The sequence below is a fragment of the Podarcis vaucheri genome, assembly GCF_965113315.1.
Source record: "Podarcis vaucheri genome assembly, chromosome: 9".
Taxonomy (NCBI): Eukaryota; Metazoa; Chordata; class Lepidosauria; order Squamata; family Lacertidae; genus Podarcis; species Podarcis vaucheri.
Window position 1 is genome coordinate 41543677 of NC_138767.1, and position 122986 is coordinate 41666662.

The 122986-nt window shown below is 42.1% G+C and overlaps 1 protein-coding gene across 1 annotated transcript; it reads right to left on the minus strand.

The window, feature by feature from the left end:
• Nucleotides 1-5448: 5448 nt before the first annotated feature.
• Nucleotides 5449-105824, minus strand: DCHS2 (dachsous cadherin-related 2). The gene is made up of 20 exons (XM_082237529.1): nucleotides 103221-105824; nucleotides 57939-58130; nucleotides 54584-54815; nucleotides 45235-45471; nucleotides 41734-42753; nucleotides 39748-39935; nucleotides 38874-38973; nucleotides 34996-35153; nucleotides 32633-33473; nucleotides 31292-31531; nucleotides 27129-27263; nucleotides 26631-26840; nucleotides 25015-25872; nucleotides 18440-18550; nucleotides 15045-15256; nucleotides 14069-14220; nucleotides 12593-12723; nucleotides 10060-10346; nucleotides 9826-9964; nucleotides 5449-8803 (listed from the first exon to the last, which is right to left on the minus strand). Exons 1-20 carry the CDS (start codon nucleotides 105039-105041, stop codon nucleotides 6159-6161), a joined length of 9909 nt encoding a protein of 3302 aa, XP_082093655.1. The 5' UTR covers nucleotides 105042-105824; the 3' UTR covers nucleotides 5449-6158.
• Nucleotides 105825-122986: the final 17162 nt, after the last annotated feature.

Sequence of the window (122986 nt, forward strand, 5' to 3'; positions counted from 1 at the left end):
AGTCACGGCCAGATGCTGGAATACTTTCAGTTTTGGAAAGGCAAAATGGAAGCTGTGGCATAATGAGAATTAAGTCCTTGAGGGAGGGGCAATGTTGAAGAGGACTGATCGATTACAGCATGAAGGAAAAGAAGAATGTAAACAAATATTTCACACAGAAAACTACAAAAAATAAATTTCCTTTGCAAGTTAATGGATATGGATTCGCTAAATACGAACAAAAGTCATCACACCAGTGGCTGTTAAAATAAAGGATCAAGATCGGAATTGTTGTATTTGGACTAATTAAGAGAAATGGTGCAGGACCAAGGAATAACATCAACTCCTGATAGCCGGACCATGAAAAGTCATAAAAAAATGTTGAATTCGGAACCGATTAATTGGCCCCTTTGATTGTATTATGATTTGGTTTGATTTGGTATTGTATTAATGTGGCCTCCATTGGATTATTATTAATGAAAAATTAATTAAAAATATTAAAAATAAAACGAAAAGGTCTTCAGCAAGCCTTAGAAGTAATGAGGTCTAGAAGAAATGATCAAAATGCATCAGGCATCTATAAAATGGTTGAATTTAAAAAAAAAAAAATCCATGTCCAAGCACCTAGATTTCCTCCCCCTTCTCTTTTTTTGGGGTGGTGGTGGTGGTTAGAACATGTCTCTGGAAATCAAATTGCTAAATAATCTACAGAGGGTGATTATTTCAGTATGGCACTTTCGAGCTGTGCAGAGATTTTCCAATGGTAGCTACTAGGTGACCTAAACTACACACACACACACACACACCGTATTTTTCGCTCTATTGGACGCACCGGACCACAGGACGCACCTAGTTTTTAGAGGGGGAAATCAAGGAAAAAAATATTATCCCTCCCCCCAGCCCCAAAGAGCAACGGACAGGCTGCGCGCAGCCTGTCTGCTTCTCCCAGAGCTTCTTGGGGCTGCGGGGGAAGCCCGTGTTCCCCCACCAGCCCCAAAGAGCAAAGAAGCCAAGACAGCGCACGGGATCCATAGCCGCGCAACCTCTCCAGCCAGGAGCTAAACCTCTCCAGCGCGGCTAAAGAAGAAGACAAGGCAGTCCAGGGCAGGCACTCTCTGCCCTGGCTTCCTCTTTAGCCTTGCGCAGCATCTTTTGTCTTGCACAACGGGATGGATTGCGCCCGCTGTCCACCGGGGCTGGACTAGATGACTCCTGGGGTTCCCTTCCAACCTTGCAATTCTATGACCTCGGAAGGTGTTTGGGGTCTCCACCACTGGAGGCTTTTAAGCAGCGGTTGGGGGACCATCTGCCTGGCGTTCTTTAGCTGTGATTCCTACATTGTGAGGGGGCTGGGCTAGATGACCCTCAGGTGGCCCTCCCAACTCTATACAGTCCTACAGTTCTGCAGCAGGAGATCCACAGCCACTTAGAATCATAGAATCATAGAATTGGAATAGACCACAAGGGCCATAGAGTCCAACCCCCTGCCAAGCAGGAAACACCATCAGAGCACTTCACACAATGCCCACACCATCAGAGCACTTCACACAATGCCCACTCCCAATTTTCATCTGAGAGACATGTGGCTTCAGTGTCTAGGTGGGTACCCCCCTACTTGCCACACCTCCCCCACCTCACTCAAGCTGAGGGAATTCCTGCCCAGAGAAGCTCCCAGGTGAGGCAAGGGTTAAGATCTACCTCTGGTAGATCTCTTGCGGCTGGAGAGGCACGTAAGGCTAAAGAGGAAGCCAGGGCAGTGAACGGGATGGATCGCGCTCGCTGCCCTGGCTTCCTCTTTAGCCTTGCGAAGCCTCCCACCCCCCCCCCCCACCCCTGGAGAGGCGCGAAAGTCTAAAGGGGAAGCCAGGCAGCGAAAGGGATGGATCGCGCTCGCTGCCCTGGCTTCCTCTTTAGCCTTGCGAAGCCTCCCCCCGGCTGGAGAGGTTGTGCAAGGCTTTTCTAGAGGAGGGAGAAGGGACTGACTGGCGGCGTCAGTCCCTTCTCCCTCTTGGGGAAAAGCCCGCAAGAGCCGCGCGAAGCTTGTGTGGGGCTCTTGAGGGCTTTTCCTGCCTGCCTCCTCCCTGCATTCGCTCCATAGGACGCACAGACTTTTCCCCTTAGTTTTTAAGACGGGAAAAGTGCATCCTATGGTGCGAAAAATACGGTATATATATATATATATATATATATATATATATATATATATATGCTTTCGTAGATTTTCACGGGTACAGGAATGCAGGTTTTGGTGTCTTCGGGTGTCTTCCCGTGTAAGAGTCGGGGTGTCTGTGCGACGTTTCGACGAGGTCTCACTCGTCATCTTCAGGCTGGTGCTTTCGGCTTCTTGTTACTGGAACAGAGCAGAGTCTGGTGTTTGAGTTCCTATAAATACTGTTGAGGGGTGTGGTGTATAGCCTCCAACGTTCTGGGCAGAGAGGAAGTTCCTAGATTAGTGTGCCTTTTCTTCTTTTGTTCTTTAATTACTTGAGGGATATCTTGGGTGATTTCATGAGTGATATTCTGAATATCACTGGGTGGGTCATTAAGTGTAGATTAGTTGCTAAAGCTTTCGTGTCTTGACCTCTTGAGCTTGTGAAGAGTTTTTCTGAGAAGATGGCTGTGCTGCATTTAGTTGTGCTCTGGCTTGGCTTCGTGTATAGGGGCGAGCTATGGTTTTGTGTCTTGTACCAGCCAGATCTGTGTAGGGATTGCAGGGGGGTGCAGCATCCGGAGGTGCCACTATAGTTTGGCTACTGGATGGAGTCTGTAATATGTCTGTGGAGAGGGTCTGGGTTTGGGTCTGGTGTGGTTGATTGGTGACGGCGTTCTGTGTGCCTCTGGTTCTGGTGTCGGTTTTTGTGGGGAGGGCTAATTTCCAGATGTCGATGGCTTCCATGATTATTCTCTTGTGTTGCTCTTTAACATGGAACATCACCACAAGAGAATAATCATGGAAGCCATCGAGATAGAGAAACACCCTCACAACATGAACAAGCGTGACGACACGTCCCGCCTGCCAGACATCTGGAAATTAGCCCTCCCCACAAAAACCGACACCAGAACCAGAGGCACACAGAACGCCGTCACCAATCAACCACACCAGACCCAAACCCAGACCCTCTCCACAGACATATTACAGACTCCATCCAGTAGCCAAACTATAGTGGCACCTCCGGATGCTGCACCCCCCTGCAATCCCTACACAGATCTGGCTGGTACAAGACACAAAACCATAGCTCGCCCCTATACACGAAGCCAAGCCAGAGCACAACTAAATGCAGCACAGCCATCTTCTCAGAAAAACTCTTCACAAGCTCAAGAGGTCAAGACACGAAAGCTTTAGCAACTAATCTACACTTAATGACCCACCCAGTGATATTCAGAATATCACTCATGAAATCACCCAATATATCCCTCAAGTAATTAAAGAACAAAAGAAGAAAAGGCACACTAATCTAGGAACTTCCTCTCTGCCCAGAACGTTGGAGGCTATACACCACACCCCTCAACAGTATTTATAGGAACTCAAACACCAGACTCTGCTCTGTTCCAGTAACAAGAAGCCGAAAGCACCAGCCTGAAGATGACGAGTGAGACCTCGTCGAAACGTCGCACAGACACCCCGACTCTTACACGGGAAGACACCCGAAGACACCAAAACCTGCATATATATATATATATATATATATATGCTTTCGTAGATTTTCACGGGTACAGGAAAAGGCACACTAATCTAGGAACTTCCTCTCTACCCAGAACGTTGGAGGCTATACACCACACCCCTCAACAGTATTTATAGGAACTCAAACACCAGATTCTGCTCTGTTCCAGTAACAAGAAGCCGAAAGCACCAGCCTGAAGATGACGAGTGAGACCTCGTCGAAACGTCGCACAGACACCCCGACTCTTACACGGGAAGACACCCGAAGACACCAAAACCTGCATATATATATATATATATATATATATATATATATATATATATGTGTGTGTGTGTGTGTGTGTGTGTGTGTGTGTGTGTATTAAAAAGAGTAGATAAGCTGTGACTGGAACCAGGCCCTGCTAAGAAATGCAAAATGTGTCAATTCTCTAAAATCAGTTTCCATTCAGGACCATCTTCCTCTCTTACCACAGTCTTCTTCCTCAACTGCTTCCTATAGTAGGGCTGGGTCAGGAAATGCCCAGAAATCCAAAGCCCTGGGCATCCTTATGGTTTAGTACCTTTTGTACATTAAAACCAAGAAAAATAAAAACTAAGTTTTCACAGTAGAAAAAATATAAAAATTATATTTAAAATACTGTTACATTATTTAGTTATGCAATTATACAAGTCACTGCTGTGACTTTACATTTTTGGTTATACTTTGTTATATACATGTATGTATTTTGCAAATACAGAATTCATAAATTAACATCGCCCATTTCCTTTCTTTTGTTTGGTATGATTTCATATCATGGGAAAATAACTGCTATGTGAGGGAACTAGTGTGGCAGATCTTGATAAGCTTTCATGCTTCCTATAGCAAGTCAAAAGTTAGAGCAAAAGGTCCTGGCTATAATCCAATAAACCACACAAGTAGATGGATCCCACTGTGGGTATGGGAAGCAAAGAACCATGAGTACAAGCCAGTGTATCCCTAAAAGCCAGAAAATCCTGGCTGCACTCAGATATCGGATAAAAGTCACTCTGTCACTTTTCAAAGAGGTCCAAGGGAATGTAGAATTGCACAGGTCACTTCTTTCAGACAATCTCAGTGTAAACTGCATTGGAGATTCACTGAAATCAAAGGCAAAAATACCAGATGTAGTAGTCATTCTACATCCACTAGGAATGTATCTTTGATTTGTTTTGCCATTCTGAATCTCTGTGATTCTACCATTTACTTCCAGTGGTATCTGGAAACAATGTTAATTCTGCTTTTTTATTCCTCCAGCCTTTAGTGGTAGCCACTTCTACACAGAAGTAAAGAGGATCAAGATATTTTGAACCTTGAGCAGTCATTCAGAATAAGCAATCGTTAAATGTGAGCCCAGAGGGTCAGTCTAGCAAGCATTTTGTTCCACTGCTTGTTCTAGATGAGACTGGGGAGAAACCAAAACTTTTTAGGGCCTTTTCGTACAGTGGTGCCCCGCAAGACGAATGCCTCGCAAGATGAAAAACTCGCTAGACGAAAGGGTTTTGCGGTTTTTGAGCTGCTTCGCAAGACGAATTTCCCTATGGGCTTGCTTCGCAAGACGAAAACGTCTTGCAAGTTTGTTTCCTTTTTCTTAACACTGTTAATACAGTTGCGACTTGACTTTGAGGAGCAACTCATAGAACGCGGTGTGGTAGCCCTTTTTTGAGGTTTTTGGTGATTTTTGAAGCTTTTCCAAAACTTTTCTGACACCGTGCTTCGCAAGACGAAAAATTCGCTAGACGAAAAAACTCACGGAACGAATTAATTTTGTCTTGTGAGGCACCACTGTATTCACCAAATGCCAATTCTAACTTATCCTGGTTTCATTTGAGGTAATGTAAACGAAGGTGCAAAGACATTTACTTATATACTGAAGCAAAAGAAAGCTGTAAAAATATTGGTAACTATATGCTGATTTGATACAACAAATATGCACACTCCGAAATGTGTGCGTGTCTGTAAATATACTTCTACATGCACTGAATATTACGTAGCACCAACTTTTTTCTTTTCTTTTTTTTACTGCAGCTGAAGTGTGCTTGGCTCAGGTATCAAGAGTAGTTTGGGGGAAGGGACAAAAATTGCAATGCCTGTTGTGCCTTACTAGCAGCACCAGAGCACATGTTAGACCAGCTAAAATAGAAACTCTGTATGCTGCATGGACCTCCAGCAAGTTCTACACATCCTCAACTATTCACCTGAGTTTAAGAGTCAGCATTGCGTGAAAGTTCTGTTCCACCAGCAATTTCCCCCTAGATGTCTAGAACATACAGAACACAAACAGCTAATGTAGGTAGGTTCATAATGAATGATCAAGGAGGTCCCTAACAGATCTGGAGTACATCCTGCAGTGAATTAATTAGGCAGGTAAAATGTTTAACTTGTAAAAAATATTTTTCTCCCTCTTATGGATATAGACATGACATGCAATGCTCGTTAAGGAATATGGCAAAAACATTTAGCCAAACGTTCATGTAACACTTTAAGTCAATGATAAATAATCTATACTTGAACTTCTTCATCTGCTGAAAGTTCACACTTTGCCCCACCAGGGCATATCCCCTTCAGGTTAGGATGGGAGGTCACTGGAGATGCTGTAGGGGTCTGCGTGGTAAGCAGAGACAGAGAAGGTGAAAAACTGGGAGTCATAGCAGATGGAGGATACCTCAGGTGATGGATGAGGGGTGAGCGGGGGTATTTCTTAAATGCCTGACCAGGCAACAGATTTGGAATTCGCGGGGGGACTGTCTTTAAACCAGGCTGAGCTACAGAAGTAATTAGAGGAGGAGGAAAGATGAAAGATCTCTTCTCCTTAGGAAAGCTGTGCATTTTTAAGCTTTCATCCTCCAGTTCTGCAATATCACTGAACACGGATGCAAGAGGCTTAAATCTGGGTTCCCAATTAAGCAAGTAATCCCAGTTATAGCTGCCTCTGAGATCCTCATCAGAGTCAACTAGGGTAGCAAGAGATCCATAATGGGAGTTCTGATCATCAGGTATGAAGATATATTCTCTTGTGATGTCTGTCATGATGTCTTTTTCCTTCATCCCCAGGTTGTGAAGTGTTTCAGATAGCATTTTATTGCAAGCGTACTTTGCATCACATTCTCTTCCCTCTCCTCCACTTCCATCTTGGAAAGGGTGGGCAGCCTCTATGCTTTGAGAAATGGCCACAACATCGGTCTGCTCAGACTGACACGAAAGCTGGTCAGAGTCTCTAGGAATTCCTGAGTCGGGTATACGTGAGCCTCGGTCACTTAAAGCTGATCCGGAACCCTTCCTGCAGGGATGCTCATTGATCCTCTTTATTTCCTCATCTTCTGCAGTTTCTCCTTCTGCAGAGCCATGGCCGCTGGAGTCTGAATGCCTACAATGGTTGCCCATGTCCCTTCTCTCTCTGATGCCTACCAAACTTAGCCACTCCGCTATGGTGCCTACTGGAAGGTTACCGGTTGCATGGATTTGGGATTTCCGGACGTCTTTAGGAGCACTATTCTCATGGTCTAATTTCAAATCAGCAGATGAGGGACATGGCATCTCTTTCTTCATGCTGGAGTTTGCAGTGTCTTTTCGCCTGAATCTAACAATAAGCACAGCAAGACTGATGGCCAGAAACAGGAATGCTACAGTAGAAGCGGCAATGCTAATGGACACTGTTTCCACCGGCAACATGGAATAAGTCTCTGGAGCTTTAGAAACGTTCACCAGAATTGTGCACGTGCTAGACTTCGAGTCCAGCTTTGGGCTATGAGCTTTTACAAGCAGTTCAAGAGTATCGCCTGCTCTCTTCATGCCGATTCTCTTCCTGTGGAAAGGTCTGGTCAAGTAGAGGGCCCCACTGCTGTGGTTCACAGAAAAGAAGGGTGACTGTTTTAGCAAAGTGTAGTGAACAACACCATCCAATCCTCCATCATAATCTGATGCTGCGACTTTGCCAATCAACTGCCCTGCTTCATTCCTTTCAGGGAAATCAAAAAAATATTGGTCTTGGTTAAAGACAGGGTCAAATTCATCTGCCCCCTCGACCTCCACTTGAACTGTGATAGTGGCTGTTGAGTCGCTTCTGTCTTTGGCCTGAGCTATGAAGCAATACTTGTCCTGGTCTTCAAAATCAAGCACTTGCTTGGTGCGGATCTCTCCTGTCAGAGGATCTATGAAAAACATGTCATGATCTCCAGGAGTTCCATGACCAGACAAACATGATGACTGGATGGAATACGAAAGGTGACCGTAGGGGCCGGTATCAAAATCCAGCGCAGAAATTCTGCAGACAAAAGAAAAAGCAGGCAGATTTTCATGGATTCTGCAGTCCTGGGTGGGAAATACAAATATTGGGACGTAATCGTTAGCATCAAGGATGCTGATAAAAACTACAGCGAAGGCCACATTTTTTATGCCAACTCCTCCATCAGAAGCTTGAATGGTGAGACTGAAATTCATTGTTTCTTCATAATCCAAAGCTCTGACCAGGTCAAGGGAGCCGGTTTTCCCATCTAAACGGAAGTGCCCCTTGTCATTTCCAGAGGTGATACTGTACGTGACGTCTCCATTAGGTCCAGCATCGCAATCACTAGCTGAGACAGCAGTAACATGACTGCCTACAGGGAAATTTTCCCTAACATGAACTTTATACTCCAAACTGGTAAATATAGGTGGATTATCATTAATATCCAAAACAGTGATTGACACTGTAGCTGTGGCGTTTAAAGGAGGAGTCCCACGGTCAGATACAAGAATTAACAACTGGTAAGATGAACTGCTCTCGCGATCTAGAATGCTCCTCAACACAAGATTTCCAGTCAGTTTGCTTGGAGATTCTGGTCCAACGATGCATTTTTCCACCTGGAACTTATTACCACCATTACCGCCAATAATGGCATATTCAACATAGGTGCTGTCATGTGTCCTGTCATTGTCAATAGCTGAGAATGTTAGCAGCATCTCTCCAATGGAGACATTTTCACTGATACTGAGATTATACGATGGCACAGTAAATTGAGGGATGTAATTATTCACATCCTGGATCTGTATGAGCACTGAAGCAGCAGCAGTCAAAGGAGGATTCCCACTGTCACTGGCTTCTACGTGGAGTCGAATAACTGGATTCTTTTCCTGGTATGTCACTGTCTTAACCAGATATAGTGAGCCTAAAATAAAGTTTTAGAAAAACACATTTCAAAACAAACTTTCAGTAATAGAAGCATAATGGTTCAGTTAAAATCCCCCCTCCAGCATTTCCTAAAAGAAACAGTCATCATTCGAAATGATTTTAAGGCAACAATCCTATACCCAACTGGGAATAAACCACAAGAGTTTAAAACAATAGCAACATGTCACCTAATTCTGCAAGGCAGAACATTTTCTTTTCCAGTTGGAGCATACCTAGGCTATAGCGTAGTTGTTCCCGAACTTTCTTCCCCGTGGATCTCTTCAAAATTACTGAGGGTCTTGGCAGGCCATTTAATGCTTTTCCTGATCACTGTAGCAATTGCAATCCACTGTGCTAAGTACTGTATGAATCTGAACTGTACTTTTATTGTTTCTTTTATTTCTTATACTTTTTTATTGTATCACAATCTGAATTTCATAGAAATTCAAGTTGTAATACAATAAAATACAATATAAGAAATAAGAGAAACAATAAAACTACATTTCAAAATCAATATGAATATTTAACGCGACGGACGTTCTGCCTGCCATCTTTAATTACAAATCCACAGACGTGCCAGGGACCAGAGTCTGGGAAACCCTGCTCCAGTGGGTTTCCCAAAAAGTGTGTGTAAATTCTTTTGCAAAATTATTAAATGTGGCAGATCTCTTTATTCTTTATATTTCTGGAAAATCCTGTTTCTACTTGAATGCCTAAAGGTATGCTGTAATTTAATGTTTTTCTCATTTGAACTCTTGAAGTAAGTAATAGCATGGCATGTTCAACAAACAGGTAAATAAACAGACTGCTAGATGCTCATTACATGCCCTCTGTTCATCACTTAAATCTTCCCATCACCTGCTCTCTCAGTGCTGTCAATGCAATTGTATTGCAGATATGGATGACAATTTTGGCTGTATTTGATGTGTGGATAACAAGAAGCTTCAATAGGCATCCCAGACAAAGCACTTCATATTGTATGTTCCACACTGCAAATTATTAAACATACAATGAACTCACCATTTTGTGGATCAACAGAAAATTCATCAGAGGGGGGAAGAATTCTGTAGATTAGCTTTCCATTGTACTCTGAATCTCTGTCTGTGGCATAGACAGTCAAAAGAGCAGTAGCTACAGGACTACGTTCCGGTATCATCACCTGAAAGGGGGTGGGGAAAAGTCCACAGCATCTCAAGGTCACATGAAGAGATGTCTTCACAACAAAAGCTTTAAATTACTTAAAGTTTTTCTTACCTGATATGCATCCTGAGTAAATACTGGTGGGTTATCATTAATATCAGATATAAATATCAGAAGTTGTTCTGTAGTTGCGTGCACAGAATCCGAAACTCTGACCAACAGTTCAAGCTGAGTGATTTCTTCAAAATCTAATGCTTTCACCAATGTGATTGTTCCATGGCATTGGTCAATTGCAAATTTCATTCCAGGATTTCCATTCTCAGCAAAACTGTAGTGAAGGGGTGGTCCTAGGTCCGCATCATCTGCCAATACTTGCATCACCAGGGAGCCAAGTGGAGCATCTACAACCATCATATTTAAGAGTAAGACTTATTTATCACTGTTGTTCTTGCAAGCCCTCCAGAAATTTTCATCAACAAATTATGTGTACAAAAACACACACGCATAGTTGCCAGAAATCTTAGGAATATTTTAAGGGTAAGGTTAAAGATAATGTGGATGACAGTACTAAACTGTGTATATGCTGTTAAATCCTTTAGCAAAGTTTTGCAAGAATGCCATCCCCACACTGCAAATAAGAAAACAGATTTGCTCAAGAAATAAAAGGCATAATCTTCCCTGACTTCATAAAATAACAGTTAAAAGGGTGGCTTATTACCTAAATGTTTATGTTGTGAACTGCCCTGAGATCTATGGATATACAGTGATGTACAGATTTAATAAATAATAATAATATATGCTAGCTCTTCCCAGCATTTTTGTATTTAGACTACTCAAAGCTATTCCAGGGCAGGGCACACATCTCTTACCCTTTGCAATCTTGGTCATAGGAAATGAAAAGCCAGACCTTTAACAATATACTGGCAACACAAATACTCCCATGTATGTTTGGTGTTCATATGAGACCACCATTAAAAGGAGGAAAGGGGAACTAGTAGGAATGAAAATGCAAAAAAAGAAGAAGAGGAAGTTAATAGCTTACTGGATGGAACTACTCTCTTCTTATGTCAGGAGTTATTTTGGAAGAATATAATTTTGTCCAGATGTTTCAAAACTGGTCCTTGTTTGACACCTGAGTACAGTAATGAATATCTGGCATGCAAATTGCAGATTTTAAGGTCTAAAGTTCATCTCCCAGTCGATTGACAATTTTCATCCAGGTGTGTTCTTCAAGGTCAATTTGCCTGAGTTAAACTATAATTCTGGAGGAATAGCTACATAAACCAGAAACGGATAAGCCAAGCTATTTCTGGATTATTGGCAATCCCATGTCTGGCTGGTGGGTGGCAAATGCATAAATGTTTTCCACTTCTGGGAGTGACATGCATCACCGCTGTGAGTGAAAAATCAAAACATAGGAAGAAATCTCAAAATGGACTTTATTTTTAATGGTTGATGTGTCATAACTCCTTCTTGTGCTGCTCTTTAAAGGCAGCAGTTCCAAGTCACATGGAAACTGCCCTTCTCTCAGTTCCCCAAAGTGGAGGTGCTGGCATGGGGAGCCATAAGGAAGAGCCATTCCATGTGACCACAAACTTGTGGTAGAAAAAGAGGCCCTTGGAATAGCTACTGTGCCACAAAATGTAACATCAGAAGAAGGACGAAGCACTGGAACAAAATTGCTGAACGTTCCAACACAAGCCAACAACTTCAGTTGATTCACTGTCAAGTTACTTAACTTTCATAACACGAGTGCTACTTTAGTCAATAACAATAGAATTGAAAAGTTAACTGTTGGGAACTCTGGCTTAAGAACTGTGTTTCTTTCTCCAAAAGGGAAATAGAAATTGAAAATAAATCTTAGGAATTTGACATCTGAACCTCACAGCAGGGTCTTTTACCAATGTTTTGAGATTTAATGCACCAGACCGCATTCTTTTATATGCTGTTTTTAAGTTGCTCACAAATATAAGCTTCCCAGCCAGCAGAAATATGCCACAGAATATGTGCTACTCATAAAAAAAAAATCCCATCTGAGAAATTTTCCCCTATTTATTACAAAGGCATAAAAAGACAGTGGCCCCATTTGCACAGAACTCTAAACCATAGCTTGACATGACAAACTGCAATGTGCCCCAGGATCAAATGCTCCTCCCTCCCATCTCATTCTATGGCATGGCTGCAAGTTCAAATTCTGATTCTAATTTTGGTTGGCCACATCTTGTGATACTTCTGAGCCTTACACTGTGGTTAATTGTAACTATGGTTTGTTGAAACAAGCCACCCTTTAAAACTATGGCATGAAGTTGACTTTCAATAAACCATAGCTAAAATTAACTACGTGACATGCTGTGGTTAGTTTAGAACATGAGAGAAAGCCCTTGAATGAGAGGGAGGAGAGGGGAGGGGAAAATGTGTGAGCACAAAGCTCCCTGTGGTTTATTCATGTAAGCATGAGCTAGCATTTTCTAACTAGGTCCCCTACAGATGTTTTGGAGTATGGCTCCAATTATTCCTGACCATCCCAGCTGCCTGTAGTCCAAACATCTAAAGGGCACTGGGTTGGGGAAAGCTGCAGCAAACTATGGCTTAGAAGGATTAGGTCCAAACCAGCACAATCTCTTTGCTTGGTGTTTGCCATTCTTACTTTCAGGGAGTTCAACGATGCCGAACGGCTGGAGAGTTGGAGCATTGTCATTGATATCCACAACTTGTATCTCTATTGTGCTTGTAGCAGATAGCCTGGGGGTTCCCCTGTCAGCAGCTTGCACAACTAAGCTGTTAAAAAGAGAGAGTCAAAAACATGTTCCGTATTTGTAAACCATGACTTTACATCTAATTAAAAGTTACACCAAAAATGATAAACTATTTCCAAAATTATCCTTCTGAAAATGGGGTGGGGTGGGGGAGAAACCTTGTAACTTTAATTTTTATCATTTCCATGACACTTCTTTTTTAACATGTGAGGAAGGAATTCAGTTCAAGAACGACAGAGGGTTAAACTGGAACTAGAGCAAAGGGAGCAGGACTCAGGGCTGGCATTAACGCTTCACGGATGTCATGTGTTTTACATATTGTAAATAGGTTTAAATTGGTAAGCAGTATTTTTCTCTATCTCCCTTTGGAAGTATGTATTTTGTAGTGAATGTCATTATAATCCACTTCAAAGCTTGGGAAAGGGCGGAATATACATTTGTTAAATAAATATGCAGAATTCATCTTCTCTTTCATCTCTGACACAATAACTTCCTTTCAAAAGTGACAAACAGCATTGTTTCCCATTATTCACATGACGGCGCTGAACACAAAAAGCTGCAATTGGATATGTGGAGTCTAATGCCATTCATCTACCACACCAGTTCTGCTCTTGAGTTTTTGTGGCTTCAAAATTGTCAGAACACATTACTTGAATTACAGACTTGCATTCAAAGTTTGTAAACATGCATAATTTCATATTTTGTCTAGAACATATATCAAGAAGGTACACATGGAGATATTTACTAAAATAATCGGTTTCTTAAGTTTCAGTGTGCAAACACACACACACACACACACACATCCACACACACCAATTTTCATTAAAAAAAACCCCAACGTTATATTCAAGGCATTCAAATTTAAGCTTCTGTCAGCAATTCCCTCTGAAGCTCTTAACATTTAACATTTCCACCCAAGTATATTGTTTAGGTCAAAGAGAAGATTATTTGAACTTTGATAAAGCAAAGTTCATAGCTCGATTGAATATTTTCCAAGACCATAATGCACACTCCCACTACAAAGAGCTTATAACCCCCTTTTCTCAGAAGCTAGGAGCATCATAGCTAGAAACTGGAGGGACTTGTCAGGAGTGAACATGGACCACTGGTACCAAACTGTTTGGGACACAGCCTTACTAGAAAAGCTAACCAACAAACTGAAACTAAATTAAAGGAGGACAAATTAAAGGAGGACACCTTCACCCCTGTGTGCTTCCCCTTCATTACATAAACAGCCCAACAAGATAACAAGAACCCACTGACAGCATATGAATTTTATATGGCTAACTTGACCCAACAACCCCTTCCTCCCCCCCCCAAAAAAAACCTCACACCAGCTATAGATCTTGCATTTGTTATAAACAAACCTATATGATGGAATGCCTTCACGGTCTAGGACTGCATTCGTTGATATAATTCCTTGTGCTGAATCAATAAGAAATGCTTCATTTGTGTTGCCAGATAAAATTGAATATTCAATTTCTCCATTAAGTCCAGCGTCATCGTCCGTCGCGTAGATCTGTATGGAGAGAAAACCCATCCTTATGCTAAGGCACCTAGCTCTACATTCTGGAGTAGAAATGGATCTTGGATGCACATGTGGCGCTTGCTGCAGTTTGTTTGTGTTGCAACTTTGCTTCTATTGGCCGAACGTATTATTTTCCCACGTAGGTGACAATAGATGCGTGTAGAGTTCAGAAGGTGTTGGATTACAGCCAATGAAACTTATTCTCAGTGTGGGATAATCCATACGTGGGTCAATGTCCCCTCATGCTTAAGGCTGCTGCAGTGTCACATGCAGTAGCTTGCCTTGCATATGGGGAAGGATCTGAATACTTAGAACAGCAGGGCAAATTACAAGTGTTGGTAGTGAGTGTGTGCATGCAGTCCCATGGCTTCCTAAACGCTGGTTCCAGTTTTGAATTCGAGTAAGACCCATGTTCAGCATATGGCTTTCTTAATTTTGTAGCAACCACAGTTCTTCCTGTTGCTCCTTGCTGCAGATCAGTGCTGCATACTTCAGAACTGAAATTTACATTCATTTTCTTTACAAGGTCTACATTTCCTCTTTTTGTCCCATCAAGACGAGTGCCCTCTCTCTCTCCTCCTGCCCCAAAAGAGACAGAATGTTCAGCCACCAGGGACCCTTGCGAGAAAGGATGCATTAAAAAATTGAGAGGAGTAACTCAAAATAGGTATTTCAAATGGTCCGGTCAATCTGCAGAGATTGGTTAGATAAATTAACTGGTTTGTAATGATGATAGAAGTGGATGAAAAAAATACAGTATTCATTAAGAAGGGACACTTCAGACAAATATAGTTTAAACACAAGTTTGAGGTTACCTGCATGATGTATGTGTTGTAGACTTGACCTTCCCACACTGATGTTTTGAAATAGTTTTGCTCAAATCGAGGTGCATTATCATTCACATCCTGTATAAATACTGTCACCCCACACACCGCAGAAGTTAAGCCATTTCCAGCTAAGACTGCAAAATGTACTTTTTTCCTCACTTCATAGTCAAGAAATTCAGCTCGTTTTACTGTGATGTCACCTGTTTTGTTTGATGAAAACAAAAAGATGACTGTTATATATTCAGGAATATACATACTTAGTTAAAACGGCAGTGCATTCTACATGAAAAAATAAGTAAACAAGGTAAATAAATTTGTAAATGAAAGAGAAGACAACTGTATGCCTGATTATCTATTTTAACCACTTTAAATTGTAGATCTAGAGTTTCTTCCTTCACTTCAATCACTCTCTAAAAAGTGCAGAAAAAATGAAAACCATAATGGCAATTTGGCAAAAAGCAATTTTTATTTTTTATTTTTTAGAGAATCTTAATAAAAGTAATCTAACCAAGCAATCTACATTAAACTGGGACTGCATCTGCTTTTTATTAGTCCAATTCAGGATCCACAGCAGCCAAAGAAAGGCTAATGGAAGAGGTCCAGATGAGGGCTGGTGGCACACACTTATCTTGGTGAATTCTTACTACCCCAGAAGCCAACATTTACAAGGCAGGACAATCCTACCCTTCTGCCACAAATATTTGTCTATGCCACTACCAATGCAATGGGTACAGTTTAGAGCTCTCTCTGCGAAGGAGACTGCGTTTCAAAGACCTAATTAATGACCCACTGCCAGTTTTTCGGATGTCTTGTTTTATCATTTGCACATTCTTTTCTATATTACCCCTGCATCAAGGTTGCACAATGGGTATTTGAAGAAAACTCCTTATTTATGTACTGCATTTATTCCAGCATGATATTCAAGGTGGTATACAAAGGACTCCTATCTGGGAAATGGACCAAACCCAGTCCTGCTAAGCTTCTGCAAAACCTGTCATGCTTCCAGTGGTTCTCAACCTGTGGGTCCTCGGATGTTGTTGGACTACAACTCCCATTGTCCCTGAGCTCTGGCCTTGCTAGCTAGGGGTGATGGGAGTTGTAGTTCAACAACATCTGGGGACCCACAGGTTGAGAAAGGCTGCTTTACACCATAACCTTGGACCCAGGTATCATACTCTGCAGCTACTGATATATGTTTCCTCTAGCCAACATCTGCAGCATGAATTTTGTATGTGACCTGGATCCACAGAGTATTCGCAGTTTGCGTAACAGAACCAGTAGCACAGCATTTTGGCTAATCTACGTTTATTTACATATAATACACTCAGAGCATTCTGACTTCGCTCCTTCTCATCAGTCATCAGAGAAAAAACAAAGGACAATAGTCCCACTTCAAGGAACACAGTAACACAAACATCCTGTCTCTGTCACTTCCCACACTGTGGAATGAAAACATACACTGACATGTGGTAGACAACAATCCTATGACTGCAGACACGGGGAATGAATCTCCAACAGGGGCTTCCCTGTGCTGGATTGCAGGCACACCAGTATCCTGGTCAAGAAGAATTCAGTTATGTTTCTATAGTACACATACTGGTACCCTGGTGCCACATGCTAATCAAGGCTTTACTGCACAGCAAAGTACAGGATGAGACTGTATATGCGTGTAAATAGTGGCACTGAGCACCTATAAGCTCCCATCTCTCTAATCATGCCTCAGAATCATCCCAATGGAAATGGATCTTGGGTTGGCTATGATTATTCTGCCAGCACAAGTAAACATATGTGTACACACACAGAGACAGACATATAGCTTGACTCTCCTTTATTAACAATCCAGTTGTTGAAAACATCTTATGTAAACGTTCCCAAATGCGTACTTGATTGAGATTAAATGAGACAGTCATGTTAATAAAATAATTGATTATTAAAAACATACTTGAGGTTTAACTAAGCAGTAGATCTCTTTCCACAGCCAGAAGGAAGTTCTTTTCAGCTATCAGATGGTATTCATTTAGCACACAGCGACTTTACTCATAAAATCTAGCCAGTGGATGGTTTATGTAAAAATCTTTTAAAAATACATACTTTTATGTTTCAATGGATTTTCCACAAATATACAAAAATGTTTACAGCCCTTTTCACATCCATATTTGCAACACTGTTGAAGTTAAATATGAAAAATGTCACATTAAAGCTGGCTAATTAAAATTGATGTGACGTTTGCAATCACTTTGCCTGATCACAATTGATGTTCAATGAATTTCCTTTCTGATTATTTTAATGAGAAACATAGCGAACCTAAACTGCAACCTCCACCCAGGAAAACAGCTGGTATTATCACAGATCAAGGCCATATTCCAGTTGCAGAGCAGGCAGGACCAGTAGGGGATGTAGCTTGGGGAGGGAACATAACCAAGTGAGGATCCTGAGAGTCAGACAGAGGATGCCTGGAGGGCTGCATTTGCCCTGGGCCTGAGGTTTCCTACCCCTTGCCTAGGTGATAGAAAGGATGACACCTGAAGACTAACAATTGGCTGTTACTCCGTAACAGCTAAAGTTACATAGTTAAAGCTATGGTTTTACCAGTAGTGATGTATGGAAGTGAGAGCTGGACCACAAAGAAGGTTGATTGCCGAAGAATTGATGTTTTTGAATTATGGTGCTGGAGGAGACTCTTGAGAGTCCCATGGACTGCAAGAAGATCAAACCTATCCATTCTGAAGGAAATCAGCCCTGAGTGCTCACTGGAAGGACAGATCCTGAAGCTGAGGCTCCAATACTTTGGCCACCTCATGAGAAGAGAAGACTCCCTGGAAAAGACCCTGATTTGGGGAAACATTGAGGGCACAAGGAGAAGGGGACGACAGATGGTTGGACGGTGTTCTTGAGGCTACCAGCATGAGTTTGACCAAGCTGTGGGAGGCGGTGGAGGACAGGGGTGCCTGGCGTGCTCTGGTCCATGGGGTCACAAAGGGTCGGACACGACTAAATGACTAAACAACAAAGTGTATTACTATTAGCAAAAATAATCCTTGTTTCAGAGGATAGCTTTGTGAAAATCTATTCTGATCATTTTCTCACCTAGGGCAAGTAAATAATGCTTCAGATCTCAGTTTCGCTGCTAATATTACCATGGAAGAATGAATCAGGCCCTGAATTCATTTTATAGAAAAGCAATCCTAAGAAAGTTTGATTTTAGCAAACACATCTTTGTTAAATTTAAAGGCCTAAAGCCAGCTTCCACTGGCACTTAAATAAACTAACACTAACCACTGAGATAATGTTTATACAAAAGCAATCATAATTCAAGTGTGGAAAATATTTTACAAAAGCCTCAAATGGTTTTAGAACAGATGCAGATAGATAGGCTGATTTACCCATGATAGGATGGATGTAGAAAATATCTCCATGTTCACCGATGATTGTGTGTTTTAAATTCTTTCCCATCAGACTACGGTCATATGCAGCCACAGTGAAAACAGAGGTGCCTAGAAAAACAAGAATATGTTGCAGTGACTAAAACTTGGAAAGATTTTATCTTAACCAGTTATTAATTTATTCCATGTGAGGTCGAACTATGAAAGTTTAGCCATCCGTCTCCTATCTGCAGAATTTTTGCACGTTGTTTATATAGTCATATAATAATGACAGGTATTATTCTGTTCTCTAGAACAGCTCTTGTCAGCCTCACCAACCGGTCAAACCTATTCATCACACTAATTCATGAACATTACCAATCCACATTTTGACCGTGGAAGAAAGTGGCCTAAAAACAGCAGAAGACATTGGAGAGCGTCAAATATTGCAAAGGGGTGTGGAACTCATTTATTATAAGAACAGGACACACGTTATGCTTAAGAACTTAATGAGAGCCAGAGGCCTATATCAGTCAGCACTCTCTTCTCACAGTGGTCAGTCAAGTGGCCACAAGTAGAACATTAGCACAACAGCATGCTTCTACTCATGATCTTCATGAAGTGGTATTCAGAGACATATGGCATCTGATACTGCGTACAATATAGACACCACGACTAGTAGCCATTAAAAGTCATGAATTTGTCTAACCCCCCTTTAAAGACATCCATGTTGCTGGCTATCCCAACATCGCATAGTTTAACTGTGCGCTGCATGAATCAGGTCTTCACTTTGTCTGTCCTGGGTTTCCCAATGTTAAGTTTCATTGGAAGACCACTGATTATTTTATTATGAGAAAAAAATGGGGGGGTGTCCTCTTTATCTACTTTCTCCACACCGCACACAATTTTATAAAGCACTATCAGGTTCCCCCTTACCTTTTCCATAAACCTCAAACTTTGTAACCTTTTGTCATATACGTGAGATGCTCTAGCCCCCTTTATCATTTTGGCTGCTCATTCCCGAACCTTTCCCAGTTCTACAATACCCTTTTTGAGGTGCAGCAGCCAAAACTTTAGACAGAAATTTGGACAAGGATGTCATAATAGCATTTTTTTTTCCAAATTACAGTACATAAGCAGCAGGAATGGATGTATTTCCCTGGATCTATTCCTCTGTTGATCTGTGAGTTCATCTGGCATTGTATTCTGCTTATCTTCCTTCTTTCCAATTTAAAATAGGGAAATGCTAAAATTAATTCACATCCCCACAGTTTGTTGCAGATTTATTTCCTTTCATTTGTCCTTGCCTCCCTTCTCTTTGTGAGTATGTACAAGCATCCTGTGATGAAAGACAGCATGTTGAAACACATGGTTGTAGGGATAAAGTAACACACAAGAGCACAAAACAAAGATTTCCATTTTGTACCATGTTTAATCAATGCATGCGAATGTACCAGTAGAGTAGAGGGAATGTTCCAAAATCAATATGAAAGAATGGCAGTTTCACAATGTACTAGTGATGATCCACAAGCAAGACCAGGTCATTTAGAATAAAAAATATACAGCAAAATTAGTAGGATGTTCTAAACAACCTGATATTGCTTGTTTTCTGGTGTCTGCTTCAAATCCAGCTTGTTCTTCATTTCAAAAAGTTACTCACTGTCACCTAATTTGTGCAACAAGTACCTTGCATAACGTCTGCTACAACATTAAGACTAACTGGTCCTTTTGAAGGAAGCTTGCGGCCCCTGATTTCTTAAGCAGCCCTATGCTTTCTTTCTTAAAAGAAAGAAAATGTTTCTCACAGCACTACTGAGGAAAAGAAAGGAAAAACCCAAATAAACAAACAATTAAAAAAAACCAAAATATAGTCATGTTTCAAAGAACCAAACTAAACACATTTATTTAAGTTTCTCCCAAACAGAAGACCCCCACCACCATATACCACATGGCAAATGCCTTTTGAAAATGAGGTATTTCAAAGTCATTTTGTGATACGTTTTGGGTGAAAGGGGTGTTCAAGCTGGTCAAAGGAAAAAGTCAGTGGGTTACACGTTTTTAGTGTTGCAAGAATTAGCCTCAAGATGTTTCACAAAGATTTGCACAGTTTGTTATTAACATCAAAGAGAGTATACCGTTGTTCACTGAGATCCCGAATCCAGAAGAGAACTGATCTATCATAGCAAAAGGCATGAAATAAACAACCATTCTGTTTGTAGCAAAAGTAGGAAGAACAAACAAAACACGAGGCATTATCCTAACCAAACACATCACATCTAACTGTGATTAAGTTTAGAAAACAGTTACCAACATAGATTTTTGTTGTTAAGGTTTCCTCAAGATCTAACAAGATTAAAGCTATGGGAATTTTAGCCACTTGTGAAACCAATTCTGTAACATGGCAATTGATTTTAATCAGTTGTGATGGATTCAGGTTACTGTATATTGACCTTTTCCAAATGAGATTTTATTATATTACAGGAAACATTCTGTAAATACAAACAGACCCAGGGGTCAGGAACATACCATCTCTATAGTTTGGCTTGATGCTAGTACAAAATTCTCATGTTTGTACTTTACACTGTAATTTCTAAAAACAGGAACAAAGGAAATGTTAACTGCCTTGTTATATGCTGCCTACCTGGCCACAGAAGCAACAATATCCATGTAGAAACTACACATGATATTATCGCAAGGGCTCAGCTGCTTCTGGGAAGTTCCAAACAAAGCAGGAATGATTTGAAGTTCTACAGAAGTAAAAAGGTGGAACTGACAGGTATGCAAAAGCCGAAATTAATCATGGGAACAGGCGTTCTGATTGCTGGTCAGAGTCATCACAACTACATTTTTAGAGTCTCGCACTATCACATAATAGAAACTTTCAGACAAAAATGAAAAAGGGTACATTCAGATGTGGTGATTAATGCATTTTCCTGATAATACTAGTGCTTTTATCCCAGATTCAAATGTTCCTTTTAAGCTGCATCGCCTGTTGTGTTGTAAAACAGTGGCTTTTTGATCAATATATCACCACGTCACACTAAATTTAAATGTCATCACATGAAATTACAATGCATGCAATTTTCCCAGGTTAATGGGGTTGCAGTGTTTTTTTCTGGAAGCAAATAACCTGCTGGATTCTTCTAGTTTTCCAGAAGTGACTTTTATGTTGTGTGAAAGATCACATGTTGGCATCTGTCTGTCTTGGGAGACAATGAAGGAGTTGGGAGTGAGGTCCAACTGTTGGAAGGTTGCAGGACCTGCTGTGGCTGTAGACATGTTTTGTTGCAGCCGGGGCAGATGAAGGCATCTGGTTGTGCTGCTGCAGATGCACCACGGTGTTTCTTCTCTCTGGACGCCTCCCAGCAGTCATTCCTCCTTTGGTCACTGCTATGGCTACACGGCCTGACTGTCTGTCTGCAGGCACTGCTGTTGTCTGCAAGGGATTCACACATGGCAGGGTAGATGTTGTCACATTTGCAGACATCTTTGTAATACAGAGTTGGTCTGCCAATGGGCCTGGGGATCCTGCCATCTTCCATTCTGTAGACATGACCAAGCCTGAATAGACGTTGCTGAGACAGTTGTGTGAACATACTGGGTGATATGGCCTTGGGAAAGCACATATTTGTTTGAAACTCTGCCCTGCCATGTGATACCCCAAATCCTCCTGCCACAGGGCATTTGGAAGGCATTGAGGTGCCGTGCCTAATGGCTGTAAGTTGCCTACGGCTCACTTCCATAAAGCAGTGAGCTCAACAAGCATGCCTGGTAGACCTTTATCTTGGTATTGGACATTAGCATCACATTTTCCCATACCCTTCTGGAGAGCCGAGCCATTGCCACAGCTGCCTTGCCGATGCGCTTTTCTAGCTCAGCGTCAATGGAGATTTTGCAGGTTATGGTGGAGCCCAGGTAAACAAAATCACCTACCGTCTCAAGTGTCTGGCCACTAATGCATGGAGTGGTGGCAACACCCTCACCCAGAATGCCAGTCTTTGTCAGGCTGATGGTAAGGCCATTTTCCTAATGTTGCCCTGCCTGAGAATTTCCATGCTGGACATATTTGGGAGAAGAAAAGCCTAAGGAGTAAACCCTACACAAATCCAGAGTGGAGTCCCTAAGATGGTTGGATGGCATCTTGTACGTCTTCTTCTGGCTCCTCCCATGATTAAAGTGTGCCTTTTTGACAGACTAAGGTTCTGGTTTCCTCAGAAAAGCTGTAGTCTCTCTCTCTCCCCCCCCCTTCTCCTCTGCTGCCCACCCAACCTTAATAATAATAATAATAATAATAATAATAATAATAATAATAATAATATATTATTTATTATTTATACCCCGCACATCTGGCTGCGTTTCCCCAGCCACTCTGGGCAGCTTCCAACTGAATATTAAAAACAATACAGCATCATTAAAAACTTCCCTAAACAGTTGTCTTTTAAAAGTAGAATAGTTGTTTATTGCCTTGACATTTGCTGGGAGGGCGTTCCACAGGGCAGGCGCCACTACCGAGAAGGCCCTCTGCCTGGTTCCCTGTAACCTCACTTCTCACAGTGAGAGAACTGCCAGAAGGCCCTCGGTGCTGGACCTCTGTGCGGGCTGGATAATGCGGGTGGAGACGCTTCCTCCCCGCCACCTCTGCTCTTGGTTTTTGCTTTTTCTTCCCCTCCTTTTGTATCTTTGTCTTTCCTCTCTCACTTGAGATATGCCTCATCCATCATCTTCCAAAGCTACATTTAAAATCTTGCATTTCTCCACTGATTTCTTATAGGCAGGCCTCACTTCTGTTCCTGGAGAAATTTTAAAATATGTGTACCAAGAAATTACTTCTCTAAATAATGAGATAGTTCTCTTTGCTTTTTAAAAATATCTAATGCATCTCTTTGTCCACCCTCTTTTGCTGTTTCGACTCTCTTCTTTGTGCTTCTTGCCTTTTCTTTCAGCTAGGCTGCTAGCATTTTGAAGATTACCAGGAGGCTGCGACTATGCATCTTGTTCTTCAGCTACTTCCATTCAACTGCCCAATTTCATCTCTCCTTTCTCCTCCAGCAGATGCTCAGTGTTCCATAGCTACTAAGCAGCTCAACCCTTATGAGGCTTTTTGTTTGTTTGTTTGTTTGTTTGTTTTACCCTCTCAGGTTCAATTTCTGAACCTGTTCTTCTGCAAGTATCTTTGTTTCCCTCAGGCATGCTGGCTACTTCCTTCTTGTTGCTCAGTGGCCCCATTTGAGCTCGGAAAGGTATAAAGAATGATTTTCCTAAATGCTGACTTTCTCCCTTTTGGTTGCTCATATTAACGAGGGCAACCAAGTTCAAAACAGAGCAAATAAAAAGTCTAAATCTCTTCAGAAGAACTTCCAGATCCTATCCTGCAAACTGTTTCTCTCCAAGAGCCAATTCCCAAGTTAAAGCAGGCAGACTCCCACATTTCCACTTTAAATATTCCCTCAGTGTGCTTTAATCAAAACTATCCAAATTTATTCTTATTTATGTTTATTACTATTTAGCAGCAGGCTGTTTCTATTCTCTTACCACAACGCCTTAGGGAATTTCCATAATGTCAAACTACACCCCTTTCAAAGCCATATTTGTAACAGACCATTTCAATAACAGATTATCTCATTGAATTTTAATAATCACATGCATATTTACTAAGAGCCTTGTTTTTTAAAAAAAACCGTGAAAGATGGGGGGGAAATCATTTGTGAGAGAATGCTGCTAGCATTGAACTTAGGAAAGCACCATACATTTTCACCACACACATGCACAGAGATTAAAGAACCACAGATCTCTGCAGTCAAGAAGTTGGAAATCCCAGTTAACAGCACCTTGTTTCAAAATGAACAAACACAGAGACAATCTGCTGATTCAGGCAGCTAAGGGCAATATGAAGCAAATGTTGTGCTCAACTGATGTATAGAAATGCAAAACAAAATTACTGCATTTAACAGAGAAAGTGAAATATATTTGCAAATTAGACATCATAAGAAGGGCCTTCACTGACTACCACTTTTCTAGATGACCAACACTGCTACCTCCAATTAAAGCTGCTTAGACAGGCTGTCAATGGAAAGACACTGAGCAAATAATTTCCCCAAATACTAAAACTTACACAGCAAAAGGTACGATAAAAATTGCACATCCTATCAACTAGGTTATTTAAATAATATAAGATCCCCCCACTTTTTTTGTTCATAGGTACACCTACTGATTACATAGTAACATTAAATCATGATTGCGTGATCTCAGGCAGTTATGCAACCTAATTTATTTCTAACCTGGTTTGTGTGAACACAACTCCCACCATGCTCAGTACTTAAAATTGGAGTCTGTGTCTGATGTGACACCTTTCTTCATCTAGACTGCACAGTACACACACACAGAACAGAAAAATAAGATAAGATACCTGAGCAACAACTCAGGCATGATTCCATTCAGACTCAGTCCTCAAGAACATAAAATTCTTATTCATATACCAACAATTAACTCATGACTGCATTTGCTGTAAGAGGTTCTTCATGTCCCTTACACAAACCCCCACAATGACACATTTTTGGCTGTAGAAAAAAAAACAAAGATCATGACTAGATACCCACCTATTTCACTATTTTCAGGAACTGCTGTTTCATACTCAGTACGGCTGAACGAAATAATCTCTGCCTGTGCTTCCGAATAGATGGCCAAAAGTGCAGTCGCTGTTCTAGCTGGGACTCCTTGATCAGAAGCCACTATCAGGAGGTGTGAAACGAGGCCTTCATGAGGTACAGGTTCTCGAAGAAAAATTTCTCCCGTGCTTGGGCCCATCTGAAACATGGTTTGTGGTTTCAGGAACCTAAAATTCACAACTCCATTTAGTCCTAGGTCAACATCGCTGGCTCTCACAGTAGCCAATGTCTGATTTATAGGTGTGTGAGAAGATACATGAACAATGACAGGATTCTGTAGGAAAAGGGGACTATTGTCATTGAGATCCTCAATATGCACAATTACAGTAACGCTTGTGCTTCTTGGGCCGAGGATGCCAGAGTCTGTTGCCAAAGCCTTAAATACATACTGAGATTTTAATTCCCGGTCCAGCAGTTTGGTAGTAAATATCACACCAGTAATCCTGTCAATGGTGAAGGCTCCAAGGATGTCCTCTGTGAGAGAGTATGTGACCTCACCATTTGGACCCTCGTCTGCATCTGCTGCAAAAAGTTCAAGAACTGCTGACCGTTCTCCGATATCTTCTCTCACTGACATTTGATACTGGTTTCTTGCAAACAAGGGACTGTTGTCATTTTCATCCAGGACTTTGATATGCAGTTGGGTCACCGAGCTTTTTGGTGGACTGCCCAAGTCGAAACACTCAATAACCAGGGTAAAGTTACTGTCAGTTTCTCTGTCTAAGCTGCAAGTGGTGAAGAGGTCTCCTGACGTTTTGTGTAATGCAAAGTATCCTCTAACATTTCCACCTTTAAAATGGAGCAAACATTAAAGAAAAAGAACACATTGGTTGAACATTCTCTTTAAAGGACCACTTTAAAAAAAAACCACCAATCAAGATAGTAAAATTTTTGCAACTATGGGCCCCAGGTATGCTTTCCTGAGACCTGCATTTCATTTAAATCAGGTCACAGTAGTAGATCCGAAGCACCACCTGAATTTACATAGCAACTGTTCCGTCAAATGGATTCTCTTCCCCTCTGTCCTCCTCAAATCATAGAATCATAGAATCATAGAGTTGGAAGAGACCACTAGGGCCATCGAATCCAACCCCCTGCCAAGCAGGAAATCAAACTTGCAAGATCTATTGCTCCTGAGCAAGGTACTCTTTTGCCAACTTCAGTTACACAACGGAACCTACAAAAATTGTTAACCAAAAGGAGTTATTTTGACTTGCTTCTCTACCAAAAGTTTACCTATGGGAAGCAAAGATATTTAGTGTTGTAATATCTATATCTATTGTTTCTTATATTCTGGGTTGTTACTTTTTATGCTTTGGCTACTAGGGACCCTTATAGTTATTTTTCCTTATGCAGACAAGAAGAGCACCACCCCTCCTCATTGCAGGCCTATTTCCCATTTTGTTTAACCATGCCATTGCAAGATAAATACCATGTGTGTGGGGGGGGGGAATTAAATAATAAAATAAATTAAAACCTCTAAAGATATCAGAAAATATTACACTGCAACATTTTTAATATTCAGAGTATAAAGCAATTCAGCCTACCAATGATGTGATATTGCACAGTCCCATTACCACCAGCATCCTTGTCTACAGCCAACACAGTTGATACTGTTGAGGGCTCTTGGTTCTCCATAATTTGGATCTCAGAAACTGGAAGGATGAACTTGGGAGCATGGTCATTTTCATCCAGTACTCTGAAGATTATTGTCGCTGTACTGGATAAAATGGGAGTTCCACTGTCTTGAACCAGCACTAAATAGAAAAGCAAATTTGAAAGCTAGTATACAAAAGCAAGGTACAGTAGACTGCCTGCCAACAACGTGAGAACAACAAACTTTGCATGCTGTTCCTCCTAAGACACAACACAACTTTATGCTTCTGAACACATTGCACTGCTTTTGTTTCATTAAATTTGTTGCCCTGGCGAAGAGACAATAAGTAACAACTTCTATTAAAATTTCAGGGTGTTTTTTTTAAAAAAACCCACTGATTTACTTGCAATTTTTGTGCAAAACCCATTAAACTGAAGTAGATTCTTACCTTTAATAGTGAATTTATCTTGAGCCTCCCTGTCAAGCGAGGTGACTGTTGTAATCTCTCCAGTATCTGGGTTTATTTGAAAAGTTTCATATCCAGGACCTGGTAAAATTTCATACTGGAGTAGAGAATTGATTCCTTAAAATACAATGGGAAAATCAATAAAACATCTAAGTGTATCAAACCTCAGTATTAACAGTCCAGGTACTGGCTTACTAGCTATTTTCCTATGGAAATATTTTGGTACAAAGGTAACTGAATTCATTATTACTTGTATAGAATCCCTTGTATAAAACAAAAAAGCTCAGCACACCTTTAGCAATGAACTGAAAGACAAACATAAACCTATTTAAAAAAATCTGGAGAACTCTTGCTGGCACGCACCAAGGACTTGTGTGAGTCTAGTGCGAGTTTTTTCTTGCCAAGTTATACTGAATTAGACATCATTCCTAATTCTCCAAATATTAGAAGGTGCTTGCCATGTAGCTCCCCAGGTGACCATCTAAGAAACCCCTACCTAATCAGGCAGAGCCAATGTTGTAGTTTTATGCAATACAAACCAGAATACTGTAAACAACACAGGGTTTCTGGTGTACAAGATCTAGTAATCAACAAATCTCAGTAAGTCAGAAGTACCCAGTAAGGAGAACATTTATGTGTATGCCCTAACCAATTTAAGAAAGTAAGAGGGAATTCATACAAGTCTCGTTTATCTCTTAATGGAGGGAAATTGTAGCTCTGAAATAGAGCACATGTTTTGCATGAATTCCCAGGACCTCTATTTAAAAAGCATCAGGTAGATAAGGAGGTGAATGATCTCTGCCTAAATTCAGCTGCAGCCACTCAGAGAAGCCATATTGGGCTAGGCGGCCAATATTGGGCTAGGCGACCAACTCTGTATACAACAGTTTTCCAAGTCGTTATGGACACATAGCCCCTGTATTTCTGCATTGCCCACAAGCAGCAGATGTAGCCTTAATAAAACAAACAACCTCATACTAAAAATAGGGTAGTTTAAATACACTATTCTTATCACATTACGAAGTGATATTTTTAACTACTTTGTGGTGAAACCAACTGAAAATTGGCTATGGAACACATGCTGTTGGCAACTACAATAAGAACCACAAGCCAAACATACCGTTTGTTTGTTTGTTTGTTTGTTTGTTTGTTATACGATATACGATATCTTTACTGTCATTGTCCCATGCAGAACAATGAAATTGAAAAACTACATAAAACTACATAAAAACTACATAAAACTACATAAAAACTACATAAAACATTCAAAAAACCCTAAAAACTCTAAAACCCCATTTTAAAATACACTATACTATAGAGACCCCTTATGCTGCGTTTAGAACGTGTTTGTTTAACTGACTGATTGCATTTATTGATTGCTCCAAGGAGCTCAAGGTGGTTCTCCCCTCATTTAATCTTGCCCCCTCAATTCCACTACAGATTCAGTCTTTCACCCTACACATGGACCTCAGCATGAAAAGACTGATAACTCTGATCTAGAATGCCCTTGTCATCATCCAGCAAATGCCCAGCCACCTAAAGGAGGTGTGTTTCGCTACTTGAGAACCCCGCCTTCTTGATTGTTATTCGTGCACCTTACTTAATAATGGGGTAGCTGCAACTATAGTTTATATGGCGTTCTGTAATCCTTCGTTACCATGCAAAATCAATACCACTCTCCTCAGTGCTGTGGGAGAAAATGTTGTTTATGAACTTTAGCAGCTGTTTGCTTCTTGCTATAGCTGTATGCCTTCTGTAGTGGGAACTCTGTTTCCCATTCGCATCCTTTATTGCTTCAGAATAAATTGTTCCCATATTTCTTGTGGTTTCAGTGCTCTCCCGAGGAAAGCATGGCACCATTTTCATAACGTGTTATACAGCAAAATAACTGGTGCTATTAAGTATAATGGATTTAATCCTACATTTTGCAGAGAGGATAACAAGTATGCATCTCAGGTTATTGTATACGACTTGCAGCTAGGTAAAAGTTAAATATTTGTCTGTATTACAGATACAGACAGACAGATTCAGTTTGGGGACCAGCTTGCTGAATGCTACACTGGGTTGGAGGAGGTTTTCCAAGGGAGATACTGAGAAACCCCACCTCTTGCAAAGTACAAAATGGCACAATTAGGCCATTTTAGATTCTGGATTCAATGCAGCTTATTGGTATGGTAGGGGTTCCTCTTTGGAAGTTAATTTCAATTGCCTCACTCAGCAATGCTGTGTCTGGAACCTGTCTATTCTTTTAAGTGAGACCCTGGAGACCTGTCCAAAATCTTGCCCTGATGAAACCACCAGAAAATGCATCTCTTTGTACTCAAGCCTCCATCTTTTAAGTAGTCTTGCTTATACTGCTGTAGTTAACAGCAACATTAAAAACAATGCAATCTGATGATCTGGAACCACACAGGTCCACCAGGTAGCTGTTCCACTTTAAGTTTACTTGTACATAACTTACGATCCAAGTCTATGTATAAAGTTGTGGTGCAAATTTTTCTGTTATCTCTGCAAGCATACATATGAAAAACATGACTTAGGAACTCTTCATGGGTAGTGCTATTTCATGCAACCCCAAGAGCAAGTTCCTAGGTCCTTCCTGGATTCTTGTAATAGCATCACCACACAAACATTTTCATGGACCGCTAATTCCAATATAATGTTTTCAGGTGCATGCTTCTGTGGGGGAAATTACAAAAGCATTCTTCAGCAGAAACGGTAATATTAGACATGAAGCTTACCGGGCAGGAGAGGAGCAGAGAGGCAAATACCTTCCTCTTTGGCTTGATTTACTCAGGAATTATGAACACCTATAGCCTATCAAGTCCTCTGTCACTCAAGCTTCTTTACAAGAGCAGTGGATGCTCTGCCGTCACTGTCATTGCATGCCCAGCTAGGTAAACTTAAATCTCACTAAAATCCATGGAACATTAACAGATGCAACCGATCCTGTACCCTAGAATTTTGGAAGTATTTTTGCCTAGGGAAAATTCCACAGGAGCTGAAGCTCTCCTGTTACTTCTAACGTTAGTATTTGGGGAACATTAAAATGCAAAGGAAGTGTTTGTGCTGTTACTTTTTATGTTTAGAAAAGGTTTGCTCCTGTAGGTCACAATCTCTTTTCAGATATAATGGAGAAAAAAACAGATGCTGGGATTACAGTGCCCCACTCTGGCCAAATGATATTAATGCATGTTTCCAATTTCTATTAAATGTGTCACTTTTTTAAAAAAAAAATGCTTTTGAGATAGAAAAAAATAAATGGCCAAGAAGAGTGCTCCTCAAAACACTAAATACCCAGTTATGCTTGGAAATTTAGTGTGGCTCACTAGTACTCAAGTGCTGGAGGCATTCAATCCATCCAAAGCTTGGGTAGGTAAAGGTAAAGGGACCCCTGACCATTAGGTCCAGTCGTGACTGACTCTGGGGTTGCAGCGCTCATCTCGTTTTATTAGCCAAGGGAACCAGCGTACAGCTTCCGGGCCATGTGGCCAGCATGACTAAGCCGCTTCTGGCGAACCAGAACAGCACACGGAAACGCCATTTACCTTCCCACCAGAGTGGTACCTATTTATCTACTTGCACTTTGACGTGCTTTTGAACTGCTAGGTTGGCAGGAGCAGGGACCGAACAACGGGAGCTCACCCCGTCGCGGGGATTTGTACCGCTGACCTTCTGATCGGCAAGTCCTAGGCTCTGTGGTTTAACCCAAAGCGCCACCCGCATCCCAATAAAGCTTGGCTACTGGTGGATAAAAGACAAAACTGTCCTCCAGATCATCCCACTCTTCTTCATTTACTCCTTTCCACAAATGCCTGGCCTGTAGTTTAACAACTACAGTCCCTAAAGGATGGGCTATAGCAAAATGGAAAGCATATTTTGCATGCAGAAGGCTCAATCTTTGATTATTTGCATCACTAGTTAAAAAAGAATCAGACAGCAGGTGATAAGAAAAACCTGAGATCCTTGAGAACTACTGCTGATCACGGCAGACAATAAATGGGGGGAATCAATCTTCAACTTAGGAGCTTGTGAGCGCATATATCAAAGCACAGGATTGTTGGCATTGTTTCAGATTCAAAGGTTGATGTCAAAATAATGTGAATTTGTCATTTTTATTTTTATTTTTGTAGAAAGCAAACTACCTGAATCTTTATCTATGGCTTCAACTTTAATGACAACTGCTCCTGGATCTTCATTTTCACAGATGAAAGATTCATATAGAGATCTGGTAAACACTGGAACTTCGTCATTCACATCGACAACAATTATTGTCAGACTCTGAGTTGCAGACAGAGCTGGGGTACCATTATCAAGGGCCACAATGGTCAGGTTGTAATATTCTTGGTGTTCATGATCCAAAGCAAAGGCAGTAGTTAGCAGTCCTGTTGTAAGAGGGAAAATTGTCGTAAGGATATAAAATTTCTCCCAGTGCAGTTGGTGTTTCAGTAAAGCTTTGCTATGGCTCAGTTCAGCTCTCATGTCAAATCGATGGTTTGTGCAAACTATAGTTCAGATGCCAAACCAAGGTCTGAGTTGCTAAAGTACAGAGAAAATATTACCATAAAGAAGATTTGCCTTTGCCTGCTATATCCACAAGGAAAAAGTCCCCTTTAAGGGATCATTTCCATTTTCATCAAAATGACACCCCCCTTCCTTGAGCCACTCATTCTCCACTGCAGCAGAAGAGATATTACATAAGACTTTGTGCCTCAACTTCTCCAGGTCAGCTGGAAAAGCTGGCCTCAAGGGAACAAACACCTATGCCTTATTTTCACACACCCTGTGCGATACACTAGATAGCTCCCATATCCCTGCTGACCTTCTCCATTTGTAACCTGCTTTTTGTTTGCACAAATCAGAGCTCAAAGCATAGTTTGCAAATGTGCTTCAAACCATTGCTTCCGATTCTGCATTGTGGGCCAAGTGCTGCTAAATAAATTACAAGTATGTGCCTTTTCCCTTACAGAGGTGCTTAACTTGCCTGTTTGCTTCTTTCCTTGACACTTTGTCACTGGGGCTGAGACTGACACTCAACTGGACCATGCATTTCTACAGTCCTTTAATATACCATATTTTTCGCTCTATAAGACCACAAGACGCAACTAGTTTTTGGAGGAGGAAAACAAGAAAAAAAAAATATTCTGAATCTCAGAAGCCAGAACAGCAAGAGGGATCACGGCGCAGTGAAACCAGCAATCCCTCTTGCTGTTCTGGCTTCTGGGATAGCTGCGCAGCCTGCATTCACTCCATAAGACCCACACACATTTCCCCTTACTTTTTAGGAGAGAAAAAGTGAGTCATGGAGCAAAAAAATACAGTATGTTAAATTCTGTGGAAGCTAGTGAATGTTTACAAGTTTCCACAACACTTTTGCTCTATGTTCAATCAAAAAGTTGCTTTCAAGAGTTCAATTTTTAAAAAGGAGATGGAAAGAACCCCCAGTGCGAGTTCTATGGGGCTAACTTAGCCCTTTTTACCCTTACCTGCAGTTTTATCTATTACAAATGGATGGCCTTCGTTATTCGAGAGAAGATGGTAGGTGACTTGTCCATTCCTTCCTTGGTCTAGATCTCGTGCAAGTATGTGATGCACTAATGAGCCTGCCTCTGCGTCTTCCCTAACGTAGGAAAGGGGAGATGAAACGAAGCTAGGGTGGTTATCGTTGACATCTAAAATGATGACTTTTGCTGTCAATGAACTCTGCCTGCGATCAGTCATGTTTGCAGCCTGATCTGTTGCCGATACTGTCAGGACAACAAATGGAGTCATCTCTCGGTCAAGAGGAACTGCTGTGATTAAGCTACCATAAGAGGGGTGAATGAGAAATGGATTTTCAGTGAAGTCATTCCCGTGTATAGAATACTGAAGGTTGCTGTTTAAAAAACTTCCATCTCCATCTTTTGCATTAAACGTGTACACCAAGGTGCCAACGGGCACATTCTCCTCTATCCTAATTACAACGAAGTCATCCTGGAAAGATGGTGAGTGGTCGTTTTCATCTTTGACATCAATACTGAGGAAAAAAGTAGTATTCTGTGGAGAACTATTCGGGTATTCATTCACAACAACTCTAAGGAAGTAGTGAGATACTGTTTCATAATCAAGTTCCTTGGAAAGAAACAGATCCCCAGTAGCACTGTTGATTTCAAATGGAGCATCAGAATCTTCTTCAAATATGCTAAAATGCTGTTTTCTGTTGGAATATGGGTGCTGATGAGGCAATTTCAGAGAGCCCAGCATTTGCGCAGGCCTAAAATTTTCTGGTAGAACAAAATGTCTGATGTTTGAGGAGGGAACAGATCTCCCTTGGGGAAGTGGGATCACCTGAAACAAAAGAACAAAGTTTGAAAAGTGAAACAAGCAAACAGCACTAATACTGCTCTTATTTATTGAAAATATACTTTACTTTTTCTAGGACATTCATTATTCACAGCCTGAGTGCATGTACTTCAGCTAATGCTAATATACCTTAGGAATTCAACAAGCAGCACAAGTGTTTACACTTAGAAGAGGCTTCTTCTCGACGCCCATTCCTCAGCCACAAATTTATCATTCCCTAATAGCCGAAAGAGTTCCTGTGCTTGTAAGAATACAGCCCACACAAAACACGATAAATGGTTTAATCTATCAATTGATTTTGCAGAAAGGTTATCAAATCACAGCAGGAATTGCTTTGGTGCAAATCTTTCTAACAGTCTCAAGCACTTCCAAGAATCGTAACCCAACAGTCGCATAATCAGGAAAAACTACTAGAGGATTCTTTAAAACTAACTAAAGTTACCTTCTTTTTGGCAATGTGCTATGAATCTTATATTTATCTGGCAACAGAGGTCTTGATGAAGGCCCATAATTGAGGAAGGAATATTGGGAAAAGGAGGCTGCACCATTTAAAAAACAAATTAAAAGTGGCAAACTACAAAAGGTGCAAATCTCCTTAATACTATGCAATCTTGTGCATAACTTGCACAATACTCACTGTGCAAACCACAAATGTTATCTCAACACAGTGTGTGTGTGTGTGTGTGTGTGTGTGTGTGTGTGTGTATTACAGTGTTCCTACTAAAAACCTTAAAGGTATTTATTCAAACTTCATAAGGTATGGTCTTTCTACACAGGGGCCAGCAAGTCTCCTTTACTGAAGCTAATCAGTAAGTATATCCCCTGACAGAATAGCAACTGTGCTTTGAAATGCACCAGGTTAAATCATGCTCAACACTGCCTGCATTTGCACAATTCCAATTTGTCACTTTTGTTTGGTCATAATGCCACAAACCAACAACAGTGATGATAAGTGAGTGTATTCAGAAAAGCAATCTCAGGAGGTTCCCAGGGTTTGGTTCAGAGGACAGTAAGTTCTCTTTAAAAAGTCTCTGATCAGGCCAACAGTGTCAGGCAAAGGAACAATCTGATAAAGACAGAGAGTTGGATCCTGCCTAAATTATTCATAATTAGGTCACAAGCTGTAATTGTTTACAATGAAATTTATTTCACATTGCTTTCAATGGGACCCAAGTGCAACTAAGTTTGCAACCAAGACACACACGCGTGTGTGTGCATGTGCGTGTGTGTGTTTCAGAGTGTTTGCAAGTTTCCCACTAATTTCTCTTTTTTTAAAAGTGTATTGCCTTTCTCACTTTCGCTGATGGCTTCCCCTTAATGAGGCAGAAATGTTTGGCACAACATTTGCAGTTCCTATATTTAAAATTGAGTGAAACATTTTCCCTTTCCAGGGTATTGGCTCAGCAGAGAAATATATGGATTGTGGGGGAGAGGGTGCTCCAGGCATGTTCTAACTGGTTTGTGCTCCAGATACTTCAAGAAAACAATGTCTGTTTCAAATCAATACCTCCACAGTGATGACTACTTGTCCTTGAAGAGGAGGGACTCCCTGATCAGCTGCAGAGATTGCCATTTGGTAGCTTGAACGCCAATTGTACAAAAGAGCTTCAGTGGTCCTTAACTCACCACTGCTGCTGTCAATCTGGAAATGGCCTAAACTTTCTCCTGAAAAAGATACATCACTATTAATATACTTGCACATTAAGAAGTGCTATAGAAACAGCACATCACAGAACAAACTTAAGTCCTGAGGTGGTATCAACAAAGTAGTCCCATTAGTTTGATTTCTGGCTGCACAGTGGAACTGCCCCTCACATTCCCCTCCATATGCATCCCCTAGACATGTTATGGGGGTTCCCTGAGCCAGAGCAGATCTGGGGAGGGGGAGAAAAGTAGTGGGAGAACTTCTATCACAGAACTACTTTGTCTAATACAATCTTGAGTGACTGCAACAGATGACTTCAATAGACATTGGGTGTATACTGAAGATAGAACAGATTGGTTACACTGCATAACTATCAATATAAATGCCCATGTGTATACTTACGGACCATAAAACAAAATGAGAAACAATTTTGGTGAAAAATTGGCACAGAAACTACATAAAAATAGTTTCTGTTGCTTTGGAATTATTTCAAGTGGTAACCAGAGCAGAACAAAAAAAACCTGACAATGGGGATAAAATATAATTTAATGCAACCATTCTGCACTTGACTACATTTTACAACAATTCCCAAATATTGATTCTGCACTATTAAATATTTTCCTAAATAATCTCCTGCTAAATGCTGAGTTTAGGCTATCGGCATCAACTGACACCTACAACTTTTCTTCAGTCTGCGAAGGAACAATTCTTGTCAGAAAACCTCCACTAAACAAGAGATGGGAGCCAGTAAACCAGTGCAGCATGTTCTGAAAGTCCCTGGCTGCAAAAGCTAGAGTGAACTGAACTTCCCCCCCAAGCACCTTATGGATGTACAGTACTTCTGTCTCTTGTCCTAATAGCAAGTACATGCACAGTTCGATGGACAAGATGAAAGGATCACAGCTGTAGAACACACATAGAAATAATCCAGAGAAGCTGCAACAAGGTGTGCTTGCATTTGTCCCTGCAAAGGCACTGTAAGAGCCATTCCAAAATACTTGTGTAGCACCCATATGGATTTTAGGCCCTCTGAAAACACAGAGGCTGAGGTAACAGCTTTGTTGGCCTTACCAAATATGAAGGGACATGGCCTGAAGAGCAGACAGGATGCCTGAGGGAGGCCTTCATTATAAACCTTTTAAGTTCTAGGCAAAAACGTTCCTCTTCAGCCAACCTTTTGGCTGATTAACACCTGATACTCTTTTAAATGTGTTGTGAGAGTGGGAGGGGAGGTATTTGTTTTTGTTTTAATTGTGTATTTTGTGTTTTTTATCTTGAAATTTTAATGCTGTGAACCACCCTGAGGTCTATGGATGAAGGCTGGTATACAAATTTAATAATTAATTATAATAATAACATTGTACTGCTCAAGGACTCTGCAACACATGCCTAAGTCAACACCATTTTACTCGCCTAACCCAGAGTCCAAATCAGAAGGAAAAGTGAATGGTAATTGTCAGTGAGTTAAGTTTATCATGAAGAACAATGGATATTTCTCCCTTTTTTAACCTAAGGGCCAGAGGGATTTCTTGATGCCTGCACCCAAGAATAAAAACAGGAAGAAGCAGCACCAAAATCTGACAGCCCATTCCCTCAGGAGCCAAACAAGAATGCTCTGCACCAGCTGTAGTCTCTATTTTATAGCATACCCTAACCCTAGTGGTTCAGGAAGGCAGTCTCCAACTTCCATGGTTTACTTCCATGGAGAGGCCCAGAAAACAGGTTTCACGTATCCAGTTTCTCACAATTAGGAATGAATGAGCTAGTCATTGTGGGGTTAGTGAAGTCTGGATTTCTTGCTTTCCCCCAAGATATCACATGCAGGATGTGAAAGTATGTTAGGCTTCAAGTCTTCCTGGGAGGACTTTAGGAAGTAGTAACTGTTCTTTCTCTGTTAAGGAAAAGAGGTAATTTGGTCTTCATGGTACTTTAGTTTGAGTTCATTCACCAACAAATAATTATGACAAGTATAAGCTGACTCTGGGATACAAATTGGAGCTATGTTGAAGCATAGCAGTTGAGAAATGTAAAATTCATCTGTATTAAGATTGCATTATTCTCTACCAGTTTTAAATTTAGTGACACGAGTTATTCTCAATTCAAATGGGCTAATAATCACAACTTTGCTAAGAAAAAAAGCCAACATTTAAGGATAAATAACAATGATATTTGAATGTGAATAGTGTAAAAAATGGTTGTTTCAAAAATGAAGTTCGGCCATTTGTTTTATGTTGCAAAAGTGAATAGTCATGTTTCAAAAACTACTATTAATGTATCAAGCAGTATTAGAAACTGAGATATGAAAGCTAGGAGCTAAATGGCACCTCAAACCTAAGCTATGGGCACAACAACAGAATGTCTAGGCAAACTTTTATAGCAAGAATACAAAGCTGAAAATGAATGAACTGCAGCTAAAATGTTATGTTCATTTTTCACATGGTCTGGTCCTTTCGCTGCCCATCCCCCTAATATCTTCAGAGGGTCTCTTCTCCAGTCTTCAGAGAGTAGCTGGAAGTGGAGAGGCAGAAAAAGCTCCTCCTTTCCTTCCACTCTGCAGTTTTAATCCAAAATCTTAGGCGTACTAGTGCACTCAGAGCTCAGAAACTGCTCACACTAATGAAATTCCCTGCTGCAAAATGCACCTAGAACAATGAGAGTTTCGAACACTGGTATCTAGGCATGAATTTTAATAGGCTATAGCCTAACTCATAAGACAGCAATAAAATATTGGTCTGTTAGGTTTCCATGGGACTTTTTTTTAAAAAGCTTCCTCCTTTTGCTCTTTTTAATAAGGACTGTAAAAAGCTGGAGACTCTGTGACTGTTTTCTGTTCAATGACTCCAGAATAAATGTGCAGTGCATGATCACAGAACGTTAGCACTAGAGAGGGTCATTTTAGACCTGCAATTTTTATTTTTTATTTATAAATAAGCCAAAACTAGGACCTAGTAAAAGGAAAGATAAGAACACTTGAGGATTAGACCAGCATACTGCTTTCAGAGTCCAGTGTCCTGTTCTCAAAGTGACCAACCAGAAGACTGTGGGAAGCCAATGAGCAGGACATGACTGCGAAAACAGTTTTGCTGCAGAATTCTCTCCAGCCAACATTCGACCCAACAAAGGATGAAATAGGATCTACTCAAGCCCCCATTGTTTGCTCCCATTATCTTTTGATCCCTGTCCCAGACTGTCATGGTCAATCCCTATAGGAAGAAGATTTCCAGTTAGTCATGGGAAAGGAAAGGTCATTTTCCCACTGGGACGGTGAAAGCATCTGCCTATAACAGATGAAATCCTAAACTATACTGAACATATTTTACTTAGTATTACCAACTTAATCCTGGGTGTGCTAAGTCAGAGCTTTCGATTAAGAATGCTAAACGCAACAAAAACAAGCGTGGAAGGATAAAAAGGTAAAGAGAGCTACTCCTGATATTACAAAGATCATGAATGCATGAAGAGAGACATGTCAATAATAATAAGTTTGAAAATCGAACATTTTTACAACTCTCACATTTAAAACTGAATATACCTCATAATAAACAGGCAGCATGCCACATGTGATGGAGAGACGTGGGATAAACTTGATATCAGTGTTTGATTCAGAAAAGAGAAGTTTCCAAGAGCAGCCAAGAACAGATCTTTGCCCTCAGTTTATGTTGTACGGTTACAACTTTGCCCAATGTATCTGGATATCGTGCACTTTCTTATCTGTACTTGAGGAGTAAGGATTTTTTTACCTGAGGACAATGAATATAACACGATCCCACTGTTCCCAGAATCAAGGTCCTTGGCAAACATGGTGGCAACCAGGGTTCCTGCTGGCTGCCCTTCCAAAACCTAAGAGCAAGCAGATTGATTAAAATTAGACTTTCCACAGAAGAAAGACCAACTAAATTAATATACATTAAAGAAAGGTTCAAAACTAAAGCGCTAAGAAGGACTGGCAGAGTGCAAAAGGAAAGGCTTTTTAATGGGCATCCAGACCCAAAAAATGGGCTTTTAGAGGGTGGGGGAATGGGCAGTTCAAAAAGAACATTTGGGCAGTTCAAAATTCCAAGTCATGCAGAAGTTGCATTACGTTAGGCAATGTGAAGAACTAATTGATAAAAATGTGAAAAGTAAATTAAGTAGTCTGGGTCCCACAGACCCTGATCAAGCATTCCCATTGTGTGGGATAAGCAGCTGCATATAACCAACATGTCTATGGGCTAGTAGCATGTGCAGCAAATGTAGGCTACAGTAAACTGAAAATTAAGTTTAAACAGATTTTATCCCAGTAGTTTGATATATTAGAATCATGCTTACCCTGATTATGTGCCAACTGGGCTTTTCAGCCGTTTTCCCATATTCTAACCACAAGATGGTGCTCAAAACAAATTTTTAAAAAATTATTGTGTGCTGCAGTAAGACACTATGAGGTTTAAAAGGCCTTTTTGCTTACAATGGTCTGTAAAACGCAAATTTAACACCTACACTGGTTGGAACACGCGTTTCATTTAAAAACAACTCTTTCAAATTCTGTCACACATTAATAGCATTCGTACGCGACACAAAGGTGCTTCTTTAAGTTACACATGGAAAAGAAAGAAAGGGATTTCAATCTGTTCAAACCTTGACATGTAAGTCTACTCCAGACAGAAGCTGCGGGAAGCATGGGTGGTTGTCATTGAGATCGGTAACAGAGATATAGACTGTTATTGTGGCATTATGTTGCGGGACCCCGTTGTCAGTCACCAGAGCAATCAGGTAGTGGTGAGCCTGCTGTTCATAGTCCAATGCAACCCAGTTTACAATTTCACCTGGTGGGGGGTTGGGGGAAACAGTGATTAAAAAAAGAGCATTATGGGCTGCATATAACAGGTTTTAACAAGCTGTGCACGCTTTATAGCACACTCTGCCTTAACCACGTCAGTCACTTGATATGCACACTGCATACTACAGAAAGCCAAGAGAGATCCTGTCACTCAGCATATATTTGTGTACCCTGGGGTCATTATAACTTCGCTGGACTCCAAGTGACTCCACTTCACACAGAAACAGCTAACTTTAAAGCCAGATGGCTGCTCTAAAGAAGCCAAAATATTTCCTTCTTCCAGCCAGCAGAAAAGAGCGAAAATTATTTTAGTTGTTAGCCAGCTGGACGAGACATCATATACCAGGGACTTCTCATCACAGACCCTTTGGGGGGACCAGCAAGCATTTTCTTCACTTTGCTGTAGGGGCTGAGGATATTCTGCAGCCTTGCAGCCCCTTACCACGACCAGCTGGCCTTCTTTATCGCAGGATTTTGGGTGCTTCGTAAGAAATCCATTCCTATGGACCTGTGCTATATTTCTTTGATCTCCACACTATCTCTCTAAACCCAGCTATATTAGCCATTCTGCTTTCCTCGTTTTCCAGATGGCAAGCAGTGGAGAGTAGTCTCAGATTCCACATCTGTGCAGTACAAGGCCTCTCCCGCCAGCTAGCTTTGCCACTTGTGCCTGACTTTTTATTACACAATCCCTTCTGATTGATTTTCAACGTTTCATTTTATCTTGTTAAAATACCTGTCTTTGTTTATCCTGGGTTTTGGCATTCGAATCATCCAGCGACCTTCACCTCCTCAAATGCTAATCCTACATTTCACATACGAGTTGTGATACAAAATTATTAGACATTTTCACACCAATGTCCTTGAATCGTGTCCAAAGCCTCAAGAGTTCCAGCTACGGATATAGTACAGTGGAAGGGAGCAAGCAGTAGGTATAAATTGAGATCAGGGTAGATCCTTCACCAGGAAGAACAATGGAAAGTGAGCTGATAGCAACACAACAAACTGAAGGCCAGTGGATCAGTTAAAGGAGAAGAGATGTCAGGTATGGTAAGGATGGGATAGTATTAGGAAGAGAAAGATGTAGGCAGGTCCCAGGGCAGGCCTGGGAAGATACAAATGGAAGATTGCAAATGTTTTAAGAAAATGTTTTAAGATTCAGAGGTGGGCATGAAAAAAGAATGGAGATATCAGACTGGTAAGTCTGACCAGCATCTGTCCTGGAAGCCATCTGCTCAGACAATATGTAATGTATGTGTGGAATGGTGGAACTGCTTGCCATCCAACTTTGCACTTTTGCAGGGGTTTGAGTGTTGTCCCTGACAGTGATATGTAACCATCTTTGCTAGCAGTTTTCACAGATACTTGTGATGGCATCAGCAGTACCATGCTCGTTCCTTTGAGCTGCTGATCACTGCTCAATAATAGCTTGAAGGTAAAAGAAAGAAAGAAAGAAAGAAAGAAAGAAAGAAAGAAAGAAAGAAAGAAAGACGATTATGTGACCTGCAGGTAATATTATTTACATATCTGACTTTTTAATATACTGACAATTCACTTTGCAAAGCCTATCAAGAGTTTTGAGTTTATGCAGAAGCTAGATCCACCAGTGGAGAGAATTCAGTTGTTCTCTCTTTTGTCTGCCTGTTACATCCCACTGTTTTCACCCTGAATTTGGACATGCAAATGATATTCATACACACAACACACACACGACAAGCACTCTAGTTTAGCAGAAAGCTTAACATGCCGCAAGGAGAACAGGGAAGATTATTAAAACATATTACCTGTATTGGAATTGATTTTAAAATATTTTCCGTCTGATAAGAGGAAATAGGAGAGCTGCGCATTTCTTCCAGAGTCCTTGTCAACTGCGGCTATTGTGCCAACCACACCTTGGGCTAACGAACTCTCCTCCACGTCAAAAAAATAGGCATCATGCAAAAACACGGGAGAATTGTCGTTTTCATCCATTACGTTAACTATCACTGATGTACTTGCATTCTGCCCTGACTTATCTGCTGTGCTAGAGACAAAGGCTCTGAAACTATGCACTTGTGTAAGTTCGTAATCTAAAGGATTCCGTAGGTAGATCACACCTGCTTCTGGATCAATTCTAAATGAAGCAGAATCCGTGTTATGCTCCAAGGAGTACACAACATTCCCAGGGGTATGCTGGGGATCTAACTTCCGGGCTTGGATTTGCAGAATTTTGACACCTATGGGTGCTGCTTCACTAACTTCCACCTGATACACCAAATTTTCAAAAGTCAGCATGGGGCGTCCCTTATGCTCATCGATCACCACTCGCAGGATCAACAGAGAACTCAAGGGAGGACTTCCATGATCTTCTGCTGTAATGTGCACCACCGTGTGTTCATGCTGTCTATCACTATCCAGAGTTCTGGCAAGGTACAGTACCCCGAGAACGGGATCAATGGTAAAAATACTTGACCGATTGCTTACAATGGCGTACCGGACTGCGCCATTTAGCCCACTGTCTTTGTCTTCTGCATGAGCGATGTAAAGAGCTGCGCCAGGCACCGTGCTTAGCGATATATTAATCTGGTCAGATTCCGACACAAACACTGGAGGGTTGTCATTGACGTCAATCACGGTTATGTTGACCTGGGCGCTGCTGTAGACAGGGGTGCTTCCCAACTGGGACTGCACTGTGAGAAGGGTGTGATAATGGGCTTCATGGTCTAGCTGCTTCTTAGTGCGGATGATTCCATACTGCGGGTCAATGGAAAACCTTCCGTAGGGATCACCGGAGGAAATTCTGTAGGAAACCGTTTCCAATAAATCTGTAAAGAAGATTAAAAACAAAACACACCCCCGTGTCAAAGAAGAGGCATCCAATTTGTTAGAAGATCTACTTAGCTGAATATGCTCTAGAGCATTTGAGAAATGTATGGCACAGCAGCGTTAAGTGAGTTGAACAGTTTAAACGCCTCTCTGGGTGTTTGTTTCCTAATTTTTTTGCGTTTTATTTCTTTCTTTTTTGCTGTAATCTCTAGGGTGTAGTAGGGAAAAATGGATGCTGTGCAGACTAACTTAAAGGCACGCAGTTAGCCCATTTACGAGATCTGTATTTTCACCCCATAGGTGTGATTAAATTTTATGAAGAAATAAATATCATTTCTCACATTTAAAATTATACAGGAACTCTTTCCAACTAGGTCAGGTTGAACAGAGGAATTCCACTCTAAGCAGACACATAAACATTCCAGTATAGCCTAATTTTAAGACTCTAGTATAACTGTTGTGAGAACTAAGGGTCAAAACCTCAACCCACTGAACAAACCAGGAAGCTGTAACATATAGAGAGCACGCACGGAGTGGGGGAAGGAGAGGCTCTCAAAGCCTAGGGAAATTGACTTTTCCCAGGAAACCATGGAGAGTCAGTATCAAACCTTCCTAGGCCACTGCCAGGCCACATCCTGTAAAGGTTGCAATGTATTAAGTAATTACAGTGTTTGCTTATATAGAGGAGAATGGCAGAATATGTGAAGCCACAGACGCATCTTTAGTCTCTCACTGTGCTTCTCAATACATATAGTGTTCAAGCTGCTTAAAAAAGAACAAGAGTCCCATGGCACCTTAAATACCCACAAATTTATTGCTAAAAGCTGCCATTTCAGTTCACCTATTCAATTCAGGTTTAACAGGCTTGTTTGAACATAACACTAAGCCGCCATTTAGCAGCTCAGTCTTTGCCAACCTGGTGTTTTAGACCACAACTCCCATCAACCCTGACCACTAGTCATGCTGGCCTGGGATGATAGTAGTAAAGTCCAAAGCATCTGGAAGGTTCCAGATTGGGGAGTCTGATCCAGGTTTGTTTGAAAGTGTTAACCCAGCCCAGCAGACTAACCATGGTTTGTTTTCTGGCATTAAACCATAGCACAAACCCACGGTTTGTTTTTTGGCTTATGAACCGTGTAATTTTTTAACTATAGTTTGGTGTTTTGTTTGAAAACAGCCTTGCTTCATCATGGTTTGCTGTGTGACAGAAATTCCTTTAAACATTCAGACTCATTTCCCCCAATTTTCATATATGCCATAAAAGATAAAGGGACCCCTGACCATTAGGTCTAGTTGCGAACAATTCTGGGGTTGCGGCGCTCATCTCGCTTTATTGGCCGAGGGAGGCAGCGTGCAGCTTCCGGGTCATGTGGCCAGCATGACTAAGCCACTTCTGGCGAACCAGAGCAGTGCACGGAAACGCCATTTACCTTCCCACCAGAGTGGTACCTATTTATCTACTTGCACTTTGACGTGCTTTCAAACTGCCAGGTTGGCAGGAGCAGGGACTGAGCAACGGGAGCTCACCCCGTCGCAGGGATTTGAACCGCCAACCTTCTGATCAGCAAGCCCTGCTAGTATTTGAAAACTAATTGTTTCAAGCAACTTTGCCTACGTATAAACAGTACTCATCTTTCACTACCACAATTTCTCCTAGTCCATTTAGGAATACACACATAGGGGCACAATCCATTTGCATGCTAGTTAAAGAGCTCACACACTGAGGATTCCAATAGAGCCTCCTTCCCTCCCCTCCTAAACCATGCCCACATACAGCATGACAGCACATTAGGAAGCATGGGGGAAGGGGGCCTGCAAGCCTCCCCATTTCGACCTAGCAATATCCTACCTTGATATGGCTGCATGACTCTCCATGCGTGCAGGTGAGGAAACAATACATGAGCCAGTGTACCTTGTAAAGTTTAACTGTTATAATGGAAGTACTTATTTTTTAAACATACTATATGTATGTATGTATGCATGCATGCATGTTTGTTTATATCTCTTTTAATATCGTCTCCCAAGAAACCACATGGAAACACTCAAATGTGGGAAAATGCACTAGTTTCTTACTATTACACTACAGTGGTACCTCTGGTTGCGAACAGGATCCATTCTGGAGCCCCATTTGCAAAATGAGTAGAACGCAACCCGCGTCTGCGGGTCGCGATTCGCCACTTCTGCTTATGCGCATGACATCATTTTGAGCATTTGCGCATGCGCGAGTGGCGAAACCCGGAAGTAACCCATTCCGTTACTTCTGGGTCACCGCAGGACGTATCCTGAAAGAATGTAACCTGAACCAAACGTAACAAGAGGTATGACTGTAATTCAAAACCTAGTTTCACATTTAGTTGTGTGCTTTTCTCCACTGAAAGAGTAAAAATAACATTTAACACAATATTGGCTGCATATGTTTGTAGCCTGTAACAAATCAGGGGGCACTGGAATCTGTCTGAATGTCTTCCAAGACCACTTACTCAAGGGCTCCCTTGCTTTCACTGTTCCGACCGCACTTCCTTCAGGTGCATCTTCAGGGATGGAAAAAGTGTAACGTGATCTCTCAAAAACGGCAGGAGCCACAGCCGTCTGCAGGATCTTCACAGTCACAACTGCATTAACAGTGGAACCAAGGCCACCTCCATCCCGGGCAGAAACAGCCAACAGCACACTGGTATGTTCCACGTTACTGAGAGATGCTATCAGGTAGATGATTCCTGTAAAGGAGAAGAAAAGGTGAACAAATGGGACAAGAAAATTGTCTCTCCCTGTCATTTCTGAAGTTCAGAAGTGTTAGCCATGGAATTGATGTGTACTTAAAAATAAAAATGTGTTAAGAGCACCACTGCAAGAGTAGAAAAAACAAAAGTTCACCTATATCATTTATATATTTTGGAACACGGTTTCTGTTTGCTATGGATTTGGACACCTCTTGGGATAGCATGACCAAATTTGGCACGATGGTTCCTGAGTTCAAGCATGAGGATAGAAGGAGGTGTTTGAGTGTAGAAACAAGCCTATGGTGCAAGAGTAAATTTTACATTCGCTGCTCTGCACACTTTTGCCTCTTGCCCAACCCACTGAAATTGGTTCTCCATCCTGGACTAGAAGAAGGGAATCAAATCTAGCTCTGCTCATGTCTTTAACAATTGTCCTGATTCTTCCAAGCCTCCTAACCATAAAAGAATCTGCAATGCAGTCTATAGCTTCTTTGGAAGGGCAAACCATTATTTCCATTTTGGGTATGTGAGAAGTGATTTAAATCCAGTTCCTCCATTTCCCAATACCCTATGCATGGGACAAGGGCGGCACTGTAGTCTAAACCACTGAGCCTCTTGGGCTTGCCAATCAGAAGGTTGGCGGTTCAAATCCCTGCAACGGGGTGAGCTCCCGTTGCTCAGTCCCACCTCCTGCCAACCCAGCAGTTGGAAAGCATGCCAGTGCAAGTAGATACAGGTACTGCTTTTTATTACTTTTTTTATTCTGTCATTCTGTCATTCTGTTGCACCAGAAGTGGTTCAGTCATGCTGGCTGGCCACACGACCCGGAAAGCTGTCTGTGGACAAACGCCAGCTCCCTTGACCTGAAAGCAAGATGAGCGCCGCAAGCCCATAGTCGCCTTTGACTGGACTTAACCATCCAGGGGTCCTTTTTTGACCTTTTACTCTATCCATCCACAGGGTCACATGAATGACCCTCATCCCATGCATTCCCTCAGATGGAATAAACCACAAATTAATTTTAGAGAATCCAAGTTTGTGTGTTTGTTTCGTTACAGTCCATTAAGGGATAAAGTTGTTACTAAAAACCTAGATTTCACTCATTTTCATAATCAGGACTATCGACTGCACTTCAGTATCATACCACTCACACAGATACCAAAAGGAATAAACTTCGGGGGGCGGGGAGTGAATGCCAAGTTGGTGGAAACCACAGGGAGGCAGGGTGTTCTTGTGGTTGAATCCTGTTTGCGGGTTTCCCACAGGCATCTGATTGGCCACTATGAGAACAGGACGTTGGACTAGATGGGCCATTGGCCTAATTCAGAAGGCTCTTCCTCTGTACTTAAGACCACAAGCATATAAAAAGCACTTTACTTTTTCTTCAGGATATCCAATATCTGTCTCATTTTGTTTAAAACATAATCATATACATATGCTTGATTCTAGGTGGTGTGTTTTCTAGCCAAATGCTCTTGCGCATGTTTTTCACTTAATGCGGTTCAAACTAATACACTATTTCTTCTGTTTTGAGCATTATTGCAGAAGATAGGGCTGTTCTGCTAACACTTGCCTAAGAGTTCACCCTGTGCTAGAATAAGCAAGTTCTCACACTTCTGTCTGTGCAAGGGAATGTGCAAGTGGAAGAACATATTTCAGCTAGGCTCTACTTGCGCAAGCAGCCCATCCATGAGTGGGAGATGCCTTCAACATCTGAAAGGGCACTTCTGGAACCAACCTATTACCTTTAATTCTCATCTGTTATAGACTGAGGCACAGGACCAATGACTTCATTTATTAAAGTTTAGTGCAACTCAAGATGGTAACATGCTCACAAGTGCTTTTCTTCAATAGCAAAGCACAGCTTTTCAACAGAGAATGTAGGGCAATAGAAGGCATGGAAATTCCATGAAGGATCAGGTGTAATGAAGAGGAGGAGGAGGAAGAAGAAGAAGAAGCCACCCTATATGTACTCACTGGAGATCAAAACCACTTCATATGCCTCATGCAGTCAGACTATCAGTATTTTCTATACTGACTGACAGCAGTTCCAGCATTTCAGACAGGAGTAGGAAGAATGGTGAATAACAAGATCTGACTTAACAATGTAGAATTGTTTAATCATCTGAATGACTAATTTGGGATAAAGCGTTAAGGAGGAGAATGGAAAACAGATGAAGCAGATAAATACTTACAGACAACCAAAAGGTGCAGTTCACAAAATTTCCATTTTACACTGCCAGACCACTACAAAAACAAACTGCCTCTTGATCACTTTGTGTGTGTGTGTGTGTGTGTGTGTGTGTGTGTGTGTGTTTTATAGCAAACACAGAAAACAGCAAATATTGTTTACCCAGCGTGAAAAAACACTGCAGTAATTCAGCAGAGATGGAGTGAAAAACACGGCTACCTTTGCTTTTCCATGCCTTGGAGAGTAGCAGAAAACCCCCTGGGTAGCATGTGCAACAAAGGGAAGGTAAGCTGAAGAGGGACTCTGCACTTTGAGGATAACATCCCACCCCCAATATGGTACCCCCAACCAGTAGATAATACTACCCAGCTTGGCTTCAATTGATTCTTTCACCTAGTGCACCATCCAAAACTGTAGTGGACGCTACAGTATGCATACTGCCAGTGTATTCGTGTCATTCTGCATCTAGACTACTAAACCATGGAAGAGGCATGTCAGCTAAGGCGCAGGTGTGCCCATAGGCTCTCCTGCTCCTGCCAAGATGTGACCTCAACACCTACAGCCTTTGCTTCCTCTGCCACTCATTTTATAAGGGAATCTCAGAGATCTTCTGCTGCCCTGGTTCCTAAGGATCCCTTCTCCCCACCATATCAACCACTTGAAAATTGCTGAGCATCTTGGTGGAGCACTTAACTATTTTTCTGCCTGTTGCAGCAACAATAGTAACGTGCTGTGTCAGATGCTGTATGATTTTTTTATTGTATTTGTATTGCTTCTTTTATTTCTTATATATTGCATTTCATTGTACTCCATGGAATTCAAACACCAATAAAATAAAATAGATAAAATGAGCAACTAAAATCAGTCTATTGAATGCAATGGATGTGCTGTCTCCCATCTTCAACTACAAATCCACAAACAGTGAACCACCTCAATGAAGCTCACAGACCACTTGTGGCCCATGAACCAAAGCGTGGCACACCCTACTCTACTGAGACTTCCAGATTCACTTAAATAGTAGTAGAACTTCCATTCTGAACGTAAGGAGAAAGCTGTGGCATATGAATAGCTCCATTTGCACATTGGTGCTACTGAGCACATCTGTCTTGTTCATGAGGATGTTTGAAGGTGAGGGGTTTTCTTGAGCATATAATATTGAAGGAATTAGATCTGTTAAACAAGATCTGCATAGATCTTTCACTCAGAATGGGAAACTTATATTTCATATTCAGCTGCAAGTAATCAGAGAAACCCTATACTAATAATAGGATTACTCTCAGTGCATATATTATTATTTTTGCAGCACCTGCTGCACAGAAAATAAGATTTTACCCTATGGTACATGCACAGCCCCCAGTGTGTTTCTTTCTGGTTTAAACTGTAGGGTGGATTACAGCGAATCAACGGAATTACCTGTAGCCTTTGTTAGGCATAGGCTTGCATTTACCTGGATACAAATCCGCTTACCTCCAGGTAAGTAACATGCTGGTGGCTATACTAAGTTAAGTACTGGTAACCTGACCTTTGCGCAAATGCAGAAACCACAGCCCACATTTCCCAGCATGAGGCAAGCTGACAGATGGCTTCTACTTTGCCACCAGCAATTAATACAATGAAGGGCACAGATCACCTTAGTTCTAAGCAGGCAACTCATCAGTTCCTTCCTGGTACAGAAACCAAGAATAAACTATGAGGTACAGGTACACCCAAGCCATAACTGGGGAAGATTCTTCAGGTGCTTGACTGGTGGGTGAGACTCTCAGCTGGCTCACAGGGAAGGCAGATTAGCGATCCAGCACACCCACCAGATCCCACCCCTTGTGTAGAGCTTTGATTCATTCTTGCTGTTCCAGAAGAAACTAATTTACAGCATCCTCTGGCCAGCAGCCCTGTGGCTGGCTGGAAACCAAATTTACTGCAAACCTCAAATTCATCTGTGCCTGCTCTGCCCACCACCCTGCATCACGTAGCATTGCATTCTGGGCATTCGGGATTTGCTTTCAATCAGCTGCATGGTGCAAAACAGTGGCCATCTGCCTACAGCTTCTAATTGGTTGACTTGGTTTTTCTGGCAATTCATTTAACATTTCTGATACACAACTCTTTAACTGCAGGTAACTAAAGTGTGTGCGAAGTATGCATTTGTTAGTAGTCAACAGCAGCAGTTGAATGAAGCAGATCATTCAAATGGACTGGTTTACTTCTAACCATTTAAAGGTATAATTTTCCAGATTTCTAGGCTCTTTCAATTAGTAATCACCTGCAGTACAGCAAACCTGCACTGAGAGTGTTGTTTGGGGGCAGGGGGTTGTGTGTGTTTTTTTTTTGAAAAAAATAAGCTATTAAGAGGAAAAAATATAGATTAACTATACCCAGATGGCTTCCGAACTAATACGATTTGACAGCCAACTCAGACAGCAGGCAGATGGCTAAAAAGGTATGCACAGTTCGTCACCCAAACTCACCTTCAAATCTGGCAGCTGAACCAACTTAACACTCAGGCAGGTCAATGCTCATTTCCAGCGACCTATTCAGAATGAATTTTTCTCCAACCTGCCTATTTGTCTGATCTATGAACTAAGAATTAAGTACAAAAACTTCAGTCTCTTGAGAAACATGAGTCAGCAGTGCACAAAGCCTTTAATCCAGTTCTGTTATTATGATGCTTTGCTTTTTAGCGTTGCAATTTATTAATGCTTTAATTACTGATTATATATTTTATGTTGTACATCACCGGAAGGGCAGCTTATCTTGGTTTACTGGATTTTTGCTGCCTGTTACCTTTACGACCTTATGCTCTGGATTGACTAAGGCCTCTTTTCCTGATGGTAACCACAGCAACACATAGAAAAAGGCTGGACAAAGAATACAGAACAGAAGCTTTTTGTGTTCTTGAATGTTACGAAAATCCTGCTTTACCTCTCTTTCTTATGGCAGACACAACCCAGTAAGATAGTTCCGTTCAGACAACAAGCCAAACTCATGGTTAAGGAAGCTCATCTACATATTAGCATAATGGTTTGCACACCATAAATAGGAGTTCTCAGTTGGTAAATTATGGCTTATGTTAACTATAGTTTGACTGATGTCTGAACTGGCAGACCAAGGGGATCCACAGCTTACTGATCATGCAGATGCTTTGTATATGGTACCTCAGGTTAAGAACTTAATTCATTCTGGAGGTCCGTTCTTAACCTGAAACTGTTCTTAACCTGAGGCACCACTTTAGCTAATGGGGCCTCCCACTGCCGCTGCGCCACCGGAGCACGATTTCTATTTTCATCCTAAAGCAAAGTTCTTAACCCAAGGTACTATTTCTGGGTTAGTGGAGTCTGTAACCTGAAGCGTCTGTAACCTGAAGCGTCTGTAACCCGAGGTACCACTGTACACCAAAGGTACTGGGTTCAATCCCTGGCATTCCTACAAAAAGGCGCAGGTAACAAGGGAAATGTCTCTAACTGAGACGCTGAGGAGCTGCTGCCTGACTAGACAATACTGGGCTAGATAGCTGGACCAATAGTCTGACAACAAAAACGCTTTTGTTATTCCTATATACAGACAATGTTCCAACACTGTAGGCCACTGAGTCAAGTGGTTGGAGTGCTGTGTAGACACAGATTGAAAGTAGACAAATGGCATCAAGCATCTATAATTGGAAGCTCATATCATGGTTTGGCATGATGTCCAAATTTAATCATAAAGGAATGGAATATGTACATCAAAATATTAAATCATCTCATACATTTGCAGTAATTGATATACAGCGGTGCCTCTAGTTACGAACTTAATTCGTTCTGGAGGTCCGTTCTTAACCTGAAACTGTTCTTAGCTAGAGGCGTGCTTTCACTAATGGGGCATTTTGCTGCCGCAGCGCCGCCAGCACACAATTTCCGTTCTCTTCCTGGGGCAAAGTTTTCAACTCGAGGTAACTCTTCCAGGTTAGCGGAGTTTGAAACCTGAAGCATTTGTAACCTGAGGTGTTTGTAACTCAAGGTACCACTGTATTGATCAATCCCAGCAATTTCTATACAAAAGGTCAAATGCTTTCCCTTCCACCTATCTCAGGAGTCACTGGCCTCTATGTGAAACATTCCTTGAACTGGCTACTTTATGTATTCACTTATTTATTTAAAATAATGTATGCTGTCATTCCAGGGCAGATTGCATAACAATTAAATGATAGAAAACAAAATACTGAAAACTTAAACAGCAATTAAAATAATCAAATTTTTAAAGGCCAAAAGCATCAAAAAAGTTTTTTCCTGATGGCAAAGGGAAGAAAGCCTCCCTGGGGAAGGAATTCCACAAACAGGGCCACCACCAAGAAGGCTCTCCTCCAGTCATAACCCACTTAATTTAGACAGAAGGAGCCCTCCAGACAGCTTCTGAAGAAGATACCAGTGATCCTAATGCACAGGCAGGCTGTTGCGGAAGCAGCTGCTCTTCAGGTAACTGAGCCCTGAGTCATATGAAGCTTTAACAGTAGACACCAGCACTCTGAATTGCGTTTGGAAGAAAACCACTCTCCAAAGAAATTCTTTGAACCCTGGTGAGATGTGTTCCTAATCACCAGTCTCACTTGGCTACCTGTATTCTGAAGCAACTGCAGTTTCCAGAGAGTCATCAAAGGCATCTATTTATACAGGAAGTCTGGTTTTTGAAAAGGAGATGCCATACTGGAAACTACAGACATTTATACTTACTGCTTAACATTTGATATTAACATACTTAATATTAGTATAACTGTGCTTGAATTCAGGAAAACTGCAAAATGGAGGAAACACACAGATACCAAAGCCATAAGGATGATGCAAACCTTGTTTTAATGTGTATTGTTTTATTGTGTATTGTTTTATTATGTTTTTATATATGTTGAAAGTTGCACAGAGTGGCTGGGCCAACCCAGCCAGATGGATGGAGTACAAATAATAAAATTATGATGATGTTGTTGTTGGTGGTGGTGGTGTTGTTGTTCGGGGATACAAATGAAGTGTCCCATAATTTGCTCCATGCTTAGAGAAAGGACCAAGAGAGAGAGAGAGAGAGAGCACGCAAAATCATTCTTGAGGAATCCTAAACTAGCAGAAAGAAAGGTAGCAGTACACATTTTATGGAGGGTTTTGAGCTGTGATTTGCTCAGTCAGTTAGGTGAGCTATTGGATCATTAGAACAAGTCCCCATCCTCCAAGGTGCTCAGTTACTGGCTCAGGTTCTAGCCAGTATGAATAACTCTCATACACAAAAGTGCTTTGGATTAGTTCCAGAAACCTCTACTGCAAATCCCCCCTGAGCCATTTTAAACCCTAATTGTTCCCAGTATTCTCCATACCTGAAAGTTCCACTCAATCTTACTTAGGTTAAATTCTGTGGTGCTTTTTAACAGAGGCATGAATCCATTAGTGGCTAAGTTCAGACCACGAATAGGATTTCCGTTACTGAACAACTAGTTCTCAAAAGGTCAAAGCCAAACACATTAACCTACTCCCATTTACTTTCAGTGGTCTCAATGTGCTATCAATTACTTATGCAGATTGGACAAAAAACTAAGGAAGGCTTTCTTCAAAAGGATGTGGTTTCAGAATGTTCCAAAATAAACGATTTCAATCTCACAATCTGTCTTTACTCATGTCAACCCTTTCATGTGTGCATTGATTTTGCTTTATTACACACCATATAAAAATGCCATGTGCAGTTTAGAAATTAAAATGGATTAATTCTTCCTGTAATAAAGAGTAAGACAAAATCACATTCACAGTCAAATTGGGATTTAAAAAAAGAAAACACACAATCCAATGTTATTTTACTGCTGCATTTGTCAAAACCTGTGACAGAATAGGTCTTCTACACCAAATGTTTGCTTTGCTAAGCAGAGCCAATGATACCAGCCACTATGACTGAGGTAAACCATGATGGGCCACAAATAATACCTTATATCCAGAATATTTTACCACTCTAAACACCAAAACCTGTTCTGAAGCAAGCTCTTCTGAAATGATTTCAGAAATCCAAGCTGGAACAAGCAACAAGCTGCATGTTACATGGAAGCAGTCATGACCCACATGCAGGAATTTCCAAGCAAGTTAAATGCTTTACTGGAGAAGATTAGCTTCAAAGATAAACAAAGGAATCACTCAAAATATATTTGCCATATTCATGGCTGCACTCTTCATATTCTGTGTGTACTTTCACAAGCTCATCTTTAGCATATGTTACAATTTTAGCAGACCAACTGTCTCCTCACAAAACCCAGGGAAAATCCATTTATATGCTGCATAAATGCATAGGGAGAACATGATTTTTCACTTGATGAAGAAACAATGTTCAATAGGACATAGTGGGGGCCAGGCGGGTGAGGAGAGACAGTGCCTTGAAGACAGACTTCATCCAACACAGAATTTAACTTGCTTAACCCCACTGAAACTGACAAGATTAAGCACACCTAATTCTGCGTTGGGTTTAGGCCTAAAGTCACACTCCTATGCACACTTAACTGGAAGGAAGACTTGAAGAACGCAGCAGTAACAGAAGAGTAAGCACTGTAACAAGATTTATTAAAGCCCAGGTTTTCACGGTCTAGGTTCCTCTTCATGAAAGACATTCTACAGAAATACATTCTATGTCATTTGAAATAGTCAATTAAGGCAGTGTTAAATACTGACATTGTCTTCAGTGGGAGAGTAGTGTGGAGTAGGTTGTTCTCACAAAAAGTGTACATTCCAAAGACATCATTTGATATGAACACTAAGCGTGGAATTCCATGTAGCGATAAGCAGATGGTCCCATCAGAGCCAGCATTTCAGATTGCCCAACAAAACCATCAGCCCTCTCCTCCCTCTGCACAGTGTTCTGGGACTTATCCTGATCTGTATCAGCAGAATATGATTTTAAATTGTGCGTCTCATGCACCTTGTATCATACCTGTAGATGTATCCACTGTGAACAGGGAAGAGAAGTCACCCGGCAGCAATTCGTAAGTCACAGCTCCATATATTCCAGAATCCTTGTCCGTAGCAACGACACTGATTATTTCTGTTCCCGGCTGCGTATGACTGCTGATGCTTGTCATGTAAGTCGCTGGGTCGAAGACAGGGTGATTGTCGTTAATGTCTTCTATCTCTATGCGGACGAAAGCTTGAGCACTCAGGCCACCCTATTGAATGAATCACAACAAATGCCAAGTCAAATCGTCAGTTATAACAAAGCACGGAAGACATGAATGCAATTAGACCTGTTTCACCTTGCTGGAGCTCAGCCAATCCCAAGATAGCCGAAGTGAAAGTGTACAGACTTAAAGGACCTCTGGGTAGCAATGTAATGTAACTGAACAGTATAAAAATTATACATCTGTTTACTTTAATGTATCTTGTCACAAAATAAGCCATCATAACCACTTGTTAATTTCAAGTTACTCTGAGTTCTGATCATGCTGTGCTTTCTAGATCAACTGGCTGGGGGCTATTTCAGCTATGTCAAAGGAAGTCCCATATCTCATCTCCAGAGCTGTAGAGGAGGAAAGGGTACTGGGGGACTTGGTGATGTCAAAGCATTTGGAGTTCTCTGGAAGCACAGAGCCAAACGAAAGACCAACCCTCTTACTCAGCTTGAAGCTAGAACTGAGGCATGTTTTCACACGGGCAAAATTCAAAGGAAGGAAGAATTGAAAATACACATTTTAAAATTATTTTTCTGCATCCCTTTCAGTTTGAAGGTCACTTTGTTACTTTAGGAACATAACAAGTACTGTGTATAACTTAGATAACCAGTAATTTATCATGTCTGGTAGATTTAAATTTGTTCAGATAATAATTATAAATTTAATTTACTTTTTTCTTTCATTGATAGAGTCAGAGCTAGTAGCTGCTTTACTGAAAGGATCCTAGCATATATATTTTTTCATTTTTCCTGTTTATTAGGAGTAAGCAAAGAACAATAAAAGCAGAAAAAACATCATTATAGTTTTTTAAAAAATTATATATTCTGAAAACATATATGTCTCCTTCAGTCCTTCACTTGTCAAGCAGACATAAAGCTCTCATCTCCATAAGAAGATCATAGCAAGTACAGCTAGAACCCACATTTATAATGCAGGAACTTGGAGGGCACACCAATCAATTTTCCTGCCACATGGGGAATGGACAGAGATTCTCCCCCTTGCAGTTCAATATCAGTTAACAGTAAGTTTGCAAAGCTAAGCAGCCAGCCACTCATAAAATCAATAAATTATACCATTGCTTATTTGGGAATGTCCCTAATCGCAATTCAGTAGATACTTCATCTCTGCCATGAACGGTGACAACCAATCATGTTTTGACTCTGCCACGATCTTGCATCATTCCTGCTTCAAAACTCTTTGATATACACAAAGTGTCATTTCTCCTACAGATGTCAGCTTGGAAGTAAGACTGACTATGTTAAACAGCCTTGCAGGAGTGTTTAGGATTGCTGCCTAACTGCTGTAAGAGACTAGAGTTCTACCATCCTCAGATACACAGTTCTTCTACAACTTGGCATCGGCGTTCTGCTACAACAGCTGAAACTGCTTCTCATTACTCTCAACCATGAACCTCTGCCCTGCTACTCAAGCAGAGGACTTCATACAAAATCTACTGTATAAAGCAACATCACCCAGAAAATTATACTGGGTCTTTTGTTTATTGTTTGCACATCTTGAGCAGTGATTGCTGTGGAGTTGAAGCATCCATCAACATTATTTCTCAATGAGCCTTTCATTTCTCCCAAGAATAGCTCATATGGCTGTATTGTCTATTTAGGCTGGCACTGAGATTGTCATGCTGCAGTTACAAGACAGCATCATGAAATGCCTGGGAAGAAATAAAGGGAATTAATGTACAATGAAGGCAACTTGAGTCTGTGCATGCTATGAATATATTCGGTGCTGGGCTTCACAGAAAAGTTTGTTTAACACGTGAAGGAAGAAGGAAAACGATGTTATTTCTTTTCCCCAAAAAAAAGAGACTACTACTGCTAAAAGCCTAATTCTTGGGAGTTGTAAACCTTTCCCATCAACACTAGTCAGATGCAGTGCTTTACACTGCTGGTCCAAAGTGTTTGGTGTTTGCTTTTCCAGATGATTTTTGGAGTTGGGAATGGGATGAAAAACAATGCCAAAGAAAGAAATGTGTTTTCAGGAGAATGGGTGAATGCAATAAAAAGCAACCTCCTGCCTCCTTCCTTAATACCTCAAGCCTAGGAACCAATAGCCAGTAGAGCCTACACAATTCCACATCCAAATGTTTGTGGACTACCCTCCACTTCTCCCACACAAAGACTCAGCAAACTATTAATTAACGAAAATGTAGGAAACACCTTAAAAACACATAGTCACTTCAGCCTATCCAATTGCAGCATGTGAATTCCCACCTCCTATTGATTAGTCTACTGCGCTCCCTAGAAACACCTTGCCAGAATCTAGATTGCCAGATTCTCTTTGGCTTTCATGCCATCGGTGAAGAGTCAATGCCAGGCTCTGTTCCTACAAAAAACAAGGCAAGTGTCCATTTGCCCTCAATTGCTAGCTGCTTGGAAATGTCAGTAACCAAATGTTAGCTATCCTGATAAGGAAAATGTAGCTAGTTAATTATGTGTTTTATGTTCTTTTAAAAGAAACTTTCCGTTTTTAAATCTCTCTGCTAAATGCTTAAATAAATGTACTTAAATGGAACTCAGGGGGTGATTAAGTCCTTTTGCAAGGTCTAACAAGGTTTCACAAGCTGTAAAAGGAAACCCTGTGAAAAAGTATGTCTTTCTCCATAAGTTTAAACCATAAATATGAATTGTCCACTGCTCCACACTAAGGAATAAGTGGTGAACCTTAATAGCTCCACAGGTCCTTCTCAAGATCAGTGTTGCGGGCCAAGTTTGGCAGGTGTGCAGAGCTGCCCACCTGCTGATCGCTTGATGTTATTATGTCTCTATGGTGTCACACAAATTACAGTAGGTTTGTCCCACACACCTGTCAAAATCCCCTGCAGAAGTCCCACAAACTCACTGCTACTGAGGTAAATCCTTACATTATACAGCTGACCTAGGGAACTCCCTGTTGTCACAGAAAGTGGCCTGGTTCACATGTAACATGTAACCCTAAGCTATGGTTTATAAACAATGGCTCACTAAACTATATTTTAAGTTGCACGACTGCATTGATACAACTGATCTAGGTTACCAGATGGAGTGACAAACAGTGAGTATTACCTTCACACCTGACAAACAACAAATGGTTGCTAAAGTGGAATTATCCAAGTGTGAAACTTACCCCATCTACCGCTTTCACCAGGAGATCATATGTGGATGGGTCTTCTTCCCTGTCAATGTCCTGTGAGACACATATGTGGCCGCTGCTCGGGTCAATCTGGAACGCTTTTGATTTTTCATAGTTATGGAATCCATCATATAGAAAATACTCAATATGCCCAAAATTCCCTGAATCTCTGTCTGTAGCCTTGACCTGCAGTAACACAACGGATAAAAATCCATTAATTATTTCATTATTATTGATAGATCCTACAAATTCATTGTTTTTCAAATTCATTATTTTTTCCATCATGACTTAGTCTGCAATCCTATATATACTTATTATGGTCCAAGTCTCGCTGAACCCAATAGGACTTCTTTCCTGAATAGATATGTCTAGGATTACGCTGTTTATTTTCAAAAGTATCATGATGAAAATTTGAACAGTGCTCTAGTACTGAGACTAAGAAAACTACCATTTACAGGCCTAGGCTGGCTGAATGGTATACAGTCTTGCTTGGCGAGGTCCCGGACACCGCAGTTCCCCTCAGAAATAAACACACAGACACAAGTATGTTGGGTTAATGGGATAAATTAGGCCACCACTTTATTGGTTACAGATGTGAGCGGTTTGGCTTAGGCATTTAGATGAAGCCAGACTATATCCTGACTCTCCTGCCTGTCTGCAGGAAGTCTCTCAAGGGTCACCCACCGATGGGGGGGGGCTATGATATACATCAATTAAGAGCATCCCACAGGGACACTGATGGGGTCGTGGTATGGCCCTAGCCCATGCCCAGGCTTCAGAAAGGAACCACACCCCTGGATCCCTTTAACCGGATACCCTTAACGAAGAGGGGCAGGCGGAGGCAACAACCTCCCCTCCGCGGATTAAACGGCAAGTGGCCACGCCCCCGGCTAACCCGATTGGTCAGCCGGGGGGGCATGACACGACCAGGAGCCCTAATGACATGGGCAGCATCCCTCCACCCACTCCCGGGTCACTGTGAGGTCCTGGATGTCTGCCAGCAATGCCACACCCCCGGGAAAGGGGAGCGGTCATAGCAGAGCAGTGCATGTTGCTTGGGGTAAGGCAATCTAAACAGTCAGCTTGCCTTTCACTCCCCAATACACAAGAAGTGTCTGGCAGGAAGGAAGAGAGAGATTTCCTCAAGTTGTTGGCATAAAACTGAAGGATTTACCTTAATAACTATAATAGTGCAACTAGAGGAATATTTCTTAGTTATTCCACAAGGCACACCATCAGCTGTGTTACTCTTCCATGCTCTCTCTCCATTCTTATGTGCTGTAATCTTTATCTCTTAAAATCATTAATACCTAAAAGAAGCTTAGGGGCACATGCAGTTACACAGAAGCAGTTAATAACTGTGCTAAAGCTTGGGCACATTAATGGCAAATCGTTTAATAATTAAGATTATAAATGATAATTTCTATAGCACTTTTTGGCATACAAACTGAAGGTAGGAAATAATGGATATATGAGCGCCCATTGATTACTCTTAATTCATCACTGCAGTCCTTGAAATGCAATTAACTAATCTTCTACTAGATCCCTCTCCATTAGGAAGGGCTGATAGCCACTGTTAGGAAAAGCACGTGGAGAAAAGCATGTGGTAAAGCCAACCAGCATTAGCACTATACCGCTTCCGAATGCAGACAAGAACTGCATGTTTGATGGAAGAAAACATGTTATGGAGACGGCGAAGGGAAGACACTTCTTCCCAGCACATTCCTGGTATACCACGTGGGGGTGGGGGGTTGACACAAGAGGACATTAATTCAAAAATGGTATAGATCAGGGGTCAGCAAACTTTTTTCATCAGGGGGCCAGTCCACTGTCCCTCAGACCTTGTGGGGGGCCGGACTATATTTTTGGGGGGTGAGGGGGGAATGAACGCATTCCTATGCCCCACAAATAACCAAGAGATGCATTTTAAATAAAAGCACACATTCTACTCATGTAAAAACATGCTGATTCCAGGATCGTCCACGGGTCGTATTTAAAAGGCGATTGAGCAGGATCTGGCCTACCCATGGTATAGATCTAAAGAGATATTTAGCTACATGCAATTGCCAAAATCAAGAGTGTACTACTCCCTGATTGCAGCAATTGCATGCACCAATGTACACATGTCCTTCACGTTCACACCAATATATATGGGACCCTGAATGTGTAGCAGGTAACCTGTCCCACCAACATACCAGGATTTAGAACTGAAATTACTAAACAGCAAAATGGTCACTGAAATACTCCTCAGGAAGCTTTTGCAGCTATGCGTAAAACTTAAGACCTGAGTTACTTTTTCTGACTTTTAAAGCCATAGAGATAAACTATGAACCCTTTCTAATATCCCCCCAAGAGCCATTGCAGCTCTTTCAAAAGCTTAACTTAGTACAACTCTCCAGAGGTTCATTCTGAATCTCCTACTCTTTTAAGGTATGAAATCTCCATCTTCTGAAAGGAGTACTTCCCTCCTAGAACTGCTGTGAAGATAAGTGAAGTAAGAAGTTCCATACATTATATAAAAATATTGTAATATTGTGATACTTTCTGTCTGCAGTATAACAGATGGCAACTCGCAGTAAGACTACTGTATGCTTATCAGCTTACTTTCCAATTAACTGCATTTGAAATATTGTCTCTTAAACACACTACATCAAGGAAATCAATATGGTTATGCAACCTTTTGCATGTTACAAATTAGTGTTTTATTATGCATTGAAAGGAATAAGCAAATCCATATGCATACAGTTTTCTCAAAAATGGGAAAACTACCTTTTAGGTATCTTAAGGGTAATGTAGAGTGGTTAATGTGCATAACCAATGGCCATTGTGCATATTCCCCTGCACACATGTAATTCCTCAGCTAGAGAAATCCCCCCTCCTCTGTGAGTGCCATAGCAACTGACCTCATGCTGCTATTAAGCTTTTTCCTTAGCTTAGCTTAATAAGGGCGTGGAAAAAGCAAGAGTTCACCACTAAGGAAATACTGAGAAGTTTACCCCTCATGTACTTTAGGTTAACCAGAACTAGGAAACCCCTGGTTCCAAGTTCAGAATAGCTGAACCAGATTAGAATCATTCAGTACATCCATAAGCATCCAGCCCAAATCTTAGCTGCCGCCACCCCAACCAAAAAACGGTTCCAACAACATGGAAGAACTGGTTCAGAAGACAACTTCTGAAGTCACCACCTTGCTAGAGACTTCCATGGAGGAGGTAGAAGACCTTCAAGAGGAACAATACCTCCACCCTCTGTGTGCCTGAAGAGGTTCCCTGGACCTTATCCTCTGCTTCAAATGACCTTCTTAAAGATCAATTGCAGCTTGGGAAAGCACTGTCTGCTGCCATATAGTAAGTATATTTCCCAGGCTGGCTATGCAGCCCCTTCAATTCTGAGTAGTTTTCTCCTTTGGCTCCCAGCCAGCACTGAAGAAACGCTCCACGCTCCCTACTTAACAGCTGGTCTTACATCTGACTATCTTGCATCCAGCCACACTGTGAGCTGTCAGCAGACCTCACCACATGCTTATTACCCTGAACTCTTGCAGGTTTTGCTATTACACCACTGGGGGCTTCAGCCTGGAGCAAGAGAGGAAGTATTAAAAGTGGCATGAGTCTTGTTGAATACAACCAGAAAGTTCATGGCTGTTAGAAGATAACTAATCCATGTTAAGTGATCTTGAGTTTGGTCTCAGTAATAAATTACTGTACTGTGGTCAACACAAGAGGAAATGAAGGACAGGCGTGCAGGTGTATGGGCAATAGAGCAGAAAAGTCAACTGCACTTTGAGATGTGGGAGGAAGATGGATTCTGTCACATACCTTTCATCTAAACGGTTTGGATGAGGATGGAAGTATTGTATTGCAGGAAAATAATGGGGTTAAACTCAAGGTTTCCCTTTCAGCTGGGGAGGGGGTGGGAGGAAGAGAATGAGAATGAATTATATAAAGTACAGACACTCAAGTTACATTTCTAAGTTAAGTTTGCCACACCAGTGTTTGCCCCAAGTCCAACCCTTAAAATAACGGAACCAAGAAGTTGGCTGCTAGAAAAATAACTTTATTCTGCTAACTTTTAGTACCGTAGTTTGTCCCACATTTTGCATAATATATTTGGACAGACAATAGCTTGGTGGAAGGATAGAATTATATTCTGCTTATACCGCACTAGCCTATATATACCCAGATGTCAATGCTTCAAATAGCTACATAAATATATTATAATTTTGCCTGTTTTCAATTATGCATGAAGCCTTTGAACTATAATATTTTACAGTAATGACTCCAGAGTCACTGCTTTATTGTCTTAGGCAACAGGGTGAGTGCCGACATAATCCTCTTAACCATTCTTAAGAGACTGGAAGCAGGTCATGGTATCACATGCTTTAGATATGGGCTGTGTTGCATAGAAGGCCACATCCTGGCTATATGGCTGGACAGGCTGTTTTGTGCTCCTTTGACAACATTCAAATACAAAACTGAATCATGGATATGTGTTAAAACAACATGCTACAGCAAGACTAGAGATCACACAATTCACCCTTCCCTTTTGGCACGTGAGGAGTGGAAACTGAACACTACTGACTGCAGGTTCGAACAAATAGCAGTTTTCTATTGCTTCTGATTAGAGAAAACTGATGTACCAACCATCAGTAGTTAACAAACAAGAATTTCACATGTGGTACAAACTAGTTTTTGCACATAAAAAAAAATTTAAAAGAGCAGTAAGTCAAATAGAAAGTACCCACAGGGTACTTAACACAAACTCTATTGTCAATACACATCAAAAACAATCAAGTCATCAGTTGGCATTTAAATGATTTGACCATCTGGAAGTTTCCTGGGAGGGCATTTCACAAATGGGGTGCCCCCCCCACGCAAGCAGATCACCTCCTGCAGAATGTTAGACTGGGGAGATTGGTATTGGAAGAGAAGCACTAACAGATACTTGGGTCGAAAACTTTTTAGGGCTAAGAGCAATACCTTGAAGTGGGTCCAGTACTAGTGTAAGAGCACAACATCTGTATTGTGGTGAAGCAGTCCATCTGCATTGTTCTTCGAAATATGGCTAAGTATCAGAAAATATAAGTGCTGACACTTTTCCAATATGATGACCACTTGCTTTAGTTTAGAAGTGCTACAGACTTACAAACCACTGCAGGACAAACGTGTAAAAGCAACATATGGCTCCCATTAATCACATTTTCCTCCTTGGCATTCCTTTAAAAAAAAAAGTCAGAACTGGTTTTTGTTTTTTACAAACACCAGTGTGGCTGCTGAAGTTAATTAGGACAATTAGAATGTTTTGCTTAAAAGAACTGAAGCCATTATTGCATTTAGAGAGTGATACACAATATACTATAGCTAATCATGTGTAAATTATAAGCAGTGCATGTGTCTGCCTAGTATTGAATACCAAGTAGGATGCGACTCCTGCTACGCTGACAGAAGCTGTTGGAACATATTATCCATTGATTTATTCAGTATAAATCCTGAAGGAATACACAACCCATGTGCAAACATCAGGAAGATCAATATTTAAGCAGATGCTGGGAATCTAGTTGAATGGGTCTATGACGGTCTCGTACCATCACTGGAATGCCTTGACAATGACATGATCACCCATAGCCAGTTGGGTGCTTTCTCCCTGTTTATCTATTCTAACAACACATAGGAATTCACAGATCCTGTGATCCAAAATAGATTATACAATATAGTATACTTTTAGTACTTTTCTAGCTGCAAAAACACATGCAAAAGTCTGCATATATATGTTAGTACAAAGTGGGGAGGGAAACATAATACAGGCAACTTCCCATTTACGCAGAGGTTACTTTCCAAAGCACAGCACGCATCAGTGAAATCCAGTATATTTGAAACACCATCAGTAAAGCCTGCAAACCCCACAATGGCACCCACAAAACCTCCTTACGCAAACTCCAGCTCTCTACCTTAAAGATCAATGCATTTTTTATAGCACAAGCCGCTTCATCAGATGCTTGAAGTGTAATACCGAATTGAGGAGAGGGGAATGTAGAGCTGTTCCTGTAATATGTGATACTCAAGTTTGATGGAATTTATAGCATCCTGTCTTTACTAATTATTAATATTTACAGGCTTGATCACATGTCATGTGAAGCCAAACCATGGCTTAGTGCAAATGCATGAGCATGCAGGCTCCTCACGAGAAAATAGTGGCTGCTCTGCTCCTCTTTCTGCAGCTGCACTGAATTAACAGAGTTTGGCTTGTTGGAGTAACTGGACATGATAAGGAGTTAATTTCCTTCATGAGTGTAAATTAGCTCACCCTATGGATGAGCAAATCGCAGGTGCAAGGTCAACTAAGCCAGTTGTTATGGTAATGGCCCAGTGCCCTGACTATGTGTGATTAATGCATGTCAGCTCAGTGTGGCAGTCTGTGAGTCTGCTGTTAGTCTGTCTGTGTTACTGGTCTGGTGTTATGTCTTGAATTGCTGAACTTGTGTAGAGCAACAGAGATACTTTGTACTTGCATATATCTGTATATCTCTATCTGCCCCAAATCTACAAGCTATATATAAATCTACATCTAGAACTGTTTTACTGAGCCTTATCTTCCGCAGCAGTAAACTATCTGAACCTTTCTCAGCTTCCGTATGGTGACTGGTACTGGGAGCAACTTCCCTACTGCGTATCTCACATGGCTTAGTGTATCATCCAAGCCTGGTCTCATGTGTTAGCTCTCTCCAGACTAAATGCAAGATGGAACCAAGGTCTGTTCCTATGGTTTACAGCTTGTGTTTTGTGCAGGAGAGCTAAACCACAAGCTTGGGTTTGGATGACACACTTTATCTCAACACAGCATCTGAACAACAAAGAAGAGCCTGCACACTCATATGAAGCCATGGTTTTGCTCAGCATGACATGCAGGCTAGACCAAGTGCTTTTCAAATGTGATTCTGTAACTATCTGCTGAAATATCCACATTTGTTTATTAGCAATTGATGCCAAATTGCAGAGAAAGATTTAAAGAAAAATACAGAATGATTTACCAGTTCTAAAAAGATTTGAGGAGGATAGCTACTTTGACGAGCCTTAAGAGATATGGCCTTCTGCATGTAATGTTACTTTTGTATAGGAAAACAGCAATAATTTATAAAAAACAACAAGTAATGCTTTATAAGTCTCCTGCCACTATCACTCTTTTGTAGTAAGATTTAATATTTGAAAGTGAAAAAGAGAACCACATTTGTACCTGCAATAGAAGCAGATGAGTTGTAAAAAAATACAGAGTCTGTAAATCACAGCCATAATTACACTAAGAAATCAAGTGTGTCATAAAGCACAGGCTGTTTGGGTTAATCTTTTTTGCCAGGGTGTATGGAAAATTTAAAACATGGCCAACCTCACAGCTTGTCTCATTTATGCAAACTGCTTTTTAAAAAGCTCTCCCATTTTCTCAACATAAATAATAATGCAGTTGGCAACAGATGATATTTCTTCCAAGACATCTTGTAATCATATAGATTCATTTTCCTTGCCCCTTCCCCCCATGACAAACTTTACCTACATTTGCCCTGACCAAGCATCACGCACATTCTGTCAAAGAATGTGGAGCTGTCAGCCTCCTTTTCTGGATGGGACTGTTCTTCATAATCAAGCAGGGAATGAAGAAAGCTCTGGATGTGTCACAAAGCCATCCTTCACTTCTGCTTCTAAACCAAAGTTTATCTCTGTGAAGCTTCCTGTAGCACGCAAGCGGCAGATCCCAGATTCTCACGCTTCCACTAGAAGCAGAAGTCTTCAGAAGAGCATGCTTTCAATAAAACGAATGAGTGTGGCGCTTCTTTAGCAGAAATGAAAAATTGTTTATTCAAGGGAACTCAGATTAACTGAAGCTGAATGCGACTTGCTGGCTCAAGCTGTCAAAAGCCAATTCTCTTATAAATATAAAAAAGTCCAAGAAGAGAAAACACACAACTGCAAAACCTGAAAAGAAGGCGACTATGGAAAAAGGTCCATGTGCACCTCCTTTACTGACAACCAGCAGAATAAAGGACATTTGCTGTAATTTACCTGTGGCTGTAGGGACACGGGTGGCGCTGTGGTTTAAACCACAGAGCCTAGGGCTTGCCGATCAGAAGGTCGGCAGTTCGAATCCCCACGATGGGGTGAGCTCCCGTTGCTCGGTCCCTGCTCCTGCCCACCTGGCAGTTCAAAAGCACATCAAGTGCAAGTAGATAAGTGCTCCAGTGGGAAGGTAAACAGCGTTTCCATGCACTGCTCTGATTCGCCAGAAGTGGCTTAGTCATGCTGGCCACATGACCATGTGGCTTAGTCATGCTGGCCACATGGCTCCCTCGGCCAATAAAGCGAGATGAGTGCCGCAACCCCAGAGTCAGCCACGACTGGACCTAATGGTCAGGGGTCCCTTTACCTTTACCTGTGGCTGTAGACACAGGACAGCCATGGTCAAGTAAGACGGGGGTGGGATAGGATCTTTTTATACCTGTTTTTCTCATCAAGCCATAACGATGAGGACCGCCTCTTTCCATATGAACCTACCCAGACCCTGAGATCATCTTCTGAGGCCCTTCTTCGAATGCCTTCTCCTCAAGACGTCCGGAGGGTGGCAACACGAGAACGAGCCTTCTCTGCAGTGGTTCCCTGTCTGTGGAGTGCTCTCCCCAGGGAAGTTCACCTGGCACCTTCATTATACACCTTTAGGTGCGAGGCAAAAATGTTACTTTTTAACCAGGCCTTTGGTTGATTTGATTGACATCCTATGCCCTTTTAAAATGTGGGTTTATTTGGGGGGGGGGTGTTTTTATTTTGATCATGTATTTTGTGGTTTTATATTTTGATTTTATTCTATGAGCTGCTCTGAGACCTCCGGGTATAGGGTGGTATATAAAATCAATTAATAAAAATAATAATAAATAATAATAAATATCAATCACAGAGGCTGAAGACACATGGAATTCTCTTTGCAAAGCAGGAATTCAACTTTTAAACTTCAAACTTCTGTACTGCCTTTCTGATTGTGGAAAGTAATCCCAAATTACAACTAGAGCTGCGCTAAAATGTTGCAGGGTATTCCTTCTCCCCAAGAGCTCCTGTTCAGGGCTCCAACCAAACTGGAACAGGATTGAAGGCCTTGTTTGTGAGTCCAGAGGGAAAAGCAAAAAGAACTTTTGTGTTGTAAAGATAGTTCACAAGGTTCTGTAATATTTGATATTCTGAGTTTTGGGAAAGGGAAATCCCAAAGCTCCCCTCTGCTTATTTTGCCCCTTGAGATGAACTGCTCATACATCCCTTATGTTGTTAAACAGATTAGGGTATGGCAGGAGGCTTTTATGGCCTGGAAGCACCTTATTGCAATTCTTTTGCCAGGAGCCGTACATGCAGCGTATAATGGAACATGTAACGAATCACGTTCACTTAGTTGCAATCCTATATACACAATCACCTGGGAATAAGCCCCAAAGAATTTAACAGAGCTCACTTCTGAGTAGACATACACAGGAGTACACTGTTAGTTTATTTAGTTGCACAGATTGCCAGACTTGACTTATTCATTCCTTGCATGTCTTAGGGCTGCTTTACTATTACCGGTTTAGCAGCAGGCAATAAATTAGAAATCATAACTCAATACACTTTAGGTATGTTTGGATAATTAAAAGCATCATTTTGGTTTCCAATATTAGTTTGTATCTGATCATCTTCTGAATACTAAGACAAGAACATGATGTATGCCTATGTGCTGCTAAACCATACGTTCAGCAACCATGTGAATTGTTCTTATAAATTTTCTCTGTTTTCCCCCAATCTCTAATATCAGAAATATAGCTTTTCCAGCATTTTTCTGCATAGATAGGGAGCCTCCAGAGTATTCAGAATCCATTACAGTATTTTTTAGTTCTCTTTGACTACCTAAGGTTGCTATTAGTATATAAAAGTGGGAGCTGAAATTAACATTGCAGTATATTCTCTTTGAAAAGAGTTCAAAGTTGCAATCATTCAATCCCTTCAAGAAGGGCTTCCCTCCCCATGTTCTATTTTTTATTATTATTATTTATTGTGTTTTATGTTGCCCTTTATCCCATAGAGACCAGGGTGGTTAACAAGAAGAATAAAAATACATTCATTCAATAATTAAAATCAACATCAGCAATAAAATACAACACAGCAGAAAGCAATACTTGGGACACTGAGCTCTATTACAAGTATATCCCAAAGGCCAAAAAAACAAACAAAAAAACCTGTATGTATTAAGTTGTCACCTGAATGATAGCATTGTGTCTGATCTCTACAGCGCAGTAATTTCACAACTGGGGCACCACCACCAGGAAGGCTCTGCCAAATGTCACTATTATGTGGGTCAAATCTGTCAAAGGAACCACAAACACAGCCTCCCTCCCTCATCTCAGAGCACAGACCAGTACATACTAGCAGAGTATTTACCACTATCTGGAGTTACCTGGTCAATGCCTCCCTGCTGGATTTCACAAGCCAAGATGTGCAAGGGTCAAGAGGACAAGTGGTCCACAAGACCTGCCTCAATTGTGGCACAGATGTGAAAGACTCTGCCCTCAAATAAGGAGAGAGGCAGAAAACAGGGGATTAGGAGGGAGAGAGAGAGAGAGAGAGAGAGAGAGAGAGAGAGAAAGACCAGTAGAGATAATAGATGTGATGAAAGTTTGATTTACTGTTTACAAAAGTTAAACTGTTTTAAATCTTCATATATATCATTACAAATCACCGTTTATGATACACCAAATCTTCAAAAGCACTTTGTATCCATTAGCTTGTCAGGCTCTCAAAAACCTTGAAATATAAGGCAGCTTTACTGCATATAAAAGCTGAGGCTAGCAACTGTTGGTGGCAAAGTGAGATTAGAACACTGAATGCCAGCAAACTTACAGCGCTGTGCACTTACAATATAGCTGTGAGTTGTTGCTTTTTAGTAGCTCTTGTGTTAACATAAGCGAAGAGAGTTTGGCCATTTGTATACTTTTGCTTACTTTACAAATAAGAGGCTGCACAGCTGTTCCGCATTCTTAAACTGCCATTACTTGTCATGGTGGGAAAGGGATATCTGTTGCATTTGTCTTGAGTTTGACATTGCGTTATTTGAGCTCTGCCCCTTTTCCATTAACACTGCGTACACAATATACCCTGTATACCCTCTGCCTCCAGCACACTCCGACAGCTGGTTTGCCAACTTGTGTACACACATCATTAGCCAGATGCCACCTGTATCCCAAAGCTTCTGAAATACTGCGTTTCAATGGGTATCCCCACAAACTGGCTTTGATCTGATTGCAAAACATACACCATATGAAGACATCCATGCTCACTCTCTGCCTGCTAGTGTAGGCAGACAGCAGGCAACTTGGAAACATATCCAGCTATACTGATGTGCACAGGAACGTGCAAATGCAATCTGAAATGCAGCAAAACAGCCCTGCTGCCCTTTAAGCCAGTAAAGTGAGCACAGCCTGAGACCACAACAAAAAAGGCATTTTGGGGGGTTATTACTATTATTATTAAGCGGTGTATAAATATATAATTCCCGCTAAATAAAAAATGAACCCTGAGTGCCTTTAGGCATCACATACAAGAAAGTCAATAAGCAAGCTTATGGCAAAGGAAGTCCATAGAACTAAATGCTTCATTCATCAATAGAAAAACACATGTACTGGCTCAAATGCAGGCATCTACTGAAGAAAGCAGCTTATTAACCACTGCACCTTGGCAGTTGCTCAGATAAATAGCACTGCCAAGCATCAAAGGACTGGTGCCAAATAGTAGATTACAGTAATTATGCAATGGCTCAGACTACTAGGCTCAAAAAGCTTTATCAGCAAAGTATAAAGAGTTTACTATCAGTATGTATTTATTCAATATTTCTGCCCTTCCTGCTCTTGCCTGAAGGAGGGGAGAAGAAAATTTCTCCATGGTCTAAAAGGTGGCTTTATTAATATTTATTTAAACAATTTATATACCTGTTAACCCAAAAAGTCACAATAGTTTCTAAAGCAGCTTACAAAGATTTTAAAAAATCAGTTAAAACTATAAAGTCAAACTGCAATTACAGTTTGAAATTACTGCAATTACTACAGTGACTCCCCCTCCCCCTAAAAAAAGTCCTCAGTGATTGGGCAGGGATAAAAGGGATTACATAGTCCTTGAGGTATGCTGGACACAAATTAAGGCCCTGGAAAATTAATGGAAGAAACCTGAACATGTCCCAATAGCATATGGGCAGAAACTGCAGACTTTTGAGCATGGGATTTATGTGCTGGTGATAATATGTCCATGTTAGCAGTCTAGCCACAACATTTGGCACTGAACCTCTGAACCAGGCCCAATGGCGCCACAACCTTTCTTTTTGGTGGAGAGGTATACCTCAGATGATTTGTCTGAGGCCAAATCTCCAAATTCTCTTCAACTCCTGGTTGTAAATCCCAACCTACACTCTGAAGTGGTGCAAACAAACTGCAGATTTAACAGAGAGAGAGAAAGAAAATATTCATAACCATAAACACGACTGAAAAGCCAAGGACGGTGGACAATACTGGAAAGTATTTCAGTATCAATTAACTTTAAAGGGTAATAAAATAGGTTGGATTCGGCTTGAGAAAGCAGAAGACCACTTACGTATCTCTGCTGGCCTCCTGCCCACAGAGGTCTACTGCATCCCTGAGAAGCCCCACCTGAGGGTCAGGGGCCCTTCTAAATAGCGTAAGTGGTGGTGGTGGTGGTAGTGGCCTGCAGTGGAAATGGGGAACTCACCCCAAAAAAGTGTCCTGTAGCAGTCAACTAATCAGCTCATTATCAGGCCTTGCCAAGTGCTCTGCAAGACCTGACAATCAGCTGGTCGCTGGTTCTTGCAAAAGCCCTTTGGGTGTCTCCAAACACCACTCAGCTGAGCCAGATCTTTATCTGACCCACCTCTTATGTCCTCTATGATGATATCAAGGCTACGGCAGGTGGATATGGTTTGGCTGAAATGGCCTGACAGGCCCAATAAGGAGGCTTGGCAGGCTTAATTCAGCAAGTGGGCTGTAGGTTCCCCACCCGTGCCTGAACTGAAAGCAACAAATAGAAGATCAAAGAGCAAAACACATATTGACATCATAATCATCTTAAGTGTATAATGGATTGGCTCCAGAGCGGCTGTCAGCCCTAAGGAGCTGGTACTGGTGAGATGAGAGAGCACAGAAGAGGCCAGGGCTGCATCCTAAAAGCTCTCCAGCTGTGGCAATGGGCTCCCCTGAAGATTCGCAGCAACTCCTAGATGGTTTTGAAGCAGCAAACAGACAAGACGTTTTGCCAGCAGCCGTGCAGCTGGCACCTACTCAATAAACCTATGCTGTTGTGGGTATTCTGCAGCAACACAGAAGAAATATGCATGCTCAACCTCCAAAGCGTTTGTGTGGGAAGTCAGCCATTCCACATGGATGAGGGATCTTCCAGCTTGAAGACTGCAAGGGTGGTAAATGGACAAATAACAAATGGATGTTTGAGCCATAGGTAAAGGTAAAGGGACCCCTGACCATTAGGTCCAGTCGTGACCGACTCTGGGGTTGCAGCGCTCATCTCGCTCTATAGGCGTTTACCTTCCCGCCAGAGCAGTACCTATTTATCTACTTGCACTTTGACGTGCTTTCCAACTGCTAGGTTGGCAGGAGCAGGGACCAAGCAACGGGAGCTCACGATCGGGAAGTCCTAGGCTCTGTGGTTTAACCCACAGTGCCACCCGTGTCCCGTTTGAGCCTTACCCACTGCTAAATTGTTAATAAAGTTCTATAAAACATAGTCGAAATATATTGCCTGCCTAACAATACAACATTGTTGTGTTTACGCTTTCCTAGCTCCAGCTGCTGTTCTGTGTTTCAATATCTTTTCCTCTTCTGTTACCACATTTCCAGAGCGGTTCCCTTGGGCCTCTGCCTTTTGCCCCTTCCTTTTTTCCACTGGCGTTTTACTATGGATTATTTAATTCATTTACTTGACATCTGCTCCTAGCACTACACCAACAACTCCTGAATCAATTGCTTTGGGTCGCAGGGATCCTTCTGTACAAATTATAATTGTTTCAACATGTAAAAATCAGGGAGAAATATAGTTTAGTTCACATTCTAACACATAGTGTAGCTATTCTTCAAAATATGCTCTTCTCTGAATTTTAGTGACGCATCTGTCCAACCCCCCAAAAGTGTATATTCGGTCAAAGTGTGCATTAAAATACAGAAATTGGTGAAAATAACATACAAAAATGCATTCTATTAATTCTATTTTTTTAAAAAAAAGTTTAAAAGTCTATTCTAATTACTTATACAGATGTATAGGGAAAAACGTGCATTAAAATGCTGGCAATTTTTTGTGTGGATTTTTAAAAAATAAAATCCCAACCAGAACTGGGAATGTGGCAGACTGAACTTAAGTTTTGAATAATATGAAATGGAGAGACACCCAGATTAACATATCCTTCACCAGCAAAACTTTAGGAACATCCCACAGACACCTTACACCAATTTTCTACATGCTACTTGACACATTATTGAAAAGCAGTTCGCTAACAAACTAAGGTGGGGGTTGGGTTCCTGGATCTTTTTTGGCTGAAATCATTAGGTGGCATTTAAGTAAGTCATGCCCACTGAAATTAGTGGGTCTACTCTGTGAAATATCCCATGATTCCCCTTTCATAAGTTTCATCAGATGCTGGAGAAAGAGAAATAGGAGTCACTTCTCTTTTACAAATTCTATGTCGCATTTTAAAAAAGGATTTCATCCTTTAAAAACCAAATGTGTATCTAACCACCCTGTTCATTTGTGTGGGGCAAAATCCTAAGACATAAAGTTTAAAGGGGTAAGAAGAGGAATCCAATCCCCAAGTTTATAAAACATTTCTTGTAACTGCTTTTGTGCACTATGTTGTAGATTACTAACAAACTGAGGACTCTGTGCATTCATTGAAAATGACTGAATGCAATTAATATGTCTAAGCTTTTATTCTTAGGAATTTCATTGTCTTTAAACTGACCACAAAATTAGCTCTTATTAACAGGCTAGATAAAACTTTGATCTGTGCCTTTAATTACTCCTAATCACTCAGCATCTTAAATACGGCATGACAAATTGTATCACTGGTTGTTTAATAGCTGTGTCAAATAACACTGTGATGAGCGAAACATGTGATTCCAATCCAGAGAATTCAGCTGCTACGGGACAAATACAGTCTTCAGAAAATGAATACATCTGATGATGCAAAGGGCAGTTAAGTGAATCAACAAAGAACAATGTGACAAATTGACCCATGATGAAGTTGGAGAAACAGCTCTAGCATAGGATGGAAATATCTAAATGATATTTTGGGGCTTGAAAAGTAGTTGTGTGCCTCAAAAAGTCCAAACTGCAGGAAGAGGGGGTGGGGAGGAGGATGAAATGCAGGGATCAAATGAGAAAGAGTTGAGAAAGTGCACAGAAGGCAATTTCATAGAACTGAAGACTTGGAAGGGTCCCTGAGGGCCAGCGAGTCCAACCCCCTACAGTGAAGAAATCTCAGCTAAAGCATCCATGATAGATGGTTATCCAACCTCTGCTTAAAAACCACTAATGAAAGAGAGTCCATCATCTTCCAAGGGAGTCCATTCCACTGTTCATAACAGCTCTTACAATCACAAAGTTCTTCCTGATGTCTAGTCAGAATCTCCTTTCTTGTAACTTGAATCCGTTGGTTTGAGTCCTACCCTCCAGAGCAGGAGAAAACATCCTTGCTCCATCTTCCATGTGCCCGACAGCCCTTTAGATATCTGAAGGTGGCTCCTCTCAGTCTCCTCTTTTCCAGGCTAAACATATCCAGCTCCCTCAACCGTTCCTCATAAACCCTGGTTTCCAGACCTTTATCATGTTGGCTGCCCTCATCTACACACATTTCAGTTTGTTGGTCTGTTCCAGGTACAGTCTGACAAAGGCAGAATCGAGCAAGACTATGACTTCCCTTGATCAGGACACTATGCTTCTGTTGATGTAGCCTAGAATAGAATGGGGATGTGTTGCTGCTGCATCTCGCTGTTAACTTCTGTTAAGCTTGCGGTCTACTAAGACCCCCTAAATCCTTTCCCCGTGTGTCCTCCATCTTATATTTGTGCAGCTGGTTCTTCCTGTGTAAGTGCAGAGCCTTACATTTGTCCATATTGAATTTCATTCTATTAGTTTGGGCCCAGTCTTAATAGAGTTTTAATATTAAGAAGTGGGGAATAAATAATATGCTCTGCACCTTTGACATCCCATTCCCTTCAAACAGCCTAAAGATGGATCACAAAAATATGTTCAGATTGGTCCAAATACATATTTTCCCCAACCACCTTTAGGAGACCATTTATCACCCACAAAAATAATGCAGAATATTGGTAATTTTCAGGGGAAGGTGAAAATAAAGAACTCTTGGGAGAGGCAGGAAGACCTTTAAATGTGTGTGCGTGGTTTTTTCCCCCTCCCTCATATTTAAAGATTGTTCAAGAACTTCATCACTTCTTTAAGTGGGGGCTTGGCTGCCATTCACAACATTCTCATTGGAAGTTGGGACAGAACAAGATGTTCTTGGGGACCGGGATGGAGATGGCAGCACATATCTTTGGAGAGAATTTTCATCTGAAGATACCAAAATTGCTGGGTGAAATCCTTTAGCCCAGCACCCAAATACATACATATAAAAGAAAGTCTGGTGAATGAAGCTTCATAATGTATGTTCTTCCTGGTACTTTATGCAGCAAAATATTACTTTGCCGTTGAAATGGTTCTTTGTAAGGATCATGTGGCAGCACCAAGCAAACAACAGAATGGTCTGAACCAGAAACTGGCACCAACGCTTGCTCATCCTACGAAAGCACTTGCTACAATATGCAGGTCAGACACACACTGTCTCAAGAATTTGCCAACACTAACGGCTTTTGTGCTTAAAAAAATATATATACAGAATTCTGTCATATACTGTAATTATTTCTGCCATGCTCCTAATCGCAACAATGAACAAAAAAAATCATTTGCACAGTAAAGCAGGGGCGGGTTTTCCATGAATTAAGAAAAATGTTCACTTTTGTAATGTGGACAACAAAGATAACATTGCTTATGAATACAGTGCTTATTAGGCTATCTTTTCCACAATATGCAGTAACTGGTTATCTCATGGAGAGACCAAAACAAGAGAGTATGGCATTTTGATCTTATGACCAAGCCACTCCGCATGCAAAACCAACGACTGCAAGTCCCCTGGTGGTATGGGAAATGTCTTAGGGCCGGAAAAGCAGCTGCTGAATTTCTCAGACTCTTCCAAGCCCCAATTTCACAGTGAGGTATCCTGTTTTACGATGGAAGTGGTTGTGTGGTTTCCTCTTTCACTGCAGAACCTGAACTGTTTGTTTTGGAGCTTCCCAGATGAAAGCAGTTGGACACGCTACAGCTGCAGCGCTCAGGAAGATAGTGAATGGAATGCCGCAATAAAATGCTGCCCTTGGTTGCTTCGGTGGCATAAGGGTCTGAAGTGGAACTTTATATTTGGGGGGATTGCATAGTCATTACGTTTACGTGTTACCCAATGAGCCTTCACAGTTGGCTTTTGACCACTTTCTGCACCGTACAGACAGAGGAATGGGAAGCAGAGAAGAGTGGCAGTTATACTGTGGGCCAAAAAAAACTTTTACAATGCTTCAAGTCCTAAAAAAGAAACACAACAACACAGCTCCAAGTTTTGCTTCTTGCACTGTTAAAATTTGGTTTGGGGTAAAAGTGGCAGTTTATGATACACACAGACTGCATAGCCACCACATGTTTCAAGCACATGACTTCCCACAAGAATCCTGGGAACTGTAGTTCCAGAGCTACAATTCCCAGCACCTTTAACAAACTACAGGGTGCTCTGAAATGCATGGCACACATTGTCACTGCTCGAAACAGTGCTCCAAATACGTAGTTTTATTTCCCAAAATTATAGCTATGCTTTAAAGGTCAAATCAAAGGCAATCCAGTTTAAAATATATATTCTAAAGTTTAAAGTTCTAAATGTTTAAAATATTTGTTTGAAGTAACACAAGCATATGAAATTCATATATTAGAAAAGTGCCAGTATCAAGACTGCTCTTAGAAGACATAAAGACTGACTTGGCATAAGCGAGTTTCTTCATTCTGGATAGAACTTTAGACAGTCCCACTCAATGTAATAACACAGTGTGTTCAAACAGCCCTAGTCCTATGAGCTGCTGTGGTGGCACAAAATGAAGACAAAAATGACAGAGCAAATTCAGGAGAAAAAAATATTGACTTATTTGTCATTATAAAAGCACGGAATTTTGAATATTTAGTCATTTTTTTGGATTAATCTTTCACAATTTATAAAACAAATTTCAAATTGGATATAGCTTGTGCTGTTATAAGAACTGACAACTCACTGTTTATTTATAGATTGCTTATGTAACCTTTGGGATGCAGGTGACGCTGTGGTCTAAACCACAGAGCCTAGGGCTTGCCAGTCACAAGGCTGGCGGTTCAAATCCCCGCGATGGGGTGAGCTCCCGTTGCTCGGTTCCAGATCCTGCCCACCTAGCAGTTCAAAAGCACACCAAAAAGTGCAAGTAGATAAATAGGTACCGCTCTGGTGGGAAGGTAAATGGCGTTTCCGTGCGCTGCTCTGGTTCGCCAGAAGCGGCTTAGTCATGCTGGCCACATGACCAGGAAGCTGTCTGCGGACAAACGCCAGCTCCCTAAGCCTATAGAGCAAGGTAAGCGCCGCAACCCCAGAGCCATCTGCGACTGGACCTAACAGTCAGGGGTACCTTTACCTTTACCTTTATGTAACCTTTAATTTGTATAAGAACAACAACAACAACCACACATACACAAAGAAGATAGACTGACACTAGAATCCAATGCATGCCAACTCAGAAGTCCCTAGTCCCCTGCAACACAATCAGGCTCCTAACCTTGTGCCAACACCTTCCACTGCCAGTTGTCCTACACCCCCAAAGTGACTTAGTAAAGCAACCTCAGGAGACGTGCACTGTGGTGCCATAGGGAGGGTGGGGAAATAACTCATCCCCTTGCACAGCATCCTGCAGGATTTTCAACAATGCTGCTGCACACACAGGAAGAGAGAGGTGCAAATGCTTGGTAGAGAGGGACAGCTGCTGCCATCAAGAGAAAGGCTCCCTAGTTTCTTGATGTGTATTAAGAAGACATGACTTTAAAGTGCACTCAGTATGGAGGCTTCAGATGCTGTCTCAATCCCTCACTGAGAAGTGAAAGAAATCTCAAATCATCCTACATTACTGCACAACTACCTACATGAATCAGAGCTTTCTCTGAATTTCATGAAGCTTTCAATAACAAACACAGGAGCAGGACAGAAATCTTTGGGAGATAAACAACTGAACCATTTCCCACTGAAATTATCTCTCTAGTGTGGTGAAAATCTTCAGGTTTCATTGTTTTGTTTTCAACATTATTATTTTTTAACATTCATTATGCCCAACGAAACCCTCTATTTCCCCTCTGCATATGATTCCATTATATTTATTTCAAGCGTGTGATGAGGCCATTTGCATTATTAAAAGCACATTCGTCAGAAGTAAAAACCAGAATATTCCAGTCGCCTAGGTTTTACTTTGTACTATCAGAAAAATCTCATGGTGACAGCTGCTCCATCCCTCCCTAATTCACACATTTCCCCACCAGCTCTCCTGGGACGGAGACCCAAAGCTTATGGGTCTGCTAAATGTGGGCATAGAGAAATGTACTTTAAAATCCTGATAACTCACTCATGTGGTACCAGACCCAGAGCTGTTCCTGGTGGAGAGAGTGGCTCAGAGTTTGGGGGTTCTACCAAGCTGCAGCCATTCCTGGAATAGGCTGACATTGTCACAATCATTACTTAACTAGGAACCTCCTCCAGGCTGGGCAAGTTGTGGTGTGTTCCACTCCACATGGAGCAGTGCTAGAACCTCAGATATATAATTGCCAAATAGCACCTTAAACCTAGGTTACAGTCGCCACAATGGAATGTCTAAGCATCCTTTCCCGCCTTTTTTGCAATCGAGTTTGTTGTTGTTGTTGTTATTTCTATACCACTTTATATTTTTTTAAAAAACAAATCTCAAAAAGGTTTACAGCACATGAAAACATCAAATAAAACAATCCAGAATAAAACAAATTCAAGCTTCAAGGAAAATATTTCAGATCCTTCTCTAAGTGACATTTTGCTTTCCCCAGTCACCAACCTGGTATCCAGAGATCTCCACGTGGTCACAACTGGACCTGCGCTAGTTGCAAAAAGCACCTGGCGCCTGGTTAATTCATGGGGTTGTCCTTGAAAAGCATCCGTAAACATCCTGCAGGAGCCTTTTGGGGTATAGACTACAGTGTTAGAGAAGATGTAGGTTAAACTTCCCCACCCCAGTTGCCATCCTTCTAATAATCATCCCTCTCCACACAACGCAATTCATATAAATAGGACTCCACACACATCCTGCAAGTCTAATTGCCTCAAGATGGAACCAAGGCAGGGAGGGGGAAGGCCAGGTACAGCAGCCCCCCAGGTTGTCTCCACCAACAAGCCAGCCATTCCCCATCTCTGGTCATGATGCTGCCAGCAGACAATTATCTAGAACTGGCCAGACAAAGCCTACCGCACCACTCCATCTTCCTTAGATGCCTATTTGCTTCCAACTGTGGTAGCTAGTTCTTACCTATCTAAAGCCCTAAATGACTTTGGCCCTGCTGCTTACCTTAGGGCAGGCATGGCCAAACTTGGCCCTCCAGCTGTTATGGGACTACAATTCCCATCATCCCTGACTACTGGTCCTGTTAGCTAGGGATGATGGGAGTTGGAGGGCCAAGTTTGGTCAGGCCTGCCTTAGGGATTGCCTTCTCTTGCTTAATTCCCCACTCCTCCGGGTTGCCCTGCCACACTATCCAAAGGTTGAGTGGCAGAGCCTTTTTCGTATTAACAGGAGTCTCCAACCATGTGGGGCTTGTGGGAGCATTTGCAAACCAAATAAACTGTCGTGGGCACCACACTCATACCAGAACCAAGCACACACCACATTAATTTACTGGCTAAAACAGAATGCTCCTTGGAAACCTACTTCCAGGAAGGAGAGGGGAGGGGACTTTGTGGGTGTCAGGAAAGGTTTGTGCCGAGGCCTTGTTGATTGCCCCTTCTACAGTGTGGAGGGCTGTGGCCCCAGGATGCCTGTCTGGCCCCAACCCAAAGTTCACCTCACTGTCAGATTAAGACATACTTTCTAGCTAGGCTTTTGGCAAACTTATATTTTGTTTTGCATAGGTTTATTTTTCCGCTGCTACACTGGCAGTATTAGCTGGTCACCTGCTTTTATTCATTCCCCCTCCTGGTCCTGTCCTTTGCTATTTTTCCATCTGCTGTTGTTTGTCCACATTTCCACTATTTATATACAAAGGGAGTACTGAATTTACATGAAATGAAGTACACAAATGAGGAGGGCGAAAGCATTCTCACCACCTTACCTCGCAGCACTTCATTTCTTGAAGTACTTTTATCCCAGATTAAGCTCAGAGATCAGAAGTGAGATCAACTCACCTGTTTGCTTCTTCTTAGATGTTACACATCTCACCTCATATCTTTCATATAGGTTTTGGAGCCAATATCTTAGGTACTACTCAAAGCGCTTTAGGTTATAGCAGCATGTGTACAACCATGTTTTATATCAACACAAGTGGTTGGGTTGTTTTTATGACAAATGGTTGTTTTTCTTCATGACTGGTTCTTTGAAATCAGTAATTTTGTTGTGATTTAAACAAAATAAAGTCTTACATTATAACATATGCTTCCCAGATAGTGGTTCTCCCTCCCTCCCTCTCTCTCTTTCTCTCTCGTTTGCTTATATGCTAAATTATTTGCATAAGGAGAAGAAAACATGATCTTCTTGTTCTAGGAAACTGCCACACTTTTTTGGCAGCTATAAAAGTTCCCTTTTAATCCCACTAGTTTAAAATGTTTACAGCTATGAATATTAAATACTGTCAGCATGTATTTAATTATATATTCAGTGAAGCAAAAAAAAACCCAGCTGATTGAACCAATATACATTCAAATTTAGACCTTTCTTGAGAAGGCTCTTCATCACCTATGTTAATAATAGCAACCTCATCAAATACTATCAATAAGCAAATAAATTAATTCAGGTTATTTTTTTTTTAAAAAAAATCTGTTCTAAAGAATGGCCACTATCAGTTTGGGTATAATGTATTCAAATAAATCCATTTATGTATTATTTTCACTTCAAGCTTTTCCAGTGCTCCCGTTACTTTCGCTTGTTAGGGAGTGAACAGCTTTCCTACCTACAGATTTCAATGACCTCCTATGATGTTTATAATTGCAGTGTGACCTGGGGAAACTCGCAAAAAGCAAATCAGGAAGAGACTGACCAGACAAAGAGCAGCCAAGGAGAAACATGCTCTGGTTCCCACCAGCAACAGCACAATGCATTTCACATGTTAGGCATTACCCTTAATTCAACTATATTTTGCAACAGATGGGGAAGGGTGGAAAGGTGAGGGATTAGGCCACAACAATCATTTAATTCCTCCATTTACAAGCTCAACAACAAAAACTTACAGACCTGAGGGCGCATGTGAGGCATCATATATCTCTCTACCCACCTCACCACAACCCACATTTACGTTGCATCAGAAACCTCTTTTGGCACTTCTGAGATGCTTGTCAAGCGGCTCGGAAAACTCCTGTAAAAGAACTGGGAGAACTCTCTCACACACTCATACACATGACTCTCTGGATCTCCAAATTAATACTTAGCTTCTCAGTTGTAGAAGCAGAGCTGTTCTCCCTCAATTTTTTACCTGTCACTATCTGGAGGTTTCCAGCTTGTCAGTTTCTAAAAGTTTCTACTTATGCCGATACCCAGGCGGAATGCCAGATTCTGGGAGAAAGCATGGTGTGCTCCATGAATCCAATCAATAACTCTTATTAGTGTTTAGAAAGGCTACAGTAAACTAGGATCAATAAGTGTTTCATGTAGGCCTTCATTATTCACTATGTCTGTGGGCATGATTTTGAGAAACAGTGCAAAGTAATGCTACTGTAAGCGAATCTTCGGATATATAAAATTATTTTGGTAATTGTTGATCATGGTTCCTTTTCCTTACAGGTTGAATTATTTATGGGAGAAAGCAATAACAGTATTTTGATGACCATGTTCTGGTCAAAATTGCCTTGTAGACCAGAAGCAGAAACTATGGTCCCCGGCATTGCACATGTACCCACAGAGGCCTTTTCTGGCACACAGAGGCTGCCCTCCCCCTGCTGAAAATAGGCTTGAAATAAACATTCTGTTGCAGGCCACAGAATCACATGCAGTGTGTGCTTGGATGTTTTGTGTGTGCTGCCCAGAACAGTTTCTCTGATTTGCAAATGAGCCAACAGGCCCAAAAAAGGTTGGTAATCCCTGTTTTAGTCTGTACCAGTCATTTCTGTAATCAATTTTCAGTCATGCAACAAGAGGTTCATATCATATGAAATGATCCCCTTAAACCTACTGTCTACTTCCTTATGTACCGAGCCTCTGTCTGGTTGTTGTTGTTGTTGTTAATTGAATTTGTTAGTTGCTTTATCTTGCCCAGGAATTACATCCAATCAGGCAGACAGAAAACCTCACACAGATACATTAAAGCCAAGAAGAGAAAGAAATACATTAAAAACATCCTGCCTGAATCTAAAGATAGTTGCTAAAAGCCAAAGTCCTGGTTATAGAGGAAAGTTTTTGCCTAGTTAGTTTTGCAGTGGTGATGGCAAGGACAGGACTGGCACCTCTAAGTGTAATAAATATGGAATTAACTTGGCAGAGCTGGATTTTCCCATCTAGATCCTGCTGAACTTGGAAATGCATGCCAGAGTCCATTTTGGAGTTTCCGTGTCCTGGCTCCAGTAATAAACTCTGTGTATACTTGCTGGCTGTAGGAGTAGCAGAGACTGCGTGTAAGTGCTCAACATTTTTATCACCTAGACCTGTGCAAGCAAGACCAGCCACAGACACGAAAGCTTCAAATCTGTGACGTTCTCCAAATTCTAGGTCTGTTCTGGAGAGTTTTTGTCCCAGGGTGAATCATTAAAACTCCCCAGAAAATTTGACCTGGTTTCAAATCCGCCAGCATCTGAAAAGGCACTCAGGAAACCAATCTAGGCTTAGACAGCTCCACATTTGACAGATTGCTTTCACACAACTAGAACAGCTTATCAAGTGCAGGTGGAAGCCAGCAGGAGCTGGGGGCTGGGCTAATGTACAGAACATGGAATGTAAATACAGAGATGATGGTCTACATTTGGCCTGGGTTACTTTTGCCACCACCTGACCCACACTAGGTAGACTCCAGTTACCTGGGTGCTTTCGCTAACCATGCAAAAGACCCTACAAAAGGAGCTTTCATTGAAATCAGCACATGAAGGTAACGGGAGTAGCAACCTAGCGTTCCGCTTATCAGATTGAAGCACGTGTTGCTTAGTTCCATGTCGCAGCCATTTAGCGTGAAAACGCCCCATATGCAATTTTTTTAACTACCAATGTAAATTGGGAGATCACTGGCAACACCACATTAATGACATGCACATTTGAAACTATGGTTTTTAATTTAGAAAATCCATAGCACTCTCTTGTTTTTGACTTGCTAAATGAAAACAGAATGCTCAAGCAGCCTAGTAGCAGCATAAAACCATTATTGGAGCTATAGTGACGCAAAAACAATACTGCAGGCTGGAACTTCAAAGGCATCTTTAAAAAGAAAACGAATAAACAAAAACGTTATCCTGGAGAATGGAGCCTTGCCTCGAGTGTCATCAAAGGGAACAAACAAAAATACTGACCAAATATATTTTTGTTTTGCATAAATGTTTTGGTTTTGAGCCACTGCGAAAAAAGCTCAAACACAGCTTCGAAGGAAATTATCTGTGTAAAATCAAACCAAGAGACCAAAGACGTTACCACAGCATGAATTAGTTCTCCTATGCAGTTTTTAGGAAAACAACTTCTTTCCGCTCTCATGCCCTTTTTTCCATGCATACATTGTGTTTCTACATATTGGGGCAGGGGGGGGCAGGTTAGATTCCTTTTCGTTTTTCTACTTTGCTTTCCATGCTACTAGAAATCAAATGTGCATCACTTACAGACTTGCAGACATGCCTCCATCGGACTATGGTTTAAACCTAATACAATCAGATAAATGTTTCCTGAATACTGCAGCGATTCAAGATAATGCTCATCCAACCCAAAATTAGTCCTCACCATCATGCTTCGTGCCAGCAGCACATAGCCTTAACACTACTCAAACTGGGAAATATCGATGCCTTACCTACCAGTTACTTACCAATGTAAGTTAATCCACTCAGTAACCCCTACATGGTTGCAGAGTTCAGCAGGTTACATAGCAAGGGGCATACAGTGTTATTTTCACACAAGGATCTAGGACAGCTTCTTATGGGAGCTAGAGGCAAGGCTAAAAGTCACCTGCAGGGCGTAGGACAGAGATCAGGTAATAAGGAATGTTGTGTCTGCTTTGTTCTGCAGCTTCCAGAAGTCTAGGGGGAAATGCTGCAGAGGGGTACATCTTCCAGGCCTTCTCACTGGTGGAGTTCAGGTGAGGTCTGTCAGTTCAAGCAGAAGCAGCCTGTTTCTGAGGCATGCAGCCCAATAAGACTGATGTCCCCGTTCACATCTAGGACTGTTGCAGAACACGCTGGCTCCTTAAAGCCAGAGAAATTTCTGGGGAGGAAAGCATCATGATCCAGGATGATAATTCTTCGTCCTTAGAGGAAGAGTGAATGAATACAAAGGACATCTTGGACTAGGCGGGTGATTTGTCCTCAGAACCAACCTTTGATATCTCCACTTCTTTGGGAGTTCTAGGATCAGAGGCTGCCAGCACTTCTCTGGCCAGAAGAGCTTGCATTGCCTTCCTCAGACTCAAAGGACTTCCGCTTAGAGGCCATAATAGAACTGTAGTCTCTGCTGCACCACCAAACCAGAGTCAATCACTGCTAAAACAAGCTGAGCTCCTTTAAGAACAGAGGCTTCACTTAGTAGGGCCAGGGCTAGCTTATCAGAGGAGGCTGCTATCCTATTTAAGGCGCAGTCTGGTTTGCTGGCTGTTGGAGCAACATGCAAACCCGCCTTCTCAGACTTCCAATTTAAACACCACTTGGAGCTCTCCAGGGTGCTAACTTGGGTTGCATGCCACACATTTAAAGCACATTGCTTCCTCCCAAGAATCCTGGGAATCATGGTTCACTCCTCACAGAGCTACAATTCCCAGCACCCTTAACAGGATTCCCAAGTGCAAGCTGTATGCTTTAAATGTATGCACCTTGTTGTTTTTAATTTTGACCTCTTCTTTACCTGGCTATGCTTATCTGGGCCTAACCTCTGCTTTTGTTTGATTGACTTCACTAGAATCTAACCTCTGCTTTGTCTGCTCCTGTTCAATGGACTCTGACTTGCTTGACTTTGCCGTGCTACAACTCAGCCTCAGATTGACCTGATTTTGCATACTGGTTCCTAAACTATTATCAATGGTACGTGATCTTGTTCCATGCCTAGTGCATGCCTCCCCTCAAGCAAGAAACCCATCTCCCCAACTGCGACCACTGTATAGGACATATTGTATTCATCACTATGAAGATAATAGCAAGCAATTATTCTCAAAAATTAGAGAAAATCAGTCCTCTATAGGTTTCAGACCAGAACTGCAGCAATGGACCCTTATGATTCTTTTTCTTATACAATGATATCTGAGGCCCGCTCCTGATTAAATACATTATTACCTGCCTCTGTCAACCCTAAACTCTTCTTTGGGAATAGCCATAAAATAGCAATGCCTGCGGAAATATAGACATTTAAATGTATAGATAAATACAGGCAGTCCATCTGTCCAAAGAGGTATAAAAAAAAATTTAATTGAGAACTTATAAGACATGTGTTCAAACGTAGAAAGGGCAGTGAGATGTAGATGGTGGGAGTTTATCCTTGGAGAATGTCTTTTAGATACCATAAGGCCAACAGAATCCAGGTTTTATGAAAAAGCAGGGGACTGGGACTTGACGGACCAAATAATTTATGAAACTCCCCGTCACTGCATTTGCCACAAATGGTGTGTGCCATCCATCCACCCTTTTCACACCTTCCCAACAAAATGTATGCTTGAAAGCTATCTGGCCCTTGAACAAAAGTGAGACTTTTAGATAAAAGTGTCCCTTTCTTACCATGTACTCACCTGATGCAGTTATTTAAGGCCACTGCCTAACAACGTGGCCTGCACATTCCTCCTACTGCTTGCAGATATCTTGCAAGCAACAAAGAGCACAAGAGATTGTTGCTAAGCAACTATCCCAGGTGCTTATAGTTCTCCCTGTCTCAACACCACTACCTACCGAAACATGCCATGACAGCAAAGCAGGTCCAAACCTGTCATCAGATTTAAAGTGCACCAACACAGAATTAGAGCTTTTTGCATCAGTCTACGTCTTGCACCGTATCACCCAAACTCACTGCAGATTCCGAGTTCGGTATAATGATAGTGAATGCTATAGACAATTCTATTTAGAATAATTTCTGGACGGCTATTTTCAGGTCTATCGGCACTTTCAAAGCGAAGGACAAATGGAATGTACAGAAAAAACAACTCAATGTGCAACAGCTTTAAATAGTTTCTGTGCGTGGAAATGTACATCCAGTACTTTGGAAATTACATTGAACCATATGCATTTGTTTTTATTGGTAAGAACAATAAAGCATACACAAGTTGTTTGTCTCAAGCATGTCTAGGAGGTTTAAATAACTGCCCTTCCCATCACCCTTTTCCAAGTACCAGATGTAAGTACCGTCACTGGAAGTGAAGCAGACACAAGCATGACAATCCAATTCTCTACATAAGGGGGGAAGAAAAACATGATAGAAAAGCCTTCCAAGGTCACCGCAGGAGACTAAGACATGTGTCAGGTCTGTAAATTCATACATTTGCTTGTTCTGTATATAAAAAAGGAGTTGCAATACTATTAACAGCTTCATGCTTAAAATAATCCAAACTTCAAAGTGAAGAGACTATTTCAAGTACACAGGTCTAAAAATATTCTGACCTTTATGGAACAGTTTGGATTGTAAGCAACAGAAATCTTAAGAATTAGCAAAGTCTGGTTTACATTTTTTAAATGTTTTGTTTGGCCCCAAAAGAGGAAATGGAAGAGACAAGAAAACCAGAGATGAATGGCCACAACCATTTTCAAACTTTGATAAGGGACAATTTTTCAAAAACATCTTTTTTTCTTAAGAGGAAGTAGTTTTCAAAACTAGTGGTCTTAATTTAGTTGCACCCATGGTTCTTCAAAGCTATGTAGAAAGTAAAGGGTTTCCTACCAGCAACAGTGTTTACATGGCAAAGTTTCCAACAGACAAAACTAAGAAAAACAATGTAAGGATTTTCATGGCTGGACAAAAAAAAAGGGGGGGGGTAATCCAAGGTTGCTATAGCAGGATAATGTAAGATTGGAAAGAAATCTCCCAGGACAAAACTGCAGTGCTAAGGACCATATATGTCCAGGGTACATAGACCAGGAGAATATAAATACTTTTGTTTTATACTGATCATTGCAGTGGGTGGTGCTGTGGTCTAAACCACTGAGCCTCTTGGGCTTGCCGATCAGAAGGTTGGCGGTTCGAATCCCCATGACGGAGTGAGCTCCTGTTGCTCTGTCCCAGCTCCTGCCAACCTAGAAGTTTGAAAGTATGCCAGTGCAAGTAGATAAATAGGTACCGTTGTGGCAGAAAGGTAAACGGTGTTTTCGTGCACTCTGGTTTCTGTCACAGTGTTCTGTTGCACCAGAAGTGGTTTAGTCATGCTGGCCACATGACCCGGAAAGCTGTCTGTGGACGAACGCCAGCTCCCTCGGCCTGAAAGCGAGATGAGTCCTGCAACCCCAGAGTCGCCTTTGACTGGACTTAACCGTCCAGGGGTCATTTACCTTTACCTTTTACTCATCATTTTTGGTCAGCATATTTCATAATTCCATAATCTTTACAAGGCAAAATAGCTATAAGATGGCATTTCTAAAACAGCTTTTTTTAATGAAACAAAACATGTCCAATCCCACATCCCTATTGTGAAGATGCAATTGTACCATATTCACTTGACATCTAAACGAATAATATTAATAAAAAAACTCTTTAAAATAATTAAATAATAGCAGCATTGCCTTAATTAAACATTGTTTGGCAAGATGCCTAGGGTGTGTGAGTTATAGGTTTCTTCTGTCAACATCTGCCTTACCTTCTAAAGGCTGGTGGTAAAAGGTTAAAAGATCAGAACTACTTTGGGTGTTGTTGATTTTTTAAGGCCTAAGTACCAGGCAGGTTGAAAGGGAGCAGACAGTCATTCAAATAATCTGAGGTCTTGGCCATTTAGAGCTTTTGGTTAATACTTAACATGCTAAATTGCACCTGGAAGACGATTCTAATTTTTCAGAACAGATCACATATAACCACCACCCAACACAGGTTAAACAGCATCCTCCTGACCCACTTATCCCTGTATTGGATATCCATTGCTCTCAACTCTGGATCCAGCGAAAAAGAGAAACAAAATAGGATGTAATCAGCATATTGATGGCACCACTTCATTCCAAATCCCGAAGCAACCTCCTGAACACAAATGCGTGTGAAATAGTGCTGTTAGAATTCTTAAGAGATCCAATACTCTTCTCTGCTAAATCAAAGCAAGTACCTGACTCGGTCCATGAAATGTGAGAGGCAATTAAAGGGGGATAATTCCTGAGCTGGAGAAGAGTGACTTTAAAGGCTGAGCAAATGATCCAAACCCCACACTTGCAGAGCTAATGGGAAATGGGTGGGGGGAGGGTAATTAAAAGCATAGCATTAATGTAAGGAGCCCTGTATTTTTCCTAACAAAGTCTACTTGCACCTCCAGATGGGCTTGAATACCCCCATTCCCCCCCCAAAAGAAAATACTTGCTACAATCTCTGAACTCATCCACCCCTGAACTCTTCTAAGGTACATGTTGCTAAGAGCTCAAAGATTTGTTGTTTAGTCGTTTAGTTGTGTCCGACTCTTCATGACCCTATGGACCAGAGCACGCCAGGCACTCCTGTCTTCCACTGCCTCCTGCAGTTTGGTCAAACTCATGCTGGTAGCTTCGAGAACACTATTCAACTATCTCATTCTCTGTCATCCCTTTCTCCTTGTGCCCTCCATCTTTCCCAACATCAGGGTCTTTTCCAGGGAGTCTTCCCTTCTCATGAGGTGGCCAAAGTATTGGAGCCTCAGCTTCAGGATCTGTCCTTCCAATGAGCACTTAGGGCTGATTTCCTTCAGAATGGATAGGTTTGGTCTTCTTGCAGTCCATGGGACTCTCAAGAGTCTCCTCTAGCTCAAAGATTACAAATGTATATAAATAAATAAAACCAACAGCTTTTGACTGCCTATTATGCCTCTTGGGGAAAATATAAATATAGGAAAAGAATATTATCACTGTTACTCAGTTACAGAATTCAGCCTTCTTTCTTTAAGGCAAATCTAGGAACGTTCCATACTATCCATTTTCTGTGGTCTCGACTGCGCTTGACATTTATGGCACACTAAAAGAATGTGGAATTCTCCAGGGAGATTTGTCTTTTTTAAGCGCTAACTGTGGAAGACTCATCATCCATCGTATTTCCTCTTCTTCACCTAATCAAAGCCTTTCCTGCCCACTTCTCTCAAAACTCTATTTTTAGCCATTAATCTAGATTCACTAAGTCAGCAAAATATTTAATGGACACTGAAAACTTTCGTCTTAGGAATACAAACGAATATGCTTTGCAAATTCAGGCTTTATCGGTCCTTTGCTTCTGTGGGCAGAAAAATAATAATGATGATGAGTTCAAGAATTCCTTCATCTCCAAAAAGTCTGAAGAGTCTAATTGCTAATAAAATAAAGCACTTTGCACTCTCAGAAGCACAGCAGAAGTGATAAGGAAGAAGAGTACAAAGAATATTGGGTTTGGGTCTACATTTTCAGGAAGAGAATTCTTTAAAAACATTCTAATTTCATGAATAACTGAACTTTGCTGAATCCATTCTGGTAGGGCACACATTTGCAGCATATTTATATAAATAACAGTGTCCTAGATGCCAATGCATTAGAGGGGAAACAGTGTGAAAGCTACTTTGTGAGAAGCACGCCAACAGTAATGGTAACACATCATCACCAAAACATGATGTGACATGGGCTGCACAGTGACCTTGCGCTTATGTCATGAGCAGACATAACAGAAGTCACAAATCATATACCATGAACTGAAAAACATGGCAACCTAACAGGGCTATGTGAACAGTGAGAGAAATACATCAATGTATCCGACCGTTTTGGGCCTTTTTGGCTTCTGGACCCTCAAAATAGCAGCTAATGTCAACAACTTCACTGTGCATAAAGCAGTCCTTCCATGGCCTAGAACAGGGGTTGGAAACTTGGGAATCCAATAGCAACTGAAGGGCCACAACTCCTGCCATTCCTGACCACTGGCAATGTTGGCAGACAACAACTGGGTGACTATAGGTTCCCCAGCCCTGGCCTAATGCTTTCTTTGCCCCCTGTTCTCCTAGCCTCATCCTCATATAACTGCCCTGCCCTCCAGCAGGATCTGACTGGCTATTGGAGAAACGTATAAACCAGGGTCAGTGAAAGTACCATCAAATGATGGGAAAAGGCACTTGTGCCTTCCGCTCCCTTCACCATAGTACAAGGGCAGCTAAGCGAGAGGCTTTATCACCACCAATAAAAAAACCCTTAATTATGTATAATATAAACCAGGCATAGGCAAACTCAGCTCTCCAGGTGTTTTGAGACTACAGTTCCCATCATCCCTGACCACTGATCCTGTTAGCTAGGGGTGATGGGAGTTGTAGTCCCAAAACATCTGGAGGGCCAAGTTTGCCTATGCCTGATATAAACTCTAAACACAATAGGCAAAAGAAAATCATACCAAAATAATAAAAATCTTAGGTTTATTATAGAGGAGAATTGCTCTGTCTTCCTGAAACTTAGGAATGGATTGGATTCAGAAATATACCAGTGGAAGAAATTCTAGTGGTGGGGCTGGGGAAGAGCCATAGCTCTGTGGTAAAGCACATGTTTTGGTTGCAAAAGATCCCAGGTTCATTCCTTAGTGCCTCCAGGTAAGCCAGGGAACAACTGCTGCCAGAGAACCCGGAGAATCACTGCTAGAATCGCTCCCTATACCAACCTGCCGAGGTGCTAAAATCCTCCGTTGAGCACATTCTCTCAGTCTCATCAACATCAGAAGCATGGCTGGTGATGACATAAGGGAGAGCCTCTTCTGTGGCTCATCCCGTATTATGGAATTCCCTCCCAAGAGAGGTTAGACTGGCTCCCTCTTGGTTATCCTTCTTCCAGCAGCCTAAGACTTTCTTATTCAGACAGGCCTTCGACAATTAAGGTCAGACAATGCTAATTTTAAGTGCGTTTTGATGTATTTTAATTATTGTTTTCAGCTAGTTTGTTTTTATTGCTTTGTATTTTACACATTGCAAGGCACCTTGAATCCCAACTTGGGAGAAAAGTGGTATATAAATATATTAATTAATTAATTAAATGCTTTCTTGACGGGGATGGTGCCTACACATTTTCCTTTTTTAAAAAAACCAAAAACAGATTCTGGAGCAGAGCTGACCCCATCACATTTTTATACCAGCTCATAGGCAATTTCTCCAGTCCTGATCTCACATGCTAATAGTTCAGCTTTAACAGTTTTGTGGGCTGGATCCTATATAATACGTCTATTCTATCACGAAGTTTATGATTCCTTAAATTAACTAAACCAGTATTAAAAATCCATGTGTCATACAATACATTTTATGGTTGCCTTCATACAAAAGCTATCACATCACCACATACGTCATTAGACTGAGTGGTTATTGGCATAAGATAAAACATGTTACTTTTTACTGTGTCTCATAACATTTCAAAGACTATTCAGAAGTGAAAGTATATCACAGCCTGTACATAAATTACTTTACAAATGTATAGTAAACATCATTTTACCAAACTACTCCATACAGGATTTTGGAGTATGGAGGAAGAACAAGATTCCCAGATGCTGGTTTTTAATGGGGGCGGGGGACCTGTGAGCATGAGCTATTTAGTTTAGAATTTATTTATTTTCTCATTTTTAAAAAAAGAAAAAAAGCATTTACTTTTGCTATTTTACTAAATTTGTTTTAGAAAGGAAGCAAAATAATTTTGTGGCTTTGTTGCTGGTTTAACATGCTCGACTTGTGACATCGTTATGACTTCACGTGATTGATAGGTAGCCACCCTCACCTGTCATACTTGACCTGCAGGAGATGGGGGAAGATAAGGATCCAGCCCACCAGCCAGATCTACTTCCCTACTCCTGCTTTAGGAATAGAGGTGAGATGCAGAGTCAAACTTACTTAATGAGTCAGTCAATGTGTCTAGGTGCTCATCAAACATGTCACCAGAAGGACATTGTTTTCCTATTGATCATATACTCTGTCCCACAGCTGCAGAACAGCTACAGCAAATGTTCTGTAGCGCTCATTTAGAAAGAATAATAGCTTTGGGTTTCTGCTCAGGCTGTCAATCTAGAACAAATTTATAAGATAAAAGGCAAACTTATTACCCATGCTGACCTGGCTGACATTAGCATTATGAACATCAGCTGCCTTTATTAGAAATGTTAATAAAGTCTTATTTGTTGTTTCTGTGCATACCATGAAATGTTCAAGAGACCATCAATTTCTGTTTATTATTTGGTGCCATTACTGTTTTTCCAATTCCTCTTTTTTATTTCTGTTTGTTTACCTTCTAAAGTGCTGGGTTTAATTTGTTCTTAGTTCCTTTCCTCAGGGATGAAGTTTATCATAGCTTATTTCGGGCACATGAAGAAGAAAAAATGAAATACTTCCCTCTCACACACAAGCTTGCAGAGGTTGCAAGGACACATGTTCAAGTGGAATGCCTGTCTCAGATTTGGATCAGGTAAATAATCTTGAGGCAATGAGGACATAAACAGTGTACAAAAGATGCTCAGGAACCCAGGGTTGGATTCTGTTAAATGAAGCATACTGTTAATCAGTCCAGTCCAGCAAATACCTATGGTCCAGACTACAAACACTTAAAAAAAGAAAGATCTACCCATGCCTCTTCTCTCTTTCCCCAGGTTATAACAGACGAAGCCAGAGCTTGTCATCAACTGGGGCAGAAATCAACTCAGAAAAAGTTGAGGGGAGGAAAGAGGCCCACCATCTGTGTGCCTGTGAACTCTCCAATCTGGAGTAAAGATTAAACAGAGATAACTGGAGATTAATGAAGGTAACATTGTGCCAAAAATGTCTCCTGCATTCTCCCCACCAACCATTCTGCATCAGTTAGTAAACAAATAAATTGCATTTTAAAAGTATCAAAGAGGAGGGGGAAATTCAGTGAACTTCTCATGAGTGGAGAATTTGTGGGGATCCTTTATTTCATTTTACAATTCATCCCACTACTCTGCAGCCTCCACAGATGCCCCTACGGCAATCAAAGTGGAGGGGAAGACATCATGAGTTAACTACTCTCACAGGGCTTTTTTTTTCCAGTTCAGGAAGTCTGGACAGCCAAGAAAGCTACAGAGTGCTAGAGAAGTATTTACTAGAAAGAAAGAAAACACACACACCACTTTTACCCACCTCACATCATTAAGGCAAGTTCAAAACTCGGTGCCACAAGAATGAGGTACGAAAATGGAAGCCCCTTTGGCCAAGGAAGAAAATTTCTAAGAAACTGGAGGACAGATTTCATAACAGCCCTAGAAGAAGACGGGTTTCGCAAGTAGCAGCTGACTGAATATTCCATTATGTTTTTCTTTTGGAAGCTACCCAGAGTGGCTGGGCCCACCCAGTCAGATAGGTGGGGAACAAATAAATTTATTATTATTATTATTATTATTATTATTATTATTATTATTATTATTACATGTGTGTGCAGATCATCCTAGTTTATGGTTCATGGAGTACTGCGGACAATTGTCTCTGCCTCTTGAACCATGATTTTGCATCTGCTCATGTTCATTTGCACTGACTTAAGAAGGTGGGCTTGGAGTTTTAGGAAGAAAACAGGTCTTTGTTCCGGCCATGACTGCCCTATATAGCTTATCAACAGAAGCACAGCATAATACTGTTGCAAACCCCTGTAGTAATTACTGCCCATGAAAAACAGAGAGAGAAAGAGAGGTAAAAAAATAGTATCAACTAAACTGAAGATCAATCCTGAATCCTATTCAGCTTTCCCATTCCCCTAAGCTGAATTTTTTTAAATCACTGCTCTTAGAAATAGAGAACGTTTAACATGAGTTTGTTGCCACGGTAGGAGTGACAATAATGGCAAAGCTTACATAGTGTAAAGCTGAAGTTTCAGGAAACAGGCAGATTTGGACTAACTTCTGTTGTCAGTAATTGCCAAAAAATACTGCTTTAAAGAGCATCCCAAGAAATGAAACTGTCATACCTTTTGCCAACACCCAGCTCTAGCAGCCAACAATCCAACCTGAAGCCTCCCAGACCTCACTAGCCCACAGTCCAAACTAGAGACGAGGATGTAATATCTCTAAACCAGTGATTTCCTTCACCGCCCATGGACCACTTGAAAATTGTTGGCAGACCACTTGATGAATTTTCTGTCTATTGTAGCAATTGTAATGCACTGTGCTGAATGCTGTAATTGAATTTTTATTGCCTCTTTTATTTCTATTGCATTTTGTTGGATTAGAATCTGAATTCTGTTACACTGATGCCATGAGTATTTACTTGGAAATAGGCTCCACCAAGATCAGTTGTAGGTGTGTATAGGACTGCAGCCTTAGAAGCTTGACCCCATGCACCTTTCCTCAAAAGGAAGCCTAATAGTTGTTCTATAGTGCTTACTTGCAAGCGTCATGGTTTGCAGCTCTGAAACCTCTCATTAGTTTTATCCCTTGTTATCTTAGTCCCTTGACGTAGACAATACCATTCACATTGAGAACATCCAGACTCTTGAGGAAGAAAGGAAATTTCCACTTTGAAGTGCAGGGGGAGAACCACGATACCTTAAAGGGGGCTACAAAACAAAGGGAGGACACTTGTACGAGCGACCACAGTTGCAATTGGGAATTGACAGCACAGTTTGTCAAGCCCTTGCTTGTCTGAATGACTGACTGACAGGCCCCTGGAACACGTGCACCAACATTGAAAGGAAGAGTGGGAAAAGCCACCAGAACCACCAGAACAGATGCATGGAGTGGTACCTCGGGTTAAGTACTTAATTCGTTCTGGAGGTCCATTCTTAACCTGAAACTCTTCTTAACTTGAAGCACCACTTTAGCTAATGGGGTCTCCCGCTGCCACCGTGCTGCCGCAGCACGATTTCTGTTCTCATCATGAAGCAAAGTTCTTAACCTGAGGTACTATTTCTGGGTTAGCAGAGTCTGTAACCTGAAGAGTATGTAACCTGAAGCGTATGTAACCCGAGGTACCACTGTAGTAAGATATAACAGAAGTACCATAAAAATAGCAAATAATTAAACAAATAATACACACAGCATACTATATAGCAACAGTCCATTCAAACTGATAGTAAAAGATCAATGCTGCTCTCAGTTAAAAATGGAAACATTAGCCATACTTAAAAAGCTGGGGAAACAGAAATGTGTTCTCTTGGCATCTAAATGATAGTAATGAGGAAGCTTGGTGGGCCTTCGTGGAAGGCCATTCTGAAAGTGAGAAAGGTTCCTTGCCTGGTCACCACGCACCATACGTAGGTAGCAGGATTTCAATCAACAGGTGGATTAATGCAGGAAAAGGTGGCTCAACAGGAAATTGGGTCCTGGGCAATGTAATTAATATTTAAAGTACAAGAAGACTTTATTGTTTCTACTGCAACAAATTACCCCTCTGGAAGTTGTAACAACGAACCTGAAATCATATCACAACTACTCCCATTAAATTTATTGTATTTTTTAAAAGAACACTGCCTGAAACAAAATGAATCAGCTTCAGCACTTTTTCCTCAGTACATGGTCGCTAATGCCAAGCTGAAACAATGGGTCAAATGTCACTGTACATGTATAAAAGCACCACAAGAAAGATTTAATGCAGACGTGGAAGATTTATTTAAATCTGAAAAGGCACATTAACTTCAAGGGGGGGAATGCTAATGAGATATATTTGGCTGTCTTTTAATTCCACTTAAAAATGTGTGTTTATCAAGACTACGGTGACAAGAAAAGATTGGCTTGTAAGCAGAAAACAGAATGACCTTGGGAAGGTCATATTGCCGCAGCCAATTGATTGAACCTTAATTCAAGTCATGGACCAGGGAATTCAGTAAAATGTAAATTAGGGTACCAAGTGACACAGCATAGAATGAGCAATGAGCAGAGCATTGCCCCACACCCATTGGAATCAATGATTTCTCCCTGTTTAAGTATTTGCATTAGTTTGGCAAAAAAAACAACAACACCCAGATATTTCATTATTAATCCGATTAACATTATTAATCTAATAGTAATAGCATGGAGCAAGTTCAATGGAATTCTGAGATGCTCAAGGGGGGAATTAATAAATTTGCCATTCATCTAAAAGGCTTGGTTTGGTTTTTTTAAAGTATAAGAACTACAAAAGCAAAAATGCTCAAATTTTAATTATGAAAATCTACAAACAAAAAGAAACCCCTACTTATTGTTCAAGAGGTACAATTAAAACCTTATTGCACAAAGGCATGGCACAAAGAGGCTACAAAACTGTTACCCAGGGCTCTATTTCATATTCCATGAGTCTCCCAGATTCAGAAACCTTTCCAATACATACACGCACATAATGACAGGAGCAATAAGCACAAGTATCTATGCTGTCTGTCACTTAGAGGTTCAACAGGTTCTTATGCCTCTCACAAAGATGCTCTGGACAGTTGTCCAATCACTAGGAATAGGGGTGACGAAATACATTTACAGTGGTACCTCGGGTTAAGTACTTAATTCGTTCCGGAGGTCCATTCTTAACCTGAAACTGTTCTTAACCTGAAGCACCACTTTAGCTAATGGGGCTGTTGCCACACTGCCGGAGCACGATTTCTGTTCTCATCCTGAAGCAAAGTTCTTAACCCGAGGTACTATTTCTGGGTTAGCGGAGTCTGTAACCTGAAGCGTATGTAACCTGAAGCATATGTAACCTGAGGTACCACTGTACTGCTGCGCCCGGGCATAATGGTTTTGACAGACTAGGAATACCTTGAGCGCAGGCCACCTACAATCATCTGCTTTCTTGTCTGGAACATTTGCAGCCTTTCAACAATTAAAGTTTGTCCAGTTGCTTTTAAAGAAAAAAAAAGTACTTTAAATCTCTTACACCATGGAACCCAAATGAAAATAGATTATATCAAAATTGCATGCAGATGGAATCTTTTCTGATCAGAGGTTTCACCAACAGCAAGCACTATGCATAATTTGCATGTTTTTATTTTATTTTTAAAATTATTTCCATTGGTGCTGCTGGAAGCTTTGAGCGCTGCCTATTGGTAAAAAACCCCACACTATCTTCATGCTGAAAGACATGCCTTCTTTTTCAGTAGACTGCAAATGTTCCATTCTTATTGGAGGAACAAGGGTGGATGCCAGAGCAGCTTCTCCTTTCCTAGAGTTATAGAGCTGAATCTTAACAAGATTTCAAGGTCTGCTTACAAGAAATGCTGGCCTGAGTGGCTTCAGATGTTCTAAACAAGAGAAAGTGAGCAGGAGCGAACTGTCCTTTCTGCACGCTTATTAAGGCTATCCCAAGCTGAGACCGTCTCCCCCCATAAAGGACTGTGCTTATAGCATTTCCACATCTGTAGCACACACATCTCTCCATGGAAATACAACACTTTGGCTTTGGACAATGAATGTGGGCAGCAGCATCTGAAGTCACCGAAACTCTGGCTTATACCATAAATTAGCAACTGGCTTCAATACTCCTCAGATCTACAACACTGATATTGATCTCTGGAATCTACATCAATTCTTTTGTTTCCACATGTAGATCTAAATCCAGCATTTAGAGACCTGGGGATGGTGTAATTTCCTATTCCTAGCAGTTTCCCTATAAGCAGGGGAGAGGAACCTCAGTTTCTGGGCCTCCCTCTTTTTAGCCCTCAGGACTACACCCCTCACTGGTCCAGTTTTGCATCCTCGTCAAGTGCTTTTGCCTGGTTGGAAATGTGTCCTTAACCTGTGACAATGTGCCTTGTGTAACAGCACAGATAGATGGGGAGGGGGGTAGAGAGACCTCTGGCTTTTGTCCAGCTGGAATGCGGCCTAGTATTTAAAAAAAACCTCACAGTTGTTGCCCCTCCCATCTTTCACCTCTGGCCTCACCCACTTTTACTGTTGTCCCCCTACTCCAACAGCTGGCATGCAGCCCCTTGAAAGTTGCCCATCATAGAAAGATGCCCTCAGGCTGAAAAAGGCTCCCCACCACTGCCCTATAATTCTGTATGGCAGCACACTTCATAAAAACAAACATATTATCTACATATCACCAACAGAACACTCTGGATCCATTGGTGAACTTAGGAAAGATTCTATCAGCTCACACAAAGCAGGATAAAGTGCTTGGTACATTAAATCATAGAGAGAGTTTTATGGGTCATGAAAGATCTACAAAGCAATTCTGAAAGCAAAAAGCTGAAGGATCTGCCTGGGGTTAAGCACAGAAAATATTTAACAATTTGCTAACAGCTTATGGCAGCAGCAGGGAACTTCTTTCAATCCAAGGGCAACATTCCTTTTTTTAAAAAAAATTTTTTTTATTGATTTTACAAAGTTTTTATAAACAATACAAACAAATAAAGAGACACACAAACATGTATAATTTCATCTCCTTTTTCCATAAACCTCACTTCTCTGACTCCCCCAAACCTCCCCTTTCTACATCCCAATTTCCAAAATTATTTCAGCAAATCCTAAACTTAATTTTATCAAATTTGTCCCTTATTTGTTCTTTTCTTTTACTTAATCTTTTGTCGCTGTAATCTCCTTTTCTTACTAAAAACCTCGACATTTTAGCATTCATCAATTTTGTAATATTTCTTGAGATAAGTTTTAAATTTCTTCCAATCTTCATCCGCCGTCTCTTTCCCCTGTTCACGGATTCTGTCGGTCATTTCAGCCAATGTCATATAGTCTATCACCTTCATCTGCCAAAGGGCAACATTCCTTTGTGGGGAACCTTCCAGGGACCGTACGCCATTGGTTGGTGAAGCCAGAGGCAGAAGTAGGTGGAGCGATGGATGTAACGCTTACCTTTGTACAATATTAATCTGAGGTTTATACACACACACACACACACACACACACACACACACACACACACACCTCTCTCCACCCAAACAAGGAAGATGCATCACTACAGCTCAAAACCACATGACAATCAGGCAAAAGTTTTCAAGGAAGGCATGGAGCAGGACTGGCCTAGAGAAGGTCCCAAGAGATGCCTGCAAAGCCACATTTGGCCTCCAGGCCTGAGGTTCCCCACCCCTGGTTTATAGAAAAATTAAAAGCATATTAGAAGACAGAACAACTGATTGCTGGATTCACTGATGTCACAAGAAGCAAGATTGAAGTTAACAGCCAGGTAGATATGGGTTGAATGTTAAGAAAGTTCCTGACAATAGCAACTAAATATGTAGATTTTCAGGGAAAGGCTAAAATGATCGTCAGACCTACATTAAGGTAGGTGAAGCCATACATGGAGGACACCACATCCACACTAACAAACAATACAGTTCACCTGAAAAGATAAGGAAATGAGGCTCAAATGACATTCAGAGGCTCCCAACAAACCTTTCAAAATCTGAAAATCTTATCGCATTTGTCTGGATTGCTTCAGAGCAGTGCTCCACCTTATCAAACTTAACACATTAGAAGAACACTGTTACATAATTCACAGCACACTAGAGCCTAATTATTCAATTACTACATCTGTATTTGTTTATATCAGTTATTTGTTAAATTTGCACCCCACCTTTCTGCCAAATGGTGCTCATTAATTACAGACAAGGAAAATATCTGGCCCTTTCAAAATGTGTAAGAACAACTAGCATGTGGCTGTGCTTATAGAAATTACTCAAACTTTCCCTGTGCAAGTAATGTGTTTGTCTACTGATGAAATATTTCCTTTAGAGTGCATTGTTGGCCTGACTTTCTGCTGTGGTAATAACTCCACTCGGTTTGGAGCCTGTCCAGTCACATATATCTGCTCCATTCATGCTGTTGCTGATGTAGTTTCTACTCCATTCTATTGATCCAGTGCCCTGCACACCTCTTGCCAACCACAAGCTTAAGGGCAATTCCGAAGACGAATCTGACAGCCATACATTAAGGGAGACCAAGTCAGCAACCCTATACACGCTTACCAAGGAGTAAGTCAATAGGACCTGCATACAACGCAAAGGGATGACCAATAATAGGAAGGTCTGTGGAAGACCTCCACAACCAAACAGCATCATTACCATCAAAGCAGTGAAGGCCGATAGCAGAATAAATGGCAATAAGTTCCGTAACACCACCTGTACAAGTGTTTAGCTTCTTCAGACCCCAAGTTGTTTCTCTGTATTTAAAACTTCAATAAAATATTTTAAAAGAAATCGATAGCATAAGTCACATTCTTGGCAAATGCACACCTGCAATGTGGATCTTGTCCAACAAGTTCCTAACCTGCTAGGATCACACTGCTGCTGGCATTGTGACAAAGCCTCAACTAGAGCCAGGGCTTTTTTGGCTGCGGCTCCAATCTGGTGGAACGCTCTGTCACAAGAGACTAGGGCCCTGCGGGACTTGACATCTTTCCGCAGGGCCTGTAAGACAGAGCTGTTCCACCAGGCTTTTGGTCAGGGCGCAGCCTGACTCCCTCCTTTGGCAATCTCCACAGAATTTTAGCTTAATGGTTGCCAACAATCTGTTTTTAATTAATTTTTATAATGAAATGTTTTTAGAATCTTGTACTATTTTATTGTTCTTAGCCGCCCTGAGCCCGGCTTCGGCTGCGGAGGGCGGGATATAAATAAAATTTATTTTTTATTATTATTAATTCAGCATCCTATTCCCCACAGTGGTCAATGAGATGCTTCTGAGAAACCCGTAAGCAAGACAAAGGGGCAATTGCCCTCTCCTGCTGTTGATCCCCAGCAACTGACATTCAGAGGCATGCTACCTTTGATTCTGGAAACAGCATTCGGATAACATGCCTAGTGGCCACCGAAAACCAATGACATATCCTCTGTGCAGGAGGGTAACAGTGCGTCCCTTGGTGAATGGGCCCTTCTGGGATCTAATTCTCCTCATCCTCAGATTGACACCACAAACTTTTTCCAGGCCAACAACCTGGCCATCTAAGGGAACAAATTTGTCCCCCGAGAACCAGGAGCTCATTGTACCAAGCCCACACCTGTAATTTCTGTCCACCAGACAGGTACACTGGATAGCCTTCGTGCCCAGTGCTTGCTTTCTACCTTCACAACTGTTTGTTTATTAGGCTTGTTCACGTGCAAAGTTGGGGTCTGCAAGATGGGTTACCTCTTCTTGGAAAGGGCCTTAACTTGCCCATTTGCTAAACTGTTTGCCTTGACACTTTGTCAGCTGTGGCTTCCCTTAAGCACAGTGAAGTACAGTCTCTCATAAGCTTGCCTTACTTTTATACCCCTGGATACCTCCCCACAACCTCTGCTTACCACCAGTTAGATTAAGAGGACCTCGTTTAAAAATAAGAGTGTGATCTACTGAGCTGCTGACAGCTGTGATTAGAAATTTAAAGGTGCCTTTAGGTCAGCTGAGTCCTGTGGGGATAGTGATTTTTATCAAAGCAGAGGACAATGAATGGCAATTACATAGAGCATCTCTGCGAATGCAAGGATCTGACTCAATGTACTCTTATTCAAACTCACACCCTAGATTTTAACACTGAACTAAACACTGAGCTTTTAAATGGAACTGAGGTCTACACCTCCACTTCAGTTTGTAAACTGCATTTAAAGCCTAATTTGATCTTAGGCTGAGCTTGAACTGATGGCTACACTTTTCGTTTATAAACAGAGGTTTCCACAAGCTAGGACCGAAACATTGTATGCAGTGCTGATACTGTAGTGCATAACAGAAGAATGAAGAGAGGCAACAGTAGGTCACCATCATAATCTTCATATGAGCAGAACAAACTGGGCCATTTTGACAGCCACAGGACTCCCCAGGGATGCACTAAGGATTCAGTGAATCATCTGAGAGCACATAAGTGAACAGTTAACACTTGCATGTATCTCTTGCAAATTGTTTGCCTGAGCTTGTAGGAGGTGAGAAATGTAAACGCCAGTACAGTACTGAACTTCACTCATTCAGTCCAAGTCCCTGGGACTGAGCTATTCATATGCAATTAAGTCAGTTTCAGCATTTTGTACACTTAAAAGTCCACTACAACACACATTACAAGCAAGACCAGAATTTAGCCCTGAAACTTTGGTTTTGTCAATAGAATAAGATGGTCTCACAGCTTGTAAAGGTAAAGGGACCCCTGACCATTAGGTCCAGTCGTGGATGACTCTGGGGTTGCAACGCTCATCTCGCTTTATTGGGTGAGGGAGCCGGCGTACAGCTTCCAGGTCATGTGGCCAGAATGACTAAGCCGCTTCTGGCGAACCAGAGCATCGCACGGAAACACTTGAGGAGCTTACAAAAGTTTGAAGATGGAAAAGGGAGTCATGATACTTTGATAACATAAAATTAGCTGCAAGTGGCGACCACCCTACCCAAATATGAAGTCACCTGCTCTTTGGATAATGCAGGAATGTCAATTCTCACCCCATAACCAAACTTAGCCAGACAATTTATCAAGAGAGAATGGTATTCAGGAATCACAATGGAAAGGAACAGCACAGAAGCTATAACCGGGGGAAACTATTCTTCCTTAGCAATTATCTTTTTATTTGAAGACTCAATATTAAATTATGAAAATAACTAGGATGTAGTGAAGGAATCACTGTGTGACTTAAAAGGCAAAGCTATTTAGTCAGACCATGGTCCAACAGCAAGATCATCACTACCTAGGGAGAAAAATCTTTTTTCCAGGAAATGGTCACTGCTATCTCACTTGCTTAAAAATACAGTGTCAAAGAGGCTGTCATCATGCCAAACCAAATCATCCCTTGGAGATGTCACCCTTTTCTCCTCTTTGTTTGAATCCAGCTGAAACTGTTGCATCACTGCCTGCAACCATTCATCCAGGAGTGTTGCTAGGTACCTCGGGGGCACAGGCCCACAACACAAATGCCAGTCAGCTGTGCTTCTCTGCTGCCACACACGGGATCACACTTTGCACATATCCCTGCACAGACAAAGTAAGTTTGGGCTGCTGTGCAAAAGGGGCAATCTGCTCTGCAATGACTGCTGCACATGACAAGGGCGGGCCAGCCCTGCCAAGAGGGAGATTGAGGCAGAACGTCACCTCAGGAGGCTGATTTGGAGTGTAATGAAAGGGCCAGAAACAGTTGCAGTGGTACCTCAGGTTAAGTACTTAATTCGTTCCGGAGGCCCGTACTTAACCTGAAACTGTTCTTAACCTGAAGCACCACTTTAGCTAATGGGGCCTCCCGCTGCAGCCACGCTGCCGGAGCACGATTTCTGTTCTCATCCTGAAGCAAAGTTCTTAACCCGAGGTACTATTTCTGGGTTATCGGAGTCTGTAACCTGAAGCGTATGTAACCTGAGGTACAATTTTATTTGTTTATTGTGGTTTTTGTATTGCCAGGGCCCCTGAGGAATTTTCTTCCAGGGCTGCCAAATAACTCCATTGGCATTGGGTACCACATGCCGCCTGAGGCCCCAACTGGCTGCTTATGAACAACCCCCCCCCCCCCCAGATTTCCTTTGTGGGGTTCAACCCTGCAAAGGCCTCTCAGATGCAATGGAGAGAAGGGCTTCCATCCCTCGACTCTCCAAAGCATCTGAGGAGACTTTTAGGGCCTCTATGTCATTTATTTATTAAATTTGCATCTCGCCCTATACCAGCAGGTCCTCTTCCTTTGCAGAGGACGGAAGTTCAACAGGTGCACCTTCAGGGCCCCCCCTTCCCCTCCAAACCGCCAAGGATGCGCTTCCTTCCTTTCTCCCCGTGGGCTGGCGCGCCCCGTTACCTGCAGGAGGCAGTGGCCGGCCGGGGCGTGCTCGGCCAGGCTGGCGTTGTAGACCTGGTGCTGGAAGACGGGCTCGTTGTCGTTGGCGTCCTCCACGGCCACGCTGACGACGCAGGAGGCGGAGAGCGGCGGCTCGCCCAGGTCGCTGGCCAGCACCAGCAGCTCCAACGCCGCTTGGCGCTCGTGGTCCAGAGGCGCGCGGACGCTGAGGGCGCCGCTGAGCGGGTCGAGCTGGAAGAGGAGGGCGGCGGCGGGCGCCTGGTCGGGGCCCAGCGCGTAGCGCACCTGGGCGTTGCGCGAGCCCGGCTCGTCGGCGTCGGCGGCGCTGAGGCGCAGCAGCACGGTGCCCGGCGAGGCGGCCTCGGAGACGGCGGCCCGGTAGCGCGGCTGCGCGAAGGCGGGCGCCTGGTCGTTGAGGTCGGCCACGCGGAGGAGCAGCGCCCGCTGCGAGGAGAGGGGCGGCGCGCCCGCGTCGACGGCCACCAGGCGGAGCTCGTAGGCGTCGCGCCTCTCGCGGTCCAGGGGCCCCTCGACGCACAGAAAGTAGACGCCGCCGTCGCCGCCGCCCGAAGGCCGCAGCGAGAAGGCGCCGCCGCCGCCCTGCAGGCTCAGCGCCACGCCGCCCGCCTGCTCGTCCGGGTCCGAGACCGAGACGCGGGCCACGTAGTCTCCCGGCTGCGCCCCCTCGGAGACGCTGGCGCCGCCCTCGCTCAGGTAGAGCAGGTGGATGGCGGGCGCGTTGTCGTTCACGTCGAGCACCTCGACGGCCACCAGGGCCGTGGCCAGCTCGGGCTGGGCGCCGCCGTCGCGGGCTTCCACGGCCAGGCGGTGGAGGGCGCGGGCCTCGCGGTCCAGAGGCCGCCGCAGACGCAGCAGCCCGCTGCGCTCGTCCACCTCGAAGAAGGAGGCGGCCGAAGGGTCGCCCTGGCGGCGGGCCAGGCTGTAGCGCACCTCGCCGTTGGCGCCCAGGTCCGGGTCGCTGGCCCAGACGCGGCACACGGAGCTGCCCACGGGCGCGTCCTCCCGCAGGCGCGCGCGGTACTCGCTCTGCCCGAAGGCGGGCGCGTTGTCGTTCTCGTCCACCACCTGGATCTCCACGCGCAGGCGGCCGCTCCGGCGGGGGCTTCCGCCGTCCCAAGCCTCGACCAGCAGGCGGTGCGTCTCCGCCCGCTCCCGGTCCAGGCGGCGCAGCAGCACCAGGTCCAGGGTATCCGGCGGGGTCCCGGAGCGCAGCTGGAAAAGCGGACCTTTCTCCCGATCCTGGTCCTGATCCTGATCCAGCGGCAGCAGCGAGTAGCCCTGCGTGCCGAAGCTGTCGGCGTCGGGATCGCGCGCAGCCGGCAAGCGGAAGGCGCTGCCGGGCGGGCTCAGCTCGGAGATGTTGAGGCGCACCCAGTCCCGCGGGAAGCGCGGCGCGTGGTCGTTCACGTCGCTGACCGTGATCTCCACCTGCACCATCTCCCCTCGCAGCGTGGCCGCCACGAAGCTGTAGCGCGCCCGGCGCTCTCGGTCCAGCAGCCGCGCCGTGCGGATGATGCCCGTGTCCGTGTGCACGTGGAAATCCGCCAACACGGCCGACTCGCCGCTGCCTTCCGAGAGGAAAAAGCCGCCGGGGTGCCCTTCGCCGGGGGGCAGCCCTGCGCTGATGTCCCCCACCAGCGTGTCCGCGGGCAGCCCTTCGTCCACCGCCAGGCTGAGCTTATACACCTGCCCCCTGCAGCTCCCCGCCGCGCACACGCAGAGCCAGAGGGGGATCAGCCACTCCCGGGCCCTCCTCCGGACCCCCCTTCTGCCCCCGGGGGCAGGTGGCCGGGGCTCCATGCTCCTCTCACGCCGCCAGTCTCACCAGCAAACCCAGCCAGCGTCCCGGGGGGTGGCTTCTTCCTGGGCGCAGCGAGTCCTCTTCCCAGCAGGCAGGCGCGCCTGTGGCTGAGCCAAGTCACAGTGACCACAGCCGGTGCCGGGCGCTCCTTTGCTCCCTGGCCGCTTTTCTTATGCCATGCCCAGCTTCGACCGGCCTCATCGTTTGCAATCAGGTGCTCTGCAGCCCTTCTGCTCCGCTAGAAAGAAACCTCCTTCCTCACCCTCCTTTCCAGCACACCCATAAAAGTTCAGGCTGGGAATAACAAGTGCCGGAGGCAGCCAGGAGAGAGGACAGCTCCCTGCCTTTTTGCTCAGGCTGTTGCTGCTGGCTTCTGCTTGCTGCTGCTGCTGCTGCTGCAGCAGCCTTGCTCCGGCTGCTCCCCTCCGCGTCTCTGAGCTGCTAACACACCCCCTCCCCATGTGACAGCAGGCAAGGGCAAACTCCGCGCCTGGGAGAAACGGCGACAGCCACTTTGCAGCAGGGGGCTGTCCCTAATTACCCAGCCGGGAGCAGCGTGACGCGCGGGGGGGGGGGGCAGGCGCCCAGCCCGTGAGCAGGCAAACCCCAGCTCATAATAACAGCAACGCAAACGCGAGCCGGATCTCCCCTGGAAAGATCTCTCTGCGAAGCAATGGTGTGGAATACTAACAAAGCAGCGGTAGGTCTGTAGTCATTCCTGAGCCCATTAGGAACTTATGGATTAGATAGGAAATGATGGCATGTGAAGGTACATCGCACTGGCTGGAATCTGCTATGCACAACCAGTTTATTGAATCATCGTTATTATTAACATTTGTAAAGCACTTTCAAGGATTAAAAGCATTTTAGATGCCTTGGCTAGTTAGCAGCCTTAACAATAGCCCTGTAAGCCAATATAGAGGAGGGAGAGGAGAGGGCTATACTTACATTCTTATAAGATTGAATACTTGGGATGGGCTGCTGTGGAGCAACAGAACATCTGCTTCTATGCAGAAGGTCCCAAGGTTGGCCAGTCCCTGGCACTTCCAGGTAAGGCTAGAAGACAACCTGACCTGAAACCTGGATGAGCTGATGCCAAGATGGCACTGTTGACTTGGGGAGAATATGTGGGATTCATAGAAAAGGGGTTTTTGAAATAATGGCATTCAGTGGTGGGAAGAAATATTGCGACGCCCCAGGTAAGAATCTGGCTCTGAGCAGCTTCCATTAATGAACTATTCTCAGCTGCTTTTGCTGGTGAAGAACGTGAAAAGTCCTATTACGTCTTGGGAGTTGAATCACTGCTTAGTGCTAGAGCATCTGTTTTGCATGCAGAAGGTTTCAAGTCCAATCTCTAGCATCCCCAGGTAGGACTGGGGATATTCTTTGCCTGAAACCTTGAATAACTTCAGCCAGTCATTGTTGACCATCCTGCATTAGAGGGCCCTGTGATCTGATGGTGTAAGGCAGCTCCCTACAGTAATATTCCCCATATTGTGGATGTGGAGACTGAGGCTCACAGAGTGGCTCACCTAGCGCCACCTAGTGAGTTCATGCCAGAGGCGACATTTGAATCAGGGACTTCCACTATGTCTAATAATAATAATAATAATAATAATAATTTGTTTATACCTACCTGGCTCACCTGGCTGGGCTTCTCCAGCCACTCTGCGCGGCTTCCAACCAAATATTAAAATACAGTAATACATCAAACATTAAAAGCTTCTCTAAACAGGGCTGCCTTCAGATGTCTTCTAAAAGTTTGGTAGTAGTTGTTCTCTTTGACATCTGGTGGGAGGGCGTTCCACAGGGCGGGCGCCACTACCGAGAAGGCCCTCTGCCTGGTTCTCTGTAATTTGGCTTCTTGCAGTGAGGGAACCGCCAGAAGGCCATCGGCACTGGACCTCACTGTCCAGGTAGAACGATGGGGGTGGAGACACTCCTTCAGGTATACTGGACCAAGGCCATTTAGGGCTTTAAATATCAGTTCATAAAAAGAAAAAAACAAGATGTAGGTTAAATGATTAGCCTGCGATTGGGCTATTTGTTCTTTAAACTCACATCTCTTAATTCTGCTGGAGAAAAAGCCACACTTAATGTTAGCTATGTGAAGGTTTCTAACCGTCTCTGAGTCCTGTCCCGTCCCTGTCCCCCCCGGTACCTCAGTTTCATTGAGATGTAGTTGGTCTGTGATTTCTAATCCTCCAGACTAAGCATGTCCATAACGATAAGAATCTTGCATTTTTAATATAACCTCTCAACCACATCGAAGCCAAAGCACTTTACAAATTTTATTAAATCATTGTACAGAGCCATTAGCAGACTCAAACTGCAGCTCCCTCCCATAGTTGAGATCTCTTCCATCCTTTTAAGTGATTAATGTGGCCCATATTGGCATGGTTTATTTATGAAAACCCTAGAAAGAGAAACTCCTGCTGAGCATCGGAAACGGCACACTGAGGTAAGTGTGATATAACAGTATAGTTAACCAAATAATAGTCCAAACCACATAAAGAGAATATATATTCCCCAGCTGGGAAATTACAATACTTTAAAAGGAGAGGGGGGGGGTTTTAAGGGAGGGTTCTGCTTGACTTGTACAAACACACCATTGCAAAATTATGCGTTCTGTAATATTAGACTGCCATTGCAAGCCCTGTAGTCTTTAAGTGTGTGAATGAGGCTTCATTACAGTAATTAGTTCATTCAGCCTTGCTAGTATAGGTTGTAGTCCCATTTTAGAGATGGGAAACTGAGGTAAAGTTGCTGCCCTTTGCACATTTCTGGGAAGTAAATTCAGTTAACATTGGCAGGACTTGCTGCTGAGTGAATGTGCTTAAGTTTGGGTGGCAAGGGGGTAAGTGGTCATTGAAAAGTGTTCCTGGTCCAGCCGGGATTTAAAATGCAGGAGGAGGAGTATCGGGAAGAGTGGATTAAATTTAATGATTATTTAGTTAAATATGTTAAGTTAAATTAACTGAAAACAGCTTGCAGATACTTAATTGGCTTAGGATTTTATTTATGTTAAGTGATGAATTAATATGTTTAATTTCATAAAGTGAAGATTTAAGGATGTTAATGTTTAAGTTAAATTTTATAAGAATTGTGATTTGGGAAACCGTTAAAAGGATATGCAATGAAATTCAACCAAGGGGAAGCGGGGACGTCACTTAACAAAGTTAATAAGTGTAATTTTCAATAAGGCTATGATTTATGTTTGTCTGTCTTATGTGTCTGTTTGTTTATAATATTGTGAAAACCAATTTTAAAAAATTGAGAAAAAAATAAAATGCAGACGTCTGTAGTGCAAATCCATTGTAGCAACTTGTCAATATTGTGTGTCATGCTGTGTGTTGCATAAATCTGTCATATTTTCATGAACAATTGAAAATAAATGTGATCTATCCTACACATTTCATTGACCAGAGATAACTTTCTGGAAGTGCCAAAGAAGATATGTATGAATGGAGAACTGCTGCAAATCAGTCCAGGCAATACAGAGCTAAATGAACTAGCCTCCTGTTTTCCTATCAGAGCTTCCTGAGAGTAGATCCACACAAACACTTTGACAGACTGTAGTATAGCATGCTGGGCAATGATTGCTCGCTCTTTTAAACTGCAAGCGGTTATTTGGTTCACTCTAATCAGAAGATACGGGTAGCTTGTAAGGCAGAGGACATTGCAAATAAAGTCCTTATATTAGAAAGGTGGGCAATCAGTTTTAGATGGTACAGAGTCAATATAAGTAAAAAAAATACTTCATAGTTTGAGAACATATTTTCCCCTCAAGACAAATCCTACCACCAGGTGATGGAAGATTATATTCCTTCAGTTCTCCCGGTTTGTCTCTTGTACAGCTAAACCTGATATTTTCCCAAGGTCAGTAGACATTGTAAAGCATTATATGGAAGCATTTACTAGCAATAATAGTCACATTAAGTGAAATCCAATAACTAACACAGTCCTTTTCTTCCATATTGCTTTTTTGTTTTCAAATCCTGGGTAGGATTCAGTAAAAATGATTGCCTTGTGTGAGTTGTTGTTTAGATCAAAATATAATTTTAAGAACATTGATTTAGGGAATTATTTCCTATTTATGTGCCACATATATGTGCTACGAATTTCCCATCTACGTGCTACATGTACAGCACATTCAGAAATGGCCGCATTAGTTCCAGATACTTTATTATCCTTTCCAGACACGCCACACACATTGGGGTGAAAGCGTTCCTCCTTTCTCTGGTTTTGCTCCCATTGCCTTGTGAGTGGAGATCCATCTTTAAAATGCAGTGCAATTGAACGCCCGTTGCACCTATAAAAAATTTAGTGGCAGGATCCAAAGTTAAGATGAGATCAGTGATTTAAATTAGGAATATAGAAAACTGCCATAGACTGAGTCAAGCTATTGGCTAGTCCAATTCAGTACTGACTACATTGAATAGCAGTGACTGACCAGAGTATCTTTCTGAGCCCTTTCAGGATTTGAATCTCACAAAGCATGTTTTTTGTTTGAGGAACAGTTTTCTATAATCCATGTAGACTGAATACTTGTTTTTTCCTACCTATATAGGTATACACAATCAGATCTGTCGCATATTTTTTTGCCCCTGAGAGATGCTTATTCAGGAACTGGTTTCATTCCAAAAATAGAAGGTCATTGCAGATTGAATCTGTGTTACCATATAGTGTGTCCTTTTCAAAACAGATATGGGTGGTCCCAGAAATGAGTGTGGGTGCAGCCACAAGGACATTGTGAATGGGTGTATACCAGGCATAGGCAAACTCGGCCCTCCAGATGTTTTGGGACTACAACTCCCATCATCCCGAGCTAACAGAACCAGTGGTCAGGGATGATGGGAGCTGTAGTCCCAAAACATATGGATGGCCGAGTTTGCCTATGCCTGGTGTATACCAAGATTAAAATCACCACTTTCTTCTTCAGTCACCTGGGCAGGAAAAGGTGTGCATCACCTAGCGAGGGGTGTGTTTTCAAATGCATTTCAAGTAACTGCAGCCATCCTTGTGGATGACAGGATCTAGAATCCAATCTAGACTGAAAGTAGCACATTGACGGCGAACGGGAATGGTTCCAGACTGAGAAAAACTACTTTTTTTGTTACAGCTGGGTCAGCGTGTACTCAGCCATGCTTTTAGAAAGTAACTATGATTGCAACACTGACACATTTGTGAACATCTTAGTAGCACAGTTTGAAGAAAAGTACACAAGGTTCTAGAAATTGTATCTGCCCTCCCAGTGTTCAGAGCTGGATACTTCTTTTTGTAGAGACAAGAGGGTTTCAAAGAGAAGAAGCCCTTCTCTTGTCTGGCTTTGTTAGTTGTGCAGACCCAGAGAGCAACTATGTTGTGATAATCCTAAGCAGGAAACAAGCCCTTGGCAGGTTTACTAATACAGACACGCGTTGTCCCTAAGTCGCAGATGTTTGACAGGAAAGTACCTGGATCATATTGGTTCATAACATCATTGGGGGGGGGGAAGCCCCACATCCTGCTTATTCCATGATCATTAAGGAAATAAATGAAACATGTTTTTTATCGAGATGTGGTTACTACGGAACTAAACTTAAACCTCCTGGAAGCAAGTGCAGCGAGCCTCTCAATAGTAACCATCTGCATTTTTATTCAATCAGTGCAAAACACAGGGGTCACTGCTGAGGAAATACACAAAAATGGCTGGGTTAGCTGGATAATCTCTGGGTCCATTAGGATTTATCTCAATTTTACTCACACTCTTGTGTATCTGGAACCATTTATGTGCGCAGAATTTCTTAAGGAGCTGGGTGTTTCCTCAAAGCTGTATTTATATTCCACAAGCCCCTGGTAGGTAAGGAAAACTGAATCTATATTATAATGATATCCTAGTTACTACACTATTTATCCATGAGACTTTTTTGTTTTCAAGAAATACCAAATCATGAGGGGCCTTGTCACTGCTTCTTCATAGCTTGACTCCATGCAAATAAGAGGTTGGAGGCCTCTGTCCGCCTGCCCTTGGGTACAGTAAGGTCTTCAATAACCTCTGCTTTCCCAACAAACCATAGTTAGCCATTGCATGTCAATGTGGAAAACTGTGACTTGCTCAAACCATTGATTCCCGGAAAAGCAGGATGATGAACGTAGATTTAACTGTATGAACCATGTATGAAACTTGTGTGATGGCCTTAGCTGATAATTCCACCCTAGAATCCTGACCCATCATGTTCTCAGACACCTTTGTGGTTTGTCAGGAACCAGACAGCAAATATTACTCATCACATTTTTAACCAAAGGACTCAGGGTAGCATACATAGCTGAGATTGCTCCATCTTCACAACACCACTGTGAGGTTACTGATTGAGAGAATGGCAGGCCCAAAATCACCCACTGAGCTTCATGGCTGAGTCGGAATTTGAATTTGGGCCACAAGTTCACCATTCCAAATTTGACTGCATTCTAATCTAGGACGGAGATACATCCAGAGGTCAGATGTGGTCCTTGGCCTACTTTCATCATATGCGTCCTAATTTGTGTTCCCAGACATTTGCTAGTGCTTAGTTCCAGCAAATAATGCTAAATTTGACACTGGCCTGGATTATCAAGATTTTTGGTGGAAGGTGATACAGACATGTTTTCATAAATAATTGGCAGGCCCCTGGGGTAAGGGGAGAAGTCTGGATGAGTAGAGTGGTTTAATAATCAATCCCTCTTCACTGGAAACATCTGTGAAAGGAATAGAGGTCTCCTAATGCGGGAGGCGCTGTGGGTTAAACCACAGAGCCTAGGATTTGCCGATCAGAAGGTCAGCGGTTCGAATCCCCGCAACAGGGTGAGCTCCCGTTGCTCGGTCCCTGCTCCTGCCAACCTAGCAGTTCGAAAGCACTTCAAAATGCAAGTAGATAAATAGGTACCGCTCTGGTGGGAAGGTAAACGGCGTTTCTGTGCGCTGCTCTGGTTCTCCAGAAGCGGCTTAGTTATGCTGGCCACATGACCCGGAAGCTGTACGCCGGCTCCCTCGGCCAATAAAGCGAGATGAGCGCCGCAACCCCAGAGTCGGCCACCACTGGACCTAATGGTCAGAGGTCCCTTTACCTTTTAACAAATCTCAATACCCTCAACGAACTACAGCTCCCATAATTCTTTAGGGGAAGCCATGACCATTGGATGTGGTATTAGTATCATAGTGCTTTAAATGTATGGTGTGAATGTGGTCTGACATGGAATTGGATTACACTGTTAAGGAAATTCACAGAAAGAATATTTTCCATATAATCCTCTCACCACCATCATCCTATATTGTTCAGGAGGGTCCCCAACCCTGTGGACGGTCTTCTGGTGGTACAAGTGGCTGCAGGCAGGATCAGGCAGCATTCCGTCCATGAAGTTCATGAAGCTAACTTGTCTTCAGATCCAAACCATAGTGACAACATCTGGTAATCACCATATTACTGGCTTGCAAGGATAATAGGCTTGCGTATTTGTTGGAAGTGAGCTGCACTGATTTTAATGGACTGTCCTTCAAAATCATGTCGTTTTAGTAATTTGCTTTAAAGTACAGTCAATTCCTAATAAGGAGATAGTTTTAAAAAGTAGATTTCAGTTTTATATATTTTTTTTATTCAGTGTCTTCTCCTGCACAAAGACACATTTCCCAATGTAAAGAAGTTGTATCAGATTGGATTTCTAGCTTTTTTCAAAGCATTAGATAACCTCAGCTTTGCTCGTTTTGGAATTGTGTAAGTAACACATCACAACCAGATGTTGAATCTGAAAGGAGAAGAGAGAAAACACCACCCCATCTTTTTCCATATAGCATACAGCATAGAGTAGACCACTGGATACCAAATATTCTGATAATGTCTAATGAATATTCATCTTTTGCAGTGGGGAATTCTGAGCAGCACATTTGTCTCCCCTCTAATTCAAACAAACCTGCAGACTGCTTTGAAGTCGACTGAGCTTTGATGGGAGCCATTCCCTTTTTAATTGCAGGTGTGTCCTGCAATTTAGAGCCTTATTAGACGTCTTCATGTCTGAAGCTAATGGAAGCCTCTTTGATTTGGGCTCCAGTCCAAACCATGCATACTTGGAAGTGAGTTCTAGTGAAATTAGTGGGACTAGCATCCAAGCAAATGTGTTTAGAATTAGGCTGCTTATTTATTTTTCTGATCCAAATATATTTCACACACTTTCAAGGACCACGCGGTTGAGGGCCAGAAACCGTTTTCTGAAGATGTAATTATATGCGAATGCACTTGCATTTCGTCATTATTGTTGATAAAATTGACCTTGGTCTTTGAAGCAAAAAATCATCCCTACTTTAAATTCTCAGAGAGCCAAAGCAGACGTGAAGTTTGTCACATAGTTTGTCTTGCATAGGTTTTACTATCATCATCATTATTTTAAAAGCACAGGAGCCCCTCAGCCTGATAAGCATGGGGGCAGGGGGCTTTAATCTTTTGCAGCCCCACTGGCCAGATCGTAGCCATGGTAGGTCAGACATCTGAAAGAAGCATGCAACACAGAAGATGCACACATGGCCCACATTTTTGCTCGAGTGTGCAAAGTAGATGCTCAAGCACTACCTTACCCCAATTAATGTTGGGGCCATCTTGAGTGATAAGATTACTTCTGAGCTTTTACATTCTCCAGTTTTCTAGTATGTCCCTTGTTTGTGCCTGTTCAATAAGTGCATGGCCATGTATATGCGCACCGCACTGAACCCTAAAGTGACCCAGAAACGTCATAAAGATGTCACAGAAACATCATGAAAAGGGCTAGGGTGGAGCAGGGTGTTTGCAGGCTTTTTCACTGGGTTTCAGTTCTACACAAGTTCACCAACGTGTGCTGTGCCTTGGGATATAAGCCCCGTGTAAAGGGAGGGCTGGCTGTATACACAACTCTGACTTTCAAGGTTCTGTTTTCACCACGCTGAATATGATGATCAGTCACCGCTGAGTTCTGATGTCCTTGCTCTTTTGTAATACTACTGATGTAAAACAGGACAAAATGTGAACAAACAGGACAAATACCACATTACATTATCTCCTTTGCAAGAGATTAGTCTTCTTTTCAGCAGAACACTTCACTGTTATCTCAGCCAGGCAGGCTTAGACTCTCCTACAAAACAATTTTCTTTTCTCTTGAGATCTATATATCATTTACTACTCCCACTATCGCTCCTTTGGTTGTGTTCCTCCTGACTGCTTTTGTTTTTATTACAGGCAACTATGCTCTTGGAAGATACCCTAGGGATTGCCTTGAGAAAGGGTATTGGCTCTTACGCTATCCATCCAACTTTCAGGTTAAAAAAAATGCAAACTTTTGGAAATGGCGAATTCATCTTTGTAAAAATGTTCAAAAACTCCACAACTGCCTGCTGCCTCTGGCGCTTCTGCCACTGACATCAACTCAATATGATATTATTATTATTATTATTATTATTATTATTATTATTATTATTATTATTATATCTTTTTATGATCTTGACGAAGTTATTTTGATTATATCTTGTTTGTCACACAGAATTGCAGGAGAGTATACCAAAATGGCACACAGTGCACATCCAGCCCAACTTTGCAGCCTTAGGCAGAATCATAGATAGCTCCTAAGACCATACTGTAGCCCATGTTCGTATGGTAATGTATGGCAATGAACACTGTGAAGGAGTGAGCAGATTTAGCTGAGGTTTAGTAAATTTTAGATGGGGTTTAGTAAACTTTAGATGGTTAAAGCATGGTTAGGCAACAGGTAGAGAAGGGTAAAGTGTTAAATCTTTGGGTGTAGATCTGAAATAATTTGTTAACAATGGCAACAAAACGAATCTCCCCCTCCCCTTAATTATACTGCTGAAATGGAAAAATATGGGTGGTGGGCTAACAGGAGTGGATTTGTGTGTGGAAAATCTGTGATCTTAATGTAGTTCCAGTATTTGTGCCTTCAGTATTTCACCTTTAAGAAACTTACCTCCATCTTGGATCCATTCTCTGAGTATTTCTGATCAGGGGATCTCACACAATATTTCCTTAAGCTTTTTGAAATCAGACTTCTTAAAGTCCAGAGTGCATGTCTGACCATGCTTAGTTTTCCCTTTCCTTTGTAAAATGAAACCTAAAAAACATGATCACCTCCTCCCAAGGTTCCCAGTTCATTGAACCTTTCCTGCCTGTTGGTGAGGACCAGGTTACAAGAGGGATGACCCCCCTTGTTGCTTCTTCCACCTTCTGAGAATAGATGTTCATTTGTCATATTTAAAACAGCTATTTTAATTATTTAATTCCCGTCATGGATTATATTTTAAAGAGAGAGAGATTTTAAGCTTTATTCTTATTAGTCTCCCCGGATTGCCTTTTACGTGTACTAATGACTTGAGAAGATTTACATTTTAATGAGCTAAATTAGCCATTTTATGCTGCTAATTGTGCCCTTGGAGATAATTCTCCCATCTACAATATCCCAGATAAAATTAACTAGTTCTTACATTTACCTCTTTCCCAGCTACCTTCACCCATTGGACTCAAAGGGGGGAGAGACACTTCCAAAAACAAGGTCTGGGATGCAGTTATGGTTTCTGTTGCTCCACTGATTCCTGTCGCCCAGTCCAATTATTTTCTGGTTTTTAATGAAAAATATACACAAAATGTTCCTAGTATATTTAGGAATATACTAATTCCACAACTGTAGCCTAACAGGAACCAGTGCAATGATAAAGTACTTCTAAAAAAATGAATCCAGGATAAATGTCTATATTGATACCTAAATATTGTACATCAGCAGAGCGATCAGCAACGAATTCTGAAACACTGCCATCTTGTGACAACAGGCAAGGAAATAGAATTAAGCATTGTGAGGTTTGTGTGGTTCTTTTGGGTTTTTTTGCCCCACCTGTTTAATGCTTTGTGTGTCCAAAACGGTTTAGCTTTTCTGGGTTTTTTAGTTACAGATAGGTAGCCGTGTTGGTCTGCCATAGTCAAAATAGATGTGTATCTGAAGAAGTGAACAGATGTGTATCTGAAGAAGTGTGCATGCACACGAAAGCTCATACCAAGAACTAACTTAGTTGGTCTTTAAGGTGCTACTGGAAGGAATTTTTTAATTTTGACTGGGTTTTTTAGTTACTGATGTGTGACTTTCAAAGGCTGGACTGGCTCTCATATACATACATTAGAGATCTGTTAATGAGGTTCTGCTCAGTGATGCCATCAGGGCAGAACTTTGAGGCCGAAGTCCATGGCCCCAGGCAACAGAAGAGGAGCAACGTTAACTCACACTTTCCACATTTTGAAATAATGCACATGATCATCTAAAGAAGCCCTTCCCCAGGTAAGAGCATCAACTCTAAAATGCTTTAATTACACCACTGGCCCTACAGAACGTACATGGGTAAAATTTACATTTGTAAAATGGGTATTTTGTGCTACCCAGAACAGTTTCTTTGATGTGTCCCCGGTCCCCCAAAAAGTTGGGGACCCCATTATATAAACGAGCCAGTTCCATCCTCTCCCTTTCAATGCCACAGGGGGCTCCAAGTCATCAAGTTGTTCTTAGTTCCAAACTACCTCCAGGAAAAGTCAGTACATTCCTGGGCAGCTGCCATTAGGGCTGGGCCAGTTGATAAATCTACATCCAGTACAGTCCCATTAAGACATAGCAAAGACACTTAATAACATGTGCTTATTATGTATGTTTATAGGTGTTCGTGTGTGTTTAAAGATGAGGAATCGGACCTCAAATCTTCTATTTCCTCTTCGCATGGCGAGGAGCTTTTACTTGATCTGTTGCCGCAGATCCACTGAAGAACTTCTCTCCATTGTAGCCAATAACGCAGTGCCAGCACTCAACCCCTTATAGAGAATCAAATCACCAGCCCCTGGTCTGTTTTCAGCAAAGCCTGCAGCTAGATGCAGACATATTAATTGAAATACCAAAGGATGCTACAACGACCCCGACATAGAAACACCTCAATTTGCAGCATTCCTTTGGTTTTAAATAACTAGATGTGGATTAGATTAACAAACATTTAATAGGAGGAAACAATAGTGCTTTCTTCCAAATGAGGGTTTAGAGAATGGTTCTAATCCTTAAAAAGCTTATGAATTTTACTGCAGTTCCACATTTAAAAGTTATTGTGGAAAATATCTGGGGCATCTTAACAGCTATACTTAATGCCCTAAGATTCTACACTTATTAGGATATCGATGGCTGTTGCTAGAGATGTTGTGGGGCTTTTCTTGTGGTTTCTACCACAGCCACTCCTGCCTCTCAGGAGATACCAGACTCGCTTGTGGCTCCTTCACTGTATAGAGGGAAGGGGCAACCAAAAACCGCCTCCCTGTGTGTGAGCCTATCCCTTCTCCTCAGCAGAATGGCGATTTCAAAGGAGAGCCTCTCTGCCAAATTCATACGGTCACAGCAAAGACGCAGAAGAATTTTCCTTTCCCGTAATGGGAATAGCTAACAGCACTGCGCGACCCCAAACACATGTGCACGTTGGTTTGCTCAATCTTTTGCACAAGCCAAATTAATTCCAGTTGAGAAGCAGGCAGCTCAAGGCTCCAGAGCACAGAGCACAGCAGGCAGGCTGTCTATATGCAAAGGGAACCATATTATATCATTTTGGTAGGGGCAGCAGACAGCTGTAGCCACTCCCTACCATAAGCTATGAGGAGGAGCAAGGGAGTTTAAAGGTTCCATCAGAACAACTGGTAGGTGGAATGATGTTTGTGTGTGTGTGAATGGAAAAGAAATATAACCATGCCGGCTAAACCTGCACATATTACTTGTAGGTAAGTCACACTGCGTTCCATGGGATTTAGGCCCAGGTTACTGTGCATTAGATTGCAGCCTTAGTGTTTCAAATCCAGCCCTGTGTTTGGTTATTAGAACTACAGTGGTACCTCAGGTTATATACGCTTCGGGTTACAGATGCTTCAGGTTACAGACTCCGCTAACCCAGAAATAGTACCTCAGATTAAGAACTTTGCTTCAGGATAAGAACAGAAATCGTGCTCCGGCGGCGCGATGGCAGCAGGAGGCCCCATTAGCTAAAGTGGTGCTTCAGGTTAAGAACAGTTTCAGGTTAAGAACGGACCTCCAGAACACATTAAGTTCTTAACCCAAGGTACCACTGTACTCTGTAACAGCAGAAGTTGAGAAACCATCACTTACCCTTTGTTCGTTGAAAAAGAAAAAGAGTTTAAAGAATTGTGGGCTTATTGTTTAATTGTTGTATGTTATATGTTTATCTATCTATCTATTATCTATCTATCTAGGGCTTTATGTTCTATGGTGTTGCTCAGCTGATAGTAGGACTTCCTTCAGCATTACAAGGATTGATACAATTTCTGACAATCCTTTCCTCCCCCTTGTAGCCCCACATGCCCCTAGATGTGCTTGGGGGGGTGGGAGTGGTCCCCCAAACCTCTGGAATAGATTTAAGGAGTGGGAACTGCAGGAGAAGGGGGTGAGAATCATCAAAAATTACTTCCCTCCCTGTTTTATTGATGGAAGCTTCACCACCAGTTGAGTGAAACTGCACACACAGTATTGGATACATTGCCAAAACACATTGCAGTATTTAATATTACAGAAAGAACTTGGAAAGGCCACAGCATGTTGACAATGATAAAAAAAAAAAAATGGTCTTTGTAATTCTTTGACCTGTGAAACCCCATGAAGGCACTGGTGACCAACTTTTGTACAAAGAGCTTTGCAGAATCTGGGTCTGTCTAGAGACGTAAAAGCAGCTAGATTTGCTAAAGCCAAAGTCTAGTCATTATTTCATAACGCTTATTTGAAAAAGCCCCTTTGAGAATTGAGTTGATTTTGCCGTACTCTAGTTGCATGATAATAACTAGCAAGTGTTTTAGCAAAGTTAATCTTCTTCATTATACTAATAACTGTACTTGGAAGGAGATATCTTCACCAATATTCATAATAATTTAGTGAAAACTTTGCTGTGACTAGTCTTCGTTTTCAAATGCCTGAACCTTATTAAATAGATAAATTATCATCTTGTCAACACTCCCTTGTGGTGCTTGCTGTCTTTCCCCTGCAAAAGAACATTAGAGAAACATGCAGTTCCATACTTAAAGACCACATAAAAGCAGGTTTGAAAATAGAATGCAGGGAGGAAAGCCATAATGTCTATACTTGACATTAAAACTGATCAAAAATACATTTTACAGCCTATGGGGGTGAGCGGGGAAATTACTGCAGCATTATAACTCATCGGTTTAGGCAAACATTGCTCTCAAGTAACCTCTTTGAAAAGAAATTACCCTCAGTGCTTATCCTAATTTAGCTTTGGCTTATTTAAACGCTGGGCAACAATAGTAACATCTCGGCACACACACGAGAAGGATGGGGATGTGGGACTGTTACACACATATCAGCACAGAACCTGTGTGCACATAGAGGTCTGTCCGTGTGTAGGGATTTTAGTAACGTTTGACATGTCCTGTTCAAATCACCAAACCTTAACTCTTCCATTTCTTGTGAGACTTGTTCAGCTTTTTCCTACTTTGTGACCCAAATGAGTAGGATAGTCAGGGCCAAACTACACAATCTGTTAACATAATAAAAACCTTTCTGGATCACACCAAGGGCCCATGGGTGGCGCTGTGGTCTAAACCACTGAGCCTCTTGGGCTTGCCAATCGGTAGGTCGGTGGTTCGAATTCCTGTGTGCAATAGGGTGTGCTCCCATTGCTGTGTCCCAGCTTCTGCCACCCTAGCAGTTCAAAAGCAAGCCAGTGCAAGCAGGTAAATAGCTACTGCTGTGGCAGGAAGGTAAACGGCATTTCTGTGCGTCACGGTGTTCCGTTGTGCCAGAAGCTGTTTAGTCATGCTGGCCACATGACCCGGAAAGCTGTCTGTAGACAAAACGCTGGCTCCCTCGGCCTGAAAGCGAGATGAGCGCCACAACCCCAGAGTCGCCTTTGACTGGACTTAACCGTCCAGGGGTCAGAGCCTGCAACCAGGAGCTGAGTGCAGCCATGTTCTCCCTACCAGCCCTGCACAGAAGTATACTGTCTCTGATGGTGGAGGTCTCATGACAGGTAGCCATGGGTAGTCTCATCCTCCATGAATTTATCTAATTTATCTAATCTTTTTTAAAGCCAAGTTGGTGACCATCCCTTCTTTGTAGGACTGAACCCCACAGTTTAACTATGTGAAAGAGTATATAAAATTATTCCAGTTAGACCTTTTTAATGAACAGTTAACTTGCACAGAAGGCATGAACAGGGAGAGTCACACTTTCATCTGCCATCCTGAAGACCTGTCTGTGTATATCATATCAAAAGCTTGCCAATATACTCACCTTTTTTTCTCTTGTTTTTTTTACCAGTGTCCCAAATCACTTCTGATCCTATGCAAATGTCTTCTCTTCATTGTGTACAGGTTCAGTTCACTTCAAACGAATTATGTTTACATTTATGGGGAAGCTTCTGGTCTACTAAGCATAATTTAATTTGAATAATTGCTATTAAGTGTTTTCCTTTATCACTCTGTAACTACAGTATTCTTTAGTTAGTACTTAGCAAAGCATTTAAAGTGAAATTTTCCATTGTCACTTTCTTTCATTTTTTCCATGCAAGGACATACTAATTTAGCATAAAAGGGGATTTTCCTAATCAGCAAGAGAACAGATGGTTTTTTTTGTCTAATTAGAAGACAACTGCAAAACATTTTAAAGACTTATTTGACTATTATGCACCAGGATTCAGAGAAATTTTGGGTATATATAATGACCTGGATTTTTTTTTTTTTAGCTTCTCAAAATTAATGCAATTTACTGTTAAACAACAAAGCAAGAATTTTACAAGAAATTGAGTCAAATTGTTGGCATAAACCAAAAGGTTTCCTCCATTTCTCCAAGCAGAGTCTAAGCCAGCAGAGGTTGTGGCATTAGGGCAAACAGGTCACAGCCCCACCAACCTCATTTGGCCAGCAAACTGCCCCCACCTGCCTGCCTCCTCAAAGTACTTAGCTCCTCCTCTTCCTTAGTCTCAGTGTTGCCCATTGTAGAACAAAACCAGAAGGAGCTGTCTTTGCACATCATTTACTCCTACTCCCCCTATTGTTGGTCTCCTTGCCTTCTGCCCTATCAGCCTCAGTAGACGCCAGCACCACTGGTCTAAGCAAGACATCAAACCAGGGCTGGGCCAATATATTTTTCTGGCTGTCCAGAAGCTAACCAGGCTGGCAGTTCAATTATTTCTTCAGCCTTAGCCAGTGGCCACCACAACACTTGAGGGCAGTGGCGTAGCGTGGGTTCTCAGCACCTGGGGCAAGGCAAGTAATTTGTGCCCCCTAACCCGGGGCAAGGCAAGTAATTTGCGCCCCCTAACCCATGGATTTTAGCACTCGAGTCTCTTCCGCACCCCCCCCAGATGCTGCGCCAGGTGCAGCAGGCCCCCCTGCACCCCCCACGCTACACCACTGCTCCCACCACAAGTCTTCAGGACAGCCACCCGAAGGCTGGCGGCGGGAGGAGGTCTCTCCACCCCACCGCCAGCCTTCGGAGGAGGTCCGAGGACAGTGGGGTTCCTGCTTCCTCGAGGAGGGCCGGCCAAACGCGCCCCCCCCAATGTTGCGCCCGGTGCGGCCGGCACCCCTGGCACCCCCCACGCTACGCCACTGCTTGAGGGCAGCAGGCTGGCTTAGGGGGTGCAGGGCAAGCTGCGTGGTACCCACAGCTGTCTCCCTGTGCTCACTTGATACTCCCAGAAAACACTATATTTCTACTCTGGCTAGCGAGGAAGCTGCCTTCTCTTCTCTATCAGTGCATGGTGTTTATGCTAGACAAGAGGGCCCTTCTAGCCAACCAGAGCGTGTCAACAGAGAAAGGGTAGTGCTAGCAAAGCTCTTCTCTGTCAGCAGTTGCAATTGATGATGGCTGGTCGCACAGGTGCTTTTCCAGCTGGCTAGCCAGCATAAACAAGAGTGCGCTGGGATGAGTTCTATCTAATACTGTGTGCCAACTGCAAATATTGCTTATTGTGTTTGGTGATAAGTCCTGCTTGATCCTTTGAACGCAGGGGTGCATTCTCAAATTTGGTCGAGCCGCCAATACTGGCATGGTGATTTAACAGGGCTTTGGGTCAGTATAATCCAGTATGAGGAATCCATGACAGGCATAAGAGTCTGGAATAGCAACACAGCTTGGATCAGACCTGTATAATAGTTATTTAAAAGGCTAACAAGGTGGAATAAGAGAGCACAAGGAAAGAATTTATAAACAGCTCACTGGGCAATCTATACCTCAAAAATTCTACTCTTGCATTCTAGTTCTCAGGTATTTAATCTTCCAAAATGAGTTGATTGTGTTGTTAAAAGCAGCTGCTTCAAAGTAGATACAAATTTTGTTCCTATCAATGTGATGTGCAGAATAAATTTATCCCAAAGGAGAAAAGTTTGTGGTTTGCGGAAGCTAGAAATGTATATTTTATGACCTAGTCAATTCCTTATACAATGGTACCTCAGTTTAAGTACTTAATTCGTTCCGGAGGTCCGTTCTTAACCTGAAACTGTTCTTAACCTGAAGCACCACTTTAGCTAATGGGGCCTCCTGCTGCTGCCGTGCCGCCAGAGCACGATTTCTGTTCTCATCCTGAAGCGAAGTTCTTAACCCGAGGTACTATTTCTGGGTTAGAGGAGTCTGTAACCTGAAGCGTATGTAACCTGAAGCGTATGTAACCTGAGGTACCACTGTATGTGAAATTTTACTTTTGGCTCTTTCCCCCAGGTAACAAACTGGAAGTCAGGGAATTCCACCCAGTTCAATTTGGGCATGCCAGCCAGGTCTCAGCTGGGAAGTGTCTGGCATGCCTGAACCTTGCACAAAGCAGGAATGAGCCTAGTGCTTATAAACTGATGCACAGAGAATTCAATCCTGCTTTGCGCAGTAGTTCCCTGGACCCCAGCAGACCCCAAGTTTGTTAGGTGGG

What these genes read in the sequence shown, in the direction of transcription:
- DCHS2 (XM_082237529.1), bottom strand. Translation starts at nt 105,041, where the DNA reads ATGGAGCCCCGGCCACCTGCCCCCGGGGGCAGAAGGGGGGTCCGGAGG. An exon ending in TGTAATAGATAAAACTGCAG is followed by an intron (nt 31,532 to 32,632) that starts GTAAGGGTAAAA and finishes CTCTTACAACAG; the next exon opens with GACTGCTAACTACTGCCTTT. An exon ending in AGATAAATTCACTATTAAAG is followed by an intron (nt 26,841 to 27,128) that starts GTAAGAATCTAC and finishes TTTTCTATTTAG; the next exon opens with TGCTGGTTCAAGACAGTGGA.